Source organism: Electrona antarctica (genome assembly GCF_951216825.1).
Source record: "Electrona antarctica genome assembly, chromosome: 14".
Lineage (NCBI taxonomy): Eukaryota > Metazoa > Chordata > Actinopteri > Myctophiformes > Myctophidae > Electrona > Electrona antarctica.
Genome location: NC_136795.1, coordinates 20,157,463 through 20,301,641, shown reverse-complemented (window position 1 = coordinate 20,301,641; position 144,179 = coordinate 20,157,463). Strand labels below are relative to the sequence as shown.

General features: G+C 43.3%; 6 protein-coding genes across 7 annotated transcripts; 3 read left to right on the top strand and 3 right to left on the bottom strand.

The window, feature by feature from the left end:
• Positions 1-38,232: 38,232 nt before the first annotated feature.
• On the bottom strand, positions 38,233-76,984 carry LOC306937056 (protein Wiz-like). The gene is made up of 22 exons (XM_079520731.1): positions 76,827-76,984; positions 74,972-75,136; positions 73,285-73,762; positions 70,818-70,893; positions 69,804-69,952; positions 68,787-69,191; positions 67,080-68,351; positions 66,356-66,610; positions 65,266-65,463; positions 64,478-64,726; positions 60,665-60,802; positions 58,759-58,975; positions 58,019-58,356; positions 56,333-56,797; positions 55,727-55,925; positions 54,792-55,126; positions 53,854-54,199; positions 53,391-53,617; positions 52,661-52,872; positions 49,010-49,343; positions 45,864-46,014; positions 38,233-43,876 (listed from the first exon to the last, which is right to left on the bottom strand). Exons 2-22 carry the CDS (start codon positions 75,053-75,055, stop codon positions 43,183-43,185), a joined length of 6,822 nt encoding a protein of 2,273 aa, XP_079376857.1. The 5' UTR covers positions 75,056-75,136; positions 76,827-76,984; the 3' UTR covers positions 38,233-43,182.
• Positions 76,985-77,535: 551 nt separating this feature from the next.
• LOC306936949 (N-acetylmuramoyl-L-alanine amidase-like) lies at positions 77,536-81,978 on the bottom strand. The gene is made up of 5 exons (XM_079520614.1): positions 81,853-81,978; positions 79,662-80,507; positions 78,523-78,733; positions 78,115-78,407; positions 77,536-77,860 (listed from the first exon to the last, which is right to left on the bottom strand). The coding sequence occupies exons 1-5, from the start codon at positions 81,914-81,916 to the stop codon at positions 77,850-77,852; spliced, it is 1,425 nt and encodes a 474-aa protein (XP_079376740.1). The 5' UTR covers positions 81,917-81,978; the 3' UTR covers positions 77,536-77,849.
• A 1,768-nt stretch (positions 81,979-83,746) lies between these two features.
• LOC306937760 (glutaryl-CoA dehydrogenase, mitochondrial-like) lies at positions 83,747-99,441 on the bottom strand. The gene is made up of 12 exons (XM_079521704.1): positions 99,324-99,441; positions 98,732-98,850; positions 97,323-97,355; positions 96,638-96,778; positions 95,845-95,907; positions 92,894-93,064; positions 92,068-92,197; positions 89,576-89,792; positions 89,033-89,136; positions 88,720-88,845; positions 85,799-85,959; positions 83,747-84,867 (listed from the first exon to the last, which is right to left on the bottom strand). Exons 2-12 carry the CDS (start codon positions 98,844-98,846, stop codon positions 84,794-84,796), a joined length of 1,335 nt encoding a protein of 444 aa, XP_079377830.1. The 5' UTR covers positions 98,847-98,850; positions 99,324-99,441; the 3' UTR covers positions 83,747-84,793.
• Positions 99,442-99,788: 347 nt separating this feature from the next.
• On the top strand, positions 99,789-102,897 carry LOC306937055 (polyadenylate-binding protein 1-like; the record flags this gene model as incomplete). Its single annotated transcript, XM_079520730.1, has 2 exons — positions 99,789-101,712; positions 102,890-102,897. 2 exons carry the CDS (start codon positions 99,789-99,791, stop codon positions 102,895-102,897), a joined length of 1,932 nt encoding a protein of 643 aa, XP_079376856.1.
• A 114-nt stretch (positions 102,898-103,011) lies between these two features.
• On the top strand, positions 103,012-103,629 carry LOC306937054 (phosphopantothenoylcysteine decarboxylase-like; the record flags this gene model as incomplete). The annotated part of the gene is made up of 1 exon (XM_079520729.1): positions 103,012-103,629. One exon carries the CDS (start codon positions 103,012-103,014, stop codon positions 103,627-103,629), a length of 618 nt encoding a protein of 205 aa, XP_079376855.1.
• A 3,442-nt stretch (positions 103,630-107,071) lies between these two features.
• Positions 107,072-143,803, top strand: LOC306936673 (choline transporter-like protein 2). Of its 2 annotated transcripts, none has more exons than XM_079520267.1 (22): positions 107,072-107,215; positions 125,275-125,323; positions 125,429-125,502; positions 126,151-126,235; positions 126,690-126,774; positions 126,889-127,002; positions 127,409-127,481; positions 128,563-128,683; positions 130,494-130,577; positions 131,078-131,190; positions 131,932-132,063; positions 132,282-132,381; positions 133,349-133,441; positions 133,836-133,920; positions 134,364-134,626; positions 134,817-134,911; positions 135,083-135,186; positions 135,269-135,342; positions 135,810-135,880; positions 136,009-136,097; positions 136,438-136,522; positions 142,443-143,803. In XM_079520267.1, the coding sequence occupies exons 1-22, from the start codon at positions 107,188-107,190 to the stop codon at positions 142,553-142,555; spliced, it is 2,130 nt and encodes a 709-aa protein (XP_079376393.1). In that variant the 5' UTR covers positions 107,072-107,187; the 3' UTR covers positions 142,556-143,803. The 2 variants fall into 2 exon arrangements, with proteins under 2 accessions (XP_079376393.1, XP_079376392.1); XM_079520266.1 differs by lacking the exon at positions 107,072-107,215 and adding an exon at positions 119,970-120,314.
• Positions 143,804-144,179: the final 376 nt, after the last annotated feature.

Here is a 144,179-nt window from a genome sequence, read left to right as displayed (position 1 = left end):
CTCAAGGACAATTTACAGTGGTGGAGAGTAAGTCTCTTTACTCAAGTCACACATGGTTCCTAGTTTGACTACTCTACTGTTGTGGGTGGCATTAAAAAAAAAGATCTGAGTACTGATTCCACCAACGACACTTTGACACAAAGCCAGGAGGAGCCAGGGATCAAACCGCAAACCATGCGGATCCTAGACTGCCGGCCGCTATATATGCATCTTAAGCATGTAAACAAGCATTCACAACCTGCATAAACTCTGTTTATTAAACTGTAGGAAGCAGATAACAGGGGCAAACAGAAGGTGTATTAACAATACTCATTATGTCATGACAATAAACACGTACTTACCAACAGCAACAGGCCACACTGTCCATCTGTCATACTTCATTGTTTTCTTCTTGTCCGGGTAAAGAGAAGGAACAACATGGCTGATTGTGGGAGCCTTGGGTTGCAACAAGATTAGCACATGAGATAAACATAAAAGGACCTGGCAGTTTTCCATCACTCGCTTCTCTGAGTTCACTGGAATGGTGAGAAAATGATCCAATGTCAATGACAGAAAATGCATCACCACCACTCACAGCAAATAACGGTTTACCTTGTTGATGCAGATGCATTAATTGGTCCACAACTCTCCAAACTTTTAAATCAGCTAAAAGCTGTATAAGCCTCGACTGAACCCAAATGACAACAACAGTGTTGTTTATGCTAAACACAATCCTTCATACAGAGTTCACTTTTCACCAGTTTGTGGGCATTATATTATATTATACTATATTATGAATGGCATTTATTTTTGTGTAGGACTGATGAACCTGAATCCCCAGCAGGTCTGTATTGCTACGTACATGGGCATATATTGCTTCAGTGTATATAAGATATAAGGTAATCAGATCTGATTACCAGAGAGCTCAGGTCACCAGTTCACCTGTGGCCCGCACTGTATACGTATTTCAGTCAGACAACTCACAAATAGATTTAACCAATATTTATATTGTAGAATGAGAATACAAGTGTGCATATGATATTTGACTTGGCGTTCGGCTCTGCTGCATTTTCTCCCTGCTCGGCACAATCAAACACCATCATTAAACATTAAGAGCAGGGAGATAGATATACAATAAAACCCCAATGGGGAACATAAATAACAGATCCCACCGGTGGTGCAGGGGTGGTGGTGGGCACAAACATCTTCTGCTATGGGAACCATAGCAGAAGGAAGGCAGGAAGAGCATGCAGACTAGTGAGCTTAAGTAGCCCGCCCAATTGGTCAGCTGACTGCCACATCAGCGAATGACGTGTGGGACTTGCACACACTTATACACCCACATAGAAATTCAGCATGTTAACCCCTTGAGTATAGAATGTGCCTTTGAGCACGGCATGAACTCCCTCGAGTATGACTGACTGAACTAACTCCGCAGGCTACGTCTCATGTGTTGGAGTATTGTTTGGCTGTGCACCTAAAAAAGCCAGTTCTACATGTTGAAGTGTCCCTATGAGCAAAGTACTAGCCTTAACAATTCTCTGATGTTCTCTGATAATGATGCATCTTTGTCTCCACCAGGCCAAAGGCATGGGGAGAGTATGTTTTGCACTCTGTCCGTGTGTGCGTGCGTGTGTTCCTCTGTCCGTCCTTCCTTCCGTCCGTCCATTACCAGCTAATCTCCGGCACTGTTGGCCCGATCCATGCCAAACTTTGCACACACACTCCCTGGATGCCAACGACGAACCTCTGCCCCAAATATTCCTCAACGGCCTGTTATAGCGCCACCATGAGGCCGATTTAGGCAAAACACATTTCTGTAGATTACTCGTACACATTGTATCCATACATCACACAATTCGGTATACACTATCTCCATAGTCATGTGATCAACACGGATCTGCATCATTTCTTCCGTCCTGATTGGCTAAGATTGGCTTCCAAAGCTCACATGATTGGTCCGTTTCGAACAAAATGCCACAAATCACAAACAGTGTGCAATTTCCGTGAAATTATACACGCACATATCCACTAGGCAGAGGACGACATGCCACTATTTTTTTTCCAAATCAGCCTCATGGTGGCGCTATAACAGGGAAATTCCTGTTTTTACCTATAACTGCAGCGATCTGTATACAACGTATGTATGCGCACTCCCTAGAGGCCATGGAAAAACATTTTCCCTGCATCCCTCCACATCTGCCAGTTATAGCGCCACCATGAGGCCGATTTCTGCAAAACACATTGTTTATGTTAGTCGCACAGATTTCATCCACATCTCATGCAAATCGGTACACATGATCTCTGTAGTCATGTGATCAAGACGAGTCTGTTGGATTTCTCAGATTCTACACTTTGGAAGATTGCCTTCCAAAGTTTTCAGGAGTGGCCCGTTTTGTACGAAATGCTGCACATGTCCTGCTCATCTAGAATTCTATCCTCAGAGATGCTATGAGTGATCGGGCTCTGTGTTTCCTCAACAAAATAAAGAAAAGTGTTGCAAAAAACAAACAAACAAAAAAAACATATATATTACTCCTAAACATTTTGCCAAACATCACACACACTCCTATACTCCTGGTGGAGACCTGTGCCCAGAAGGGCACTTTTTCTAGTTTAAAAATGTTGCTGTAAGGTTAATATTAACAGGACCAAACAAAGTTAATCTAATTAAGGAACAACAGGGTACTTGAATCTGCAGTGAGCACTCATCATGACCATTTGAGTAGCCATCAGCTGGGTGAAGCTAGAACAGGATATATGCACAGTATATAGGCTATAACACTCATTATAACACTCCCACTAATAGTGTGTTGTATTTAATTTTTTTGTTTAACCAGTAAAAGCCACGTTGAGACTAAAGTCTCTTTTACAAGTGTGAACTGGCCCAGAGAAGAGGCAAATAATGTTACACAGCTCTCCCACTAGTAACAACAAATACAGGACAACAATAAGGACAGACAAATAACATTTGTAGGCACAAACCACTACCTAGGAAGCTCAAGGAGAAACAGGAAAACCCTAATAAAGTGACCAATAAAAAACTAATATAAAAACTAGTGCTCCTATAACCCACGCAGCGACATGTTTTCTCAAATTCAGGCAAATGCATTTGAATGTCCAAGTGCTTGGACCTGCAAATGGATTTTCCAGGCACACAAAGGTCAAGAATGGAACCGCATTGTGTGTACATCAACAGTGTGTGGAACCATAATACAAAGCTGTCTAATAATTCAATGTGTTGTGGGTATCAGTGCCAGAGTATCTAACCCCCCTCAGACCACAAATCAACCACAATCATCAGTGTCGGGTTCCATCCATCTTCTACGATCGTCTTCATGATAAATGGCCTGTAACTTTCCATGTATTCCTTTTGTGGTCAGGCTGCGTCCCAGGCAGCCTTCCCGCTAATCCACACAGCTGCGGGGCCTCACCATGGCTGACTGCTGTGCATACACACACACACAGTCACACACACTACATTTTCTGACACGCTCAGAGTTCAAACTAACACAGAGGAGTTTGCGGTGTGAAGAACATACAGTATACAGCGGAGTCCTAGGATAATGGTGGGGGAAACCTGGTCTGGCACAGCAGTGTCTGTTCATGAATGAATTAAATGAGACAGGAAGGAGTGAAAAGACTGTTGAACCCAAGCAACCAGGGTTTATTCACAAAAAGCCACAATTATGTGTCTCGTGTTACTGCATGGACAAGTAAATTATTTTATAAACAAAAGCCCACATTTTATCCATCAGAACAAAAGGCGTGCTGGTGTCTGACCGGTTGGTGTGACGCCCACACAAAAGCTAAATGTCCCCAGTTCAATCCTGGCTCGAGAACATTGTCACATGTTTTGGATATTTCAGGGTAATAAAATGCTGATACGGCCATGAAAAAAACATAACTGAAACAAAAGTTTAAAAATGTATGTATAAATAATGAAAATAGGCAGTCTACAAGCTATATGTGTCATCTCTCATTTTTTTAAGAAAACAGAAAAAAACGAACCACATACAGACTATAATTGTCTCCACCAGGCCGAAGGCATGGGGAGAGAATATGTTTTGTGTGTGTGTGTGTGTGTGTGTGTGTGTGTGTGTGTGTGTGTGTGTGTGTGTGTGTGTGTGTGTGTGTGTGTGTGTGTGTGTGTGTGTGTGTGTGTGTGTGTGTGTGTGTGTGTCATCAAATCATCCATTTGATGCAATTGCATCAAAGGCGTAAGAAGAAATGCGGCACCCTTTTCACATTGGCCTATTATAGTGCCACCAGGAGGCCACAACCTGATCTGGCCTGGTGGAGACCTGTGCCCCGAGGGGCACTTTTTTAATCATTTCACAAACGTGGGTGATATATGACGATATATGACTATTGACTTACAAATAACTGTCGGTTATGTAACATAAGAGGATTAAATTCATATTGTCTTGTGACTTACGCAAAACAATAATTCCTTAAGTCACATAATTGACTTTGAAAGAAAAAAAAGGCCTACGTCACACTCTTGACATGGGCCTACTGTGGTGGAAACAGCATGATCTTTTCAATAAGGAGGTGGCCAGTGCCACGAATAGATGGTTTAGGTGTGTTTGCATGGGTTGTGAAAACAAATCTCCCTCCGAGACAATAATGTCTTATCTAATCTAAAGACTCGCCAGGTGGTCCAGAACACGGCTGTGTGTGTAAGAAACGAGGAAAAAATTATCATATTTCTCCTATTACAGTAGCCTGTCTGCACTGCTCCCTGTAAACTCCACAATAGAATTAAAACTCCTCCTCCTCCTCACCCACAAAGACCATAATAGTCAGGGAGCCATTGTATCTGTAAGACCCGGATACATTTCTACTTGCAAAAAAGAGATTTCAACCTTACTACTACTTTGTACTACTAGGACTTATGTTAAACAAATATGTTAAAAAAAAAAAAAGTTTAATGAAAATGTTATGCACATTAATAATAATTATTAAAATAATAATAATAAATTAATAATTTAAATTCGGTGGATATCTTTCACAATATTACATGATACATGTTCTAGACATTCTAATGATCACACAAATATATGTATTACATGCATTTTAGTTACTTTTATCAGGGTTAAAGATTAAAGGTCATAGGTCAATTTTGATTAGAAGAGTCCAGAGATTTTGAAGTTGTGCCTCTGTGGGGGGTATTTATATGCAAATATCATGACCAATGGCATTGCAAGACTAAACAATGAACATCAATGATGATGTTTAGGTGAAAAAAGAATAGAAACAAATAAATAATAATTAAGTGATTAATTAAAATAAAAATGTTACCGAGAAGCATCGTTGGGTCTTACCGGGTTAAAGAGCTCATTGTACCCTATTACCCCACCAGAACATTGTGCTGACAGTACGCAAACTACGCATGGTTCACTTTACTAGAATACCGTCGCAGTCGGGTGGAAACCTTGTATGTAAAATAGAAAGAAATAATAGAAAATAGTAGCCTAGAAGGAGTCAGGATGCGGTGTGAGCTTGTAGATTGGTTATTTTCACTCCTTTTGTGTGACATTGCGTGTACGGTGTACTTCAAAGTATGGCATGCATCTGCAAAAAAACAAAAGGTTTATATTATGGAGACACAAGGTGGACGGACTGTCTGTCTGTCTGTCCGTCCGTCCGTCCGTCCGTCCGTCCGTCCGTCCGTCCACATTTTTGTGTGACAATTTTAAAATCACATGTGGTTTATACAAAACAATGAATTACCTATAGGTTAAAGTGCATATATTATACAGTATAACGTAACTGATAAAAAGAAAACCCAAGATTAGACGACGTTAATAAAAATGGATGGAAGGAATGATGGATGGATGGATTAAAGAATGTCAACTGTATACATTATTGAAAATGTCACTGTCATGTGTCTGCCAATTACTTTTCCCCCCATTCCGCTGCTTACTGAAGATGATAGAATTCCCAAACAACTTTTGCCCACGGAGGCATTTCTGAGCAGAAACATAGTGTAAACACCTCCGAAAAATAATTCCGAGACCATATTGTCGCTGTCGGGTAGAAACCTTGTATCTCCATTTAAACTTTGTATGTTTTTCTTCATCACTTAATGCCCTACTTTGTCGTACGAAAGTGACCAGAAAAAGTAGTGAAAATGGCCGATCTAATAATTTCACTATTTCTGAAAAGTTTCCATAAAAGTAACTTTTTTATCCACCCAACAGCAACGATCATATTATTATAGTCCCAGAGGAAGTTCAAGTGATGTTTATCATCACCCACAGAGCTGCTTCATTTTGATCTTCCACGTCTCGCTCTATTTATAATGAAACATTTCCGTTGAAAGTCACAGCTATGGTATGCTCTACGCACAGCTATGATTGTCATCCTTTTTAAGACCGGCAGTTTGATATTGTCACTGTCAGGCAGAAACCTATAGACTATATATATATATATATCGTCATATATGTCTTACAAAAGTATCAAAGTAGCAGATCTGCTTGCTATTTTTGAATTTGAATCCTGAAAAGTAATGGTTTTGGACATATGAGGTTTCCACCCGACAGAGACGTCATACATGCATGTATCAGGCCACGCACAGTCGCACACCCATTTGATATTCCACAGACGAAAAACAGTCTAAGTCCAAATTTCAGACTGACCCCTCCACGAAAAGGCCTCGTTGTCCTGAACCCTTATCTATCATTTATATATTATGGATCAATAGTGTGGACTTAGACTGTTATTCGTCTGTGGTACTCATTTCATCTCTGGGATCCCAATCTAGTATCTACAGTACACTGTAAAATCCTGAGGATTCACTGATAGTTCCAAACTATCTGGGAACCCTCCTCCAATGTCGTTTCTGAGATACAGGGCTTTGAATGCAGGGCTTAGAATGGAAGTGGATGCGTGTGCATCTTCAAAATGGCCGCGGCCACTGTCCCACTTTGTGTTGTTGCGTTAGCAAACAGTAGCTAACGATACGATCGGATTAAAACATGGATTAAAGAATACAAGCCCTGGAAAACGAGAGTCTCGTGTTTGGCGGGCTATGGTACTAATTTAACCTCTGTGTTTGCCGTTTCTGGCGGGCTCCGTGTTAAGGGTGAGGAGCGCATGTTTTGACATCTGCATACATAGTTTCATACGTTGCTTACGGCAGTGGTTCCCAAACTTTTTCAGGTCAAGGACCCCCAAATTGACACTAATTAGCCCACGGACCCCCATTTGAAAAGATATGCCCCCATGAGAGAAGTGATTCTCAACCCTTCATTTCAAGGACCCCCAGTTTGACATGCATTAGTCGACCCCCATTTAATGGAATTTCTATCTCTGGGACCCCCAATTTATATTGTAAAATCAATGTTAATTTAACTCTGAGATTGTACAAATGGAACCAAATGGACCCGTTAGGGTCCATTTGGTTCCGGGTCCATTTGGTTCCATTTGTAAACTCTCAGAGTTACAGACCCATAACTTCCATAAGGGTCCATTTGGTTCCAAACTATCATTTAGCTGGGGACCCCCTGGAACTCACTCAAGCACCCCACTTTGGGAACCACTGGCTTACGGTACTTGTGTATATGCTTGTGTGGGTACTGCACCCATGCACCCCCTAGCAGTAACGTACTGTACATTGGACACCCAGTAGCAGTAAAGTACCCCCCTCCGTTTTGTATGCTCCCTACAGATCCTTTGTAATCTAATGACTGTATGTATGGGCCTTACACAGGATGTCTGTCACTGTGAGGTAGAATGGTACATCATGGAACGATCCCTTCATGTAATTTTCCATACATTCAGCTCATTCTCCTAAATTAGATTGTTGTTTAATCAAGAATAGATGGGGAAAATCACAGTGTGTGCTGAAAATAATCACACCTAAATCTGTACTTGGGCTAATTTTGTTGGGTGTTGACCTGACAAACACTTATGTGGTCAGTAGTGCATGGACTGGTTGAACTAAAGTGCCCCATGCCAACTCTACAGACTTACTTGTGGAAATAAGACACAATCCGGAACTTTATTATTTTATTAATACAAATACAATTATTAAACATTCTCTGGTTGGGTTTGTGGGCTATGAGCTGACCACCCAAGTTTCTCCAGTTAAAGAGACAGGTTTGTGACACCAAGGTATAATCCAACAATGTGGTAGTTTATTATCTTCAGTAAGCCATGGTTTCTATAAAGCAAAGAAAGGAATACATTACAAACAATATAAGGACCACATTAATGACAATAAATTGCAATGCCAAGTATATCAAACATAAAGTACTAAACATAATGATTCAAGGCACAATACGATCAAGACAGAACAGAGCTTACATTGGTCAAGTACGCATGGCTGGTGCTGTAGACTCAGTGGGAAGTGCATGTTCTGCATGTGGCTTGGATGAGGTCTGGAAACTGAGTAAGGGCTGTGGAGTGAGTGACTGCTTATATGTGGCACACCTAAACTGTGATTGGCTAATGAGTTGAGTGGTGTGATGGCAAACAGGTGTCTCATTATGGATGCAGGGAATGGGGAATGTCCACCAGAGGCTGCCGTTCAGACAGCATGCAGATAATTCACAACAGCCGCTCCCACGGTAGCTCAGCTACTGTGAATATAGAGAATTGTCTTGATGCTGTTGAGGTGGCAGTGAGTGTAGTGTACTGGGATGGACATAAATGTTCAATTGTCAGTTCAGTGTCGGACGTTGTCTGGGAAGAGGGAGACTCGTGACCGGTGCTCTCGGCGGGGCCACACCCGAGGGCGCCGATGCAGGTAGGACCGGGCAGGAAGTAGTGTGGCAGGTTGGCTTGGCTCAGAAGGCGGGTCTGCTGCATACTGTGGACCTGTGGTGGCTGTGGGCCCCCGGACTGGAGGCTCTAGAAGAGGTGCCAGGCAAGGCGATGAACATGCCGGGGCTGGAGGCGTTGGACACGCTGGATTGGGAGGCGACACACGCGCCGGACCTGGAGGCGATACAAACACCGGACTGGATGGCGATACAAACGGCGGACTGGATGGCGATGCACACGCCGGACTGGATGGCGATACAAACGCCGAACTGGATGGCGATACAAACGCCGGACTGGATGGCGGTACACGCGCCGGACTGGATGGCGATACAAACGCCGGACTGGATGGCGATACAAACGCCGGACTGGATGGCGATACACACGCCGGACTGGATGGCGATACACACGTCGGACTGGATGGCGATACACACGCCGGACTGGATGGCGATACACACGCCGGACTGGATGACGATACACACGCCGGACTGGATGGCGCCACTTGCGCCAGGACTGGAGGCACCAGGACTGGAGGCGCCAGGACTGGAGGTGCAGCACGAGGCACCAGGACTGGAGGTGCAGCACGAGGCACCAGGGCGGGAGGTGCAGCACGAGGCACCAGGACGGGAGGTGCAGCAGGAGGCACCAGAACGGGAGGTGCAGCACGAGGCACCAGGGCTGGAGGTGCAGCACGAGGCACCAGGATGGGAGGTGCAGCACGAGGCACCAGGACTGGAGGTGCAGCACGAGGCACCAGGACGGGAGGTGCAGCACGAGGCACCAGGACTGGAGGTGCAGCAGGAGGCACCAGGACGGGAGGTGCAGCACGAGGCACCAGGACTGGAGGTGCAGCACGAGGCACCAGGACTGGAGGTGCAGCAGGAGGCACCAGGACGGGAGGTGCAGCACGAGGCACCAGGACTGGAGGTGCAGCAGGAGGCACCAGGACGGGAGGTGCAGCACGAGGCACCAGGACTGGAGGTGCAGCAGGAGGCACCAGGACTGGAGGTGCAGCAGGAGGCACCAGGACGGGAGGTGCAGCACGAGGCACCAGGACTGGAAGTGCAGCAGGAGGCACCAGGGCTGGAGGTGCAGCAGGAGGCACCAGGACGGGAGGTGCAGCACGAGGCACCAGGACTGGAGGTGCAGCAGGAGGCACCAGGACGGGAGGTGCAGCACGAGGCACCAGGACGGGAGGTGCAGCACGAGGCACCAGGACTGGAGGTGCAGCAGGAGGCACCAGGACGGGAGGTGCAGCACGAGGCACCAGGACGGGAGGTGCAGCACGAGGCACCAGGACGGGAGGTGCTGGAACAGGTGGAGGACTAAGCTGGCTGAATGGCAGGAATGGCTGAGAATAGGCCGGGCTCAACTGGGGAAGAGTAGGGTGTGAATGCACCACCTGAACTGGTGGGCATATGATCATCATCTGCTTCTGTGCAGTTAGGTGGTAATCCTGGGGAGGTGCTCCCCCTTGTTCTCCATGTTGGAGCTGAACACACACCATCCATGTGCTGATGTGTTTTAACAGTGTTTTTATTTCCCCGTCTCTCCTATCGAGTTCAGTCATTCTGCTCCTCATGAGTTCCAATTGATCGCTGTCCTCAGTTTCAGCTTTCCTCATTGCTTCTGCCATGTTAGACAAAACCTGGATGGACTTGGGGGACCTCAATGTCACCCCTGGGTAGCCAGCTAATCCGGCTCGAAGGACCATATTAAACATTCTCTGGTTGGGTTTGTGGGCTATGAGCTGACCACCCAAGTTTCTCCAGTTAAAGAGACAGGTTTGTGACACCAAGGTATAATCCAACAATGTGGTAGTTTATTATCTTCAGTAAGCCATGGTTTCTATAAAGCAAAGAAAGGAATACATTACAAACAATATAAGGACCACATTAATGACAATAAATTGCAATGCCAAGTATATCAAACATAAAGTACTAAACATAATGATTCAAGGCACAATACGATCAAGACAGAACAGAGCTTACATTGGTCAAGTACGCATGGCTGGTGCTGTAGACTCAGTGGGAAGTGCATGTTCTGCATGTGGCTTGGATGAGGTCTGGAAACTGAGTGAGGGCTGTGGAGTGAGTGACTGCTTATATGTGGCACACCTAAACTGTGATTGGCTAATGAGTTGAGTGGTGTGATGGCAAACAGGTGTCTCATTATGGATGCAGGGAATGGGGAATGTCCACCAGAGGCTGCCGTTCAGACAGCATGCAGATAATTCACAACAACAATCCTAACCAATCTGGATGGAGGTGGTCTCTCTCCATTGAGACATTTAGACCCTGGTGTCAGGTACTGTACCTACAGGTTGACAAATTAGTATTGCCTGAAACTCACAAGCCCAATAACTAGCCAAGCTGGTATTTCCTACAGAGTGGTGGGGGTTTGGTCTCCCAAATGTACGTATATAGGATATTAAACTTAAGCATTGAAACTTTAACGTTATATAACTTATGGGCCTATAAGTGAGACCAAAAGATTAAGCAAGCTTCAAGATTTCTATACAGTATATATACTGTAAAGAGAGTTAAAGACTTGTGACAAATCGAGTGTCAAAGTGAGTGTCAAAGTGAGTTTAACGTCGTTTAATGTAATGTTTGGATGTATGGGCTGTAAAGGCCAGAAAGTAGTTTTTTGCCACTCAGTAGGCGTTCCTGCATAACTTCCGGGTATGATGATGTGATGTCACAATGATGATGTGATGTGACCTATACTCGTCCAGATAGTGCCACCTGAGATTACATTAGAGATTGGCCAAAACTATAGTTATTTTCATTTGTTCTGTGCCCCACTGCCCCCCCTACACCGTGAAATCCTGAGCATGCATGTGACTCATAGACGCAAAGTAACATCCAATAACTTTCACCTACGTTTGATTTTCAATTGCTATGTAGAGAGTCTGAATCATCGGCATTTGAACAGATATTCTTATTTGTTGAGGTCATGTCTAGTAAACTACTGCAAACACTGCCTGGGTTAACACCTCAACAAAGCCTGAGTTGGAAAAAGGCCAGAATACTCCTTCAATGAATCACATCAACTTTGATGGAATTCACTGAAGAATGAGCACATCAGGTGCGTTTCCATAAAGCCTTTTTTTTGCGCATTAAGGTTCTTTCGCAAAATCTCCTGGATGGAAACACCTCAAAATGCGCATAAATCTGCATTTTTCGCAAAAACACTTTTTCGCTAGAAGGTGGCGGATTTGGGGCTATATCGAAAAAGTGAAATGCGCAAATGGGTTATGGAAACACTTGCGGAAAATATTTCTGATTAGAAAGCATTGAACTCGCATTATATCGCTTTTAACAGTTGGAAAAGAAAAAAACGACTTGTGGAGTGATCGAACGGGAGGGTGGGTGGGATGTGGATACATAAATTATTAAATTTACACACTCAAGTCTCGAAACCTCTGTCTGCAGGCTGAGGCTCTTTTGCTCTCCCCGGTGAGGGCGTTCGCCGTTGATCATGAAGTTAGATCGGTGATATTTCTCCTAAACAGCTCGGAACGAAACGGACGAGAGGAGACTAGTCAAAATGGAAATGTACTGTCAAGTCGCAGGGCAGGGGTCCCGATCGTCCCTGTACTTTGAAAACGAAACTATACCAGCCCCTGTCTAGACAAAAACACACGCCTATTTATTTAACAGACAGCCTGTTTGAAAGACAGCCTGTCCCAGTGGCCAATCTGGACAGCGGACTTCATGCAGACCAACTTGAATAAATGGTAAATGGTAAATGGTGCATTTATATAGCGCCTTTATCCAAGGCGCTTTACATAGATTGTGCATCAATTCACCCATTCACAAACACATTCATACACCGATGGCGGCAGAAACCATGCAAGGCACTAGCCAGCACATCGGGAGCAATTTGGGGTTCAGTGTCTTGCTCAAGGGACACTTCGACACTAACTCTGGGGGAGCCCGGGTTCGAACAGGCAACCTTGCGGTTGCCATCCAGCCACTCTACCCCTGAGCCACCACCGCCCACCAATAGCCTAAAAGAACGTCAAATGCACCGTGGTGAAGAACAAATCAGAGATGTGTGTGTGTGTGTGTGTGTGACATGATCAAATAATCGTGTAAGATTATCCTGTAGTGTGTGTGATGCAGATGCTATCAGATTTCAGACATCAAACGGTAAAATAAATGTCAGATAATATGTGCCTCTCTGCGCGTCTCACTTGACTGGCAAAATAGCGCCATCTAGGCCTACTGCTTATTTAATATCTCCAAAGAAGCGCATTTTGTCAGTGGATGGAAACAAGAAAAATACGCTTTTCTTTTTTCGAATTACTTACTTATTCGCTTCCTATTTTCGAAATGTTTTGATGGAAACCCACCAGTGACACGTAGAAACGTCACAAGCCACAGTAGTGTAGCCTGGCTAAAGCCAGACAGACGCACACGACAGTGTGATTTGAGTCTGGCTTATTAGCCAGGCTAACACTAGTCAGCAAATGAGACAGATTACTATGAAAGACAGCATGAGAATTCAAATGTATATTTTCTTTTTTCATCCAAAGGTGTTGCACCGTTTTTAAAGCCTAATTTTAAACAGATTCCATGTTGTGATAGCCAGGCTACAGTAGATCAAAGACAAGAGCAGGCAGACATGATGTCAGCATGACTAATATGCCAGTGAAAATGAGCAGTAATGAAGACAATACTGGCCAAATGTTTTTTGTTATCGTTTTAAATACATTTTCATCATGTTTGGGAGGGATTCCTACAATGGATAAAATGTGTTATGCAAGTTTCTTGACTCACGTTTGATGCTGCAAGTGTTTTCTATGAGCGCCCTCCAACAACTTACTGTTCTCATCTGGCCCAGATGACTCAGTCATATCCATGAAGCATATGCTTGGCACCATATCGTGGATTCAAAATCAAAAGCTGCACTTGTAATTCATGGCCTCTGCAGTTGGAGTCTGACCCGAAAGTGTTTACACACAGGAATGACTGTACGATGGAACAAGTGGAAACATCAAGATGTCTTGAAGTTCAAGAGGAAAATAGATTAAACAGATTAGAGTCAGATCTCTTCATCCAGTGTTATAAGCTCACCGGCTGCATAAGCTGCAACATTCATGTCCTACCTGGAATTCAAACACCCTCAAAACCGTTGAGCTATAAGGGAGAGCTCATTTGGGAAGGCGATATATTTCCATTTGAATGAAATGCAATATCTCTTGTCAACCAGGAGTGGTCCTACCGATCTACTGTAAATCTCTCAATGGAAGAGCAGGGAGACCAACTACAACTACCACAGTTGTGTTAGTTATATAATGCTATATTGCTATATTGTATTAACATTGATTATTCTAGGTACATTCTCAGTTATTCCCTTGTGACTAAACTGAAAAAGCAATAAACATTTGAATCATAAAAGATCACACCCGTGTGAACTGAGTGGTGTAAGGTCTTATATAGCCTGATCAGCTGTGGTCTGACGTAATGTCTGACGTAATGAAATCACACCCGGGTGAACTGGGTGACCGTAGCAACCATGCTCATTTTTTCTGCACAGACAGACTAACAAAGCCAGTTGTAGGAGTGGTTTACACCACTCAATAATGTCTGACGTAATGAAATCACACCCGGGTGAACTGGGTGACCGTAGCAACCATTTTTTCTGCACAGACTAACAAAGCCAGTTGTAGGAGTGGTTTACACCACTCAAAAATATATTGTATTAACATACCGTTACATATCGTCTCTGTCATGTGGAAACCTCAAACTGTTACTTTTCAGGATTCAAATTCTCCAATAGCAAAAGTAGCAGATCGACAAGCTCAAAATGTGCCGCGATCTGCTACAAACAAACAGATATAGAGGTTTCTGTCCGACAGCGACGATATAGATAGGTTAAAGTAGCAGTTTATTCACAGACAGACAGACACACACACACACACACGCGCACGCACGCACGCACGCACGCACGCACGCACGCACGCACGCACGCACGCACGCACACACACACACACACACACACACACACACACACACACACACACACACACACACACACACTAGTGTGTTAGTTTGCAGCTTTAAAATGAGAGTAAACACATTTTATGTATTGTATAGGATTACAATACCAAGCAACCAAAGCATCTAATAGTGGGACAATTTATCTGATCTACACAAGATGTAAAATCTCACAATGAGCTCATCTTTCTACGTAGGTAGTCAGCAATCTTCCTCACAGACAGGTTGTGAAGAGCAACATCCGCCGGCAAAATACAAAGCTTTAAATAATGCAGGTGCACATAATGACATGTGCTCTCTTGAGTGCCGTGCATCACTGACTGGTACACCGTTCAAACTGCAGGCACAAGTCATTGTGAGTTAAAGTCTTTGTGAGTTTGTGCGATTGGCCCTTGGATTGATTCCCGATAAGATTCCCGGATGAAATTGAAAGCTATAAATAAGAGATGGTCCCTCCGTGTGCAGAAACCTCAGACAGGCAATTAAAAACAGGATCCGGATGAGGGGCGGACTACGGAGCGGAAGAGGACGCACAACTGAGCAAATAATCAAACCCAAAGCGCAGGGATTTCCCAGAACAGGGCTGGCCATTCACCGTGGTGGTAGAAGTACTCTGATTATTTTACTTAAGCAAAAGTACCAATATACCACCATATATACAAGATAAGTACAAGGCCTGTATTCACCATTTGACTGGAGTAAAAGTAGAAAAGTAGTGTCACCAAAATGTACATATAGCATCGAAGTAAAATCACATTTGTCAATTCTTTTTTTAGAAAAATGTCACCTTTATATAGGGCTTAAGATGTATGTTTTGTAATAATAATTTGAATATCCAAGTTTTCAAAATTGTAGTGGAACGATATTATTTTGGTCTATGTACTCTGAGGTGGTGTAGAGCAGAAGTATAAAAAATAAAAACAGAAAAGTAAAGTAAACTAAAACTATCTAAAAATTGTACTTAAGTACAGTATATACTGTACCTATAGGGTACCTATCTCACTTTCTTTCCATCACTACCATTCACCACACGACAGGAGATATGTAGATCTTTGGCACAAATTCACAAGGTCATACAGTACTATGTACACCTTATCTGGTGTTGGTGCTGCACAGTATGTGAGGGGCTTATAGGGGAGCTTTTATTGTGTAAACTCTTCATTGGGTTAATTTGCTGTGCCTATCTGCATTGGGGGAGCAATTACTATTGATCAGAACGTGGTTCAGGAGGGCTGCAAGGAGAGCGATAAAATAAATGCACTTACATTAAAATCACAAATGGATTAATTGATCAGAATCAGACTTTCACATTTGAGTGCTTCTATTTTGCCATGTGCAATATATTCTTTTACATACTATCGGGGGAGTTGTTGAAAATATTAAAAAGGATTACACTGTAAGTTCTCAATATATAATATAGTTATAGACTAGTTAATTCTAAAATAAATGAATTGTGAAGTGAACCAAGTATGCTCTAAGATCAAGGGTCTACAACCTTTTTGACGTGAAATGCCATTTAATTGCATAACTTTTTTTCCCCTGCCCTACCAACTGATTCAGTAGTGTAGCTCGGAATCTGTTCTTGAGTGATCACACAAGGGACTGCAAGAGTCAATTCTTATAACATATGGCAGGAACACAACATTTTTTTAATGGAATTTGTACTGAAATCATTGCCTACATATTTGTTTCCACTCACTTATATAACCTAATCATTAAATTATATTTTCCTTCAGGGAAACCTTTTCAGCATCTTGGTGTGTGTTCAGACATGGAGTGCTTCTGGGGGAGATCAGGTGATGCACAAAGCCGATCAATATCCTGTCCTCTCCCTAATGCTGGAGGCACGAGACTACGGGAAAATAACTCTCCACTCGCTAAAACAGGACAGAGCGTAGAGGGCCTCTAGTCTCAGCCCAAGGGGCTGAAAAGTGAATAATGTTTTTTGAAACGTTTCTTCCACTCAACATTTCACATGACTTTTCGGCCCATGCCAAATTGACTCCAAGTGGGCTGTGAAGGAAAACACATTTGACAAGAAGGAGCCCCACATTGAAAATCTCTTATAAAACATGGAGGGAATTCCCTGTAACGGAGAGTTCAGAGTGGTACCAGCATCTATTCTATAGTCAAGGGGTTCCCAAACCTTTTCCATGCCAATTAAGGACCCCCAAATAGCCATACTGGCAGCAGCCTCGTAAATATGTAGTTCACGTCTATCAATTACAGACCCCAAGTCATGTTAGATTCTTTAGTTTTTGACACATTCCTGAGCCTATAATTTGATGACCATTTCATCGTTCATTAGGAGACTATATTGCACTTTACTGTACAGTTGAAACAAAAAATGCTACAGTACAGAATAAAAATAAAACATTTACAATAAAAAAAAATCACACACACACACACACACACACACACACACACACACACACACACACACACACACACACACACACACACACACACACACACACACACACACAATTAAAAAATCACACCCGTGTGAACTGAGTGGTGTAATATAGCCTGTCTGACGTAATGAAATCATGTCTGACGTAATGAAATCACACCCGGGTGAACAGGGTGAACATAGCAACCATGCTAATTTTTTCTGCACTAACAAAGCCAGTTGTAGGAATCACACCCGGGTGAACAGGGTGAACATAGCAACCATGCTAATGTTTTCTGCACTAACAAAGCCAGTTGTAGGAGTGGTTTACACCACTCAAAAAAAGAAGCAAGGGGGGCAATGAAAACCTAGGAGTAAAAACCTATAAAGCTAACCAAATGCTTTAGTCCTCTCTTAAAAGCATCGACAGAATGTGGAACTCTTTAGCTGGTCCGGGAGTGAGTTCCACAGCAGTGGGGCAGCTGAGTAGAAAGCTTGGTCACCCATGCATGTGGAGCTTGGTTGGGCCGACTTTGATAATGCCATGCCCAAAACAGTGAGCAGTGGCTCAGAAGGTACAACGGGCGCTTGGGAATCGGAAGGTCCCCAGTTCGATCCCGGGCTCCCCTGTGCCACTGTCAAAGTGCCCTTGAGCAAGACACTGTAACTGTTCCTGTTGGTGCCTTGCATGGATTCCTCTGCCACTTATTGCACCCCTGGGGGTGATGAAGTCCATCTATCAGTGGAAATGATATTATCCTGTCCTAATATACTGTAATATGATACTGTAGGCTGGACCTCACTGGTGCATCATGCACTGTGGTGTTTTAATCATGTCATATTGACGTGTGTAATGACATCAGGCGGGGAGTAGACAACAACACAATTAAATGGGGTCTGAATCAATTCCACAGCACAGCTGTGGTGCTGAAGATATCGTTGCTGTCGAGCAGAAACCTTGCACGTACATCTTTCACGTTTTTTTCCCCGAATGCCCTCCTTCACCGTACAAAAGTTTTGTGCTAAAGTAGCGACTATAGCAGATCTACAAGCTCACAACATGTCACATCGCTTCACATTTTGAGCTGGTAGATCTACCATTTTCACAATTTTGTGAAACATTTAGCAGGTTAAAGTTAAAGTGGTTAAGTCTCTCTGTGTTTTTGAGTGGTGTAAACCACTCCTACAACTGGCTTTTGTGTGCATAAAAAAATGACCATGGTTGCTATGTTCAAAATAATTTCTGACGTAATTAAATCACACCCGGGTGAACTGGATGACCGTAGCAACCGTGGTCATTTTCTCTGCGCAAAAAAAGCCAGTTGTGAAATCACATCCATGTGTGATACATACATTTATCAAAAATGATAGCTTTTTTTACTTAACATATTTTGTGTGATTTCATTACGTCAGACATTACGTCAGACCACAGCTGATCATGCTATATAAAACCTTACACCACTCAGTTCACACGGGTGTGATTTTTTAACCAGTAAGACGCCTGAGGGCGAGAAGCGAGGTCGTGTGCACCAACATGTGTGCACACATCCGCCTAGGTGACAGCAGACTTCTAGGCAAGTTCTGTCACTTTGGCATGGGGGCTCAGATCAACATATGGAATGAATTCTGTACTGGCCATATATGGAGCGTGTCTTGAGTGTACAGGGTTTGATGTGGTCAGATCAACATATGGAATGTCAGAACAGGTCAGCTCCATATGGAGATATAAGGGTGGCAGCGGGAGCAGTGTCTTGAGGTATCAGTCAAAAGGGAGACATCGAAGAGGATGGATGGGGAAGGATCAACATAATATGGAATGTCAGAACAGGTCAGCTCCATATATGGAGATCTAAGGGTTTGAGGTTTGAGGTCAGATATAGAGTTGCTGGCCAATATTGATGACATCAGGGAAGTCCATATATGGGCATTCCCATGGGCTTAATATTGATGACATCAGGGATCTCCATCCCTGATGATGTCATGTGATGTCCATATCATTTATGGTCATGCCTGGTGTGACCAACCAACCAACCAATCAACTGACTGACTGACTGACTGACTGACTGACTGACTGACTGACTGACTGACGGGAAATGCACGATTTCATAGTAAATGCGACCTGTGGTCGCACCAATGAAAAGTATTAACAAGAGCTTGTGTCAACAATATGCAATATGCAATGTCAGTATATTGGACGTTGGATTCCGCAGCAGTTAAGACCTCTGGATGCATGCATCTTGAGAATGTCTCCTTTTGCTCTTGCTGTCCCAGCTAATGGTGTAGCAGCAGCTGTCTTATTAAAAGAAAAAACATTGAACGGCACGGCTGCGATAAATCAACAGCTGGACAGCAGTAGTGGTTCTTCTGAGAGTGTAATGATTTAAAGACTACAGCCCTGAATCCAGAACCTCCCTCAGGCCTCTTGCCTGTGGAAAAGACTGGGACCCCTTAAATTCTGACACCTCCGACCAACACTCTTCTCCTTGGAGCCAAGGAGCATGAATCAGAATTTACGAGAAATGGTTGAAAAGCATGCATGCTGCACTCGGTGGAACAAGTGACAATAATGGAACCATTAAAAAGAGGCTTGGTGAGTTGCTAATGCACTGCTCTAATGCGCCACGCCAACGATCATCACACACTTGGCACTGGCCTCGCCCGGGGTCAATCAGCATTCAGCGCGGCGTACAACAGATGGACGCTTATACCGTAGAAACCTGGATACGGACCATTCACTCCAAATAAGGGTGCAATTTCTCTACAGGAGCAAGAAAAAATACATGTGATTACACAGTGCAATAATAAGGGCGGCTGACGGTTGGCATCACACTAATTCTAATTGTGGCTCAGGGTTCTTATGCTATAGGCTTCAGTATAACTATAGAGGTGTCAGCTCATTGATGGGGTGCAGGTGAACTGTGGATAGGTCTTTTTCTTTGTTGAGTTCTATCACCCTATTTTCTGTCTGTTATATATCACGGTGTAGAAAGGCAGGTTTAGGTTTATCCACATAATTTAATTAACCTGACCGCATTGTAATTAGTCTGGAGCAGGGTCATGCAGTAATACTCCGCTCGGTTGAGGAGCAGGTTGAGGGAGCAGCAATAGTAGTATAGTAGTAGTGGTGAGGGTGACCACTCTCTCTTCTTGGAACAGCCCTGCACCTACGTACCATCAGTGTCCATGATGAATGGTCGGCTCCAGGGGCGGCCTTAAGGATCGGGAGGCCCCATTCATGACGTCATCATTTTAATAATTAATAATTATAAAAAAAAAAAAAGGGTGTGTCAGTGTGTATTATCGGACTTCAAAGCATGAACACCATACAGCACAGCCAAGTAGAAAAATACACAAAAGCAGGTTGATTATAAACAATTTGACTTTGTCTTGAAATTACTGTATAAGGTCTAACTGGGAGGCAGCTATACAATGATGCAATCGCAACTCTCAGCGCTGCTAGTGCAGTGAGTGCACACACCGGGAAGTGGGAACAATTACAAACAAACAACACAGGTCAACGTAACATTGACAGTGATTATTAGCTGCTACCAACTAGTGGTGGACGTACAGGATGGACGTATAGGATGAGCCCGAATAATTGACAAGGCTGATTGGAAGGCTGCGATGCAATGCAATATTACTATACTACTACTACTACTACTACTACTACTACTACTACTACTACTACTATTTGTTTTACAAAAAAAAGGAGGCCCCTGGAGGCTTGAGGCCCGTTTCAATTGAAACGATTGAAACATATATAGGCCGCCACTGGTCGGCTCACACCAGGACAAAGGGCCCAGTGATTGCCTCCCATAGCTGCAGAATGCCAGTGTGAAAGCACACCTCGTACCACTGTAATGGTCGTCCCTTTTCTGTTTAGCACTGGCAACTGCTGTGAAGTTCGTCCCAAAACATTGGTGGGAAGGACGCCAGGCCCAAGGAACTGGCAACTTTAATTAAGTTGGAGGTGACCACATGGCCCAGGAACGGGGTCTCTCGTCGCAAGGGGAAAGGCCTTGCTCCACTCAGTGAGTCCACACAGCTGGGCATGCAGGTCTCCTCTGAGGGGCCCTGCACCGACAGTGTCAGCACTGGCGGCTAACCAGTTGGTCTTCCCAGTTGGGCTGCATGGCTTTGCCTGACCGTGTCCTGTCTGGCTGCCGATGTGAAAGGCTGACATTGTTATCTCTCTAAACACTGTGATGCTGAAGGGCTATTGTCTCTTGAGTCCATATAAAGGCAGGCCCTTGGGATATCCACAGCACCGACAGATCCCCATCGTTTTTTAGTTGGTCCAACCCAATGATGCAAACGTCCTGGTTGTCAGCCAGCCAGAACTTGTGTCTTTTATGGGGACACCATGATTTGGAGCAACCCTTTGCCTGGTATCTGTGTTCACTCTGTGGTTACAGTCTGAATCTGCATCGAGCTCAGTGGAGATAGTGGATTAATAATCAGACATTGCTTACACTACCCCTAACCTAACCCCTAAACCTATACCCCTAACCTAACCCCTACACTATACCCCTAACCTAACCCCTAAACCTATACCCCTAACCTAACCCCTACACTATACCCCTAACCTAACCCCTAAACCGCACGCGGAAGCCACGGGTGGGGTCAGATGTTTAGGAGGTCGCTCACTTATCCACCTCCCTGTAGTTTAACAGCAAACTGGCAGGAAGGCTCAGAGGCTATGGGGCTATGGGTCTGGGCAGTTACAAACCATGTGCCCCAGTTCTCTGCATCTCTATGGGGCTGGGCAGTTACAAACCATGTGCCCCAGTTCTCTGCATTGTAGCAGCCAAACCATGGACGTTGGCCATGACAACTTCTTTCAATAGGAAACTCTTTTATGTGTTGCTTCCACACAGAAAGATGTGGGATTCCCCAATCCAGCCACCATCGCCTAACAGAAACCCACACTTGAAAATAAACTACCAAAATTAAACACACACAATATGAACAACAACATTAATCACAATAAACAATAACTGTGTGCGCCCCGTGGCATCTCCTGTCCAGCGGCACAGCCCGGAAGATTATGTAATTATATTGCAGCATCCGGCGGATGCTGCAATATAATTACATAATCTTTCTCTTGGAGATACAAAATCAACAGCAGCTTGGTGCAGCACCAAGCATGTGCAAGTCAAGACTAATTCTATGTGTAGTACATGGAAATATTCTTGACACAGTGACAAAACCGAATACAAAATTAGACGAGCGGAAGGGATAAACAAATGTGCTCTCCTGAGAAATAAAAAAGACAAACACTTCAACCTTTCTCTAAACAAAATGGTGTCTTTGGCAACTGCCACAACCAAGGCCTACTGTAGGATGAGGTCAGAGAGACCAAACCTAGAGAAGATGGGGGCGAGCGGTTAAGAGGACACCGAAGGTTACAGTTGGGCTGAGTCACATGTGTCTGCTACTTCATCCATCCTCAAATTATTTTTTGTTTAGAGAGGAAAAGTTGATTATCAGGACTTCATAACTGTGCCATGTCTGACTGGGAAACACATGGAATGAACTGCCTGTTTCCAGTTAACATAGAAACACTGTGCCAGGCATGTTCATTTAAATGTGTTCAGAGTCAGCCTGAGAGCCTTTGGCTGGAGTTAAGGTTTATTCCCCCCCCCCCCCCCCTTCTGGTGGGGGTGTAGCAGGGGACAGGAAATGCAGAGAAAGGGTAGGGGAATGACATACAGCCGGCTGGGAATCGACCCAGGGACTCACTGATTGGATATTTTGCACCCCATGTGGTATGTACTGTATGTGGTATGCACCCTGACCACTTGGCTATGGGGTCACCCCACCTTGGCTGCAGTCAGAGGAAGACAGTTACGCAACAGGGCTGTCCGATAGAAGTATGAAGGGAATGTCCCAACTGCTTGATTTACAATGACATTGAGGTGATGACAGGTAAAATAGACAGTCAGGAAACAAAGCCAAAGAAACCCTCCACACTCAGGGTGAGAGTGATATGTGTGTGACAAAGCCCAGGCTTTCTCCTTCGGGGAGTCCACAGGTCTCCACCCGTCCAGATCAGAGACAGTATAGATAAAAATGCTGAGGACACTCTTCACGCTTTGTCTTCTCCAGCCCCGTCCTTTGTGATGAATGATCTCCGAAATGAAGAGGTCCTCCATTACTGATTTTTATGTCCGTCCGTCAGTCTGTCTGCAGCTAATCCCGGCACCGTTGGCCCAAACTGTGCACACACACTAAAAATGATAAAATCAGCCTCATGGTGGCGCTATAACAGACCGATTCGTGTTTTTTACCTAAAACTGCACTGATCTGCTTAAAACCTTGTATCGGCCTTTTATAGCGCCATCAGGAGGCTGACTTATGTAAAACACATTTTTGATAATATTTAGATTTTCATCGATAGCAAGTGTGAAGGAAGTGGGGAAGGGGCCCGGAAATAGGACGAGTTATTCTGTGTGCATATACCCAATTGCTGTCAGAAGTTGGGGCCCACAGCACAAAGAGGTCATGCCACCAAAAAATGCAATGAAGGATGCCGACCAGGAGGCACCAGAGAATGGCGTGGAGGAGATGAGGAAGACGAGGGGGAGCAGCACTAGAAGGAGATGAGGAAGAAGAGGGGGAGCAGCACCAGAAGGAGATGAGGAAGAAGAGGGGGAGCAGCACTAGAAGGAGATGAGTCATCAGCTGACCCATGGGGAGTGGGGCCATGGAGGAGTGGGGCCAGCTGACCCATGGGGAGTGGGGCCATGGAGGGCTGGAGGAGCTCACAGAGATGGTGAAGACTCTTGTCCGGACGCAGAAGACCAGAGACCAGCAGATGGAGAGAGAATCCTCTCAACAGGAGCAGAGATGGAAGCTCCAGCAGCTCCACCTGCAGGTCAATGACGTGAGACTATAGTGTGGCGTCTGGACGAGGAGGAGGAGGAGCACCAGAAGGAGATGACAGATGAGGAAGAAGAGGGGGAGCAGCACCAGAAGGAGATGAGGAAGAAGAGGGGGAGCAGCACTAGAAGGAGATGAGGAAGAAGAGAGGGAGCAGCACCAGAAGGAGATGAGGAAGAAGAGGGGGAGCAGCACTAGAATGGGATGAGGAAGAAGAGGGGGAGCAGCACTAGAAGGAGATGAGGAAGAAGAGGGGGAGCAGCACCAGAAGGAGATGAGGAAGAAGAGGGGGAGCAGCACCAGAAGGAGATGAGGAAGAAGAGGGGGAGCAGCACCAGAAGGAGATGAGGAAGAAGAGGGGGAGCAGCACCAGAAGGAGATGAGGAAGAAGAGGGGGAGCAGCACTAGAAGGAGATGAGGAAGAAGAGGGGGAGCAGCACTAGAAGGAGACGAGGAAGAAGAGGGGAGCAGCACTAGAAGGAGATGAGGAAGAAGAGGGGGAGCAGCACTAGAAGGAGATGACACATGAGGAAGACGAGGGGAGCAGCACTAGAAGGAGATGACACATGAGGAAGAAGAGGGGGAGCAGCACTAGAAGGAGATGACACATGAGGAAGAAGAGGGGGAGCAGCACCAGAAGGAGATGACACATGAGGAAGAAGAGGGGGAGCAGCACTAGAAGAAGATGACACATGAGGAAGAAGAGGGGGAGCAGCACCAGAAGGAGATGAGGAAGAAGAGGGGGAGCAGCACTAGAAGGAGATGAGGAAGAAGAGGGGGAGCAGCACCAGAAGGAGATGAGGAAGAAGAGGGGGAGCAGCACCAGAAGGAGATGAGGAAGAAGAGGGGGAGCAGCACCAGAAGGAGATGAGGAAGAAGAGGGGGAGCAGCACTAGAAGGAGATGAGGAAGAAGAGGGGGAGCAGCACTAGAAGGAGATGAGGAAGAAGAGGGGGAGCAGCACCAGAAGGGGATGAGGAAGAAGAGGGGGAGCAGCACTAGAAGGAGATGAGGAAGAAGAGGGGGAGCAGCACTAGAAGGAGATGACACATGAGGAAGAAGAGGGGGAGCAGCACTAGAAGGAGATGACACATGAGGAAGAAGAGGGGGAGCAGCACTAGAAGGAGATGACACATGAGGAAGAAGAGGGGGAGCAGCACTAGAAGGAGATGAGGAAGAAGAGGGGGAGCAGCACTAGAAGGAGATGACACATGAGGAAGAAGAGGGGGAGCAGCACTAGAAGGAGATGACACATGAGGAAGAAGAGGGGGAGCAGCACTAGAAGGAGGTGACACATGAGGAAGAAGAGGGGGAGCAGCACTAGAAGGAGATGACACATGAGGAAGAAGAGGGGGAGCAGCACTAGAAGGAGATGACACATGAGGAAGAAGAGGGGGAGCAGCACCAGAAGGAGATGAGGAAGAAGAGGGGGAGCAGCACTAGAACGAGAGGACAGATGAAGAAGAAGAGGCTTTTGCTACAAGTGTCATGTCTGCTGGTGTTTTATTTTGTGTCTAGTGTTTCCTGTTTTTCTTTTGTTCCTGTTACTGTCTAGTAGTGTGATTAGTTAAGTTTCCCCACATGTGTCCTAGCTGTTAGTTAGTCCCATAGCTAGCCAATCGTGTCTTCATTGTTTGTCGAGTTGACACCTGTGTCCTGTTAATCCCTGTGTCTATTTAAACCCTATATGGTTCAGTGCGTTTCTTGCCAGATTGTAACCTCCTGTTATGTCCTGTTCTTAATCTGTGCATGTATCTCAATGTGTTCGTGTTTCTAGCATTCGGAAGGTTTGAACTCTGCATTTGGGTCCTAAAACCTTCATCTTGACAAGTGTGTTTTGAAAAGAAGAGAAGTGCTTTGAAAGATGACACAGATTTGTCTGGATGGGCTCCTCAGCCGAGGGTCAGACTAACTGTGTTGTCACGCTTTGTGAGCACAAATGGTCGGCCAAATAGTGCCGTGGACACTTTATTCACCCAGCCATGATAGATGTACTAGATATACTCCTCAATCATTTCTTATAGGTTAGATCAGATGCCACTGCACAGCATTGACCATTTAATCCTATATATTATACTTGTACGAAATGTACTATCATTGTACATACAAACATAGCGAAAGCGCTGATCTACAAGCTTCGTCATTTTAATGTGTTTGTGTGTGTGTGTGTGTGTGTGTGTGTGTGTGTGTGTGTGTGTGTGTGTGTGTGTGTGTGTGTGTGTGTGTGTGTGTGTGTGTGTGTGTGTGTGTGTGTGTGTGTGTGTGTGTGTGTGCGTGTGTTTGATATACATTACTCTACCGACCACAAATGGAACCAAATGTGTACACTGTCAGTTACAGACCATGACCAAGGTTCATTTGGATCCTAACTATCAATCATTGTAGCTGGGGACCAACGGGAACCCCCTCAAAGACCCCTAGCTGGGGTCTCTGGAATCCACTTTGAGAACCATCAAATTGTGACTCTCCCCTAAAAGTGAACTAAACAACTTGTGAGGCCCCAGACATGAGGCGAGATCTGTGTGGCCAGAGCCTCATTCCTGGACAGATACCAGACTTGTGCGCTGACACGTTTCTGCATCGGGGCTGAGGGAGGACCGGCACCTTGGCCGCGAGAGTGGGCACTACATGACAGAAACCTGCTGAAACACTGCTTTCTCCTTCAACCTCATCCATCATATCCATCTCTTCCGGGACTTATCAGACCCGAACATTTGCTCTGTGACGCACGCTCATGCTTCCGCGGTGCATCGCAAGGAATCTCGGGAAAGTTTTGTCCTGCCTTGAGCACATACGCTCCAGAGCCGGGAAGGGCATCTACCTTTATATGTATGTATGGGTACTTCATTTTGGCCACCAGGGAGTTTCCTTAAAACACAATAGAGGGTATAGGGTAAGCTGTAGTAAGATCCAGTTTGGGGTCAGGGTTCATTAGGCATTTAACCCTATTATACTTATTTGACCAGAATCCATCAGGGGTCTATTAAACTAGGCCCCTTGCTTTTCCCCCCCCTCAACCTTAACATCTTCGCCGAAGAGAGCCGTTCTACAGTGAGGTCACAACGTGTTGTCCTGCGTTGTACTGTTGATTATAGATGAGATGTACAATTGGGAATTGGGATGCTGGGGTTCAAGCAGTTTCTTAGGATTTAGGTTTGTGAGCTTGTCCATCGGCTATTTTCAGCTAAAGCTTTCCCCACAATAACAGAAAACAGAAGACACTAGTATAGAGCCCTGAAGGGCCTCTGGGTTTAAGCGGTTAAGTCCCCATGGGGATAAAATGCAAACATTTTACAACTTCAATTTAGAATAGAAGTGTGTGACTGTCCCAAACTGTGCGTACTTGTGTATTTATCATCTCTACTGATGTGCAGCTGCATTGTTGGCCTGTGTGCTGTTATGCTTATGACACGATGCTCAACAATACGTCCAGTTGGGGACGCCTACTGATGCCACAGGGATCCATCTTTGATGTCTGTTCAAAGATATAATATACAACCTTTTCCTGCTGTTAGACCTGAACTCTCCTTGGTTATTTGTTGACACAAGTGTGGAACATAATTCTCTCAAGATTAGAAACAAACTCCCCCAGGATAGAGAGAGGAAGGAAGAGGAATCGCAATGGAGGAACGGCTAAAACAGGCTCCAGATTTGTGACCTGTTAAATCAGAGCTTCCCAACATTTTTGTTTCACAGACCAATTTTTAATGGTGGTGCATTTATTTTTGTTTTACATTTCTTACATTTTCTATTGCATTTCAGAAATAAAATAAAAAAGATTCCATGAATAGAATGTAGATCGGCTATTTTCACTTATTTGGAAACAGGGCTTAAGTGATTATTTGGACCGATGGGTCTCAGACACACAGCTAGGCCTGACCTTGGTCAGTGGTTGCGTGCGAGAAAGTATAGCTCTAAGGGATTTAATAGGGTCAGGATAGATGGGATTAATATCTAATTCGTACTCCAAATATGGAGGCAGAACGAAGAAGATCATGATTGATTATGGCTGATTGAACAGGCTGGTTTCGCAAGGGGCTTTATAACCCGAAAATAGCCAAAAATAGACCTACTGTACCAGCTGAGCTTGTAGATCCGCTATTTTTGGGATGCGACACCGTCATACGAGAAGCTGTATTTCGGGCTTGAAAGTGACACGATTCTTTGACATTTGGTGTCAGCCTCTAGTGTGTAGCTTACTTTAGTCAGATGTGGAGATGAACTTCTGTAGCCTGTTAAAAGGATTGTTGGCAAGTTATTGAAGGGTCTGAGATAACATAAATAACTGTACTGTATGATGATATTCTTGAACCATTTTAAACCACTGGTGTCCCTATTTTGGGCATGTACAAAATAATGTCCAAGTATAAAATTGTATCGGATCGGGGGCAAAAAAATGTGATCGGGATTCGGGACATCCCTAATATATTTATATCAGTTCTAGTTGCGAGCTTGTAGATCGGCAATGTTTGTAAATACATCAAAGATGCGTTTATAATCCATTGCTAATGGATAAAGCCTTGACCTGGAAGATCAGGTGGTCTCCAACCTCAGAGTGTTTCAACCCTCGGGCAGTGATTGGCCAAATCACTGCCCCTCTCATCCAGGCTTCCAGCTATAGACAAATCCACCCCGCCCCGGGCGCAGCCATCACCGAAGTGCAACCAGCACCAGCCACAGCATCAGCCACACCCGGCCAACAGGGCACCGCATCCATGGAGCAGTTGGGGGGACCCAAGCTCTTCGCTAATAATTGCAGATCTACAAGCTCACAACACACCACGAGCCAGCTAGCACATTGATTTCTCTTGTTTAGCTTTAGTTTTCTGCACATTTTGATTTAATGATTTTTGCACTTCATGTATTTCACTGTTTTACGTATAGCCTACATAACATAGGCTATTTAGTTGATGCATTCTCAGTAATTTGTTGTTTTTTATTCTATTTTTGTCCCTACGATAATATTTTTTTGTGTGTGACAAGCACACATTAAAGCGCTATACAAACACACACTGTTTTTATTATTTTGTCGTGCCTCATTTGATCTCAATTCAATTCATAAATCAATGACATTTTGTGTTTGTGTCATTATCAGATCTAGATTTAAATACCGTACTGTTGGCCCCGCTGAAGCGAGCGAAAATTCCAACATGGCTTATTTACTTGAATCAGCCTCGACAAAAGCACACAAAACTTTGTTTTCTTCTTTCTGTCCTGCCTGGCTGCCACTGAGTTGTTTAGACATTGTTGGTGCTATTCCTAGTTTATGTTATCAACTTACGTGTCAGATGTCAACAGCTAAATGATACACACTGGATACACGCCCTGCACATTCCAACCAACATCTGTAAACATGAGAATTAATGGTGATACTGGCAAGCAAAGGGAAGTGGTGTTTGTTTGTTTTGTGTAGTGTTAGTTGACACTGTACATCCATGTGTAGAGGATCCACATACAGTAGCACAGCAGAGAGAAGGAAGGGAACCATATTGAAACCTCCCGGGATTCCATCTCAGGGCAGCTGCTGGTACATGTGGTTGAGTGGCATCCATGGCCTCTGCCTGGGCTTCTAATATGATCTAATAGTCTGAAGTATTTATTTTTCTTGCGATGCTTCTCAGGGGGTTCCAGGGGGTCCCCTGCACCAAAATGATGAAAAGATTAACCACTTTAACACTGTTACACTTAAGAAATAGTCAGCTTTGGGGGAGCTTGTTTTTCAACCAAGCCTTTTCATTAGCCTACATGGCGACCGACTGACCGCTCTTTCATTGGCACTTAAAACATCTCCAGTTGCTCATTGTAAAGTCTGATGGGGAATTTCCTCTCGATAGATAGACATGTGTCATCCTGGTCTCTAAACTGCCTCCCCCTAGCTGGCCATGGGCACCTGATGGAGGGGAAAGGAACTGGTTGGAATAAAGTGTTCCGTCCACGCCAACCGGAGAAACTAACCCCCCCGCAGTTTCAAGTGAAAAGAGAGACTCCTCATGCATCGAAGGAAACATTAGCTCAGCCCGTTAGGTCAGCCTACTGAGATGATAGGTCAGTAGACGGCTACTGAGAGCATTCAATGCTCTGATTAGGTGGCACTAGACAAAAGACACTGGGTGAAAAAAATGGGTTGCAAAAATCATGGGATAAAGATTTCTGCCCATGTAATGACTCAGTATGCCAACTTGCAGCTGGAGGGCAGTGGCGCCACCACGTAATCGCAAAGAAATTGTTCACACAAATAACGCCCAAGAATAACAGGATACCGTTTGGTGTTGGGTGGAAACCTCATATGTCCAAAAACTGTTACTCTTCAGGATTCTAATAAAAAATATAGACAAAATAGCAGATGTACCTTTTTATCACTTTATATATTTTTTGTTCTACTTTTGTGTAGTATGATGACGTAGGGCATTTATTTATGAAAAAGAAAAACACAAAAGAATTCAAAGATGGAGATACGAGGTTTCTGTATGACAACAATGATATGCAAACTAGGAAACTAAGTTGTCGTTAGTGTTGGGCTGCTGATCTTTATCTTAGATTTGCAGGGACAACACACAGAATTGGATTGTGTTCTGACTAAACATGTGGCTGTTCCCTTGCTTTCCCTCACACCATTTAAGCACAAATGAAAAGGAGAAAAGGCCTGAACCTAGAAGCCTTCCTGCTTCGAAAGGACCAACGCAAAGACTTGCTGTAGCCTACTGAACTTCTATATCTATTCTACTCACTGTATGCCTATCAGTGGTTCAACTTCTCATCATGTCAAGTACCCCCAAATTAATACATAATATGGGCCGCGGACCCCCTTCTGAAAACATTTTGTGCCAGCCAGGGACCCGGGACCCCGTATCATAAGAGTGGTGTGTTTAAAGATGTTCAAAATTATTCCAAAATGTTCACAATTTCAAAATATTTCAAAAACGTGCTGTGATGCATTTTAAGCTTTTAGATCGTACCCCTCAAGGACCCCTGGGGGTCCCCACACCCCACTTTGAGAGCCACTGACTGTAGCACAGAATGAGTAATGATTAGCAGTATTACAATATTGTATCTTAAGTGTGGAAGTTTGTGCCAAGTCGATTCGATCGTAATCGTGTCATGCCGTCCACTGACATAAATCAATAGGGCTTGAGGGATTCTGTGTTCTTAGACTCTGTCAAAGAACATCTATCTTTAAAACATTCAATACTGTACACAGCCAACCAGGAGAGCTCATTAGCTCTACTGTTTACGTGAAGATGTCAGGTTGCTCCTTGGGTTAATAAGAATCGATGTTTAAGTGGCTTCTCTGGTTCCAGGAAAAGATGGAACTAGAAAAAGTGCCCCTCTGGACACAGGTCTCCACCAGGATATGATTGTTTGTGACGTAACAGTATATTCATAATGCTTAGTTATGTTATAAAGAATTAAACATGAATGCATGCTGCGTTTTCTAAAGAACATACATTACATGACAGATCCAGCATGAATTGATTACATGACTATAAAGATCACTTATCTATTTATCTATATTTTGATCAAATCTGAAGCACTAATAATGAAATGCACCAACTTCCTAATTGTATTGGTACAACAACTATGCAGTGGATCCTATTGGTTCAGTGATCTGTGCGCCCGCCCCCTCCTTCTCCAACTCCCCTCCGCGGTAGAACACAGCGGAGAACACTGGCGTTATACCGGCCGCCAACATGCGGCCCCCAGGCTGTCTTTTTTCTTTCTTAAATTTTTTGTGGGTATTAATACATTTATTTATTGTCACTTCACTGTCATCTGGGGACCCCCCAAAATCACGTGGGGACCCCGGACCCCCCTGGGGGTCCAAAAGTGAAGACGGAAACGTAAGGAAACAAATTGTGATTGGCCAGAATGAGATTATGTATGATGATAAGAGCGCTCCTCACTTCACACGGGTGTGATTTTTTTATTCCATTAAAAGGTTGTGTTAAATTATGTTTCTATTCTTCTAGTTAAATAGTTAATCATTGCTATAGTGATTGTACAGCAATATGTTCAGACTGGGATACCAATTTTATCCAATCAGGAGAGAGGACGGCATGCAGATTATTTCAGGGCTTCAATGTTTAGTGTTCCAGTTCAAATGTTTCATCACTTCCTGTTATACTTGTTTATCCTGTAAACGTTCTCTCTCCTGATTGGATGAAAACTGGTATCCCAACCTGTCACTATAACCTGACACAGAGAACACAGGGCAGTATTATGCGTGTCTTAAGTACCAGGTCTTATGACTTAATTTAAGACCTGGAGGCGTGGTCAATGCTGTTTGGCCACTCAGAATAGCCAAATGGCATTGATCACACCTCCAGGTCTTAAGTTAAGTAATAAGGGGCCCTATTATGCGTGTCTTAAGTACCAGGTCTTATTCCTTAACTTAAGACCTGGAGGCGTGATCAATGCCATTTGGCTATTCTGAGTGGCCAAATGGCATTGACCACGCCTCCAGGTCTTAAGTTAAGGAATAAGACCTGGTACTTAAGACACGCATAATAGGGCCCAAGACCTGGTACTTAAGACACGCATAATACTGCCCTGTGTGTCCTGAAACCAAATTGACCTGACTGTGGTGACCCCACTGTGTGTGTGTGTGTGTGTGTGTGTGTGTGTGTGTGTGTGTGTGTGTGTGTGTGTGTGTGTGTGTGTGTGTGCGTGCGTGCGTGCGTGCGTGCGTGCGTGCGTGCGTGCGTGCGTGCGTGCGTGCGTGCGTGCGTGCGTGCGTGCGTGCAAACCAACTAAAACTTTGTTTTATTTGCTTTATTTATTTATTTATTTTAATTAGTTTTAGTGTTTTTGGTCAGAGGCAAAAAAGGTCAAAAAAGGTTAGCAAAGCAAACAAAGATACAATGTACTGTGCTGGGACTCTGGCGGAACGCACAGGTCCTGGGCCTGGTGAGAGCAGGAGTGGACCTGGTGAGACGTAGTCGGGGCCCGGACAGGAGTCAACCCACAGAGCCTAGTCCTTTCATGCGCCAGAAGCGTACCTCCCAGCCCTGGCAGAGTAGTTCCAACTGATTGTGAGGCCTTGGTCTTTCCCTAATGGGACTGATCGAGGGTATCTACTGGGACGTAAGTCGGGACTTGATCACCCCAGCTGGGTCGCCTGAGTGAGGGGTATGATGTTCAAGAGACCCGAAACCCTGATGACCTTGGGATACATACGTCCCAGGTGCATCCATGCGATGTTTTTTGTTATAGTTATTCTATTTATAGTGACTCATAGGAATAGACAATGTGACAACCAGGTATAGTCTGGTTACCACCAGAGACGGAGAGACGGAGAGACGGGTGACAGCCGGAATGTAGACGGCACCTGGGTGAGCAGTATGGGTTAACGCCCCAGCCTGTGCCCTTCGTGAGGAGGAAGCCCAACAAACGTGAGGCCTTTAGGAGGGCCACTCAAGCCGCAAGCAGAGCCTGCAGCACCATCTTGCTGAGGTGCTGAACCATTGCACTCCTGAATGAAGTGTCTGGTGCTGGGACTCTGGTGCACCGCACAGGTCCTGGGCCTGGTGAGAGCAGGAGTGGACCTGGTGAGACGTAGGAGGGGCCCGGACAGGAGTCAACCCACAGAGCCTAGTCCTTTCATGCGCCAGAAGCGTACCTCCCAGCCCTGGCAGAGTAGTTCTGGAGTATTTCCAACTGATTGTGTGGCCTTGGTCTTTCCCTAATGGGACTGATCGAGGGTATCTACTGGGACGTAAGTCGGGACTTGATCACCCCAGCTGGGTCGCCTGAGTGAGGGGTATGATGTTCAAGAGACCCGAAACCCTGATGACCTTGGGATACATACGTCCCAGGTGCATCCATGCGATGTTTTTTGTTATAGTTATTCTATTTATAGTGACTCATAGGAATAGACAATGTGACAACCAGGTATAGTCTGGTTACCACCAGAGACGGAGAGACGGAGAGACGGGTGACAGCCGGAATGTAGACGGCACCTGGGTGAGCAGTATGGGTTAACGCCCCAGCCTGTGCCCTTCGTGAGGAGGAAGCCCAACAAACGTGAGGCCTTTAGGAGGGCCACTCAAGCCGCAAGCAGAGCCTGCAGCACCATCTTGCTGAGGTGCTGAACCATTGCACTCCTGAATTAAGTGTCTGGTGCTGGGACTCTGGTGCAACGCACAGGTCCTGGGCCTGGTGAGAGCAGGAGTGGACCTGGTGAGACGTAGGAGGGGCCCGGACAGGAGTCAACCCACAGAGCCTAGTCCTTTCATGCGCCAGAAGCGTACCTCCCAGCCCTGGCAGAGTAGTTCTGGAGTATTTCCAACTGATTGTGTGGCCTTGGTCTTTCCCTAATGGGACTGATCGAGGGTAGCTACTGGGACGTAAGTCGGGACTTGAGTCGGGGTATGATGTTCGAGAGACCCGAAACCCCGATGACCATCATGGAGGATACGTCCCAGGTGCATCCATGCGATGTTTTTTGTTATGTATCAAATATCTTTCACTTATTGTAAGCAAAAGATTTGTATTCGTTTTTTGTGCCGTGTTGTGATCGAGGAAATGTTTTCCAGCTACTATTCGGCTATATTTCCGCTATTCTTCTCCTCAAATGTTGACGTCCTCATACAAGTATACAGAGTCATCGCCATGTTGGCTTGTGGTGGACATTGTTGTCAAAATTAAAATGTTGCCACGTCGGACATACAAAATAAGCGGACAATAATATAAGCAAACGCAGAAAGAGAGAGTCCCTGAATGACCATAACAGGTCTGTAACTCTGAAAGTGTACAAATGGAACCAAATGAACACTACGGGTCCAGATGGTTCCATTTGTAAACTCTGTTATGGTGGTCCTTCCAAAAAAAACATTTGAGAACAACAATTACTAGTGGACTCATAATGTGCCACATAGTGGTCTTTGCCACGGACATATTGATGACCACTGCAAATGTAGTAATGCAAACGTGTGTGTGCGTGTGTGTCTGTGTGTCTGTGTGTGTGTGTGTGTGTGTGTGTGTGTGCGTGCGTGCGTGCGTGCGTGCGGTACAGTAACTGGACTTCATGAATGACTCAATGAATGACTACAGACTAGACTAGACTAGACTACTATGAATAAGGCCAGGCTTAGCTTCTTGCTTTGCCTGCCACCTAATGTTAGAATGCCTGAAAGATAGTATGCCTTCAAAATACAGCTTGTATCTCATCTCCCCCTTCTGGACAAATTATGCACTTACACCAATACAGTATGTAATCTACAAATGCTCTACAAACAGCCATAAAAGGCAGTAGTGGGAGTCCTCTTTTCTCAATTTTTGTTGGGGGGGAAGACAGTTGTGTTTGGAGGAACATGAGCTGTGAAAATCACACCTGTGGAGGTAAAATCAGTTTTTTGGAGGAACATGAGCTACTGAAATAACACCTGTGAATATTTATCCATAAGGGCTTGCCTGTGTCATCATGCAGTGGGTTTTTTTTTTTCTCTCTTTTTTCCATTAGGAAAACAGGGACACACCCACGCATACTGCACCCAACACCTCAAACATGGACACTAGAAAAGTGGTCCTCCAAATTTTCATATCTAGGACACCCTGATTGACTTATATGGCCACAGGCCCGTATACGCTGAAAATATGTACCAGGGACCCCATGAAGAAGATTTGTTAATTTTCTTTACATGAAAGTAATGCCCCATGAAGGAAGATTTGTGTTAGTCTTCATATCAAAGTCTCTAAATAATGTGACATATTGTGAGCTTGTAGATCGGCCATTTTTAATAGTCATCAAGCCGATATATATTTTTAGTTTGAAATCTTCAAAAATAGCAGATCTACGACCTCATAGCACATCACAACACGCTATAAGCTTGTATATCTGCTATTCTTTGAAGTCCGATAACACCCACTTCGAGAACCACTGCTATAGAAACTAAAACACCACTGGATCTGACAGAGAACCTTATAGTTTGAGATCTTCAAAAATGGAAGATCTATGACTCATAGCACGTCACATAACGTGCTGAGCTTGTATATCTGCTATTTTCTAAAGTCCAATAAACCCCAGTTCTAGAACCACTTTCCACTGCACTAGAAACTAAAATACCACTGGACCTGCCAGAGACCACATGCCATATCAACTCCAACTCAAGGAAACACAAGGCATTCACACACAACAAGTTTTTATAGTGTCTTGAGTTCGTTAGCCAACCTAGTTCATCTGGTTCTCACATGTGATGACACTCAGGCTCATCAAGGCTTCAGGGAGGGAGAGGAGAGAGGCAAGAGAGAAGACACTCAGGACAGAGAATTAGGTGACAACTGGGAGGGAATATGTCCAGGGGTCATCACTATGTCCCCCTTTGTCTGTGGCAGGCTTGGCCTTGTCCGTGGCAAAAAATATTTAGTTTTTACATAACATGTTTTGATCATAAGTGCCAATTAGTCTGCAGGTTTTCTTCAGCATAGGTTTGCCACTGATTTACTATGACACTATGACACTTTATAATAATAATTAGAAAATACTGTTCCTGAAGAAAGAGTGAGGGCTCGAATAGTCCCTATACGTCTTCAGTATTCAAGTTACTACATCATTCTACATCAATGATGATTGATGTATTGACCCACACGACGTCTCTCTGTCTTCCTATTCCTATTGATTGACCCACATGACGTCACAGCCCAGCAGGAAAACGGGCCGGGGCAGTATTTGTTAAAATGTTGTTTTTATGTGGATACGCCCACCAGTTCATTAAGTTTGCCTTGTTTGCCTAGTGGGTGGTGATGGCTGGTTATCCACCTGAACTGAAGCCGCACCCACAGCTGTGGTTGTATGATAAGTCAAACATTAGCACGCTTGACTGAGTCTCCTGATGTCTTCCCTATATGGGAAGACATCATTGCACATAATAACCAAACCAAGGGGTCTAATGAAGTAATGTCACCTCATAAACACATGAAAAACTGAAAAAAATACAAAAATCACGTCACGCCATCTTTAAATTACAGTGACGAGAGAGATTAAGATAGAGAGAGTTAGAGAGAGAGCCAGTGAAGTTCAAATTAATTAAGAGCTCTGGCTGAGCTTCACAATGGAAAAGGGCACCTTTTACCGACAGGCAAAAAGGCAGGGGTTCTAGCCCCCTTTGATGTATATGTGTGCACGTGCTGTTCATTTCACTGCTGCTGTATACTATGACCTGACCCACCTGCCAGTGAGGAGCCCCCAACAGGAGGACATAAGAGCCTCTGTCCTACTCCGTCCGCCCAACACACGTAGGAGTACAAGTCACAAATATTACCCTCCCTGCCCGGCTTCCCTCGAGACAATTGTGTTTGTACAGACGCTCGACAAAGCCAGACACATCACGGTGGATTAACTCACAGACACAGTGGTGGCGGGCAGCTACAGTATAGTGCTGCACCTGACCGCAATTAAAATGTTAAATGGATTATTCAAAAATTAATAATTCAAGTGTTGGCATGTAAGTACTCTAGTAGAGTAAATATAAGGTACTAGATATATACACAGTAAGAGCAACATTTCCCAAACCTATTGCTATTCTATAAGATTGCAATATGTCATTAAGCCATGTGCTTTGTTTGTTGTGGGCTATTAGCAAAGTGAACTTCCTGACTGCATGTTCCGTTATGTAGTAATACTAATGTTAGTCCTTCCTTCATGTCTATTCTTTGTACAGTCTCAACACTATATGCCAAAGCAAATTCCTTGTGTCAGCCTCATACCTGCCAAGTTTCTATGTTTCCCACCCTTTCTTCTGTAAAATAGGGATGTTTTTCTTGCTCCCGATCATTGATTTTGAGCATCTGCCGATAACGATTTTTCCAGATCTGAAATTTATATTTTAAAGAACACGTTTATGCCATATCACAATAGTAGCCTACAATATCCCAAATCACAGACAATATCCAGTCTAATATCATGATATGGACATAATATTGATACTATAGGGATGTCCCGATCACATTTTATCGTTATCGGCCCAGATTTCCGATCACCCGATCCGATCCGATCCGATCGGAACAACCCTAATTGTAAATTTACAGTATGTAAACACAGGGCAGTTACATACTATATGCCTTTAAGATTCAACACTGAGAACTAGACCATGTATGGAACTTTGCACTATTTTGTGCATATTTTGTACTTTTATTTAATTGTTTCGCCTGTGTTAATAAGTGTGCTTTACAAGTAGGCTTGAACTGACAGAAAATGCACACCTGTGTGTAAAATTGAAATCACATTTATTGTTTGTTCAGGAGCTGATTCAACTTGAACCTTTTTGTGTACAGTTCACCATTCTTCTTTTTCAACTCCTCTCCCTTCCTCCTCATTTCATTACTCTTTTTTTAAACACACATGCACACACACACACACACACACACACACGCACACGCGTGCACGTACGCACGCACACAGTCACACACACACACAGTCACACACACACACACACCCCAGCAGATCAGCCAGTCACACTGGCTATAGGGGGCGTAGACACATTCATGCTTAATTTATACTCTGTAGTCTGTAGTACGACGGTGTCGTGCGCTGAATATAGTGCATGTACTGTACTGTACATGTACTGTACAAGCTCACTGTGAACTTGTACATGCGCTATTTCCAGCGTGCGCCGCCGTCAAGTGACTCGGCATAAACCAGGCTTCGGGGGGGAAGCACAAGGGATCTGTCCGACCACTCACACAGCAACACACAAACTACTAGGCCTTCTATGTGAAACGCTGACCGAGGAATCAAATCTCAACGTGCAAAATGGTCCCCTTTAAGGCCCGTTTCTTCTGTTTGTTTTGTTTGTTTTTAGAGTCCTTCGACGCCAGGACGTTGACACTCACATTTAAACATAATCCCCCTTTCTTATGGGGTACTTTTCAGTCGCTTCTCATCAACTCTCGCAAACAGTCTTTATACCAGCACCAATGTTTCAGCTTTTAGAGAAGAAACTAACTAAGTACAAATGAAAAATAACTCTAAAGATTCACCTTCCAGGACTGCAAATACGGAAATGCACAGAGCAATAAAAAATACATAGCCTCAAAAGTTGAAATCAAATCACAATAAAAGGAATTAAGATCACTTATTTTTTTCTTTTTTTTCCTTCTCTTCTTTTTCGTCCTCTTGTAACTATCTGGCTAATAGAACTGCTGACCGGCTCTACTAGCATCAACAGTTTCATAAGTACATGTAGTTATATAGGATTAATATGGGATACTGCAGAAAAGTCCTTTTTCTGGGGATATTCGCTTGGATCAAACAGTCATGTTTTGCAACACGTCACGTGAAACCGCTTTTGAGAGTTTCTCCACTTCCGGCGGGGACCCTCCGCCACTATTGCCTCGGCATGAAAGTTGACGGGAAAGCTCGCCTGAAAGCAAAAAATAAATAAAGGAAAAGAAACTCCAGTTTGCGAACAGAGACGATGCACATTTGTGAGGCTGGACTTGGGGCGGGTGGGTGAGTGGGGGTCCGGTGCTTTCGTAGAGCCCTGCTAGACATTGAGGGCGGAGGCCCTCATTTTATGACACAAAGACAAAACTGGGCGTAGTTTTGAGTCCATGTTTACATGGTGCAATAATAATCCAAACTAATGATTCTCAATGTGAGCTCCGGGGCCCCCAATGGGTCCTTGAGAGGGTTCCAGGGGTCTCCGGTTAAACAATGAGGAACCAAACTGACCCAAGACTGTACAAATGGAACATAGTTCTATTCGTACCAACCAATGCATATCAAACTGGGGGGTCCTTGAAAAGAATAAAAAGGTTGAGAATCACTGATCTAAAACCTAGTAACAACAGGTAAGAGTTTGTTTTTGGCCACTTGGTTAGTCTTTAAAAGCCTCTACTGGGTGGCTGACGCAGTGGACACACACTCCACCACCACTATGCTATTAGTCCAAATAGTCCTCCATAGTCCAACATGGACCCTCACAGGGTGTTTAAGTGGGGATCGGGTGGGGTAGCTGTGCAGGGTTCTTCCTCCGGGGCGAGGTCCAAATGTAAACAGCTTTTACAGCGGCAAAGACCAGGAAGTAAACACTCTCTTTGGCACATCCTCACAGAATGGATGTAGATGACGTTAGGGCTTGGCCATATGGACAAATCATCATGATACAGTATGTCTTTGACCAAATGCGGCGATATCGATGTTGGAATATCGTATTGTGACGATAATGAGTTTTCTTTCGTTTTTGGACCCATCACAACGCATTGCAATGCAACGTGTTGTGAGCTTGTAGGTATTTTCCCTATATACTTTTGTGTGATTAAACGTAATTTAAACCAGGACAAGAAAACACTTATCCATATCACAAAATCGCAAAGGATATCTGGTCTCATATCACGATAACGATATAATATCGCTATATTGCCCAGTCCTAATATATGAACGTTCTGGTTAGACCAGTGATTCTCAACCTTGTCTGGATCAGGGCTTACTTCAAAATCTCGAAAGTGTTCGCGGCACTGCATGCATTTTCAGAGCATGATTAAGGTGTCAAAGAAAAAATGTCATTTTTGGCGGGGTGTTTTGCCAATTATTTGGTGTCCCACTTGCAATACCCTCGCGGCCTATCAGTGGTCCCCGGCCCACAGGTTGAGAATCACAGGATTTAGACTGACTGCAGACAACTTGACTTCAGCTGAGGGGGGGGGGGGGGTATCGTCTCCACAATGTTTGTCTTTCCCTTTACAGCACAGCGACTAATGTACATCTCACTATGAATGTGTATGTACATACAAACTACCAAAAAAACAACGTGCACAGTCACAAACGCAACTGCGCACTCGCGTAAAAGTGCACGGTATAGACCTAAACGTCACACATTCCAAATATATTTCTTTTAAGGTTAAAAAAATTCCTAGCTTACCACATTCAGAAGTGTAATAAATAAATTAAAAAGAAATGATTTGGGTTACATTGAAAAGACAAGGAAGGGGAGAAAAAAATGGCAAACACAAAACTTTACATTGGGGGAAAACTTCATCGTTTTTCTGTGGCCCCCGCTTTTCCCGTCCATAAATAGAGATTAAGAAGGGATTGTGTGCCATTCAAATAGCAGCAGCCCTGTGTGTGATGGAAATCTTTTTTTTAATCCTAGAGTGTACAAATGAAACCAAATGGGTCCTCGCGAGTCCATTTGGTTACATTTGTACTCTCTAGGATTAATTCGTTTTCATAAAATCACAAAAGATTAAAATATCATAAAATATGAAGTGATCAATGGCACAGAAATCGGGGGAATAGGCCATAGGAATATTCGTTCATACTAGATTATGTATGAATGTGTGCATATATAATATCAACAGATTTAGTGCTTTTAGCTACATTCAGGCAACAGGAATTTGTTTTTTGGGGGAAAGGGGGAGGGACAGCTAATTATCTGTCACCTGTAATATTACATCATAAAGTGAACGGGTTGGTCTTCCCTTTTAGGGAAGTGTGTGCTTCCACTTCCTGCTCCGTTAACCAATCGGAACTCGTCTTTGTCCAATTCTGCCCGGCTCATTGGGGCATTTTTAGATAAGTGCTCAGTGACAACATCTAAACATCAAACAATGAGTCCAGAAATGTGTGCTTTTGTCTCTGTTGTAGCAATGGTTCTTGGCAATAACAGATTTATACCGTTGGAAAGCCTGTTGATTTCCCTTTTAAATGGTGCCCCAGTTGTAAGGAACAGGCATACAGTATGTGGGACGAGCAGCAACACAGTGGAAGATGTGGATTGAGCTTGTGAACATTTTTGCCAAATCTTCTCTGCCAATGCCAAACATCTTATTCTACTGTGGCTATTGACTATTGTCTGGTGTTGTTTGGTGGATTGGATGATCAGTAAAAGAAAGAAACGAGACATACCATTGACATTTGGCAACAGAGACGTAATCTACCAAACACAAATTTCCTATGTTATTGTTCAATGTTTTACATTAAAAAGTGCCGTAATAGACTTTTTCCTAAAGTGATTTAAAGTCTGTACAATGAGATTAACGGGATTACCCATAATGCACTGCTTCATTTCAGTCATGACCTTCTGTCTGAGGCTGAGGCCTCCCTTTTTTAAAGCACTTCTAGTAGAAATGGGCGTGGCCTCACAGGCCTTTAGTAAAGCACTATTTAGAAAGGAGGGGGGGGGGGGTGAAATGGTCCTGGACGGGGAGGGTTAAGGTTTTGGGGGGGGGGTTGTTTCAATAAAGTTTAAAGCACCTTGACATTCAATATAAATAAAATAAAATACAAATCACCACCTAATAAAAGGACAATAGCCTCCCAATAACCTTGGACCGCATCTCTGGCCTACAGAGAAGCCAGACGGCCTTGCTTCCCATGGTAATGGTGCGGAGTAACAGTCTGGAAGAAGGGGCCTCTGGGATGATCCCTGGAGGGGCATTGTGGACCCCTCCTCCTTCTTAGAACAAAACAAAAACACATTGCAAAAGGCCAAAGGAAAGACATGGATGGAAGAAGAGAACCGTAGAAACGTTTTGTTTCCTTTTCTTTACGGGTAAGACAATGGAGCGTTGCATTTAAGCCTGAGTTATACTTGGCTGCGCGGGGATGTTTCGCTTCCGAAATAGCTGATCTACAAGTTCACAACATGTCGCGTTGCCAGTGCTTCGCAAAGAGACCCCCAGTGGTCCTAGCAGGGGATCCAGGGCTTCTCAAAGAGACCCTCAGTGGTCCTAGCAGGGGTTCCAGGGCTTCTCAAAGAGACCCCCAGTGGTCCTAACAGGTTGTGTGTTCCAGGGGGTCCCCATGCAAGTTGGTAGTTAATATAACAATCACAATCACTTTAAACACTTTAACCATATTTATACCTCGGCTATTCAAAAAATGGCAGATCTATGAGCTACGAGGCAAAGTGTGGTGAGCTGCTATTATTCAAAACATTTTGAAAAATATTTAAAACAATTTGAAAAATATTTAAAACAATTTGAAAAAATAAAAAGATTAAATAAAGTTTAACACAAATAATCTTCTGTTCTCTTCCCTCCTTCCCTGGCAGAAAGTATTTTCAGGGTCCGTGTCCAAATACATCATTTTGAGGCTCCTCGAAGCGGAAAACCTTCGCGAACCACTGACATCGTGACACGTTGTGAGCTTAGCGACCGGCAGATTTGGGGCGTGCGACACCAGCGCGCCACTACCACCAAGTATAAATCAGCCATTCTACACGGCCGGGGCGGGGATTATGACGCTCGTTGTGGGGGTAGAGATAGGGGTCGGAGGAGTTAACAGAGCCCACTCCTCCGCGGCCACAACTGTCCGCATGGCGGCCGGAGCCAGAGGCGTGGGAGAGGAGGGGGCGCTCCCGCGGGTGGGTGCCGCCATCAGGGCCAGGGCCGGAGCTGTGGCGGCACTGAGAGGGAGCGTAGGCGCAGGAGGGCTGGAGGTCAGGACCGTCGTGGTGGAGGCGCTACTGGAGCTGCAGGTGGACGTGGAGGTAGAGGTGGATGCCGGTCCCGGTAGCGCCGCGGGGGCTTTGGGGCGCTCCCGCTCCTCGGCAGAGGAGGAGGGGGCTTTGGGGCGCTCCCGCTCCTCGGCAGAGGAGGAGGGGGCTTTGGGGCGCTCCCGTTCCTCGGCAGAGGAGGAGGGGGCTTTGGGGCGCTCCCGCTCCTCGGCAGAGGAGGAGGGGGCTTTGGGGCGCTCCCGCTCCTCGGCAGAGGAGGAGGGGGCTTTGGGGCGCTCCCGCTCCTCGGCAGAGGAGGAGGGGGCTTTGGGGTGCTCCCTCTCCTCAACCGCGGAGGAGGGGGCTTTGGGAGCGGCAGGCTTGTTGTAGTTCATCTTGAGGATGTGCTGCTGGAGGTGCCTGATCCAGTCCTCCTGCACCGACAGAGGCCCATGAAACTCCACCTCGCAGAACCTACACACACACACACACACACACACACACACACACACACACACACACACACACACACACACACACACACACACACACACACACACACACACACACACACACACACACACACACACACACACACACACACACACACACACACACACACACACACACACACACACACACACACAAAAACTGCCTTCAATTCCAAGGGCACCCAGTTTGATATACATTTAGCCACCGACCGCCATTTGACATTTCTATTACTGGTGATTTTTATATATATATATTTATACAAAAAGTGTGTGTAGCGGTTACAAAGTACGTTATATTTTTGGGCCAAAACAAAAAGGCTTTTGTTAAAAGGTTAAAGCACTATATTCTGATCATTGCTATACAGTGTTTGTTCTTTAATACACAGAAAATACAATTTCAGATTGGTTGCCAAACATTAGCCAATCAGGAAAAAGTAGGCCTATACCCATTTATCAGTGTTCCAGTTCCAATTCTGTCTGCTAATGTCTTTGTATCATCACTTCCAATATCACTTGTTTAATCTGTATCATGTGAGTTCTCTCTCCTGATTACAGACATGGAGACTCCTGTTACTGAACAATCATTCCATATCAATGAATACTATCAGAATAAATCTAAAGCTCTGTATAAGCACTCAATCACACATCTGTATATTGTTACTGTCAGGCAGAAAGCTCTTATCTCCATATTTTATTTTATCGCAAATTAACGCCCTACTTGATCATACTACAGCGTCGCACAAAAGCATAAAAAGTAACAGATCTGCAAACTTGAAGCGCCATGCGGGCAGCGGTGGCCGAACGGTTTGCGGAGCGGTCTTGTTATCGGAAGGTCGCCAGTTCGAATCCCCGGACCGGCACGTTAAAATTACCACCGCTGAAGTGCCCTTGAGCAAGGCATTGAACCCCTACCATGACATGTTCTATGAGCAGGGTCTGGCTGTAAACAAGCATCTCGAGCTTAGTCCATTCACCCTGGGTAAACAATGAACTTTGCTTTGCGAAGCACCGTGTTTTGTAGATCATACAAGGTTTCCACCCGACAGAGACGATATCCCACCCAGCCCGCCGCTCTCAATATAGTACATTAGCAGCTAAAAGTAGAGCACAGCTTGGGGATTTAGGGACTTTCACAGATAGACAGCTCTAATGACTATCAAGAAACTTTGTTCGAGGTACTAAAGTTTTATTTCTGAGGGCCCAAAGATCTCCCTGTGGCCCCCCTTAAGTTACCTCTTTGAGAAGCGACTGACATGGCCCCCCTTAAGTTACCTCTTTGAGAAGCGACTGACATGGCCCCCCTTAAGTTACCTCTTTGGGCCCAAAGATCTCCCTGTGGCCCCCCTTAAGTTACCTCTTTGAGAAGCGACTGACATGGCCCCCCTTAAGTTACCTCTTTGAGCAGCGACTGACATGGCACATTCATTGTCCCCCCAGGCGAGTCACTCAGTGATGGATTTTACTTACAGTACATTAAGAAAAAGTAGCAATACCACACACACTGTTGCTGTAATAGGTCTCCCCTGTATTCATAATTTTACTTGGCTAAAAGCACATAAGGATTGGCCTCAAAATATACTTACAGCACCAAAGTAAAAGACCTCAAATTTGTCAAAATGTGTCAAACTCTTTTAGAAAATAGCTGATCTACACCCTCACAAGGCTGAGTTTTAAGATAAAATGGGTCAAACCCAGCCAAATGGGCTACCGGCATATAAGTGATATTGCACTAATTATCAGTTCTTGATGTAACTGTTTATCACCCAAACTCGTGAAGGCTAAGTTGATAAATAAGTCCAAAAATGTAGTTAGTGCATTTTGGCTTTGTACGGCTGTACAGTTCTTGCGTGAATGCACTTAGTTACTTTCCACCTCCACTGCCTACACTCATGGCCTCCCTTCAGTCACCTCTTTGAGAAGCGACTAGCTTGGCACATTCATTGTCTCCTCCCCCAAGGCGAGTCACTCACCGGCACTTCAGGGTGTAGAACTTGCCCACCAGCTTGACCAGGGGGTAGGCGGGGGGCTTGGGGACCAGGGAAGGGATGGTACTGCTGCGGGGGGGCTTCGGGGACCCGCTGTCCCTCTCCTCTCCATGTTTCAGGGGCCTTCGCTCGAAACCTAGATGAGAATCGCAGAATAATGAATTGGGTTAAAGGTTTTGTCTCAATCAGGCAAACTGGAACACTTACCCTTCTTGAGATTCTAACTCCCTTTCTGTGGAATTTCTTAACCTCAGACTTCCCAGTAACAGATAACATTGACGCACCTCCACGTAACAGTGCAAAAACTTTTAGTGCACTGTTCCGTGGAAGAAAATACAAAATCTTCACTTTGCTACATTACTAAATGCATGTTGCAGACCTGCCAACCTTGGGATATTGACATGAGTACCACCATGCGCGGCACGGCAAATCCAGCGCATTAAATTAAAGAAATACATTTTTCATGAAACAATTAATTTACTGCCATTTTGTACAAACTCCCGAATCAAAAGTCAAACTCCCAGACTCCCAAACTCCAAGAGTCAAAAGTTCATACATGCTTAATCAGTGTTCACACACAAAGCACGATAACTACAGTAAATGTCATTTATTTCATTTATTTCTAACTGAAGTGGATGGCACATCATGGCAGAGTCCACACCAAGGGCAGGGCGTCAAGGCATGGTAGATCATCTCTTTGTGGGGCATAAGGTCAAACTGAGAGGCAACGGCACCCGTTGAAATGTCTTGTGTTTCACACTGTCCATATTGGTATCTGGCCTGCTTTCTGTCTCTTCCTTTCCTCTCTTTACACCTTTCTTGAAACTGCAATTATGGAACTTGTATGACAAAGAATTTGACCCAGTTTTCTCTTTATTTATTTAAAATCACACCCGTGTGAACTGAGTGGTGCACTCCCTCTCTCTCTCTCTCTCTCTCATTAGCAGGCAACAGTGCAGCACTATCGCTCTCTCTCTCTGTTTCTGGCACAACAGCGCCACTTTTGCCCCTACTGGTACTCATAGTAACAGTCACATACATAGTCACATAGGTAAAGACGGACATTGCTGTTCCTTGGAGTGGTTGCACCACTCCATTTTTTTTTATGGAAACCTGTGTGTGACAATATAGCCGAGTTGGGTTTGAGTTGATGTACTCGCACATTCAAACTGCAGGGCATGTGCCGGGCAGATAGATAAAAAGAAAAAATGTGAATATGCACTATGCTTAGTAGCTTCTAACACAAAAACATTACATCTCTGTCGGGTGGAAACCTCACATGTCCAAAACGGTTACTTTTCAGAATTCAATAGCAAAAATAGCAGATCTACAAGCTTGTGGATTTGTTACTTTCATAATGCTTTTGTCTGACACTGTAGGGTGATGAATTAGGGCTTTAATTTACGAAAACAAAAAAAACACAATACTGTATGATGTTAAAATATGGATATAAGAGGTTTCTGCCCGACAGCAACGATAAGTACTTTATTGATATTTGAGCATCCATGTATCTTTATTCTGGACATGGCAAGGACATGTAAATGTAAATAAAGCACTTTGTTTTGGAGCTCTGCTGCAGAGTGAGCGTATGGAAGTGAGAGACCGATGAGTAACTGACTGAATTAAACTCCAGCTGAAATGGCATAAGCTAAAACACACTAGCTGTGAACGGCGCACGTCAAAACATCAGGCCATGTATTGATTATATACACCAGTGGTGATAGATGTGCGCCCAGTGTTCTAAAATAGAATATCCTGAAACATCCTGAACAATTGTGAAGAATTTTAAATAATCATACAAAAATCCTCTTTTATGGGAGTTGGTCGGCAGAATTGGGCGTCCGTGGCCAAACACACATCAAAATGTTTTCTAAAAAGCTAAATACATTTTGGCAATCAATATTTAAAACACACAGATGTATTAGAAGTGCCCATAGAACCCTCTGCCACCATCGCAGTGTTTGGAGTTATTTCCCAAGATCTACGTCTTAGCCGGCAAAACAAGAATATGATAGCCTTTGCATCTCTTTGGCTAATACTATTTAAATGGAAGGAAAAATGACCACCAACCTTTAAATCTTGGGTTAATGATGTTTTACATCATTACGAAGATTCGCTACTCCACAAGAGGGTACACCATTTGGCAACCTTTTTTAACATACATTGAGAGGATGAACGCGGCTGACATCAACAATCCCTACTATTACACTGACCCTACTGTAATTGTTTTTTTGTTTTTTTGATATTTTATTGTCTCCACCAGGCCGAAGGCATGGGGAGAGAGTATGTTTTGCACTGAACCTCTGCCCCACATTTTCCAGAACGGCCTGTTATAGCGCCACCATGAGGCAGCTTTTCACATGTTTTACCTAAAACTGCACCGATCTGCGTGAAACGTTGCATGCACACTCCCTAGAGGCCAATGACAAATCTTTGACCTGCATTTTCCGCATCTGCCTTTTATAGCGCCACCAGGAGGCCGACTTTTGTAAAACACATTTTTTTATATTACTCCTCCAGATTCTGTCCAAAAATCTCACAAATCGTTACACAGTATCTCTATGGTCATGTGCTCAAGTCGGATCTGTCCGATATTTCATATTCATCCAATTGCCATTAAAGGCACCCTTTTCACATTGGCCTATTATAGTGCCACCAGGCACTCTGCATTTCCTCAACAAAATGAAGAAAATTGTTGCAAAAAACTAACAAACAAAAAAAACATGTTTATATTACTCCTAAACATTTTGCCAAACATCTCACACAGTCCTATCCTCCTGGTGGAGACCTGTGCCCAGAAGGGCACTTTTTCTAGTTGTTATTATTATTATTATTTGTTTGCATATTGTGTCTAATATTTGATTAATTTCTTCTATTTTTGAATATGTATGTATGTATATTTGTATGTGCCTTTTATTTCATTGTTAATGGTACAAGATACCGGGGTTGTGGCTCTTTCAGAGCGGGAACTCTGGGGGGAGGGAGGGGTAAAAAAGTTCAAAAAAATGTGTATGCTATTTTTGACTCATGAAAAATTAATAAAGAAACTTTTTCTAAAAGGTTAAATAAAAAGAGATCTTTCATTTCAGGTCGACTGCAGTGGGAAAAGGGAACACGTAAATGTTGCTCACCTCGGGGCAGCCGGACGTTGAGCTCGCTGCGTGCGACCTGCGCTTGAGGCGCGAGTGTGCTGGGATGGCGGCCGGGGCTGGGGATCCTGCCGTGGCCCGGCCTGGTGGCGGAGGAGGGAACCTGAAGGTTGCTACCGCCGCCCCCGCCGTCCCTGACACCCCCTTCTGTGGCCCTGGAAGAGCCCTGGCTGGCACCGAGGCCCAGCGGCTGCACAAAGCTCAGAGCCACAGCAGACCACGGACCCGAGGAAGAGGACGACGAAGGCTTGTGGGACGACGACAAAGAGAGGATGTGGTCGGGGTCCGACGTCGAGGACAGAGGAGAGTTGCTCTTCTGGGAGACAGAAGGAACATAATGCACAGTTTGTACCGTGCTACAGTACAAACTGTGATGTTGTACTGTAGCACGGCCTGGTTTAACAGCCTATCAATAGTATATAAGAACAAACAGTATAGCCAAATTAAGATCTGCGCTAAAAGTGTTGGTAGGCCAGTTGAGGTCGTGTTACGTTCCTTTAAAGAGGCCCAGACCAAGAGCATGCTTAGACTTGCGAAGAGTATCTCTTCTGACCCCTTACATGTTTTAAATGATGAATATCAACTGTTGCCCTCCATGAGGCGGTTTAGAGTCCCTACATTTAAGAAAAACAGACTAAAGAACTCGTTTGTACATCAGTCTGTCTTGCTTCTAAACCAAAATCGTTAAACCAGTGGATATGTTCTCGTTCCTGATAGTTTCTGTGATTTTTGTCCTGTAATGTCTATAATTTTGTAATGTAGGTATGTCTATGTCTTATCTGTTTCTTGAACAGTGACGTCATGGACGCAAAACAAATTTCAGTGCAAGCTGACAATAACGTTGTATCATATCGTAAATTCACACCAGCAGAGGAATTTAGCCGCCGTTGTTCTAAACGGTAGGCAGAGCCAAGCAATAAATAATTTTACCCCCCCAACCCTACTGTATGTTACTACCTGCATTCACCCCAACCCTACTGTATGTTACTACCTGCATTCAAATAAAGATCTACCGCACGAGAACCCAAAAATCTGCAGCTCATCCAAAGAGGAAGAGATCTTAGGTTTCTGGTCTACTCTACAATATACTCTACAATATAGCACATACTTATCACACATTATCTAGTACTGGTAGTGATTTCTGCTCACACTATAACACTGGTTCTCAACGTCGGGCCTTTATGCCACAGTCACAGTCACACTGGCTGATACATAAGATACGAAGATACAAAGATACAAAGCGGTGCAGCTTTATCTGAAGTGTTGATCACCACGCTCGTTGACGTCATTGCGCATGCGTCCAACGAGCGGGGGGGAAAAAAAGGAAAACAAAGCCTGGCGTTCAAAAGAACACTGGCTGAACGGAATTAATTAGTTTCCCCCCAATTACAAGCAGAGATTGGAAATGGTTAAACAACACTACACTCGTTTTGTGGCTGCAGTTGAAGCCAGCTCAACGTGGATTGTAGCTTTTGTAGCAGCTACAAACATCGGGCGTTGCTTTAATCTTCATGTCGCTGGCTTCCAGTGAAAATGAACTATAACGCTGTGTACAAATGAAGCAAATGGACCCTTACGAGTCTAATTGGCGAGTTAAATAATCACTGAGGATTTTACTGTGTAGATCAGGGTTCCAGTAGTTTATTTCTGTGAATCTCCATCTTTTTAATGTCAGGCATCCCAAGTTTGATATGCATTAGGCCACACACCCCCATTTAATACAGGGTTTTTTATTTATTTATTTTAATCTCTGGGATCCTCAAACTGCAGTTGTAAAATCCTCAGTGTTAACCAAATGCTGAGAACAAGTGCAGCATATAACACAGTTCCAGTGCATACAGACAGACCTGTATAATCAATTCCACATTACAGGCGGATTTGAGTCGACTTCAGCAGAATAAGACCACATTCACAATAAGATGACAAGGACATCTTAAAGGTAATGCATTCTGTATGTGTGTCACATCACGGCGGAGGGAGTCGGGGTGACAGTGACGCAAATGCACCAGAAACTAAACCAGCGGGGAATGGAGAGAGAGAGAGAGAGAGAGAGAGAGAGAGAGAGAGAAAGAGAGAGAAACTGTATATTTGCCTCTATCAACGGCGCGCCATAATTTATCTGAAGATGAAACATAAGCTGCCAGGCACCCTGGTTACTATGGCAACTATCAAGTCAATAGCCAACTAGTTCTGGCATCTGTCCCTGCAGCGATATTCCGTCGCTGTGGGGGAAGAAACCTCGTATCTCCATATTTCAAGATTTGTTTTTTGGGCTAAATTAATGCCCTACTTTGTTGTACCACATTGTCACACAAAATAGCAATCTACACACTCTCAATCACAGCACGTTGAGAGCTTGTAGATCAGCTATTTTTGTTACTTTACAGTTACAGATTTGTAGTGTAAGATTGAAAGTGGGTATGTGTGTCTGTGGGTAGCAAAAGAAAGCTCAAAACGTTTCGAGCTTGTGAATCTGCTATTTTTGATAATTGTAGTAGATGTTGTAGTTGTAGTATGATCAAGTAGGGCATTCATTTACGAAAACACACGTAAAAATATGGAGATAAGAGGTTTCCCCCCCACACACACATTTCCTGAAAAGTAACAGTTTTGGACATAGGAGGTTTCCACCCTGATTGACGATATTTGCAGGGTGTTAAGATGCAAGGCTTTACAGTAGAGCTGGAGGCTTGTTAGACAACACAAGACACAAAATGTCTGTCGAGGCGCCAGCAGAGGCGTTTCATGCTGCCACAGAGCCGTGCTCGGAGCTGACAATGCCATTAAGTCAGCGTGGGCGAAGAAAAAGTAACATAGTCCATAATGTGACGAGTCACGGTTATACTATACTGTATATAAGCTACTGCCAAGTCCTGTGGGTCCGGTCCGCTACATTAATGGATGTTTAGATCTTCTGTAATACAGTGATTCTAAAGCTTCTGTTAATTCAAGTACCCTCACAGTTTGATTGTGCACTAGGCCACGGGCCCCCGTTTCATAGGACTTGTATCTCTGGGACAGAAATCTACACGGTAAAATACACAGTCCATTTGGTTCCATTTGTACAGACCTGTTACAGTACGTTTTAACAGCGGGCGACAGCCAGACGAATTTTCCGGAAGTGCATTATTTGTCAATGGGATAGCAGGCGAACAGGCGATGGTCGAAAAGTGGGTGGAGGAACGTCGGCTGAAAATATGAAAATAATTCATCTTTTGGCCGACGTCGTCCGGCGATAGTGGGCGATTGGGGCGATAGCCAATGAAATTCAAGTGTCACTCGCCGTTGTTCTCCCGCTGTTAAAATGCACTGATCTGCAAGGTCGCACATGCATCCCATATAAAATAATTCCACGTCTCGTCGTGGGTGAGCACGGATCTGTCCAGTGGTTGGTGGGACAGACATCTTCACCATTTATATACTTTGTTGACCGGCATCCCCAGGGGTCTATACTCAAATGTTATATATTAACTCATAAACACATAATTAAACTCATAAGCCTCTTTCCGCTGAATGTTAGAATGTGAACACTAATGTTCCAGTGGTGATTGGTGAAAGATGGCTAGCCTCTTACACCGCCACGCTGTAAAAATGCAGCGTTTTGGGATGACGCAACAGATGGGAGTCCCTCACCTTCTTGGGGGTGGAGCGGTTCCCCTGCATGTAGCTGCGGTGCATCTCCACCACCTTCTGTGGCCTGCTCTTCATCCAGGCGCTCAGCGTCTCGATGGGCGAGCCGTTCACGCACCACTCCGTCACGCCGAACTGCCGCAGGTGGGCCCGCGCGTGGCTGGCTAGGGCCTTGCGGTTCTCAAAATAGAAGCCGCACAACTCGCAGCTGGCATCTGGAGAAGAGGTTTTTTTGTTTACGCCACAAGGATGTAGAATTGCGTGTGTTCATTGTTCATTTCATACATGCCCGCAGTGAGTGGGGTTTTTTTTTACCACTAAACCCTATATACTTTGTTTTTACATCAATAGTAAAAGAAAAATGCTTATAGATTGCTATTTTGTTCAGTTATTTTCCTAATTTCCTTTTCCTATTATGATATGCCCAGAGCCGAGCCATTGCCCATTGGAGTCACTAGCGCAGGGACAAAGATCACCCCCAAAGACATCCTCCTCCGAACATGGAAAATTGTGTTCCCTCTGCAAAGGTGGATTCGAAACTCTAAAACTCTACTGTGGTGGGCAGGTACACTACCCCTGCACCACCCACCCAAGTGCCCTGATGGTTCACGTGGTTGGTATAAATGTTTTACAAATCCCACTGTACCTAAATCTTAAACCATATAACCAACTGTCATATTAACCACCTAATGTCCTTTGAGTTCACGCAGACGGGACATGTTCAACATCTTACCCTGATGCCCGGCTCCGTGCTTATCGGGGGAAGACTTCCTCTTGAAGGAGTAGTCGTGCGGCAGAGGGGAGAAGGTCTTGATGTGATGGGATGGTGACTGGGCGGTCTCCGCAGGATGGCTGTCCTCCGACAGAGGCCTCTTCCCCAGCTGTGACACCCTGAAGAACTTCCCCGAGCTTGGGTTGGCCGACGGCCCCAACAGTCCCCCCAGGCCATGCTTGTGGAGCCTAGACCAAGGGTGACCATATTATTTACAAAAACACAAACAGTCAAATCCCATTTCAAAATACCAAAAATAACCAATCTATATGAGAGCTTGTAGATCTGGTATTTTTGTCCATTTATTTGACTTTTTTATCTGGTGTATTCAGCAGGATACGGGACAATTACTTTAGCGGAACAGATAAGCATGATAAACATCTATGGACAATCCCGGACAAAGCAGGACGTATGGTCACTGTACCTTGACCCCGAGTGCAGGAGGCTCAGGGGAGATTTGCGGTATTTGGCTGACTGGTAGCTCGAAACTCGCTGGCCTTCCAGACTCTCCCAAGCGGGGCTGCCACCTCCCTGGCCGGACTCCTTCTTCACTCTCTGGTCAGATGGAGAGGAGGTGCCTCCTCTGCCTTCTCGCTTGTGCATAATCTCCCTCAGGGTGTCGATGGGCGAGCCGTTGACCGACCACTCCGTGATTCCCATCTGGCGCAGGTGGGAGCGGGCGTGACTGGACAGGCCTTTGCGGTTCTCGAAGTACTCCCCGCAGAACTCACAGCGGATGTCCCGCGTCGGTTCGGCCTCATGGGTCATGGCTGGGCGACAACCGTAGGCGAGAAGAGAAGAAATAGAAGAGTGAGTAAACAAGTTGTTTGTCGTTACAAAACAAAGAATCAAACTTGAGGACAAAATACTTGAGTGCAAGACTGCAACTATTCCCTAGTAGCGATTATTATATTGATACATTTTTTGATTGATTGAATAATGAAGTAAGTAGGTTTTTTATATATATTTCATATTCTAGAAAACAAATTCTAGACGATTGTTTAAATAATTAACTAAATTGATTAGTCACTTAAGCCCTACTTTATACTTGTCATACAATGGTCACGGTGTCACGCAAGAATCCAAACAATAGCATATCAACAAGCTCACAGCGTATCACAGCACGATGTCACAGCAGGTGTCCTTGACAGGGGTTCCAAGGGGTCCCCAGCTAAATTATTGATACTTCAAAACCAAATGGACCCCCTCTTGGCTCTGTAATTCCAGGGAGCATACGAATGGAACCAGGATCCGTTTGGTTCCATTCGTAGAATTTCGTACACATTTCAAGGACCCCCGGTTCGAACATCAAACCGGGGGTCCTTGAAATGAAAAGGGTTGAGAATCACGGCCTGAACGCACCTAGGTTGAGGGGGAAGATGCTGTCCTGGCTGCTCCAGCTGCAGTTGAGCGGCGCAGAGGCCCGTCCTCCCCCGGACCCCCCGGGTGACATGGTGACCTCTAGCTGCACGGGCTCCGGCTTCATCTTGATGACCAGACCCCCAGAGGGGGACGAGGAGGACCCCGGCTTGCTGGCACAGGCGGTGGGCTGCGGCGGCGGGCTGGAGGGCCGGGCGAAGCCGAACGGAAGACGACCAAGGAGCGTGGCGGGGGAAGGGGAGGAGGAGAGGGGGGGAGGGGAACGGGCGGACGCAGCCAACGATGACGATGGAGGGGGCGGCGTCTTGTGCCTAGAGCTGTAAGGATCGTGACATTGCTGCATTTAGTTGACAATTAACTGTCACACAAATAACTGCAGTTAATGATTTAATTGGAGAATTTGTTTCCATTGAATATTTCTGTTCGTCTTTTAGGCTTTGGGAATAAACTAGACAGCTACGGACAAGATATTATCTTGTACAGACAAAATATATAGAGATAAAATATATTTTGAATGCATGGCCATTCTTGTCTACGGGCTCCGTAGACAAATAACGTATACAAAAAGATTACTGACGATGACCGTTACCAATAATCAAAATATATAATGTACGTATGGCCAAAATAGGCAATATATTTGATAACTTTCAAACAAAATGTTACCACTTACAGAAAACCCTCTATTTTTAGAGAAACTTGTACTATACACCTAAACTCATTGGCAAAAACAATCTTACAGGCTTGTAGGCTATTAATAGGCATGCTGTGGTTCAAGTGCGTAAATCGTGGAAATAGTCGATGCACAAGCGCACCGCTATTGTTCAACAGATTAATTTATCTAGGCAAAAGAAATTGCGATTATCTCAGATAGATAGGCGATCAGGTGATTCATTATGTAATATTAGTGCCAGGCCTACTTATGGGGTTTGAGCGGCAAGGCGCAGGGCAGGCCCCGCCTGGTGATCACCTCCCTCAGGGTGTCGATGGGCGAGCCGTTGACCGACCACTCCGTGATGCCCATCTGGCGCAGGTGGGAGCGGGCGTGACTGGACAGGCCTTTGCGGTTCTCAAAGTACTCCCCGCAGAACTCACAGCCGATCTCTTTAAGAGGTTCACCTGAGCGGAGGACACAATTGGAAGTAAATGCATGCAGGGGGGAGTCCCCCAGCTAAACGATTGATAGTTACAGTAGGAACCAAATGGACCTTTACAGGAACCAAATGGACCTTTACAGGTCAGTGAGAATCACAGACCTACATGACAGCCTGAACGTACAGATGGAACCAAATGGAACCCAATGGGTCTACTTGATTCCCCAATTGTTTTCCTTCTACACAAATCACTTCTCTGAATATAGACGATCTTTAAGATCACAAAACTAGCTAACCTCTCTATTAGCTAACCGGCTATTTTCACGTATTATAAGGACGTGTCCAGAGTGGGAACGCTAGGGTTCATATGGTTGATGATTTATGATCATGCAAAACGGGCACGTTTAGCGTCCTCGGGCGTATAGCACTCACTGTGTGGAAGTGCCATGAGCTCGCCACTGCTCAGGCGGAAGACCTGCATGGCGGAGGACTTGTGCCGCTTGGTGGGTGGATGGCCGTGCAAAGACGAGGCGGACGAAGAGGTGACTTTGGATGGCGAGCCCCCCCTCGACGTGGTCATCTTATAGAGGAGAGGCGAGGGGGAGGAGGTGGACGTCAAGAGGGACATCGGGCGCTTCGGGGAGGCCAGCGCCGTGGCAAGGCCCGGTGTTTCGACGGAGACGGGACCGTCGGCCTGCAGCGTGTTGACATTGTGCTTGAAGTCGTCCGTGTGGATGAGCTGGTTGAGGAGGTCTATGGGGGACCCTTTGGACTCGGAGTACTCCACCCCGAAGTGTCGCAGGTGGGCCCTCGCGTGGCTGGACAGGCCCTTGCGAGTCTCGAACCAAGCGCCGCACAGCTGACAAATGATGTCTTTGTTGGGGTCCACCTCCAATGCTGCAGGAAAGCAACACATCTAGTTAGCACAATAGAACCACTACTTACAGCAGTGGTTCCCTGACCTTTTCTGGATCAGCATTCCAAATCTCCAAAGCGTTCGCAGCCCACCCATCTGACCATTTCCAACCTGATTGTAAATCACTGAGTTATAGAATTGTAAACTAGTTATAGAATCATAAACTATTTATAGAATCATAAACTATTTATAGAATCATAAACTACAGAAATAATTGAATAAAGAACGAGCTATAGAATCATAAACAAGTAATCAAATCTTAATCTAGTTGTAGTTACCAGCAAACTAGTTCCTTTACAGAAGGTTCAGAATCTGGGTCTTGCCTGTACTTTTTAACCTGATTTCTATCTGTTCCTATTTTTTCTTTTCTTTAAAATTCAGTACCCGTATTTATCTTTTGTATATTGTAATTGTACAAACTTCTCACTTGTACCTAAACTAGATGTATCATAAATGAGTTATAAAGTGGGAGTTCTAATCTAGGGGTCCCCACCTAAACTGTAGGAACCAAATTGACCTTTACAGTAGTGCTGCACAATTCTTGCTTAATGTTAATCTCGATTTTGAATTGAGATCATGATTCTCACACAATTCTCATTTTTTCCATGGAAATATTTATTGTCTTTAGTTTGTAGTTGCTGAACAGTAATAAATTCAAAATGTGGCACCTGGAGCAAAAGTGCTTTACTTAAATCTCTCTTAGTCATGCACACCAAACTCGGGTGTCCTTGAAATTAAAAGGTTTTGAGAACCACTGATTTATAGACTTCTGGCTATTTGTGCTATTTCTGAATTCCACCATTGTATAACATGAAGAGCCATTCTCACAGACACCGAACACTATAACTATAATTATGTCGTTCACCATTTTCTTTGTTATAATTGTGGTGTGGTGTGGACTCATCCACATGAGTTGTAACTAATTCATATAATTATATGAATTAGTTATATTAGTTTATATTATTTATAGTTATACTATAAATATTATTTATAGTTGTGCTTGGTGTGAACAGTCCCTAATCAGACTAATCGAATTAGTCGATTATAAAAAAATATATATTGGATTTTTCTTTTTTAATAAACCCTGCTTCTTGATAAATCGATTACCTACATGAGCAAGATTAAGCTTTAATTTCCAGTGAATTGCCCACTAGCCCTAATGCAAGAGTTCAACATAAGCTGGGAAGAGAAGTTCCACTTACTGAGGTTGAGAGGGGCGTCAGACTCCTGCGGTGCCCAGAACGGTTTGGTGGTGGCGATGGAGGCTAAGCTCTTGATGCTGCCGGCCTTGTGGTCCTGGGAGCGCATAGGCAGCAGAGAGGATATGGGGGCTTTCCTCACAACGGGGAACGGGGAGGCGGGGCGCAGCGGTGCCGAGGGGGGCCGGGGAGATATGCCGGGGGACGGGCAAGGCGTGGGCGTGGAAGAAGAGGAAGACGCGCCCTTCACAGCCTTGGCCAGGACAGACAGATGGATCGGCTTCTCTTCGAAGTCTGCGTCCTGCGGTTCCGCCTCCTCGTTGTTGTGCATGGCGGTAGGGCTGTCGGGAAATGTTTAGCTGACAATTCATTGAATGTCGTACTCCAAGTACATAGCGATTAACGATTTCATTGTGTTTTGGGGCATTGAACACTGGGACACAGAAATAAAGATTACATTTCTGTTTGCCTTTTAGGCTTTGTAAATAACAATTGCACAGGGCAATGACATATAACTTCAATATACAAAGGAATGATCAGTACCAATAATTTAAATGAATAATGCACAATGGCATAAAAAAAATGGCCGTTGCATTGTGACGCCTTGTGAGGTTGTAGATATGATATGAATCAATCCAACAGATGAATCCATACAGCTGAATGAAAACGATCGCGCACAAATAATTGTGATTATCTCAAATAATTGTGATCAAGCGATTATGTCATAATCGCGACAGGCCTACTTCTTGGCAGACGGTGGCCGGGGTGGTGCAAGCGGCGGGGTGAAGTGGCCGTCCATGCCGCGCTCCTTGGCGATCTGGTAGAGGAGGTCGATGGGCGCGCCGCTGCTCTCCGACACGCTGATGCCAAGCTGGCGCAGGTGGGAGCGGGCGTGGCTGGACAGGCCCCTCCCGGTCTCGAAGTGGGCGCCGCACACCGTGCACTTCAACAGGTCAGGGTCTGTGACGGAGGGAAACGCAGACCAGCGGCATGAAGAGAGAGATGCAAGGCAACAGGCAACAGGCAATTTGTACTTATTTTTTGTGTGATTATTTCGTATTAACTTAAACTGCTCTTTGTGTCATGAGTACATCCACACAATATAAAAGTATAATAAGTGATAATAAAGCGGCTAATTTCTTCCCGAAACAAGGTTGGTTTTTCACCGATACATACAATCATCAACCTGTATGAATGAGGCATCGCCAAATGAATACTTTGATATTCGCCAATGCATTTTTGGATGATTTATTTTCCGCAATCTCTGACTTTTAGTTGCACAACAGTGTCTCGCACTGGAAATAGATAGATGGAAAAAGATCTTCAGATCGGCTATTTTTGGTGCCAAGTACAATCCTCTTTCCCTCCTGACATGGTCAAGGCAGATGGCCATCCACCCTAGAACCTGGGTCTGCCACAATTTTATTCCAGTTAAGGGGGAGTTTTTCCATTGCCACCGTCAAATAAATAGTTTGCTCAGGATGAGATAACGGGGGTCCGCTCATAATTCCGACTCCCTTTATTCTGACATCCCAATAGTCCGACAAATGTTAGGTTAGTGTGAGGTTAGGGTTAGGGATAGGGTTATTTATCATGGGGCCAGTCGGCCAAACAGGACGTCGGAAACATGAGCCATCAGAAGAATGACATGGCACTGGACAATGTAGGGTCAAGGCTCTATAATTATGTAAAGTGCCTTGAGACAACTGTTGTGATTTGGCACTATAATAAAATTGACTTGAAATGAACTGAATACATAACTCTGGCTTAAGTTTAACGTTCCATTCAGCACACTTCTGAATCCTTCAAGAGAACCATTTCTTTTTTTACGGACGGTTCGCTTATTGCCATCTATGTTAGCTTGTTGCAAAGAAAGCAACCGGTTTGCATAACAGGAACAGGTGCCTGGAGTTCTCTCAGCTCAACCTCGGTGCATCTGTCTCCCCTGAAACCAAACAATGGCAGCATTTTGCAGTGGGCCACCCCCCTCACCTCTAGTGTCTACACACGGCGTCACCCAGCTTGCGGTAACACGAGCACACAGCTCCGAGGTCTTCCCTATTAGCACCTCAATACGTCCGTCTGCCCCTGAGGGCGTCCCTAGGGGCACCCCTCTGGCGTTCGCCGTTCAGCAACGCTGATCCGAGGTCAGTTGTGTCACTGCTTTACTCAACGCGACAGATCAGTGCTGGACCGTGGCAGAAAGTGATCCACTGTCAGTCACGTCTCGATCGCAAAAGGCTGAAGTGCACTCACCTTGGCTGCATCGATCAATTATTTTCTTAGTGATTATTGATTATTTTGCGTTTAAAGTGCGTTTAAAAAAACCATGTAGTATACTGTATATATACTGTATATACACACACACACACTATAGGCTACATATACAGTAGCCTATCAATTAAATTAACCATGTAAGCATTAACTTATACTTAAAAAAACATAAAAAATGGTGAATAACAGATCTACAAGAGATGCGATGCATTGTGAGCTTGTAGATCTATTTTCAGTATTTGTTTTTTACTTTTTTTTAGACTATGATGACAAAACAGGGATCGATTATGAATGGATTATTTTATCAAATTATCAAAACATTCAACCGATCTGCAGCTGCATTAACTGTTGCGCTCCTGAAGTGCCCTCACTCACCCTTGGTGTCTGCATCATCCTGGTCCCTGGGAGAGGGGTGGTCCGGGTCCTGGCTGAGCGGACCCTTTGTCCCTGTGTTGGAGCTCAGACCCTCCTCCTCCTCCTCCTCCTCCTCTTCTACACCCTCCTCCTGAGGTTCTGGTCCACACACAAGCCACCACCACCAAAAAAAAGTGTAAAATGCCAAAGCCACTTATTATAAACTTCTGTTGCGGTAAGAATTCGACTTACATTAGCTAATCACCATGTAATGCCGGTAGGCTACTGTTAAGAAGGAAGGTATATGTATTTAAACTGCAGACTGCAAACAAAACAAATCCCTTTTGCATTTATTATTCATATTGTCCAGTGACCTATAAGTATAGGCTATACTGTACATAATGAAAATGCAGGATGAATGTCAATCTATAGCCAAACTGTGTGAGCTGATTTAGTAGCCTATAGTCATAATAATAACAAGAGCGCATATTCACAACCTTCCGAGTATAGAAATAATAGGCTAATCATGAAATAAACTCAAGTAGATAAAAGACACCCCATCCTTGTGTACAAGCAAAACATGGCTCTGACAAACACGGCAGTCTTGGCGCGAGCGACGCTGGCTGCATTCCTGGGACAAAAGTGCCATTTTCTGCGACAAATCGGTAAATCAAAAGAGACGTGCAGACAGACAATGCTTTTTGTCTGGTGGGAGGGCGTCTCTGCGCTTGTCACTTCATCTCCTGACTGTAAAAGAGCAGCGCTACTCTGACACATCAGGGCGCAGCGGCGCTATATAAAAACATCACTTATTATAGGTATATAGGCTACGATACAAACATTGTCTTCCGTTTATTTATTTTTTACGAAACAAAACTAAGTTATTAAAATGCTACGTTGAGTTGGCATCCATTGTGCAGACAGAGGGAAGCCCGTATAAAGCTTTTGAGCAGCTCTCTAGTCCGAACACTTCGCAAGTAAAAAGTGACACTTCGATTTTTTTAGCCCACTTTTCCAGATCCGGATAAGTTCTGGTGATGATCGCTTTATATATCACTTTCGCTGGAGACAGCACGGGCTGATGTTGGCGTGACCAGGCGCGCTATTACGCTATTATAACAACACACACAAATCTACATGCACTTGAAAGCACAGCGCGTCCTCTATCAACAATCAAAGGAAAGTAAAATGGCGAGGATTGGGGGAACAGTAGGTAATTTTAGAGATCCCGCAGCGTTGAGAAAGAGTGGACGTCATTCCAGACGCGCACCAGCACAATCACAAAATATAGACATTTGGACAAACCCAAAACAAATATTTCCAAACATCATCACATTTATTTTGTCGCGCATGCGAAATGTGCAAACCTGGCGACACACGCCAACACACACTCACACACACAATGACAATCCGGCTATAATTACGCTTTTAACATGATTTTTCTTGGGTGCGACATTCTTTGGAAAAGGTGTCATAATCTTTTTTTGATGGCTGTTTTGTGTCTGGCTACAATAATGTGACAGACGGCAGGAGACGCGCACCAGACAGTGCAACAATGTGTGCTTGCTTGTGTGTGTGTGTGTGTGTGTGTGTGTGTGTGTGATCCGAGGCGAGGGGGGCACCATGCATCCGCGGTCCCAGTGCTCCCTACTCACCGGTCAGCAACCGCAGTGCATCGGGCTCCCCGGCTGCTAAAGCCAGACAGTTTTTCCGCTATTGTTTGGGTCTGCGGGGAGGTGGAAGCAAGCAGCCATTTTGCCCCCATATGCACCGCTAAAGCTATAAGGCGTGACCAATCGAGTGGAGGCGGAGGTTAGTGGAAAAGAGAGGAGACGTGCACTCCTGTGTGCCACATTAACCCATGTGGGCACATCAGACAGTGAGGAGGGCGGGGGCGGGGTTTTTTCTCTCTCTCTCACAGACACAGACAGACTACACACACACACACACACACACACACACACACACACACACACACACACACACACACACACACACACACACACACACACACACACACACACACACACACACACACACACACACACACACACACACACACACACACACACACACACACACACACACACACACAGCTGAGCTGATTCTAAAAAGGACCACTGCCACACTCTGAAGCCACTGTACAAATCCAGAGCTCATAACTCTGAGAGTGTGCATACATAATTATGCACATCATGTAACCAAATGAACCTATATTATAGTGTCCATGAATAAGGTTGTATAGGCTACAATATTTTGCACACTCTCAGATCTACTTACTGACCCTGCAGACCTGTAAAGGGTCCATTTGGTTACATGTGCAGTGCACATCACTATGGGTCCATTTGGTTCCTAACTATCAATCATTTAGCTGTGGAACCCCTGGGCATCGAGGTGGTGTGGGGATATCACATAGCTTATTTTACAAAGGACTACACGCTGATTCGACACCACAAGCGCACGTGCACACACACACACACACACACACACACACACACACACACACACACACACACACACACACACACACACACACACACACACACACACACACACACACGCACAGCACAGCACAGCACAGCACACGCACAGTAATATTTATACAGGACAGTATGCAGGTCTTTTGTATAGCATGCACCCAGGCCAGGGTAAATCCATTCGCACCTGCAGAAATTATTTTTAAGCGTGCCACTACTACGTATCACTCTCAATTCTTTCTTTACAGTCACATGACAAGTGAACTTAACAGTCACAACACTCCTTAAGTGAAATAACCAGCCATTCCTATTTCTCACAACACGTACATTTAAGCAACAACCTTTCCAGACATGTTTCATACATTTAGAACAATACAACACGGCTATTGTGCGGATGCGTTACAGCAGTGGTTTTCTTTTTTTTAAATCAGTGGTCTGTGGACCACCAGTGGTCCTTGAGGGGGTTCCAGGCAGGTGGTCCCCAGCTAAATGATGGAGAGTTGGTAACCAAATGGATCCTTACAGATCTTTTAACTCTTGAAAACACATGTGTTACAGCAATAATCTGTAACTTTCATGTCCTAACCGGGAATTGCATTGCACTTATGAGCTTCAGGCAGTACTAATTGTCAACCAGTAGGTCTCCTACCCAACACCAGGGTCTACATTTCTCAATGGAAGAGTAGAGAGACCACCTCCAACCACTGCAAATTTGCTAGTTATATTGTACACGTATTAACATACCACATATACCATGTGGTTCTCAAATTGGGGTTCGGGACCTCCTGGGAACCACAGATCGGTTACACTAAGGTTTTAGTCATTCAAGTAAGTTCCGGAAAGCAGCTCCAATAACCAAGAAGGATCAGGAACGAGTACATCAGAGGGATAGCGCATGTTAAATGTTCTGGAAATAAAGCCGGAGAGGTCAGACCGAGAAGGTTTGTACATATACAGAGGAGGGACAGTGAGTATCGGTAGAAGGATGCTGAGGCCTATAGAGGAAGACTAAAGTAGAGATTTATGGATGTAGTGAAAGAGGACATGAAGTTAGTTGGTGTGAGAGAAGAGGAGGCAGAGGCCTGGGTGAGATGGAGCCAGATCATTCGCTATGCCAACCCAGGGAGGGCTCAGCCGAAAGATGGAGAAAAGAAGAAGAAGAACAGAAGCTTACCTCGAGGCGCTTCAGTGTGGTTTTCACTCCTCCATGTTCGAGGGGATGCAGAGACCGCGGCGCTCTGCGCCCGGCGGCTCAGCTCTCCCCCTCGCTTCCCATCCACGCTCTCTTTCTTGTCCTGCTCCGTTCCCATCTCCTCCTCCGCCTCCTCCTCCTCCTCCTCCTCCTCCTCCTCCTCACCCTCGTCCTCCTGGGTGGGCTTCTGGGAGCAGGGGCTCCGCGGGGGGGACGTGGGGATTACCAGGTCAGGCCGGCTGGAAAATAATTCCCTCAGGATGTGGATTGGCGAGATGGTCACCTCCCAGTTTGTGATGCCAAAGTCGCGGAGGTGGGCCCTGGCGTGGCTGGAGAGGCCGGCCCGTGTGTCGAAGCCAGCGCTGCAGAACTCGCAGCGCATCACGCTGAACGTGTCTGGGTCGAAGTTGGCGACTGAGGAGAAGGATGAAATAAAAAATAACTCTTACAGCTTTACAATTATGATGTGGTAGTTATAGGGGTACCTCCCATTTCCACTAAGGGAAACAAACAAACAAAACCAACCATCTTTCATATTGACGCTATCGGGCGGAAATCTTCAGTCACCTGTGTGGAATCTCCAGTTATTATTTAGTCACAAGTTCTAGTTAATACTTTTCATTGGTTCAATATTTATAAAACTCACAGACAATTCACAGACTAACCACTTTCAACCGACATAGGTCCCTATTTTGGGCATGTCATTATAGATTTCTAAAAATGTTCAAAAGTAGTGAAACTAGCAGATCTAAAGCTCACAGTGCTAGCTTTCACTAGCTGTCATATCAAATATGAAATATTAAATATACGGAGATACAATATTTCTGCCCGACAGCGATGATGTTATGTACCACTCGCATTCACATTCCAGTTATATCATAAGGAGTCCTGTGATTATTATGGCACAATGAAACCTATTCACATGTCTTATAACCCGAGGATAATTTGCCGACCTTTCTTCTTCTTCTTCTGATAAGAGAACTTCTTCTCGATGGCGTTGACCTCCTCGGGGGAGATGAAGTGACGCACGTTGTAGCTGACGCCCACTCTGTTAAGGTGGCCCCTTACGTGATTGGCCAGCCCGATGCCGTTGTGGAAGCGGTCGGGGCAGTAGGGGCATTTCCTCTCCACGCTCTTCAGGGAGCCAGTCTCTAGTGGTTGTCACAAATCATTTTAATTGATGATTGATTACCGTAATTGCAATTAGCCGTTTAATTGTGTTTTTGGCATTGAACAACGGAGTATAATATGAATATTACATTCATGTTTGCGTTTTAGGCTTTGTGAAAAGAATTGCACGGGACATATATGACAAATAAGAAATTACTGACAATAATCAAAATAAATAATGTGATATGGCCAAAACAGGCCATATACTGGATCTATATTTGATATAAGAAAGAAGTGAAAGAAGTTCACAATGCGTCAGTATCAATCACAACGGTATCATAATCATATAATAAATAATGCACTATGGCCAAAACAAGCCATATACTGTATTTAATCATTTGATTAAAAAAAATAAAGAAAAATAGCCGATCTACAAACTGACAACGCATCACATTCACTATCTTTCAACAGATTAATGTATACAGCGTCTCCCTAGTTGCATGTCCCATGAGGCCCCAGGGCAGACCAAGGACCAGATCCCCATCTGGAGGGGGTTACGTATGGCATTAGAACGTGTGGCTAATGTTGCCCATGAGAGAGAGGTCTAGGATTCTCTGCCAAAACTAACTCCGTGATTCGACTCCGGATAGGCGGATGAAGATGGATGGATATCGTCTCTATCGGGTGGAAACCTCATAATGTCCAAAACTGTTACTTTTCAGGATTCAAATTCAAAACCAGCAAGTACTGGATCGGAACACGTTTTGAGCTGTGGGTCTGCTATTTTTGATACTTTTGTGAGACGCTGTAGAATGATCAAGTAGGACATTCATTTATGAATAAAACACAAAAAGTAAGAATATGGAGATAAGAGCGATGATTTGTCAAATAACTGCGATCGGGTGATTATGTAATTATTGTGACAGGCCCTACCGCTCTCCTGGTCAAAATCGTCCTCATCTTCGTCCAGGATGCCCTGCTCCGCCAGGAAGCGGCGCAGTTGTTCATCATCGACGTCGTCGTCGTCGTCGCCGTCGCCGTTGTCCGCCGAGGCGGCGAGCACTCGGCTACTTCTCCGCAGGATGTAAACCTTTGGGTCTTCTTCCTCAACCTCTGTGTCTTCCTCCTCCTTCACTTTCTTCTCTTCGGGAGATGATGTGTCGCTCTGCTGTGCTAGAGAAGAGCCGTCTAACACAAGACATCTATATTATACTGTCAGGGAACCGCAATTCAGCTTTACATTGCTTGAAGCTACACAGCCAAATGCAAAGTGTTTAAAAATACAACTTAAAAATGTATACTCAGGAGTAAGTTTTTACACTTTCAGAGTTTGTAAAGACTTATAATTGGTATGATAGTTTCTTTGTTTAAAACAAAAGTTATTTGTTTAAAAGTTTTTTGTTAAAACCTTGAAGCTCTATATTCTCTGATATTAATCATTGCAATAGAATAGAGCATCAAGAAATCTAATAATCAGAAAATACATTTCCAATACATACAATTTTTATCCAATCAAGAGACAGAACCCAGATCAATTATCAATTTAAATGTTATAGTGCTCTAGTTCCAATTGTGTCAATCATAATCACTTTACAGTTAAATAATCTTTCATTTTGCATCATTAAGACTGGAGACTTGGCTTTAATAATAGTCTTACCGAGGTGGGATCTCGCTCTTGTGTGTGGCCTCAGTCCTGCAGGTGAGTCTGTGTGATTTAGGCTGAGCTCAGAGTCCAGAGGCGTCCGCTGGCCTTCATGCAGTGTGTTTCCCCCCTCAGAAAGGCTGTTGTTGCCCTGTCTGGGACGCAGCTGGACCAGCTCGTCCCAGTCCCCCTCTCTCTTGGTGGCTTTCCTGTTCCCAATGCACTTGAAGGCGGGGCGAGCCACAGCCACATTTGGCTTCTGGTGCTCCAGAACGCTTTTCCCCTCTGGAAGACTGGTCCCGGACCCCGAGAGATGGTCAGAATCCGGGAAAGAGTTAGAAAAGGCAGGATCCGTGCTGGATCTGGAGTGTTGACCCATATCGTCAGGCCATACCCCACTGACGGAGGGCTGCCCTGGGTGGCCCGTGTTCTGGTGTTGCTTTAAATGCCCACGGGCCAGGGAAGTGGAGGCCAAGCCTGATGGAGAACCAGCACGGAGGGCAGACGCCACAGACGGAAACCTAGTCTGCTTGTCGGGGGAGGTGTGAGGTGGGACTGGGGGAGGTTTTCTGTTGTGGGTCTTGGTATGGTTGGCCAGTGCTTGGGAAGTTCTTGTGCTGAAGTTGCATTTGGGGCAGATGAAGCGACGGCGGTGGGAGGGGCCGGCTCGGGGTCGGGCCGGGGTTGGCGCCATGGTGGGCAGAGGGGACGGGGACAATTCTGAGTCCAGAACCGCGTCCAGGTCCAGCGTTGCACCCGGGCCCGGGGATCGGACGGGAGTGCTCACTAGGTCAGTGTCTGGTCCTTTGCCTGTAGCAGGTGGGACATTCTGAGTTACAGGCTCCGTCGCGACACTCTCCTCTCTCTGCAACTCAGCTACCTTCCCGGTGTCGTTCAGCTTCCCGATCTCCTCCAGGATCTTCTCTCTGGACTCCTGGTGTTTCCTGTGGTGATCGGCCAGCGCCAGCCCATTGGGCAGGTTCCATCCGCACTCCACGCACCGAAACCGGACGCTCTTTGCCAGACGGTCCCTCCTGCCGACGGCACCGCTGGCACCCAACCCGCTTTGGCAATGCTCGGTCATGTGCTCTTGCAGGTGGACCTGCTTCTTGAAGTAAATGCTACATTCCACACAGGTGAAGATCTCTTTTCCCGGTGCCGCGATGCCGTCTTCTTCTTGGCCACTCTCTCCAACTTCCTCTCCCAGGACGCCTTCCTCTTCAAGCTTCACCGACCTGCTCCCCACTTCCGCCTTCAGGTCCATCTCCTCAAAGTCGTAGTCCCCGCCTATAAGGTTGTCCCGATCATGATTTTTTTTACGGTTAATTGTCATACAAATAATTGCAATTAACAATTTAAGTTTTTACCATTGGACATTGGACTAGAATGACATTTCTGACATTGACATTTCTGTTTGGCTTTTAGTCTTTGTAAACAAAGATTGTACAGGACTGACATGACAAATAACTATATCCAGGCCATATATTCTTTATTTATATTAATATTAATTTAATAATTTCAATAATTTTCCAAAAACAGCCGATCTACAGGCTCACAAACAGTGAGCTTGTAGATCGACCATGTTTCAGATCACCATGTTTCAACATGAATTTATACAGATGAGCGGAAACGATTCTGACAATATTATGCAAAGATAATTCTGATAATCTCAAATTATTGCGATCAGGCGGTTGTATAATACTAATTGTGACAGGCCCTTACCCCCAGCGTCTTCGCCCAGCTTTGCTGCCTCGGCGGCGGGCGGAGACCTCTGAGGAGGCGCCCTCATCCGCCTACCCGCCTCGGGCAGTGTGCGCTGCCAAGTGCCCAGGCCCGAGAAGGGCCTGAGCAGGGCCCTTTTCTTCTTCCGGCGCTGGATGAAGGTGCAGTGGGCCCAGGGGGCCGGAGGGGGGCTATCGGGGTCGGAGTCCCCCGGGAAGGTGTACACGTCCCTCTCGGAGTCCTTGGCGTCCGCCCCCCTCTGTGTTTTCACATAATTGTCATTGCCCCCTCTCTCCTCTTCCTCCTCATTCGCTATTTGGCACCCTTCCTTTGGTTGGACTTTGGTTGGAGGCAGAAACGGTTCAGCGCTACTCTCAGATACATTCCACGCTTTGTCGTCCGCCGCTGTGAAGCAAAAAATAAAAAGGAAATGGGAAATAAAGATTAGCCACTTTGAACCTGTCCCTATTTTGGGCATATAATTCTGGACACCATCTATATGACAGTGGTTTTCAACCCTTTTCATATCAAGGCCCATTATTTATTTGGCATCTGAGCCACGGACCACCATTTGATGATTTGGGATTTTGGGATTTTAGCCTCTCAGAACCAAGACTTATATTTAGTTGTCGTTGGATAAGATTTTGTCCATAATTCCATGCTGTATTGATGTGGTACCATAAGAGAGACAACAGGCAAACGTTGATCAAAATAACCATTATTTACATTCTCTAATTGTACACTTCTTTTTGTAATGTTGTTACAATAATAATAATAATACCTTTTGGTTTCATTTTACGCTCTCAATAGTTCTTGAGAGCGTAAAATGAAACCAAATGGACCCGTAAGGGTCCTTTTGGTTTCATTTCACGCTCTTAATAGTTAAAGATCTAAAAAGGGTCAATTTGGTTACCAACTCTCCATCATGGAATCCCCTGAGGGACCGCCGGTGTCCCCGGACCACTTGTTGAAAACCACTGATATACAGTATGAGCAGGTGTCAAGAATAGCACTTACGTTCCATAGCGCTATGCTGAGATGCCTTTGGGTCCTCAGTGTGTGTGCTCCCATCGTTTTGGCTCTGCCCCTCCACAAGGCTGGGTTTGTCACCATCACTACGGGAGGGCTGTAGTTTTTCAGGTGCTTGGTCACCCTCACTCTCCGGTCTGGAGATTCATAAAAGAAGTGACATAATTATAAGGTCCAAATAATGCCATCATACCAGGGCAATTACAGTACACCTATTACTCATAATATGAGTACCGTCCGGTATTAGTATGTGTATGTGATTATATTATCATCACAATGTCTCTAACATGTGGACTGTATAACTGGCTTAAAGAGTGTGCTTGTGACTGGAAGGTTGCTGGTTCCATCCCCTGCACCATCAGGACAAATCTGGGCAGGAAAGTGAATAAGCAACACTGTTCCCTCCCTGTTGAAATGCACTTTGAGCAAGGCATTTAACCTAGGATGTCCCAGTTTGTCTATGTTTGTCCTGTGTACTCAGCAAACCCACCAGGATGAGAGCTGGATATAGGAGGGGCTCGCGCCCCTAAGAAAATGCCTAAGATTAGGGATAAGGCATGAGGTGCCACGCAAGAGAAAGCTCCAAATTCTTATAGTAATCCCTTTGAGTGTTAAATGTGTTCAGTAACAGCGGTCACCCCACCTCTCCAGCTCTTTAGTAAACATAGAATACATTTTCAGGTGAGTTACTAAAGTCAGGAGAAAGAACCCCACAAAGAACATTCATCAGCTTCTGTTCCTGTTCCAATTTTGTCATCACTTCCAATTTCACTTGTTTTCCCATAGGCCTATCGGTATGCTCCATGAGTTGGTATGCCGATGTAAAAATGTATTTTCTGTTTATGAGCGGGAGAGCTGGATCAGGGAGAACACTGTTACTGAACAAACACTACACCGCATGATTATCTCTATGGGGAATATAGAGATATTTAACAAACAATATCACTTATACTCATATCACCCAACACCGGCAGCCATCCATCTTTCCACAGCCCATCTCACCTGAGTCCAGAAGAGGGGGATCCTGGGCTGTGGGCAGCCAGACCATGAGGGTTAGAAAAGTGCTGTAGCTCCTCGTCTGACACATGCACCACGGCACACAAACAAAACACAGTGAAACATACGGAACATGCTCAACATACAGAGAAACACAGAGCTCTCTGACTCATAGATACAGACAGCAAAATCCTCAGTGTGTATTTAAAGGTACAAAAATTATTTTTGTTAGAATAAGTGTTAAATAGCTCGATATTCTTTCTGATAGTAATCGCTGCTATAGAGTACTGTACTCTGTAGCAGTGATTACCATCATAAAGAATATCGAGTACAGAGTGTTTGTTGAGTAACAGGGTTCTCTAAATCTAAAGCTCTGTAGTAAACACAAACACTCATCCAACAAGGACAGAGAGATCGCATACAGTGTAAACAAGTGAAATTGGAAATGAAGAATAACGAGCAGACACAATTGCAACACTATAAAATGTAAGCTGATGTAGTGGGCTCTTTCTCCTGATTGGTTGAAATTGGCATCCCACCTGAAAATGTATTTTGTGTTTACTAAAGAGCTAGAGAGACAGGGAAACCCCTGTTACTGAACTATTGCAATTGAGCTATAACCTTTTAACTTTTTTGTTTTGTTTTAACCAAACACATTAGACACATTACAGCACCTTTAAAGCAGTTGCAAGTAATTTGCCTTGGTAAAAACATTTTTTGCTAAAAAGTTAAAGCTCTATGAAGCTTTAGTGAAGCTTCAATACGGAAGATCTTTTCTCTCACACTATCTTTAATTTCTCACACTACGTCACTTTGTCTTTCCCACGCTATCAGAACCTTTCATTCATGAGCACTTTCAATTTGCAGTCAGCCATTCAGGCGTTTTACAAATCACTACCTCTGAACCTGTCATTCTCTTTTCAGACTATGGTTAGAGTTTGGGGGTTACTGTCGGATTTATGGGTGTCGGATTATTGGGACGTCAGACTAACGCTATGCACCCCACCAGCTCCACATTTTTTTGTTTGATATGCTTTCAACCTGATCTTTCCTTATTGAAATATTCATTTATATAGAAGTATTCATTAACAGAGGTCTCTCCGTCTGTTTAGGAAACAGAAGATCCATTTTCAGGTTGAGATACCAATTTTATTTAAATGAGGAGAGAAAACCCCAAAAAGTATAATTTATCTTTTTCAATGTAATAGTAGTCCAGTTCTATTTTGTTTTTCCCATCACTTACACTTTAACTTTTTGTTGTCCTGTATGCTATGTGAGTTCCCTCTCCTGATTGGATGAAGTTGGTATCCTGACCTGAAAACGTGTTTTCTGTTTACTAGAGATGGCGAGACCTCTTTTTATTGAACAAACACTCGATAGCAATGAATAATATGTGAATATAGAGCTATATTTAACACTTATTTTGACAGAAAATAAATATCATACCACCTCCAACTCCCTTGGTTCCATTTTGTACATTCTCAGAGTTACATCAGATAACACTGAGCATATTAATTGTGTATAGGCTGTATAACATTTAAAACCCATGTCCAATGGACATTGGACAACAGTAGTATACAGTAGCAACAATAACAAGTACTGTCTTGTTAAAACACCAACAAACTGGAAATGGTAAAACGGCACCACATATTTGTTAGGTTCAGTCTAGACTTGTGTAGCCAGATGATCTGGCATCTGGGGAAATCTAAAGTCAATACGTGGGGCTGTAAATTTCAGCATTTTTTAAATGTTTTGAAAAAAAAATACGCTTTTCACCTATATGATGACATGCCAAAATAGGGATTGATTAATAATTGACTTGGCCTATTTTATTAAATTATTGATATCGATGAATTAGATAATTTGAAGAATGGCAGTGAGAACGGCCACTAAACAAATATATAGTATACCATACACTCGCTGTTTTGAAAACATCAACGTCCCGATATGAAGGATCGCCCTAAAGTACATTTTGAATTTAGATGTCACCAGACATATCACTAGGTGGAGATTGCTGACCGTCTGGCTGCGCGAGAGATGATCAGTACAATTTTAAGGTATTTCCAGACCTATGGGACTCATGGCTCGGCAAGGCTACTTACTCCACTACATCTCAGAGGCATATTTTGTGCTTTTACTCCACTGCAATTATTGGAAGACTTTAGTTATTAGTTATATTGTATTAGATTATTATTACAAAACATATGTCACTTGTAGATCTGCTATTTTCAAAAGGTTTCTTTTTTTCAAAAGCATTTGAAAACTTGAGAAACAGGACCTTCTGCATAATGAGTATACTTTCTACTTTTGGTACTTTAAGTACATTTTGATACCAATACTTTTTTTTTTACAAAGACTAATAAGTATTTCTACATTGCAGTATTGATACTTTTACTTAAGCAAAACATGTGAGTACTTTTTCCACCACTGTGTTTTAAATGGCTATTAAGCCCGTTAGTATTAACGTTGTTACCATCTAATGTTTCTTTCTCAGAGTCAGAGTCCCAGGCGAGGGAGGATGGAAAGGCTGAGGGTCTGAATGTCCTCTGTGCAGTCCTCCCTGGATCTGGACTAGTCAGGGGTCCCCGCGTCTGCTCCGAAACGCCGTCTCTGGCCAGGGGTCCCCGCGTCTGCTCCGACAACCCGTCTCCTGTCAGTGGTCCCCGCGTCTGCTCCGACACCCCGTCTCCGGCCAGGGGTCCCCGCGTCTGCTCCGACACCCCGTCTCCGGCCAGGGGTCCCCGCGTCTGCTCCGACACCCCGTCTCCTGTCAGGGGTCGCTGCGTCTGCTCCGACACCCCGTCTCCGGCCAGGGGTCCCCGCGTCTGCTCCGACACCCCGTCTCCGACCAGGGGTCCCCGCGTCTGCTCCGACACCCCGTCTCCGCTGTTGGACCACAGGCTCCTGCCGTGCATCAGCTCCTCTCCCCCGTTTGGAGAACATGATGCCTGCTGCTGACAATTGAAAAGCTTTTAACCATGGCTTTGTCTGGGCGATGATGATAAAGACAAAGAAAAATCACATCCATGTGAAGTGAGGGGTGCTCTTATCATCATCATCATACATAATCTCATTCTGGCCAATCACAATTTGCGTCCTCACTTTTGTCATCAATGTTTGTGTTTACACATGGCCTAATGTGCAGAACTCAAAACTATAGTCATAGGAAACGGTAGCAAAACAATGTTTGTGTTTACACTCTAGTTTTTGAGTGGTGTAAACCACTCCTACAACTGGCTTTGTTAGTTTACGTGTCTGTCTGTCTGTCTGTCTGTCTGTCTGTCTGTCTGTCTGTCTGTCTGTTCGTACCAAAAAATGAGCATGGTTGCTACGGTCACCCAGTTCACCCGGGTGTGATTTCATTACGTCAGACATTACGTCAGACCACAGCTGATCGGGCTATATAAGACCTTACACCACTCACACGGGTGTGATTTTTTTTACACACCCTCAAAGCTGGACATAGGAGGGGCTGGTGCCCCTCAAAAAATGTGGCCTGTGCAATTGATTATCGATGAAATAATTAGCTATTTCACAAAGCCTCTGGAATGTCCATTATGATGTATATATCGTGGATGTCGGGCAGAAACCTTGTACTGGATCTCCATCCATATTTCAACTTTTTATGTTTTAAAGTTTTAAATTATGCCCATCTTCATCAAACAAGTGTGTCATGAAAAAGTAGCTGAAATAGCTGCTCTACAAGCTTGTATATCAGTATACTGGGGGTCTGTAGTCTAATGCACCGTTTATCAAACAGTGGGTCACGACCCATTTGTGGGTCACGGACCAATATTTATGGGTCACGACTCGAGTAAAAATCCAATTTCTTTAATTTAATTAAAAAAATAAAAATAAAAATAATCGTATAACTGTTAAAACAAACAAACAACAAAAACAAAGAACTTACATGAATAAAAAAGAATAATAATTAAGAAGTCTAGTGAAAATTGCTGATCTACAAGCTCGTAGATTGGCTATTTTTGGGTCACTGGCAATTGGCAAACGTCTAATGTCTCTTTTGGGTGTCGACCTAAAAAGTTTGGGAACCACTGGTGGATGAAGGGGTCCTTGAAATGAAAAAAGATTGAGAATCACTGCAGTGGAGAGTGGAGACTCAATCAGTGGAAGACTCTGCCTATATTTCCAGGCATGCGTACCTGTGATGTGTGATTTTGGGTGGTAGGGGTGGAGGGTGGCCCATAGTTGGTCCCTGGGGTGAGGGGCTCCCCCTCTGGCTCCATGGTCCCCCCAGAGCACACGGTATGGGGGTCCCCACAGGTGAATGGTTCGCCTACATCTTTCAGTGCCCTCTTCTTCCACTTCTGGGGTACAAACATGCACACATGCATGCACGCACAGGCCCGCGCACACACACAAAATGCAGATAAGTGTTTCTTCCTTAGTTGAATGGTTTCATTCAACATGACTTTTTATGAGAATATAATCTCTTTATCAGTGATGGCTTGTTGCGACTGTAGGTCGCATTTACTATGAAAACCTGCATTTCCGTGTGTCACGTCACACCTCCATATATGGTCACGCCTCCATATACTCACACCTAGTGACATCACTTCTCCATCTCCACATATGGACCTGTTCTGACATTCCATGTTGATCCGTCCACACCCATCCTTCCTCAAACTAGGTTATTAGTGCAGCCGCACCCGGCAGCCGGCGATAACTAGAGTTCTCAACAGGCCCGAAACTTAAGGCCCGGCCCTACCTGGGCCCTCATCAAACCATATACACTCAAGACACTGCCCCCGTTGCCACCCTTAGATCTCCATATATGGAGCTGACCTGTTCTGACATTCCATATGTTGATCTGACCTCATCAAACCCTGTATAGTCAAGACACGCTCCATACAGTATATGGCCAGACCTCATCAAACCCTTTACACTCAAGACACTGCCCCCGCTGCCACCCTTAAATCTCCATATATGGAGCTTACCTGTTCTGACATTCCTTATGTTGATCTGACTTCATAAAACCCTGTACACTCAAGACACGCTCCATATATGGCCAGTACAGAATTAATTCCATATGTTGATCTGACCCCCCAAGCCAAAGCGCCAGCGCTCGTCCAGCAGTCTGCCGTCTTGTACGGGTATGTATTGTGTGTGTGTGTGTGTGTGTGTGTGTGTGTGTGTGTGTGTGTGTGTGTGTGTGTGTGTGTGTGTGTGTGTGTGCGCGCGCGCGTGCGTGCATGCGTGCGTGTGTGCGTATTTATATATAGGCTACTGACAGTAGCCCTCCTTGAAAGATTTGCCAGAAGCCTCAACTGAATTTAATATGGCATAGGCTAAATCATTTTGTTCTCAAAGTTCTCAAATTGAGCTGGTGACCCCCTGGAACAGCTGGCTCCATAGGGGTTCCAGGGGGTCCCCATGCTCAATTATTGATAGTTTAAGGAACCAGAGGTCCGTAACTCCATCCGAGTGTAGTTATTATGGTGAGTCCGTGAACTAAACGCACACCCAAACTGGGGGTCCTTTACCTATAATTTAAAAAGTTTGCGGACCACTGATATAAATCACAAAATCTGAGATCTGCCTCTTAAATAGCCTACAGGGACATGCGGGCCTAGTCATAACCGTGTCATTAAGAGTGTGACGTGATATGCACTCTGTGACAGATATCTGACCAGATTTGAGCAAGGTCTGACCTATTTTCTCATTCTCAGCAAGCTTGTGGTGTGTTCAAGTGCAAATGAAATAGGTCGCTCAAATGGTTACATAAATAAAAGTGGCCTTTATTATATTCAGGCCCATGCCCTCTCTCTTTCTGACCCTATAGAAAGCATGAAAAATGATCGGGACACATCAAGGTGTCCTATAAGGGCTACCCTCTTATTATTATTGGAACTGCTGCCGATCGATTCATTGTCAGCTGACCCGTTGCAAGAATGTATAAATGCTTTTCAAATTAAAACGCCCGATAACCGATGTTTATTTATTTTTCTCGTCTCCTTTTTCTCTCTCTGCCTCTTTTTCTTTTTTGCAAATACTCACAGAAATCGGCCTGGCTTTGCGGATCGCAGTAAAAAAAACAATGTTTGTTTTATGCAGCGTCCGTCATGCTTCCAGAACGCAGCTGTAGCGTTGAGCTTTGCAGACGCATGCGGGCGGACTTGTGAAGGTCTCCGGCGTGTGTTAACTTGGTCATTCGGTGCTCAGTCAGGCTCCTGCATGGAATGGATCTATCCCGTGAAGAGGATGCCAGCCACAGGACTCCATGTTATTTGGCTTGCAGGCACGCCACGGCTGCGTACGTAACGTCAATGGGGGCGGGAGGTGGGGGGGATGGGGGGTAGAGACCCTCCGCCACTGCCAAGTTCATAGACAGATAGTGTAGCGGTAGCCTACGAAATAGGAAATAAAAATAAACCCTCCCATTATTCGTAAGTTTATTTTTATTTCCTATTTCTTAGCCTATAACTCATTGGTTTAGCCATATGTAGGCTGAAATGGGATAGTTTTTAGGGAATGTATAGTAGGCCTATTAGCAAACTTATTTATTAGCTAACGATATTTGACGAAACTGTTGAGAAGATGGCATGGCATGGCAACTACACTTAAAATCAACGTGAACTGATGTTGGATTGTGATAGCTAATAGGCTAGATTAATATTAGAGATTATGTTTATTTAGATAACCAATTAAATACATTCTAATAATAATATTCTAATAATGAAAGATAATAATAAACATGTGATCAGTGTTTGGTGTTAAAAGATTTAATTTGTTTTTAATCAATTCACATTTTCACAATTTTCTCAATACTAAATTAATCTATCATACCATATACTGCTCAATTGAATGCATATGGCGCTCTCTAGTGTATGCTGGACGAAATTGTTTCTACTCATGGTGCTTCCCAAGTCGGCTATACAAGACTTTCACAAGATGTCATGAATGTGAGTGAGTCAGTGAGACAGTATTTAGAAAACAGCAGTGACACCAATATTTCAAACATTTATTTCTTCAAACTTTGGTGTGTCCAAGGCTCTTCGTGTGGTGAAGCAGGCTTGTCATTCATTGACTTCCTGTCAATACAAAAAACAAAAACAAATGACAAATGATCAGGAATGCATGCATGCCCAATAGATAAATACACAGAATATAATCGTTTTAGTATGCAGTGGTTCCCACATTTTTATTTTCAGCTTGAGACCCAAAAGAGAAAGTTGTGTTGTGTCCCAGGTGTCTCCCTGGTACCCAATACCAATAGGACACTTTAAAAAGGGGGATATTTACTGTGCCATAAAAACGGTTGCATGACCACCAAAAACTCACTCACCCCAGTGTTCCCAGCCTGTGATCTCTCTGTAGAGAGCGTCCCCTGGACAGTCCGTGGCCACAACCTGTCTGTGACCCTGAATGGTGAAGTCGGCCACCAGTTGACCGCCGCCGACGGCACAGGAGGTCAGGCGGTCTCTCACCAACTCCATGGCATGCTGCGAAGGCAGGCTGGAGGAATAGTCACCGATGAACGCAACCCCGTAGCCTTTGTCGTTGTGGCCTTTGGTGTGGGCACCTTTCCAATCCCATCCTCTCCCCGTGTATATATTACCATCACCACCGGCCACAAAGCTGAAAGGAGACAAAGATTTACATAGATTACAATCTCCTCTCCCCTCGCCAAATGTCTGAGTGCCGTCACCTGTGAGGGGCGCCCGTCCCAGACATTGAGAACCACTGTTTCTACCTGTATCCAATGTCGTCCCAGCCTCTTTCGTCCTGATGGAATCGCTGTATGGCCCTCATGTTAGCAGAACACTGGTCAAAGGTCAGACAGGGCTGGCTGGGTATCTCGGTGTGGTGGATGTAAACGAAGGCCAGAGGGAGGGAAAGGGGTGTCGGAGTCCCTCTGTAGGGCCTTGCACCCCACATACACCGTGGAATGATGGCTGGGCAGTCTGTGTACACACACACACACACACACACACACACACACACACACACACACACACACGTGCACACACACACGCACACGACACTTTGGTAGAGGTTTGAGTTACCTTGCTATGATGTAACTCCAAAGGTGGCCAATATAACAAATTGTTGCTCCATTTATTAGAAAATAGGCTCCTCATTGACTTAAATTGCAATTGTCATTATTTTAGCATGAGTCCTATTACTTTAAGTCGTGAAGTTGCAAAAATCTGGACTTTCGACTTGACTTGGTCTGTTCTGCTGTGAGACCTGACCCATGTGCAACATGGCTGCTTTAAGCCTACATTTTAGACAGTACAATTCAGGAGCTGTAGTTTATTCAAAGAACACTCACAGGTCTAGTGTAAACAACTTGCTTTGCACACAGTTCTGTCTTTCTGTACCGTTTGTCTGGAGTAACCTTGGTGTTATACTATAGTTAAAGCTTGATTATGTATGTTGGTAGAGGTCTGGGTTCTCTAGTTACTTTTCCATGATGTAACTCCAGATATTAGTGAGACATCTTAGAATTGCTGCTCCGTTGATTAAAAAAACAAAATCATAACCCAACATAGTCTCCGTATTGAGCTACATTATGCAGTCACTGCGTCGCAGTGTGAAACATATCTCAAAGCCACTCTTTTAGCACACAAAATGCAAACAAAGAGGATTCTGTGACATTACGAATCCTGACTTGGCATTTATGAAAATGTCACATTTCTGTTTAGTTTAACGTTTGAAGATCTGGATCTGCCTGCACGGATCAAGTTCGGATCATCTTCCCAATTCAAATTTCAACTATTGAAGACAGCTCGCCATGGCAAAGTAACTACACACTCAAACCACTTATACCAAAGTGTAGTTTTGCTTAAAATAAACACGGTTTATGGCACATCAAATGTGATTTGTTACCCATGTATTTGTGGACAAATTCTTTCATCCCCTCATTCACCACGATAGTCAGCTGCTTCTCCTCCATCACGTCCATCTTGGGTTGTCCTGCTAGCCTCCGCTGCAGGGCTGTAGAACTCACTACCTGCCTGGCCAGGATCGGAGGTCTGACCAACTCCTGGAAGTTCTCCCTGCGACGCTGGCTAACATGGACCGGAGTGGTGTCTGATCCATTCGTCCAGTCCATGCGTTGGCAGTAGTATGAACTCAGCAGGCTGCTCAGCTTGACGGCAGGACCTCCGGACTGGGCGGAGGAGACCTCCATCCCTACAATCACACCATCCATACCTCCATTGACCATGGCGGTAGTGATACGGGAGACCGGACCAGAAAGGTTGAAGTTGATGGGTGTGGAGATGCTGTCCCAGCAGCCATCTGGGCCCAGACGCTGGGGGGTGATGGACTTCTGGAAGTCCCCAAAAGAGAGAGCCAGGTCTCTGGCCAGCGTGAGGGGGTACAGACCCTCAACGCCGCCCGTAATCTTGGAGAGGAGTCCGACTTCGATGCCCAGGAGGAGGGGTCTGAGGGCGACTGTGGTTCCATCTGAAGTCAGGACCACTCCCTCTTCTCTGCCATCCTTGGTCACCCTGTGGTATATCGCCCCGTCAAAGTAATCTGAGAAACCAGCCTTCATCATGGCTCCATCAGAGGACGAGCTACCAAGGAAGTGTTGAATGAATGTGTCCATCAGTCCAGCTGCCCTGCGCAGGCTTCGCAGCACATCGATGGGCTTCAGACCCGGGTTGGCATCCTCCACTTCCTTTATGGCCTCGATGAACTCATTCATGTGCCAGTTACTGGGAAAAGCTAAGAGATGAACAGTGACAATAGAGGGACATGCTTAAAGTGAATGGCACATCGAGTGGCAAATTGAGTGGCAAAGCAACATGCAAAGTGAGTTTAACATTGTTTAACGTTGTTTAATGCAATCAGATATGACTTTTCTGTTTGGATGTATGGGCTGTCAAGGCCAGGAAAGTAGTTTTTGACACTCAGTAGGCGTTCTTGCATAACTTCCTGGTTTGATGATGATGTCACGCGCATACTCTATACCTTACTTGACATGATTTGTAAGACAGTTCTAACTCAGTAGAATGTGTAGTGTTGATTTAAACTAATCATACTGTGTATAACCTTTCCAATGAAATAAAATATATTTTAGATATAATCTTTCCCTGGAATATTTATCACAAAATTACCTAGGCAGAGAAATGTACCACAAATGCATGCATTTATGTATTTCTATGTTAATAAATACAGTTTCTGACAACTTGTTACGTTCCAAAAGATTCTCGGTGCTATGACCTTGCAGCATTCCTTTTTGAACAGTAGGCCTACTTCCATTTAGAGAAACGGCATAATGACAACGAAGCTACGAGAGGTGTCACCAAACATATTACTAAAATGACTGTTACACAGGAATCCGATTACTTTAAATGTGAAAGTGTATACCTATTACTCTTTTTACCCACCTAAGCCCCATTTGTTTTTTGTTTTGTTTCTGTTTGTTTGGTTTTTGTTTATAATGACAAAATAGGAATGCCAGGTTTGAAGGGGTTAAAAGTTAAATGAATTCTCCTGAATTCACTGAGTTGCAATTTACAATTTACAGTAATTGTGATGTTACAGTATGTGTATGTGTATGCGTTGATACACAATAACTGATCATAGATAGAAATCAAAACCCTGGAATCATCCCACTTACACCAAAACACATTAAGGCACTGGTTCTCAACCTGTCACAGGTTGGGCCCACAGGACTGTGAGGTCCGTGAGCATATTGTAAGTGGGCCCCCAAATAATTGGCAAAACACTCAAATTGTATTAATATACGTTAATATTTTTAAAATAATGTAAAGAAAATCATGGTATTCTTTAAATAAATAAAAACTTTTATCATTGTGATACCGATAGGAGCTGAAAGTATATATGTTGATGTTCGTTCTTCTGATCCAAGCCAGAACACAATTGATTGAGGCGGAGAACCACTGTGCAAACAGAAATCAAAACCACAAAATGCTGAGATTACTCAGATTACTGAATGACACAAAGTCTTGTATGATGCCCACCCCTGACCCCACATTACTACAAAACTATGTTTGGAGACCATCATACATTTCAGTGACACAAAAAAAGAATATATTGTATTTACCATCTGTGGAAATACTGGACAAGACCACAAGAATGGTGACAGACCATATGATGTATCTCTCCATGTTGTAATGTATCCTATCCACCCAGCAACACCTTAAGATCCAGCTGAATCAAATGTTCTCTCATTTTAAACACACAGAAAGAGGTGGTTCCGTAATAATATTACGGAACCACCTCTTGCATATTATGCAACAGCATGATCATGTGACCCACTGCTACTGGGCAATGTGGGGAAACTGGCACCTGTAGCATGCAAAGGATTATGTTTGACCTTATATGCCCCAAGAACCCTGGGTATAATATGATGTTGACACAGCTGGCTTTGACAGTAATACAGCCTTTCAGACATTCTGTAATATATTATAGGCATATATATTTTTCAGTTCAGATCAGATGGATAAGACTCAATAAACAGATAACTAAATGGAGAAACGAGAACACCAACACAGGGAGGAAGTTAAACTGTTGGAAAACCAGCTGGTCCTGAATGTCAACAAGACAGAGATCATTGTCAACCTCAGACGGAACAAGCACAGTCAAATCCCATGCACTTCTCATAAAGGACACAATAGGAGGTAGTACCTATAGTTCCTGAGGGTTACAGATCATAGATTTTTTTTTTTATCTCAGAGCTACAGAATGAGGGACTGAGGGAACATATTGGGGCTATGATTGAACCTGATTCCGACTCTTGTAGGCTAGTTTTACACCGTGTCTACTATACAGTATGTTTACTACACATATATTGACAATCCAGGTAATAGACTGCTTTTTAATTGTGAAATATGATAGACCTAATAGCTGTCATCAGTCATTTGAATTGATGTTATTCCTACCTCGACTGTAATAAAGGAACATTATTTTTAAACAGACTTTTTGTATATTTCATTTCACTTTATACAAGTGGATGAAACCATTTTCAGGTTGTGATACCTATTGTGTTGTGTCGTGATACCTATTAATAAGAATGGTCTCACTCCATGTTTTCATCATTGAAATTCTAAAGAGACGCCTCGTTCTCAGGCTAATATTTTAAAGTGACTCAAAGTGACTCACTTTGAGTCACTTTAAATTAATTAAATGTCAATCAAGACGGAGTGAAAACAGCTCTGTATTATAAAAGGAGGCATAAAAGACTGGGTCTCGCTGTATTACTCAGGCTGCACTGCAGTGTCTATTCACAGGCGCGAACCCACTACTGAGCGGCACGGGGGCTTTGACCTGCTCCGTTTCCGACCTGGGCCGGTTCACCCCTCCTTAGGCGACCTGGTGGTCCCGGGCTCCCCCAGGAGCACCATATCGATACCGAACTTAGTGCGGACACCCGATCGACATAGTCCACTGCAGCTCAGAACTCCTGAGCTCAAACGATCCGCCAGCCACAGCCTCCCAGCAACTTGGATTACAGGCGCACGCCACTGCACCCGGCGAGAAACACAGACACTTCTAGGGCTTTTATCTTTGAGAGAAATTACGTCATCGGTAAGACTGCAGTCTACACTGCCATCTAGCGGTGAAAAATAGAATTTGTCAGAAGAGAGAAGGTTGTCGCCAGAGTGGAGTAATATTGGAATAGAAAACTAGCGGTATAAATCAGTTCCTCTTGAGAATTCCAGTAATGCAGCATTGCCACTGCCACTAGACTACACCACTATAACAGTGTCTAAACACTAACTGTAGACTGTAGTCAAAGCAGGCTACACAACCCCCCTATTACTCCACTGTTTAGTGAAAGTTCCTCAATTTCTTTTTTGTTGCTGTTAAAGTATTGGACTTTGGAATAGAGATAAATGCTTTTTGCATTGAAACCACCTGAATGCACTGTATGCTCCTAGACTGCACAGTGGGTTCTCTTGCGACAGTGGATAAGTAGAAATCAGCATAGACTCACAGTACTTAAATAAACTTTATTCATTTCAAAAAAGGTCAACAACCTTGATTTTTGACACACCATGCAAACAGATGACTTCTGGATCTAGGGTATAGTCATAGTAAAGTGCTAACAGCTTTCATTATGCCATCTTGTGAAACAGTCATCAGGGGGTGGGACTCTTTTTCGGACGCTGGGACCTGATTGGGCACATGTTTTACAGCACCAGCTACTACTAGTAGGGCGGGGTTATATAACCATAACCTCACAAAAACTATGCCTAAACCTAACCTTAACCCTAACCTGTAAAACAAGCGCCCCCTCAGCACCCATCGACTCCCAGCATCCGCAAAAAAGGTAGTTCCATCAGGGGGTCAACCTTAGAAGATTAATTTACATCACATCAATAATACCAGCAAATCAGTACCCATTGCAATTCTATACTCATCTGACATCCAGTGAGCTTGACCTCATTACAAATGTTTTTTGTTTGTTTGTTATTTTATACTTGCTGCCACTATTGTTGAACAACCAAATTCATTTATTTAAACAAACGGCACAATGAGAATAGCATTTCTCAAATTCATTGTATATTTAGTTTTGACTGCAAAACCATGGGCAGGATGCCTGTCACTCTGTCCATAAATTAGCTGATGTATATTTGTTGTTTATTTGTTGACTAAGGCTAAGAATATTGGAATGCAGAGGACAGCAAAGTTCTAGGGAAGGTTAGAGGTCCACTCATGAAACCGTTGTCATATCCTGAACAAAATGAAGCTCATTGTGTTAAGAAATCAATATGAAACATTAGCTGAGTAACTTTACCCATTTTAACTCAAAATAAGGAACCATTTTCAGGGTATGTGGCGAACAAGAGTAGAAAAATAGCACTTTTTGAAGTCGAAAAAAGCCTTATATTTAAAGTATAATTACACTACACACAAGTCCACAAGTTCAGTGGTACATTTCCCGGTGAAAACCAGACTTGCTACAGCATTTCTCATGCCGATTCGCATTTCTTGTGGATCGGCAATTTTTGACGTATACATGAAGCATTTCTCGGATGCATCTATTTGCCCACGGTGAACGACTGCAGTCCAGTGATGGCTCTGCCCAGGATCAGAGCATGGATGTCATGTGTACCTGGAAAACAGCAGAATCCATCATGACACATTGGTACAACATGCAGTACGTGCAGAGTGATATCATGCAGACCTAGGGGCTGCATCATTCATTATCATTTTCAATATATTTATAAATCCTAAATAAATCTTATGAAGCATGTTTTTACAGCATGGCTCTGTAGGACAGTGGTTCTCAACCTGTGGGTTTTCAGGATTTTCAGGAGGGGGGATTCTATAATGGAATTCAACGGGGCTCGGATCGGGGCTGAAACCGTGCCCAAATATGGGTCATCATGGATATGGAGACGTCATAGACGACTGCGTGACATCACAGGTTGACCACAACACGCATTTCTCCAATTAATCTAACCAATGGCTAATGAGCCATCTATGTTTATATGTACAGTATTATGCTGCTTGTACAGTAGCTTGGTTTGAGCTCCTGAGCAGCCGTTCAAAATTATGTTCTGGTTTAGGAACCGTTGGTTTACTGTTCATGGTCGAGTATTTTATATCGTTTTGTATATTTGCCATAATGTGACAACCTGAACTGCAGTCTATGTATTAAAAGTGCTCTACATGGGTGGCGATGGCCTAGTAGTGGTTAAGGGAATTGAACCATGCGACTCGCTGTCAGGCTATGTGGTATATAGGCTCTAATGTAGACTGAAAGCGAGTCACGGGTTCGATTTCCGAGCCCGACAGTCTTTGCTGCATGTCACTCTCTCTCTCCCTCTCCCCGTTTGCTGTCACTCTCTACTATAATATCAAAATAAAAAGGCAGAAAAGACCAAAAAAACAATATATTAAATAAAGTGCTCTACAAATCCAGTTGATGACCATCATGCATAATGTTTACGCTAGCTGAAAATAGCCAATCTACAAGCCCAACACATTTGCGTTGTAGGGCTTGTAGATTGGCTATTTGCAGAGCGATAATGGCTCCCTACCTTCGTAGGTGTTGACGGCCTCCAGGTTCATGACGTGGCGGATGATGTGGTATTCGTCTGCGATGCCGTTCCCTCCCAGCATGTCCCTGGCCACCCTGGCTATGTCTAGCGCCTTGCCACAGTTGTTCCTTTTCATCATGGAGATCATCTCTGGGGCCGCTCTGGTGACAGCGTCATATACTGTGATCAGTCATTTTTGGCGAGAAGGCAACGCCTGGATAATAATTAACTCTTGTCTGGTACAGACTACAGAGCAGTGTTCATTTTGACTAAAACTATGAAGAAAAATGTTCGTCGACTACCTTTTTTTAATGAATAAATAAAAGCTAAGGTATGATGACAAAATCTATGAGTATGTATGTTAGTCAACAAATAAAAACTAGACTAAAATGTCAGGGAAGGACTAGTGGAGAAGAGATCCATTTCATGCATGGTTGCATGCGGGTGTCGATGCAGCCAAGCGTGAATCAGGCATTACAACATCATCATGGCCCGCCAAAAAACGTTTTAGACAGTGGTCCAAGGGCAGATTCACACTATGGTCCCGGGTGCGCACTCGGGACCACTTGGCAGATGTTGTTGTAGTGTGAATGATGCGTACCGTTCCCGGGAGCGGATCGCCCAACCGTACCTGGATCCGCAATCAATTAAGTCTCGGATACGGATTGCTGCAATGTGAAAGCCATCCGTACTAAAGGAGGAAGTGAACTATAATCATAATTTATATTTTTTTTATAATGACACATTATTTTACCTGGGTTGGACTTCTGGTAGTTTTACTTGAATGTTAACAAAGAATGATTGATAATCCACTAGTGTTGTATAATCATAATTTATATATTTTTATAATGATACATTATTTTACCTGGGTTGTACTTCTGGTAGAACAAAGAATGATTGATAATCCACTAGTGTTTGAGTAGCACGAGCCGTGGAAAAAACACATGCACTCCAGCTAGGACAAACAGAGCACCAAAGTCTGACGTCAATATCGGTAGAGGGCACAAATCCACGGGTTCATGTACTTTGTATTTGCATTGTAATCCCCATAGGGGGATTTTAGATCGCCTCATATAAGAACTGTGTTTGAAAAATAAACATGTCATCCCGGCCGTTTCACTCATATGGATATGAATCAACTGACTGAGAGAAAACGCTATTGTTACTGCTGCTGAATTAGTTAAAATTTTGCTAGAAACAGACTATCATATATGAGTGACTGACTGTCGCAAACTATACAGAGACACCTCCCTGACAATAACACAGAGACAGCTTGTTTATTTTTGGACCACAATGCTTATATGAAACGATTTTAAGATGACCCCATGTTATTCTCCATAGAGAAATTACTTCCATGAACCAGGCAGAACCAGGGTGCGAGCGAGTGACGTCAGGACTTCCGCGCTCTATACCAAGGCTTAGTCAGTGACGTCACTGTTAACATAACAGACGAGAGATAACGTTACGCTGTTGCGCTGTTTAAGACCATCAGCGCACACTGCTTTGATTGTGTATTGTTATGTTATTTTTGAGCCCCTCCTATATACAGGTTTAATGTTTGTTTTTAGTTCAATGTTTGTTTTAAAAACTCCATTGACAATGAAGAGGGTTTAATGTTAACACCATTGACAATGGAGGGAAAATTTACATCATCTTGTCACCAACACAAACATTAAATGCCATTAATAATAAAGAGAATTTAATGTTTGTTTTGACACCGTTTGTTTTACATCATCATTACATCACCTAATCTGGTAAAATGATAAGAGCGCTCTCTTTTTATAACTCAAGACAATGTCAGGAACACAGCCAAACTTTATTATTGCTCTAAACTCTGAAAGTGACTCTTCTTCTCTCCCAAATCCCCATAGTCCACAGCGCCCCTCTGAGGCACATAAGTTGAATGAAGTGTACCCGGGTGCGCCGTTGAATCTTGGCCAATGTGATTGTGAATCATGGCCAGTGGGGACCAGTCAACCGTATTCGGGAACGGTTCAAATCAAAACGGACTCATGCCTCTTTTAGACGGCGACCATCTCCAGATAAAACGGCAAAGTCCCGTTGCGTTCTAATTTTTTATTGACCCTTTACACGAGAACGCACACTTTATGAAAATGCTATAATGTCGCTAGGTGGCGGTAACAGGCTGCCAAATAGACCAGTCACCCACGTAGAGAAGAAGAACCAGGTAGCCCCCCCTTCACGCAACCCTATTGGGGCTGCCACCTATCAAGGCATTTTATTTACATGATGCTTTTACATTCACCATCGCTGATGAGCGGTGCTTTGTAGGGAGGCTTGTTCATTGTAGGATTTCATATATGGCTCTGCATCAATGTAATAAACATATGCGTTGTGACTTGTGAGCCAACGTGAGCCATGATGTCATAAGTTTTGCGGATTCACCGTTTTGCCTGTTTACACGGAGACCGGAGGAAACGTTGTGTTCAAAGATTTCCACTCTGGAAGGTGGTTTCAGTTTGTTTGCGTTTTCACCTCCTGAAAACGCCATTATCGTCTAAAGGTACACCAGCAAACTATACTTTATTTTGCCGTTTCCTATGAACACCGTTCTCGTCTAAAGGGACACCAGCAAACTATACTTTATTTTGCCGTCTCCTATGAACACCGTTCTCGTCTAAAGGGACACCAGCAAACTATACTTTATTTTGCCGTCTCCTATGAACACCGTTCTCGTCTAAAGACCACCTCAGTCCGTCTCAGTGTGAATCCCCTATTAATCAACTGTAGATTTAGTCGACTAAAGTCTTATGATATTTAGTCAATTAAAACTAGACTAAAACATTTCAGATGACTAAAATATATATACAATTCAAAAGACTATGACTAAAGCTTAATAAATATGTGCTGTCAAAATTAACACTGGTATAGAGTTAGAAGAGTATTATATATTTTTTTACTTCTTGTCATCGATGAGTCTCCCCAGCTGTAGACAGGCCTGCAGGCCGATGCTAATCTCCGTCAGCATGTCAGCCATCTTCTTCTGCATCAGCTGGTTCCTGGCTAGCGGCACGCCGAACTGGATTCTAAAATCCATAAAAATCATCATTTAAAGCCCAAAATTCTGCATATCCAAAGCCTCCATCATTCTATTCAAAGCCAAGGAAGTGTGTGTGTGTATGTATGTATGTATGTATGTATGTATGTATGTATATATATATATATATATATATATATACACACACACACACACACACACACACATATACACACCTGTCTAGTGTGTACTGGCGAGCGGCGTGGAAGCAGAACTCGGCAGCTCCAAGGACGCCCCAAGAGATGCCGTAGCGAGCGTTGTTGAGACAGCCGAAGGGACCCTGGTACCGGACAGAAGGATTAAAGCACTTAGTTTACACGCACGTGAAATCTGCATATTTTTTACAGAAAACAAGGGTCTAAAGCAGTGGTTCTCAACATGTCTTTAGTGCCTGTGTAGTGGTCTCAAAGACCACAGGAGTCCTTCAGAGGGTTCCAGGGGGTACAAAAAAACCCAGCAAGGTACAAATTAGTCACTTTACATGCTCACAACGCATCGATGCGACACCTTGTAAGCTTGTAGATCTGCTTTTTAAGCAGTGTTTGAACATTTATGATAATTTCTTTATTTTTGATGACAGATTTACAATGGTTCATTTCATAATTTCACCAGCAAGAAGTTAATCCAATGAGAAAATGAGAATGTATAACTCGGAATGTGGAATGTAATGAACACTCAGGATTTTACATGTGCACATGTGGCACATTAGGTGCGCTCACCCCCAGGCCGGAAACTTTGGGCAGCAGGTTCTCCTCTGGAACCTCCACCTCATCCATGAGGATCATGCCGGTGGCCGAGGCTCTCAGGGAGAACTTTCCCTCGATCTTGGGCATGGAGAGACCCTTCATGCCACGCTCTAGGATGAAGCCACGGATTTTTCCGTCTTCCGTCTTCGCCCAGACCACAGCGATGTCGGCTACCGGGGAGTTGGTGATCCTGTAAATAGAAAGGAAAAACAATGTTAAAGCTGCTAAAATAGATATCGTCTCAGGGTCTACTGTGTGGGAAATGTAATTTATACCTAAGATGGAATGCTCCCTTGGCCAGAGGAGATGTTGGGCTTTGAGCTTCAGGGCTGCTGTGACCCTATGGTCCTAATAGGCAGACCACCTCCAACTACTTAAGATGTACTAGTTATATTTTATAAAAGTACTCTATACAGATTGGTAAAATCTAATGTTTTATTTTTCACAATACGTTATGGTAGGAGAGACTGTGACCAGTACTGTTTGTTGGTGACAGCTGTTCAATAAAATATACCTGCTAGAGAACATGCTAAAACCTTTTAAACGTATGTTATCTGGTTCACAGCTTCACATGTGTTCATCCGTTTAATGCACAGATACATAAGGTTTAATTTAGAGAGAATCCAGACATCCATGTTTTCTATTGTCCGACTAATGTGACTATAGTAACCTGACACAATTTTAATTTCATTTCATCGCCAGAACATGATTTCTTTAATGGGCATGACTAGCGATTCAGGGCTGAGCCAGGCTATGACGATAGTAAAAAGACAACTTCAGCAACTTTAACATACGCTATAGAGCACCGAAGTCCTGACGTCACTGCCCTCTACTACCAGTAGAGGGCAGTGAGCGCCATGGTTCATGTATCTTTTTATAAGCATTGTACTCTCCATAGGGGGATTTTAGATCGCCTCAAGAACTGTGTTTGAAAAATAAACCGATCACCCGGGCCTTTTCACTCATATGGATATGAAGCATCGACTGAAGGTGGAAATGTACAAATATACCCAAAGAGTAACAAAATAAGCGTTAGAAACGAGCCAAACAACCCAGAGACTACATTTCCGGGTAGGCTGCTTCTGCCCGCAGCCCGTCGCACAACAGAAACTGAACGTTAATTACGTTTATTTTTATTTTTATTTTATTGATATATAATGTATCGTGGTTAGTACGAGTCGAGTCACCACCAGCTGAGCTTACGTCAACGAGGAATCTCAGGAACGCAATATGTTGACAGCTGGGCGTGACGTATATGCTCAGCGACATTGCATTCATATGTAGTTTCAAGGCTTTTGTGGTCACATTAATTCCATTTTCTCTAGAAACTGGCTGTATCAAATATGAATGGACATCATTAACGACGCACAGCCACTCCCCTGACAGAAACGCCGAGGTGGTCGGTTTATTTTTCAAACACAGTTCTTATATGAAGCGACCTAAAATCGCCGTTTGGGGATCTCAATGCAAATAAACAAATACATGAACCTGGAGATTTACGACCTCTACTGAAAGTGACGTCAGACTTCGGAGCTCTATAGGAGCTGGAATTACTGCAGCTGCTGGCACCAGACTTGCCCTCCAATGGCTCCTCTTGAAAATATTATGTCAAATTGGAGTTTGGCAAATATGACTGAAGGGCTCCCCCATGTGGACAACTAAGTCTTAAACACTGACATTTTGTTAAACAGATAAAAGTGCTTCCAGGAACGTGTATATTCCAAAAACTTAACCCTTGCCCTAAACAAGGAAGTGGGACAGCAACACAAAAGCTTAATTATTGTCCAAGCCAAAACATATACTATATTCTGAAATATTATATATACATTTTTTGAAAAGATCTCACTATAAAATTCTCTCTAGTCTTCTGCATCATGAGGGGAAACAATTCACGCCCCAAAACAATTTCTACAGTATTTCGCCATTACAGTATTATTTAGGACAGTGGTTCTCAAAGTGGGGTCCAGGCAGGGACCCTCAACCAGGGTTCCTTGAGGGGGTTCCAAATGGAAGCTTACAGGTCTATTCAAAGGAGCTGCGGTTGCTTGCAACTACATGCGTGTACTCGCAACTGTTTGGTTGAAGGAGTTGCATGGCGCCCCATTGGTGTGGTTTGGGCTTTAGAGACCTCCATGTTGGAAGAAGTTAGTTGCTACTGTAGAACAACAATTGATGTACAAAAACTTTAAGTCACTCTCTTTAAGAACAATTAAAATGCCTTTATTGTAATGGCATTCTCATTAGACTAAAGGCATTTTAATTGTTCTCAAAGAGTACTGTTGTATTGTTGATGTGCATTGTGTGAGCTTGTATAGCTATTTTCACTATTTTTACTTTTTGCTTTCAAACCTTTTACCCATAATAACATGCCCAAAATAGGGATAAATTATGAATTGATTATTTTATTTTCTATAATTGATTAATTTGATTAGTTCAATTAACTGTTGCACTCCTGTTGTGTTTACCAGGTCTTTGATCCAGTGAGGGAGTAGGTGCCACTGGAGGGGTTGTATTTGGCTCTGGTCTCCATGCCGCCAGGGTCGCTGCCGTGGTTGGGCTCCGTCAGCCCAAAGCAGCCCAGGATCTCCCCACGGGCTGGAGGACAGAGCATTGTACATACAAAGGCACATCACACCCCAGTGACCCCACAGGCATTTTGAACTTGTCTGTCGATTGAATGCTGCCGTCGTCTACACTGGATCCACATGGGTCCTCTCTCAGGCTTGCGACAAACATCATACCTCTGCTGTCGGGAAGAAACCACCTAACTCCAAAATGTTCATTTTTCAGGAAATTAAGAAAACCTTATATTTTGAAAACGACCAACAATCAAAGTTGGTGATGTGACTTTATATATTGTCAATTACCTGCATGAGATGGGGAGAGGTGGTGGAGTTAGTTGCTTAGCAGACAGTTTGAGGGTCCAATGGAGGTTTTGTCCAAAGCGTTTTTTACTACTTTCCAAAAAACAAAACTACTTTCAAAAACCTCAACCCCAGCAAAGGTGGTTTGCTCCTGACAGCAACGATATAGAAACGAAAGAGTATCGTTTTTTAATCATTTCAATTCACAACACTTGCCAGTACATTAGACATTGCTCTACAAATGTCTATCGTTTGATGTTCAGTTATTACCTTCTGTCAACAGTTAGCTTGCAAATAATATACACGTTGGGCTACCATGAATATACGGTAATTCCGTTCACAATCTCAACTTTCCACATCCCCCAGTCTGTTTACTTTTGCGAATGAGTTTTAAGAACGTCCTCACTTGAGGATCCAGTCTCCTTACCCAGCCTGGGGAGATATTTTTCCTTCTGCTCCTCGGTGCCGTAGGCGTTGATGGGGTGCATGACCAGGGAGGACTGGACACTCATCACAGAGCGGTAGCCACTGTCCACTCTCTCCACCTCTCTGGCAATCAGGCCGTAAGCCACGTAGCCGACCCCAGCACAGCCAAAACCTTTATTTATAATAAGGGTGAAAAGGAAAGAGAGAAAATGGTGGACCGTTAATTTTAACCACTTAAAGTCCAGGGGTGCCCAAAAGGTAGATCGCGATCAGTAGAAGGGCTGTGCAGGTAGATCACATTACATGCCCCTAAAAAAATATATTTAATTTAAATTTTGCCACTTGAATTAAGATTGACATTTAGAAGGGCCTGTCAGCTCAAACCCACAATGTATTACTTTGTTTTCAAGATTGTTGTGCACAAACGTCAGTAGCATTACAAAGTTATATACTGTGGAGTAAGGAAACAGCAAGACAGGAGACCTTGGGTGCGTCGAGGTAGTTTACTCACTTTCCACATACAAAATATTACAGTACACACTGTCGGTAGAAAGAAAAACCCTACCAATTCCATTTTCCTTCTATTTCCCATTCCAAGTGTGTTTGTCTTATGTTTTACTGTAGCCTATGTAACGCCAGTGCCGCCGCCGCCCCCCCCCCTAATCGCCCCATAATCATTTTGAAAGTGGCTCTCAAAGTCAAAAAAGTGTGGGCACCCCTGCCATTGAGAATGCATTGGGCCTTTAAGTTAAATAACTCCGAAACTACAAATCATTTCTAAGTAAAAAGTTCCAGCATGTGTCTCCACAGTAAGCTGAATTATAAAAAGTGTGAATGGAGTTTCTAGGTGAAAGTGCTTTTTTGACGTGCCAATATCTGCCATTGAGCCCCATTGTGAATTTCTCAAATTTGAAAGCACTATATTTCTAAAACTATGAAACATTTCAAAGATTTCTTTTCAGGCAAACATGTCCACCGTAAGATGAACCTAAATAGGTTTGAATGGGGTTTCTAGGTGTAAGTATGTAGGACTAGTAGCATGCCAAAGTTTGTGCTATTGCCATTGAGAATGCATTGGGTGTTTAAGTTAAATAACTCCGAAACTACAAATCATTTCAAAGTAAAAAGTTCCAGCATGTGTCTCCACAGTAAGCTGAATTATAAAATGTGTGAATGGAGTTTCTAGGTGAAAGTGATTTTTTGACGTGCCATAGAGCTGCCATTGAGCCCCATTATACATTTCTCAAATTTGAAAGCACTATATTTCTAAAACTATGAAACATTTCAAAGATTTCTTTTCAGGCAAACATGTCCACCGTAAGATGAACCTAAATAGGTTTGAATGGGGTTTCTATAGGTGTAAGTATGTAGGACTAGTAGCATGCCAAAGTTTGTGCTATTGCCATTGAGATTGCATTGGGCGTTTAAGTTAAATAACTCCGAAACTACAAATCATTTCAAAGTAAAAAGTTCCAGCATGTGTCTCCACAGTAAGCTGAATTATAAAAAGTGTGAATGGAGTTTCTAGGTGAAAGTGCTTTTTTGACGTGCCAATATCTGCCATTGAGCCCCATTGTGAATTTCTCAAATTTGAAAGCACTATATTTCTAAAACTATGAAACATTTCAAAGATTTCTTTTCAGGCAAACATGTCCACCGTAAGATGAACCTAAATAGGTTTGAATGGGGTTTCTAGGTGTAAGTATGTAGGACTAGTAGCATGCCACAGTTTGTGCTATTGCCATTGAGAATGCATTGGGCGTTTAAGTTAAATACGGGGGGGACATATTGACAGCAGAAACTGCTTGTCATAATTTCTACCCCCTCCCTATTCCAAAGCCCCCCCAGGTACATTATATATTTAAACTATTTTCAGCAATGGTACACTTATTTTTTCAGTGGGTAGATTTTGTTGAGCTGGTCATTTTGAAAGTAGATCTCACGTCATAAATGTGTGGGCAGTGCACCCCTGACTTAAACCAAGTTCTAATTGTTCTTAGTTGACCGGGTCCTTCAGGGCTCTATACTAGGACCGCTCCATTGCTGAAAATAGCCAATCTACAAGCTTACAACATCTCACAACGGGATGCACTGTGAGCTTGTAGATAGGCTACTTTTGTCGGACATTTTCAGCTAGAATAGAGATGCTAGGCTTCACATGGTAAAATTCATCAGGATCATCATTGTACACAGAGCTGGTCAATATACTGAATTACAATATCATATATTTTACTGAGGGGAAAAAAAAGATTGATATAGAAATACTGAGTATTAATGAGGCTGTATTGTAACTGTCTGGCACATTTGGCCATTAGAGATTGCTGATTTGAAGGAAATATATGGCATTATTGAATAATATTGTCTTTTAGAACATTAGAACGAGATTTGTCTCCAATCTGGCATTTTTGTGACAAACACGTTCTTTCAGGTCCAGGAATGTGATCTGCTTCAGGAAGTGTTGTATTTTTGTCTTGGAGCAACACAAAACAGAGTCTCAAACATGTCCTTTTTACGACCATTATCACGGTTAGAAAAATAATTAAACAACAATAATCTCCTCTGTCTGCTGCTTCCCCTTTAACCTGTTAATATTCATGATCCAGCCCTTATTATAGGCTTATATTGTATTCCTCTGGCATGCTGTGGTATGAATAAACAACAGGTGTCCTAAGTTCACCTCACTGTCTGCAAAAGTGACCAAAGTCCATCCCAAGCTGTTACTTTGTTCTAGATTTTTGGCATAATGTCAAAATGTGAAAATAGGCTATTTTGGCATTTATCGTACAAAGTATACGTGTATGCAGGGCTTAACAGCTTGCCTTGAACCCTTCCGTCCGTATTTGGTGTAGAAAGACAAATACTAGAGCCCTGGGTTCCCAGCCAACTACTGTAAGTATATTATAGAGGCTAGGGTATAAGTGGTTCAAAGCTTCACGGTGACTGAACACTCACCTTTGATGGTGGGACCCAGGACACCAAGCTCTCCCATCTCTGACACGATCTCCCTGTCGAACACTGGCAGACATTTACAGAAGAAATCAGTTTAAGTCAAATCCACTTTCAGCAGGATGAATGTAGCACTCAACTATAAAATAGCTATGAGGAATAACCTTGTCAGTCTCGACTTTTGTTCTTGTCAACTGCTGAGAAACTACAATGAACATATATCACCCCACCTTTCTGAGATCTTGAACTGTTTCTGCAACAGCTGTACTAAAAATCAAAATAACTTGACAGTTTTGTGTGCGTTAAGTAGCACCTGTATTGCTTCAGATTTTTGTAGAGCATCAGCATATTCATATGGGAATTGGAAATGTGTTTAGCCAAGTGGTTCTCAACATGGGGTCCAGGGGTCCCCAAGGGGTCCTTGAGAAGGTTCCAGGAGGTCCCCAGCAAATCATTGATCGTTAGGAACCAAATGGGCCCTGATGGGTCTGTTACTCTGACACTGTGCCCCCAAATAATTGGCAAAACACTAAGATTTTAATGATAATATAACATTAACTTTAACAAAAAGTGCTACCAATAGATAAGAACTTAAAAGTATACTACATTAGTTGGAACACAATCGATGAATTGATAATTTAAACAAACATGCTCTGCAAAATGCACACAGCCCACCCCATCTGACCACTTAACATGGTCAGATGGGTGGGCCACGGACGCTCGGCTTTCAAGATTTTGAAGCGGGGGCCCTGATTCAGAAAAGGCTGAGAAACCACTGCTTTTTGTCACATTGTTCTACCTTCGTTTCTGTTGGCCATCAGGATGCGGGGCATGAGTTTCTCCTGGCAGTAGTCACGGAAAGTGTCTCTGACCATGATCTCATCCTCCGTCAGCTGACTGTCGAGCTCCAGGGCATCGCGCCAGTTGAACTGCACCTTGGCTGGTGGTCATACATTATTATGAGAACAATTAAGATCAGTCTTTTATACCAATGGTTCTCAAAGACCCAGCTGGGGTCCTAGAGGGGCTTCCAGGGAGTCGCCAGCTAAATCGGTGAGCATCGAAATCAGAATGAATGCTATTCAATACTTTTGGCTATTCGAAAATTGGGGATCTACAAGCTAACGTGATCACAACCGTGATGTGTCGTGAGCTTGTACATCTAACGTTTTTGGAAAAACTGTAAATGTTTTCAGTACTTTTGTCAATTTTTAACAAAACTAAATCTTCTCTTGCGGGCGACAATGGCACAAAAGATTTTCAGACGGGGGGCTGCGGCCAAAATACTCATCAATTTGGGGGTCCTTGACATGAAAATGTTTGAGAACCACTGAATGTGCTATTCCACTGTGTACAATCAATCTGACTTGTGTTTTATCCTTTTGATACATATGGACATGAATATATTACCGGTATATATGTATGCATCAATCAAAAGCAATTGTGTGTCATTGTGTAACAGAATAGTCCAGGTCAACACCTACGTGCTTTGGTCTTCAGCTCAGGCTTGTCCGAATCTGTGGAATTACAACCCATATATCAGTCGTCAGAAATATACACTGTCATTTCAAGAAATTAAGATCTGACAAAGCATTCACTCTGTTATAACTTATAGGCCGTTTATAACTTCTTATTTTGTAAGACATGGTAATTACTAGTAAGTTATTTTCAGCTGGAACGGGTATCGGCGAACGTATGTGACTCTATGCACAGATACAGTATCACATCATTTATTGTGCGATAGCTCATTTACAGAAACACAGTGGTAATGGAGGAGGCAACATTAGTCACAGCTAGCCAAATGTCATCATCAAAATGTCCTTCATTCTCTGTATGTATTTGATAATGTTTTATGAAGGGGTTTAACCATACAACGATAGCAATCATATTGCATCGATACATGGTTAGTAGAATAATACATATACATGTAATGCACTGGTATTGGATTGGAACTTGGTACCGACAGATACGCAGGTTCAGTTATCGGTACCAGGAAGGGGGAAATGGTACCAGAACATCTAAATTACATAGAAGGATAACATAAGCTCCAGGGGTTGACACTAAGGTCTCAGAGGCACTTGCCCTTCGGTCAAGTACAGGTCATGTTCTACTTGCCCAAAGGTCATGCCCACTTGCCCGAAAAGTAAATCGTCCATTATAAAATGCTAGGTAAAATTTGAATAGCCGTTCTTTTCTTGCCTTTTTTTTACACTTTCTGGGGCTGCTCGATAAGAAATGTCACACCTCAATGTTTATGCCAAATACCTGCTAATGAATATGACGGTATGGGTTCACACTTGTTATTTTAAATTTGTGTAGCAACAGTGAAAACAGCACATTATAGGTAAAAATGCTCTGGCCACGTTCAGGTGTTTAGACCGATATCTCATGTTGCGTTTATAGACGGTTGCGTCCACCTCTCGTCTCAAACGAGCACTTGCCCGGTCGGTCAACCTGAAAGCAGGGTCAACCTGAAAGCAGACTCCACCTGGCAGCCCGAAAGTTTTATTTACCTGCCAAGGGAAGGTGGGCAAGTGTCCATGGCTGAGCTCGATTATCAAACTCCCATCCCCCGAGTTAAAGGTACTGGTAGCCAATATTATCAGGAGCCAGTAGCACCATCTCACAAGTTCAAACTTAGCCTAGTTATTGCTTAAATGGCATGTATGCATTACTGTATGCATATACAATGCATAGCCATTTAAGCTATAACTTGGCTAAGTTTGAACTTAGTGTGAGGTGGTACTTACCTGGGTTTGATTACATCCAGCCTTCAGAGCAGCAATGAGACAATATGACAGCTTATAAACAGCAGTATGATAGGGTTCAAATATAGTATACAACAATTTAGTCATTTCATATTTGCCGTTACAAGTCAATGCTAAGTAAATACCGAGTCTAGCAGGTGCTGCTGCAGTGCCCTGGGCTCTAGAAGCTGCGATGAAGGCACACCTCTGTGGGTTGAGTAACAGCCGACACACAGCGCTCCGCAATGCCATGGTGGACATCTGTCTATGAGAGTGCAGGGGAGAGGGAGACAGGAAGATTTGTGGTAACTTTGTGTTGTTCAAAATTCAAAACTTCTGCTGTAGCTTCATAGAATGATCTGTTCGTTGTCTGTCCTGAAATGGTTTCAATAAACTCAGTATGACAGAAATTGGTCTCTTATAAAGACTACAGTTAGTATTAGTATAACACACTCAGAATAAATAACACACTCAGAATAAGAGAAAATCCCCATCAAGACAAGCTGTCACTTATTTCTCACAGACTTTGAGAGAGAATATAGCATTGCCATTGCTTCTAAATAGCCAGCTAAGCTTTATGTAACGTAATGGTCTCTAGACAGTTAGCTTAGCAAGTCAAGTAGTCCCGCGGATCATTTGCAAACATAAAAGCCACATCCACAGAGTAAACGGACATACAGTGCATTTTCAACTATCTGCAAAGTCATAAGAAAAGACTGAACCGTTAAGAGCACTTACATGTGTTTTTGTGTACAATGTCACGTTTGGTCACCTCTCAGGCTGTTGACACACAGAGCAGAGCAGAGGGAGGAGGAGCAGAACGGCCATCAGCGATTGGTCCAAATATGCGTCGCCGTCTACGTCATGACGTCAACGTGTCATGACGTAGACATGTCATGTCGAGGATAAAATGAATAAAATAAGTTCGAGACATGTTATTTCAGAACCGTGTATTACATGCTCTATCCAACTTGTTTTATAAAAAATAAAAAAGAGGAAATTTAAAAATTAAATTAAATAATTTCTTCTTTTGTTAACAAAAAAAAGAACATCTGTGAAGCTGGTCACTGCTGGAAGACTGAATTGTACAGAAGTGGCAACATCAAACGAACCAAGGCCAAGTGGGTTTGTTCTTGTATGAGAAACCAATCATTTGCCTTTGTCAAGTTAATTGTTCCACGTATCATTAATTTGCTCAGAAAAATGAACCCCAATGCTCCCAGTTACCCCATGGCCTCCCTGTACGTGGGGGACCTGCACCAGGACGTGACCGAGGCCATGCTGTATGAGAAGTTCAGCCCGGTTGGAGCCATCCTCTCCATTCGGGTGTGCAGAGACATGATCATACAGAGATCACTCGGATACGCCTATGTGAACTTCCAGGAGCCGGCTGATGCTGAGCGTGCAATGAACACAATGAACTTTGAAGTGATCAAGGGACGGCCTGTGCGCATAATGTGGTCCCAGCGTGACCCCTCGCTGAGAAAGAGTGGCGTCGGCAACATTTTCATTAAGAACCTGGACAAGTCCATCGACAACAAGGCCCTGTACAACACCTTCTCTAATTTTGGCACTATCTTGTCCTGCAAGGTGGTTTGTGATGAGAATGGCTCTAAAGGCTATGGCTTTGTCCATTTTGCGACACAGGAGGCAGCCGAACTGGCCATTGAGAAAATGAATGGCATGCTACTCAATGAACGTAAAGTATTCGTGGGAAGCTTCAAATCACGCAAAGAGCGTGAGGCTGAGCTAGGTGCCCGAGCCAAGGAGTTCACAAACATCTACATTAAGAACTTTGGCGAGAACATGGATGATGACAAACTGCGGGAGCTCTTCAATAAATATGGCAGTGCAATCAGTACTCGTGTCATGAAGGACGAAAGCGGAAAGTCGCGAGGCTTTGGCTTTGTGAACTTTGAGAGGCACGAAGATGCTCAGAAGGCAGTGGATGAGATGAATGGGACGGAGCTGAATGGCCAGTTTCTATATGTGGGACGCGCCCAGAAGAAAGTGGAGCGACAGACTGAGCTCAAGCACAAATTTGAACAACTGACCAAGGACCGTGTGACTCGCTACCAGGGCGTAAACCTGTACGTGAAGAACCTAGATGACGGCATTGGCGACGAACGCCTGCGCAAGGAATTCACACCGTTCGGCAGCATCACCAGTGCCAAGGTCATGATGGACGGCGAGCACAGCAAAGGCTTCGGCTTCGTCTGCTTCTCGTCCCCGGAGGAGGCCACCAAAGCGATGACCGAGATGAACGGGCGCACCGTGGCCGCCAAGACTCTGTACGTGGCCCTGGCTCAGCGGAAGGAGGAGCGCCAGGCTCACCTGATGCAGCGCATGCCCAGCATGTGTGCCATACCCAACCCGGTCATCAACACCTACCAGACTGTCCCTCCCTACTTCATGACGGCCATGCCGCAGGCTCAGAATGGTGGCACCTACTATCCAGCCGCTGGCCAGATGACCCAGCTCCGCCCCAACCCACACCGGGCCACCCAAAGGGTGCGGACTCGACCCCTTCAAAACATGGCCAGTGCCATGCATCCCCCTGCCCCGCGCCGCCAGGCCTCCGGTACCATGAAGCCTCGCATATTCGCCACCTCTCAGTGCATCATTCAGACCGTGGGCCCTCAGCCAGCTACTGCAGCTGTCACTCCCATATGCGCAGTCCCCCCACACAAATATCATGCCCCAGAGGGCGTCCACAATATCCGACACCAGCGGCACATGAACACACACAACCAAGGTGCTAGTGAGCAGCGGCCTGCATATGAGCAGGGCCAGGAGCCTCTTCTAGCTGCTGCTCCTGTTGTGTACATGCAGGCTCAAGAGCCCCTGACCGCTTCCATGCTGGCTGCTGCTACTCCGCAGGAGCAGAAAGAGATGCTGGGCTACCGTCTGTACCCCCTGATCCAGAGCATGCATCCCAATTCCAAACTTGTGCAGAAGATCACCGGCATGCTGCTGGAGATGGACAATTCTGAGCTGCTCCCAATGCTGGAGTCGCCAGAGTCTCTCCGCTCCAAGGTGGACGAGGCGGTGGCCGTACTCCAGGCGCACCAGGCTAACGAGGCTGCTCAGAAGAAGAAGAAGAATTGGCCACAGGCCAAAGCAACAGGTGTCCCGAGCACAGACACCCATGGAAATGGGAGCCTTGAGAGTAGCAATGGGGAAGAAGGACTAAGCAATGAAAAACATGGAAATACATACAACAAAACAAATATGATTTCTGTAATAAATGAATAATATAAAAGAATGTAAAAATGAATAAATACGAGAAAAAAAGGGGGAAAGGGAAAATTCTCAATCCAACCAGGCCTAGAGAAGGGAATGTTAGGCCTTGTTATTCCAAGTAAAACCAAAACAATAAAAAAAATAAAACTAAAACAACAAATAAAACCAAAACATAAACAATAAAACCAAAACATAAAAAATAGCGCGTGTGCGCGCAAGTGCAGTCGTGCACGCGTGTGTGCACGTGCGCGCGCGCGCGTGTGTGTGTGTGTGTGTGTGTGTGTGTGTGCGCGTGTGTGTGTGTGTGTGTGTGTGTAGGTGTGGTCTATAGGCCAAGGGGGCAGGGGTAGAAGAGAATTCCATAAACTTTGAAGTGAATTTACCAAGTGCTTCACCCTTACTTCACCTGTTTTTTTTTTAATATACATTATATATATTATTATCTTTTTTTCATGTTTATCATATTGGTCTTTTTGTTTAGCATGGCCTGCTGCTGGGACTGTACCTGTATTGTGAAAATATCACCAAAATATAATCTAACTACATACCTGGTTAAGTAGATGTTCTGGAATATGCCCATGGGTATAGCGACCTGATGTACTCATACAGATCATAAGGAATGTTTATTGCTGTGAACTGGTAGGCCTGAGTCAGTACGGCATTCCCCCACGCACACTCAGGAAGATGCCACGCTGCTGTACTATATGTCCAGTCACTACTGTTTGCTTGAATAAAACGTATCAAAAAAAATCACACTCGTGTGAAGTGCATATACTACACAAAGTACATATAGACTACGTATAGACGTACATATAGACGTCACGGACATGAATAAGACAAACAATAAGTCCATAGACTTCATGGTTACCACGCCTGACATCATGGACTTTATATCACCTATGGAGCTGACTAACACATTTACATCTGACATGCATACAGTACATGGCTGACCTTGAGACTCCATATATGGACTCATTGTGACATCACCAAAGTGACTCGAGTGCCTCAACGGGACAGTATGAAAGACAGTGTTTGTCATTCACATGTGAAAACCTGTTCAGGGCTGTGATGTCATTTTGACCATCATCTCCATATTTGTGAGCAACCTGCATACAGACACATACAACAAGGTTCCTGGGTTTTATATAGATAATAAGATAGAGAAGATAGATGGCCTGTTAGTATGCAGACCAACTGTAAAGTTACTCAAGCAAACTTGGATTTGTTGGATTCTGGTGGTAAGTTTTGTGTCCTCGTTGGCGTGACCGGTAGTGTCGCAGCACTGAAGCTGCCCCTTTTGGTCTCCCAGCTCCTTGAAGAACCCGACGTGGATGTACGAGTGGTCTCCACAGAGCATGCCGGGCACTTCTATGACCCCGCTGAGGTCCCTGTGAAACTCTACAGCGACAAGGACGAGTGGGAGCTGTGGACGCAACCCTCGGACCCGGTCCTGCACATCGAACTAAGGCGATGGGCAGATTTATTCGTTATCTCCCCACTAGATGCCAACACCCTGGGTAAGATCGCCAGTGGCATCTGCGACAACCTGCTGACATGTGTGGTAAGAGCCTGGGACACCGCTCGACCTCTACTGTTCTGCCCCGCTATGAACACGGCCATGTGGCAGCACCCCATAACAGCACGGCAGGTTGCCAGCCTGAAAGACCTTGGATATGTGGAGATCCCCTGCATTGCCAAGAAGCTAGTGTGTGGCGATGAAGGCGAAGGGGCCATGGCGGAGGTGTCAACCATCATAAATGCCATTAAGCAACATCTTAAAAAACGTGAAGGGAACATGTGAGCGTCTCATTGTGTGCTGTGAAGAATGTGATGTGAAGCAAACCCGCTCAGTGTCTTGGAGCAACTTTAAGGATGACTTCAGTCATTTTAAACCTTTCTTCATATAATCAGTCCTCACCAATGCTCATTATAGTACAATTTTTGTCTACTCAGTCTGTCTCAAAGGCGCCTGTAGACATTTCTGAAACCCACCTAACAACGACATCATCACTGGGAAATCCAAGCTAATAGAAACAGCAATAGAAGGCAATTGGTCTCGCATTAATACAAAATATAATAATTGTTTTCAAATCTAGTTTGAAATGTCCAAATAGATGTCACTGGTAGGTGGGTTTCTGAACTGTCTACATCCCTCCTCACATGCAGAGTAATGACAAAATGTTAGAAAAAAAGCATTTGTAAGGACCAGTTATATGAAGATAGGTTGAATATGGGTGACGTAGTCTTATAATGATATTAACATAAAGAACAAATACAGGATGAAAAAAAGCCAAAAATGAACACTTGACAACAACTTGTTTTACCTGTTTTTTCCCCTGCTATAGTGTAGTCCCTTGTGGCTGCTGACCCCTTTGGTTTGTTAGGGAGACGAGCAAGACAGCATGAAGTCGTCAGCCACTTCTTTTCACCTGACACTGAGGAGTTTCACTGCAGGGGAGGATGTAATGTGTGTCCTATGTCCAGCTTTGAGGGTTTGTGTAAACACAAACATTGAAGACGAAGGTGAGGACTCAAATTGTGATTGGCCGGATTGAGATGATGTATGATGATAAGAGCGCCCCTCACTTCACACGGTTGTGATTTTTAAGCTATTTGTTAAAGGCTTAAACAAGCACATATCAAAACTGAACTGCACTCTGTCGAGTGCCTACTTACTTGTTGCACACTAGTAGGCCATAAATGGCTTACTAGTGCGCAGCAGAGCGTGTAAGTGCTGTAGACCGTTATAAACGTTCAAATCTTAGTCTCACATATTGAGTTATTAGATTTAGCTATTTGCTACGTAACTTCTGAAGGAAAAAAAGTAGTATTTTTAAGTATGGTAAAATCATCGTTACGTCACCGTCAACTATACCCTGGCATTGGTACATATATTCATCACGTCATATGCTCATATGTCCATATATGTGTACATGTCTATATGTATGTTTATGTAGTTTTCTGAGTGGTTGGTGGTATAATGTGATCGGCTGGGTGGTTTGATGCGTATGTACTGTAAAGGGAATTTTAGAATGCCAACTACAGTGCCAAATATATGCATTATTGTGTATTCTATTTATCTTCCTTCCATTAAGTCTCTTTGCTCACCAATGTGCTCAGTCTAATTCATGCAGCTGTCAATCTAACAGCTGACTTGACTCCTCCATGCTGTCAGCAAAGGTATACTTATTTGTGTGTCACCCTTATCTTTAGAGCAGATCCTTATATGAACATTTTGTATAGCATCTCTGTTAAGACAAGACTATAAGGACTGTCTGAGGATAGGGTTGAGGAGGCTTGCGGCGCCCGGAGGGGCTGCTGGAACAGGCACACGGAGGCCTGTTCCTCACTCTCTGTATATTGTTTCTCTGCTGAATCTTCTTAATAAATTCTCAATACTTCACCCTGAAGAACTTTGTCATTCCTTCATCTTTGGACGATTATTTAATATTGTAATGGCAGCTTTTGATATTACTATTAGTAAGTAAACAACATCAGGAAGAAGCAGGACTCAACCATCAGGATTCGAACTCCATTCTTTTATTGTATATGTCATCACACCAGAGAGAGACTAGTGTCTCCCTCCAGAGCTTCCCCCAGCACTCTCCACACACATGTCCCACACATATTGTATACTTTCAGGAGTGTACAGAGTTTCAGGAGTAACAAGAGATGGTCATTCCTTAAATGGACTCTATTCTATAGTTAACTCACACAGTTTGAAATAGGTTTACATGAGTCGGCAGTCTCTAATGAGTTTGTCAGTGAAGAACAGGTTGTAATTAGAGTGTTAAGTATCATCTACTAGTAGGCTACATTAAATTAATCAATACCATAGAGTTTATATGCATTTCCGCCACCACAGTACTTGACACTGAAACGTATCATCATTACGTCACCATCGTCAACCAATTATACCCTGGCATTGGTACATAATCTTCATCACGATTCACGGAAAACATACCTGCACGGTCAGCTTCCGTATGTCCGTATGACATCATATCACGTGCATTCTAAGGGACATTGGTACATATCTTCATCACGTCATGGGACATATGCTTCGTAGCATGACAAAAACACACCTGCACGGTCAGCTTGGGGTCAGCATATGACATCATAACATGTGCTGGCCCCAAACATGCGCATCGTAGCACCTGACTGAAAACATGACTTGCACGCTCTGCTTGCGCAAGTAACAAGGACAGACAATACAGCAACACCTGAACACATTACAGCAATAGTACTCAGATAATTTCACTGTCTGTCATTATTACAGAAAAGTATCCTACTAATTGTTTCGAAGGCTCTTAATTGCGCCAGAATACATCTCTGCATGCTTCAACTGCCTACAAACCAATCTCAATATAATAGTGGTACAACAGTTAATTAACCCAGGTACATTTTAAACCCTTTTTACATTTCATATCAGCACCAATAAAATGGAATAAAATAAAGAGATGTAATTGGGGGGAAAAAATAAACAACAACGTTAAAGCTGTGTATAGCAGAATTACAAGTGCACATAATCTGTGATGTGTTGTGAGCTTATGACATAAATTATGTTACAGGCACCAGCAGCTGCATGGCCTAATGCTATAATAGCATATGAGTCAAACAGAGTGCAGTCAACTGTGAATTATTGAATAGGTGACATTAATATTTAATATCTTGAATTTTATTCTGGACAGTTGAAATGTATAAGGTTATTGTTTGTTGTTGCAGTAAAAACACATAGGCCTATGGACAATCAAGAGGGTGTCCACCACATTTTGTACTGTAGTGTAACCTATGTAGCAAACACACACTGTAAAATGTCTGTCTGTCTGTCTGTCTGTCTGTCTGTCTGTCTGTCTGTCTGTCTGTCTGTCTGTCATCTATCTATCTATCTATCTATCTATCTATCTATCTATCTATCTATCTATCTATCTATCTATCTATCTATCTATCTATCTATCTATCTATCTATCTAATTATTGTTGTCTAAACATGAGAAATAATTATTTATAAAGTGTATCAATCTGTGTTTATATCTGTGTTTTACCCTGTTTAGAATAAAGGAACAGCGTCCCGTTAGAGAGCATTCCGTTGCACGAGTGCGTAAACTACCGCCCACGTTCCGGGGTTGGTTTAACCTAGTGTCAATCATAGGTTTAACCATTGTCATTGGATGTTACTCCCCCCCCGAGGAATTTCTCAAAATGTTTTGAGGGCAGTTCAGATTTAGAGAGGGGACTTCAGCCAAGTGTTCAACTACTGACAGACGTCACGGGACGACTGTAGCTCTATCAAAACTGGGAATTATGATCTAGCCTTCCTTTTTTGGGTTTACTTGTAAACAGAAGACATACATCCGATCACCATGGAACTGGAGGAGAAACCGAAATATGGTAATTATTTAAAGCCCAAATGATCGACCATATGCTTCGCTGCATCTGTCCTGTCCTGGCTGGGAATATCACTCTAAAGTCTGAAGTAGTACTAGTTTCCCTTTCTTTTTATTGCGATTGACGATTGTGTAAGTCAAGATCTTGCTGTTTCCCATCGAGGTTGACTTGGCTGCTTTTAAGTTTAATTGTAAACTCACTGTGTAGGCTAATAACTGTAACGAACCTGAATCAAACCATAACCCTAATATGTCTAGCCTTCCACTTCTAATTGACTGTGACAGCTGCATAAAAGAAATCTGCTAGTTTACTTCTGGGAGTGGTGCAATGGACTTTAGATGTACACACACAGTCACACACATGGGTTATGACTTCAATGGCATATGCATGTGTGGTTGCTTGTTATAGGCTATAGGAAGCTGAGTTATATTGCCTTGTGTATTGCCAGGGTGTACAATGTCCCAGTTAAGCCTGTGCTTATGTGCAGTTGCTACATTCCACAGACATCTATGACAGACAAGATAATGACTGAACACTTGCCGGGTTATTTCAGACACAAATATGACAGTCTATTTAGAGCATAATTTGAAAATACCTCCAACATATATATATATACACGGTGTGTGTGTGTGTGTGTGTGTGTGTGTGTGTGTGTGTGTGTGTGTATATATATATATATATATGTGTGTGTGTGTGTGTGTGTGTGTGTGTGTGTGTGTGTGTGTGTTTTCCTCCGAGGTGGAAAGCCTGGTGAGGCGAGGTTAGTGCGTGTGTGTCTGTGTGCGCATGCATGTGCATTCATGATGCTCAACCCTTGTAATTAAATTTAGCTTAAGCTTTAGTTTCATTTGGAATCTCTAGGGGTGTTGTCAAATAGGAATGACCTGGCATGATGGTCCTCCTCTCCTCTTCTCTGAATCCTGAATGCTTGTTTTCCTCTTCTGCACACACCCCTTTTCTCCCTCATGATCACTAATTTGTTTTCAGTTGTTGATACCCATTTGAAACTCTTTTGCACTGGACATTACAACAGTGCATTGTTTTCAATAGGCCAGTGTCATGTCACATGTGTACCTTTCAAGCACATGAGCGGAATACAATGATGATGATGATGATGATGATGATGATGATGATGATGATGATGACAAATAGGAAGCATGAAAGGAGTAGCGTAATAGCATTTAGACCCAAGAGACTGGCCGATGGTGACACACTTGAGCCTCTGCCAAGCCTCAAGAACACTATGATTAAGATTAACCATTGTCATCTACTTTAAATGACATAATGTGTCCGATGACAAAGTCACATGAAAAGGATCGAGACGATATTGTGTGGGATGGATCTTTTTTTCCCCACCTCATTTGAGATTGAGACGGCTGCTGTTATTGTTTTTCACATTACACGCTTTCACCTCAAGGTAACCTTCAACGGCTGAACTGAAGGAGCTGGTCAGATGAATAGAACCATAATGGTGCTTCCTGGATACTATACAGAACAAAGAACATGGTGTTTTGATTTCATTTCTCCACCATGATATCAATGTTCCATTTTCCGCCCAGTGAATCAGCGTTGCACTGCATTTGGTTCAACTTTATCACATTCACATTTACCCATGCCATTGTACTGTACATATTGTATTTGCATGAGTTTTTCAGAAACAAGAGAGTGTCTGCCTTCCCCATATTGCACTCCACAATCCACTACTGTTTAACATGTTGGAATAATTTCAGGCTGTGGTATCGAGAAACCTCAATGACAGGGATCTGAGCCTGCCTACACTCCCTACAGCCATGCCCAGTGGTACATAGAGGGTAATTATGAGCCCGATTTAGGAGGGTGGTTTAAAATCTCATCTCAATGCTCTCTCATCTCTGTTTTACAGTACATACATCAAGTTTGCTAAATTGAAGGGTTTGTTTTTTTCTTTCAGCTAGTCTAATTAGACCTTCACATTTTGGGCTGCTCCATCCTTTTTTCTATTGACTTGTTACCTTGCAATCCTGTTACAGTCATGATGTTCAGACAGCCATGCCCTGGTGTCAGTCAGTTTGCTTTTTCCATTTTGTGTGAAACACACACAAAAGCCAACATGCTTTTGATTCTGCCAGCCTATGGCCTGAAGTTGAATGGCAAGTTCAGTGCTGCCAGAGTTTTAAAAGCTATAATCTCATATCCATTGCATCTCCAGACAGAGAGAGGTATAGTTGCAACAATGTCCGAATTACAATATAGATGGCGGCAGATTTAGTGTCCAATCTGGTCCAAATAACTTTATTGACTTTGTCCTAATTGACCTCAAATGGGGCAAATCTGTGGCTGGGCCCAGGCCTATCCAGACTGAATCTGGGCCCACCCAGATTGATTGTTTCCCGGGGTCTTGCCTATGTTCCCTCAGTTTATGATTAATTAGGCTTTATGATTACGCCAGTCCCCATTCCTAACATGTTAGTGGACGGCCTGGGTTAGTGTTAGTCTTGAGGAAACATAAGGCTGAGGGAACATAGGTACGCTCCGGTTTTCCCCACCATGTGAAATCTATGTAAACTTCGGATTTCCCTGTGCACGAGAATGCTGTGTTCCAGCCAAGATGGGCAGCGCTTGTGATCACACCAGAGACATGTCCCAGAAGTGGCAATACGCATGTGTTCTAGGCCCACCTAGATTTGTCCAGGCCCAGTCATTATCTGCCGCTCCTGCAGATGTGTTAGTTATATTGTATTAACATATTGTACCATAAAGACTGTTAAAATAACATGTTAAGAATTAAAATAAGGCCTGGATTGTAACTTTAAGGGTTATTGAGGTCAGGTAGAATTTGTATAGGTGAAGCATACTTTCTGTGGTGAGTTAAAGGGCCAGAGCCACCCTTAAAGACCCATGGGAACTTCCTGTCTATTTTTGTACAGGGCATTGGCCTTCCTTTTCCCGACCAGTAGCTTTGGCTTGTTGACCTTGGCCGATCTCGCAGCCTTTCCTCAGCAAAGCTGTCACTCCTTGTTAATGAGAAGACATGCATTATTGGCCTTCCGCCCACCCCGTTTGTTCTATTGGGTGTTCCAAAACAATATGTTCTTTAAGTCTGACATTTGGGTCAAAACTGTGGATACTGTAGCACTACCAAAAGGTTATATGAACACTTTGATATCATTTTCAGACAGGACAATAGGATCATGTTTCCCCCTCCCTACTTCATTTGACGTCGTCAGTAAACAGTGTTGCTAATTAGATTGATTCTTGATCCGTTATGAAGCGTTACTGCAGACTGCTGATATCATGCTGTGCTGCATGTTCTGTCGAGACAGCAAAGGTTCAGTTTCCAGGGGTTGCACTAAAAATAGTGGACTCTACCATCTTTGACGTCACACAATGCACAGGGATGTTTGTGTTGATTTGTTAATTCTGTGTTGGTGCAGTGGGTTATTGTTGGTGTTGTCATTCCCAGGTCCACCTTTCATTAATACAGAGCAGAGGACAGTTATCAGTCTTCAGCAATGCTCTGTGTTCTAGTCTAGTCCTCCTAACCACAGTATCAGCAGGGCTTGTGTTATCTCCAGCAGGCAGCCCTTTGGCTCACTACATGTGAACTCTGTAGTCATTCCTGTCACACAAAGTACACTTTACAGTGTGCCGGGGTGGTAGCTTTTTCAGAATTTAAAATGTTTTCCCATTTTGGCTGAAATATGATGGTGTGTGATTCTGTGATATGCGTATCTTTGGCTGTGTGAGATTCGGTAGCGTCGAAGCTTCACACAGGAAGCTGGACATTAGCGCACCACCACACCCATTCAGAGGTTGCTGTAATGAGAGACATGTGGGGGAGAAAGGCAGAAAGTGGCTTCCAGATCGTATTATGGTCTGCCTACTGTACTGTAGTGGTGTCAAAAATAATCCATTCAGTAACGCATCGCGATTCGGCCGTGCAGAAATGCAATGCAACAATGTGACATAATCGATAATCGAAGCCTAAATATAATTATATATAATACATAATTATAATGTAATTATACTACATTACTGTATATAATATTACATATCATTCTAAATAAAAATATGTTGTTCAGTATCTGACTGATGACATTTTTGCCATGTTCAATAATATAGAAAAGTGTGATGAATTGCAAAGGCATCGTAGAATCCAATCCAATCGAATTGAATTGTGAGGGCAGTGCCTGCCAATGCACACCTCTACTGTACTGGCTAGCTGGCAAAGACACTAAACCTCACACACAGTGCTAGCTAATAAAGGGGTGAAGTACAGAGTAAATTGATGACGGCAATTAAATCCATAACAATCAGAATGCTCTATTCTAAAATTTAAAATCATAGCTTTTTTGTTTTATTTAGCTTTATTTTAATTTATAGTCATAATGGTGATTGGTCCATTTGTGGGAATGGTTGTGTGTTTAGCTCCTTGGCTTTTACAAATAATGTATCTGATATCTCTTGCCACATGTGTCTGGAAGCATACCCCAACTGTGACAATAAAGTTTAGATTATTATCCAAAATGTATACAGTTGAATGGTAGGAGGTAAGGTGGTGCAGGAGTCTAAAGAGGTGAGTTTGTAGTTCTGACTTAGCCTGGATCCAGCCCATAGACCCCGCCCACTAGCTTCAAGAAGCTTCAGAGTCTGATAATCAGGCTAGTTCTGACTGCAATGGAGAGTTTATTCCTCAGTCTTGGAGCCAGGAGAGCCTAGTCTACTCTAGGACATATCTTTATACAGCATTGTTTGGGAAACAGCAAGGCATCTCATAATTCAATAAAAAACTAACTTGTATGCCAAATTGTATTTGTCTTTGTAATGATTTTAGTGGAATGCAGCCGAGCATGAATGCCACACAGTGTAGGGTTTGAGAATTGGATTAGACCCCTCAAAGAGAATGCTTTTAACAGATTAAAACTGTGGCCCTACTACACTGTGGGTTCCAGAAAAATACACTTTGGCATATGATTTTTAACCCATTTAGACCTGACACTAGAATCTACAAAATGTCAGTTTTCTGAAAAACCTGTTTCTATGTCAGTGGCACTGGTACTCAACCCCCAGAATTATCTGTATTTGGCTGTGGACCCCCATCTGAAAATATGTAGTTCCTGGGACCTCCCAGAAGCAAATAATTGAGTTAAAAATGTTCGCTGTGAAAGAATATATATTCAAAGATTTGTGCCAGATTTTCACGTTTTTCAAAAATAGCTATGAGCTTGTAGATCTGCTATTTTTCAATAGCTAAAGTATAACATAATGCACCAAAAGGGGTTCCCGTCCTGAATTGGTTAATGTAATAATTACTTAATACCTCCTTCTCCTACAACATATTATAATATACTCATATTAGTGACTTCTTAAAAAAAAACAAAAAAAAACAAGGAAAATATAGCTGAATGAACAACACATGAACAATGTGAGTGAGTGTGTGATGTCTAGTATCATGCAGCAGCAGCAACAACAACTCGTGAATGCAACAATTTAATTTGTAGAAAACGACAGTGTCTGTTTTTCCACACACATAGTTTTGGTGGGTGGAAATTGGAAAATAGGCCAATGGCAGCTGGGCCTGCCGTTTTGCAGTTGGCCATAACAACAGGCTGGATGGAAAGTTTCAGTCAGTTTAAGTTGTATCCACTGTTTCCCTCAGCGTGTTTTTCAAAAGAGTTTGAAACACAGACACAGGGAGGAATTGTCTGCTGTGCTGTCTGTATACTGGCTGTAGAGCTGTTTGAGTGAAAGTTACACATGCTCTCTAATTGCTTTTGACCAGAGAATGTGATGAATCCAATAACTCCCATGCATGCGAGCAGAAACAGTGAAGGCAGTTCTGACTTCTGATGGAAAGAATGGCGGTCAGTCAGTACTGTAGCAAGTATTGCGTTTTATTTAAATCACTCAAACCGGTTCCGTTCTTAATTTTGAACAAGTTCAGAATGTTTCCACTGAAAATGAATTGGTTCAGGACCCTAAAAGTTGGTTTGGAACTGGAACCAACCTTTTTTTTCTTGCCCAGAATGAACTGGTAACCAAAGTGGGCGTGTCACTACTCTACAGGTTGGAAGAATAAAAGCACCAAGGTTCCACAAATGCAGAACGGAACCAGGTCTAGCACCAACGTTTATGGGGTGAAAAAGGGGCCTCTGTGAATTTGTGAGGTAAATGCAATACTACAGTATGCCCACAAGATGGCAGTAAAGTGTGCTTTACTGAGCAGGGGGATTGGGCTATGTGAGGTCATCACCTGTTTTGTCAACATTACTATAGAAGTGACAAGTGTGAGTGGTGAGTGTTATGTTGCATTTGGCTGGTTCAGGAATTGTTGAAACGTGTTGTGTAGGGCAGGCTACACCAAGGCTGGGCCACCACCTTTTTTGATCTACCAGTTCAGTTGAGTTGATCAAAAACAACCATTATTTGACAGGGACAAAGCTCATTAATCAACATGTCAGTTTTCACCTCAATGTAAATGGGCCAGAGTTAGCCAAAGCTAAATTTCATCTGTAGTCCCTGGGCAGGCTCTTAAAAAATGAATGATAAAAAGAAAGACAGGGTGTTTAGTGTGCCAGCACACAGCACCATGCGTTGATGCCATGTGTGCATGTGTGCCAGCACCCGACACTATGTCCATACAAAAACACAATACAATACAGATAAAAGAAAGACAGAGTGTGTAGTGTGCCAGCACACAGCACCATGCGTTGATGCCATGTGTGCATGTGTGCCAGCACCCAACACTATGTCCATACAAAAACACAATACAATACAGATAAAAGAAAGACAGAGTGTGTAGTGTGCCAGCACACAGCACCATGCGTTGATGCCATGTGTGCATATGTGCTAGCACCCAACACTATGTCCATACAAAAACACAATACAATACAATACACATCAAAATTAGTGTTTGATGTGTATAAAACTTTTCTCCCCAGATAGTCAGAATTGATCTTTGCTTTTAATATTAAATAATGGGCTCATTCTTTGCTATGTTCTAATATTACTGTACTTTGTTGAAGGAAATAGCTGATCGACAAGCTCACAGCGTGTCACATTGTGACACATTGTGATCTTGGATATATCTGCTATGTTTGACAATATTTACATATAGGCCCAAAACTTGACCCAAGATAGGGATGCCTGGCAATAATTTAACCACTTTCAACCATTGCCAGGTTGAAAGTGGTTAAATTATTGACTTATTCTATGCATACAGCAATCATAAGACATACAAGCAATGGTAGTTTTCACAGTCTGGAACAGGGTGATCATGCCAGCCTTGGAAAACCGATCATGTGCGCGAAAAGGTTGCCCACTTACTTATACACAGTCAGCTGGACATATAGTAGGGGAGCCTATCAATCAGATTCTGATGCCCGTGATTTTGGAATGTTAATTTTTGGAAACAGGTATATCTTGATTCTTGGGGTTACCAGAATGCCAAAAAAACATGTCTCCAATTTTTTCTGTTGAGTTTAGCATGTGCAATTAGCATAATTGGCTAATAAATTGTCAAAAACGGAAATGGCAAGAACTTTGCTTCTAGGTAACTTATAAAGGTGATCTAAGAGTTTAAGTCCATGTTTGTGATGTTCAGAAATTCATCTGTTACCATTGTGAAGTCATACAACCTTTCATAATTAGCATAATTGCCATAAATTATGCAAAAACGAGGTGAACATCAGCAAATTGCTGCATGTTTTACCTTTAGTCAACTTTGAAAGCTTCCCACAGACTCTAAGTGTATGTTTACAACTCCAGGAATTATTATCATCTTATAAATAAATCATGCAACCTTTTGTCTATGTAATAATTATGTAATAATCACACCAAAACCAGAAATGGCCATATTTCTTTGCTTTAAGTTAATTAATACTCATGATCTTATAGACTGTATAAGTCTGTTTGCATGTCTAGAAAATATTCTCTTTCCATAACTAGGATATGCAACCTCCTTATTAGTGTAATTTGCATATATATATATATCCCTCATATAAATCCAGTAAGACACCTGAGGGCGAGAAGCGACCTCGCACTATAAGGGCTGCATGGCGAGCACTGGTGCTTTGGAATGGGGGGGGATCAGATCAACATATCCGCCTGGGTGATTGCAGACTGCTGGGCAAGCGCTGGTGCTTTGGCATGGGGGGGTTAGATCAACATATGGAGTGAATTATGTACTGGCCATATATGGAGCGTGTCTTGAGTGTACAGGGTTTGATGAGGTCAGATCAACATATGGAATGTCAGAACAGGTCAGCTCCACATATAGAGATCTAAGGGTGGCAGTGTATTGAGTGTACAGGGTCTGATGAGGGCCCAGGTTGGGCCGGACCTTAATTTTCGGGCCTGTTGAGAACTCCGTCTAGAGGGGGTGCATACTTAGTTTAGACTAGTCATTGGTAAGGTTGGGATTCGGAACGGGGTCCATTTCAGACCCGGTTCCGACATTGCGGATCCGGAGCCCGTTCCATCGTTTTTGTATTAATGGTTCCCCAAACAGTTCTCATCAGTCGTCATTTAGCTCCGCTGTGTCTGTGCATGCATGCAAGCAGAGCCAAGTTACTGGGGTGACTTCTACTACTTGACATGAGTGAGTAGATTAATCTTGTGACTCGTGTAGGCGTATTGATTTTGAGATGTTTCCTCAATGTGGACGTGCAACTGGTGCAAGTTGCAACAACCTTTGCAGGAAACTATGGCATCGCATAGTTGTGGTTAACAGAGAGGGTGGTTAACAGAGTGTGGTTAACAGAGAGGGAAATGACTCTGAGGCTGAGCACACAAAGTGCAATAAATGTGATGCCATAGTTTCCTGCAAAGGTTGTTGCAACTTGCACCAGTTGCACGTCCACATTGAGGAAACATCTCAAAATCAATCAACTATAGAGCCATGATTTGGCTCTAATTTAATCGTGCAACTGTTGAGAGCCCAGCCTTTAGGTGCATATATACCTCCATACATTGATTACTTTATAAACAGTTTGCAGAAAAATGCACAGGGACGTAGCCTACAGTTCAATACAAGGTCTGCTAAGAGGATTTTATAACCCAAGAAAGCACTATGGCTTGTTTCCATTAGGGTAACTGGGGTCCTTCATATTAAATTAATCTGAAGACACAACATTTGTCACCACAACAATATCATTATTGCAATGTGTACTGTATATTTAATATAAAGTACAAATTGCAACAATGATATTGTCGTGGTGGCTAGCTGGTGGTGGTGAAGTTTAAATAATAGTAATAATAATTAAGTACTTGGTTAGGTTAGTTATAATATAAGCATAATATATGTCAGCAAAAAAGGGTGAAAAAATTATATTAGGAACCGTTAAGGGAACCTTTAGGAACCGGAACCGTTAAGAAGGATCCGGTAAGGATCCGGACCCGTTAAAATCCTAACAAATCCCAACCCTAGTCATTGGTTAGACATGGGTTAAGGTTTAGGTGTGCTGCCCCGTGGAAGGTTAGGGTTAGGGTGAGGGTTTGAGATAGGTTGTAGTTGTAGGACTAATGACTTGTCTAACCAATGACTAGTCTAAACCAAGTACTGTCTAAACTAAGTAGTAAGTACTGCACCCGTCTCGAGTTTAAATGGACAGGTATCAGTCAAAAGGGAGACATCAAAGAGGAAGGATGGATGGGGAAGGATCAACATAATGTCCGGAATGTCAGAACAGGTCAGCTCCATATATGGAGATCTAAGGGTTTGAGGTCAGATGTACAGTTGCTTGCCAATATTGATGACATCAGGGATCTCCATCCCTGATGATGAAGAGACGCCATGGAACCCTGGTAAGGCTGAAGTCCTCGTTTTACCAAGTGCCTACACTACTGGCTCCAGCGATGATACGTTTTTTGTTCCCCACACCGGTGATGAAATAGATGTCCTTGCACAGCTGATGGTACCGTCGGATTGTAAAAACAAAGACATCAGTGTCAGGGGACTCAATGTAGAGCTGTGTTGCCCCGGGCCCCTAAGTGGTAGGGGCTCGGGGCTTGCCACCCTGGTGTCGGTCAAATACTGCATGGATCTCACTATGTTCTTTGGTCTCCCTGTCCAGTGTGGCTATGAAGTGGTCAGGCAGGGGACAACTGTCAAAAAAGATTGAAGCATTTGTTTGCCAGCTGTACGAGCCCGGTACAAATCCTGTGGGTGTTGGTGAGCTCAAACAATTAGAAGCAGAGAAGCTGCCACCTACACAAGCAGCATTAAATCAAGCCATTGCCCTCTCACATCATCAGGCAATGGTATGGGATCAGGACCATGTACCTAACCCACAGATGCCACCAGCAACTGAATATGGATGGGACGCATCGCTGAGGGAGCTCAACTGCTGCCAGTCACAACACAGGATACCCACGCCCCAGCCACCATTACCCAACTGATCAAATGTGTCTGCAAGAAATCCCAGTGCATATCACATTATTCTTGTCGATCTCAATTTTTTAACTGCTCTGAGATGTGCATGTGTAGGGCAGATGATTAGAGGTGTGTGGTAATGTAAACAACAAAGGTAATAGTCTAATAGAGCATGCACCTCGTCCTCCACTCTAGCCCATGGTGCTGGACAATTGGCAGTACAAGAGGAAGAAATAGAGTCCGCAACACTGGTATGAAAAACTCGGCTCCACTGGTTTATTGATTCAACATTTCTGTAAATATTAGAATAAACAACGTGATAATTCTGTGACCATTTCTCATATTGTTTGTTATTTTATATGACTGATTTCCTTTATTAGCTTAATTTGCATATATATATATATATATATATATATATATATATATATGCAAATTAAGCTAATAAAGGAAATAAGGAAAGGTTGCATATCCTAGTTATGGAAAGAGAATATTTTCTAGACATGCAAACAGACTTACACTGTCCGTAAGATGACATTTATTTTTTTGGTGTGATTGTTACATAATTATTACATAGACAAAGGGTTGCATGATTTATTCATAGGATGATAATTATTCCTGAAGTTGTAAACATACACTTAGAGTCTGTGAGAAGCTTTCAAAGTTCACTAAAAGTAACAAAAATGCCGCAATTTGCTGATTTTCACCTCGTTTTTGCATAGTTTATGCTAATTCTGCTAATTGGGAAAGGTTGTATGACTTCAAGATGGTAACAGATGAATTTCTGGACATCACAAACATGGACTTAGACTCTTAGATCACCTTTATAAGTTATCTAGAAGCAAAGTTATTGCCATTTCCTGTTTTTGGCAATTAATTAGCTAATTATGCTAATTAAACATGCTAAACCTAAACCTTGGAGACATGTTTTTTTGGCATTCTGGTAACTCCAAGAATCAAGATATGCATGTCTCCAAAAATTAACATTCCAAAATCACGGAAAGGCTCCCCTACTAATATGACGACGATACACGAGAAGAAAACAAATGAAATTGAAATGGGTTAATTTGTGAGCCCCCCTTGGACCCACAACCAGCAACCAGACCATTCCTCTGTGGGTTTTCTAGAAACATATGCTTCGGATAACAGAAACATGACTGGTATTTACCAAATATCCAACATTCTTTCTCTCCCAATGCAATTGAATGGGGCTTTATTGTCACAGGAAACATACCTGTTATGTTTGCATTGCCAAATCAAGTCTGAAAAACAAAAACAAAACAGTGTACTATTGTAGACCTACAGTTAAACAATAGGCCTACTAAAATAAAGGCATAAACACAGGTGTATACACATAGCATCTCTCTCTCTCTGTCTAGTCTCCCCCTTGGAATAGGTTGGGGTCGTCACGTCAGCGTCAAACAACTAGTGTCTACACGCCTGTCTCTCGGACCCTTCCCCCACTCTATCATTGTGAGCTGCGTGCCTGTTTGGACAGTTTAGTGTTTAGCCTACCTATCCAGGGAGAAACAAAAGAAAGAGAAGGACTGAAAGAAGAGACATTGAAGCAGAGAAAGGGCCAAGGGGGGAATCAGAAGACAAAATCAGCCGTGTGGGAGAGAGTAGAAAGAAGAGGGGTGGGTCGGTGCCGCGGTGGAGGTATACCTGCCAACCCCCCTGCATTTTGCAGAAGAATCCTTTTATTTGACCATTTCTCCTGCATGACTCTCCTGCACCAGCATCTCTCCTGCTTTTGGGGGATTTCACCCTTTTTGTGTGGTCAACCCGGTCAAAGGTCAAAGCCTCAACTCAATCCTATGTTAGTAAAGCCTGATGCAAATATCAAATCCTTTTTTCAATGGGGGATTTCAATTTATCTGACGGTCTGAGGTTGTTGTTGGCTGGTATGCCTAGGTGGAGAGAGAGAGAGAGAGAGAGAGAGAGAGAGAGAGAGAGAGAGAGAGAGTTTTGATTGATTGATTGATTGAATCATGTGAGAGAGAGAGAGAGAGAGAGAGAGAGAGAGAGAGAGAGTTTTGATTGATTGATTGAATCATGTGAGCTTGTAATCTGCTATTTTCTAAAAACAAAATTCAATGAGTAGCCTACTTTTACTTTTGGTGCTTAGTTTAAGTAGCCTACATTTTGATGCCAATAGGCTACTTTTAAAAAAAGAGTACCTTTTCCACCACAGAGGGGGTAGGAGGTAGCTCTGGTCCATAGCCCTAATGCCCTTTGTATTAGAGCTATGGACCAGAGCGAGGTGGAGAGAGAGAGAGAGAGAGATGATATGCCAATAAACCCCTTTGAATTTGAATTTGGAGATCGAGAGACAGAGAGAGAGAGAGAGAGAGAGAGGGAGGGAGAGAGAGAGAGAGAGAGACAAAGAGAGACAGACAGTCAGACACACACACACACACACACACACAGTCACATACACAGGTGGAGGAGATTTGCACTGGGTGCGCGCACTACCACCGCCATTCACGGACTGGTTGAGCAGGTTTTACCTGTGGGCTCCCTCCACCCTAATTCACTTGGTCAGAGATAGATAGAGACAGCCTACTAAATGAGTGGACACTGGACACTAGTACCAGTAGACTAAGCTGAAGACAACAAAAGAAGGAAGGGCGTGTGAATAGGAGGAAGACTCGACGGTTATTTTACCCTCCAACTGTTCGCGTCAACATTCACATTGTGACCTAGAAAGGAATCTGAAGATGCCGGAGGAGGAAGGTTATTACGGGAAGCATGGTAACTATCAACTACCGACGGTCTGACTGCTTCAGCTTCATACGGACTGACTGCACTTTCATGTTGACTTACCTGACGCCTTGTTGTTTTATTTGAAGCGTAGAAACTGCACCTTACTCAAGTCGAGCTTTACTTTCTCACTGCAGAGTTTCGGGTGAAACTAGCGGTGAAACAGTGCGACATAGTAGCTGTACAGGCAGGGTAGACTGACTTGATAGTGTGAGAGCTTTCAGCTTGCATAGGCTGCGATTGTGCGAATTGTAGAACAACAAATACATCTGAATTTGATATGTTATTTATTTGTTCATACACCCGTGTTTGGAATGTGATTAAGTCACAGAAAAGAATATTAATATACATAATATTTGTACACGACTACAATGGCAGGTGCAAACTTATCAGCATACACTGACTCAGCATTTGTAGCTTTTGTTTTTTCCACTCAGTTTTGGGGAGCGCTCATTTTGGCTCACTCCATTCTACAAACTTAATACAATTTTCAATCAATCAATAAGTGCAAGCTTGTAACCACTTGAACCCCAGCATCCATATTCTGGAGAAAACTTTAGCCAAAATAGCAGATACAAGCTCAAAGTCACAAGGTTGGCTGTTTTTGAGTCCACTTTTTTGAGTCCAGTTTACTTTTAGGGTTTGATGTGGTCAGATCAACATATGGAATGTCAGAACAGGTCAGCTGAGCTCCATATATGGAGATCTAAGGGTGGCAGCGGCCAGCGGGTGCAGTGTCTTGAGTGTACAGGGTTTGATGAGGGCCCAGGGCTGGGCCTTAATTTTTGGACCTGATGAGAACTCTAGTGTGGCAGCAGGGGCAGTGTCTTGAGTGTACAGGGTTTGATGAGGGCCCAGGTAGGGCTGGGCCTTGATGTTCGGGCCTGTTGAGAACTCTAGTTAGTGAGGACCAATTTCATGACAGCATATGAAGATACCGTAGGTTGAAAATTTGTGAAGTGGTCCTCTATCTAACACATTGGTTCCCAACCATTTTATACTGAAGTACCACCTCAGAAAATATTTGGCTCTCCAAGTACCACCATAATAACACATGTTAAAATACAGGACCGTACCCTTTTTGTTCCATTCCTAAGCCAATAGTGCCGTTGCTCTGACAAATCTGTCTAATCACTAATCAGCACAACTGATGATATTTCTATTAACGCCTAGGTGTGCTGTCATGCCGGCTGGATAGCCTATTTCAATCAATTGCTTGGTCAGAAGAACTACCTGTAGTCATATAAATATTTCATTCCACTTTTGTCTTTTTCTCCTTTTGGGGCGACTCTTCTGTGTACCACCAGAGGGGGGCTCAAGTACAACCAGTGGTACTCCATCTCGTACCAGTGGTTGGGAACCCCTGCTTTAACAAATGCATTGCTTTTCTAATCATTAGAAAATAAGGCAGGTGTGCTAATGAGGCAGGGGCTCCTCTAGCTCTGGTCCATAGCTCTAATGCGTTGCATTTAGAGCTATGTTACTCTCAACTTTGCATGAATGCAGACCAGCCTCTCGTCTTTAGCGTAAATAAAAATAACGTTTTTGCTACTCACCAAAACAAAGGCGGGTTGTGTCATTAGAAAGCCTACTTTCCTTAGTGGAAGCACTCTGAGCCCCCCACCACACGTATAAACAGCCAAAAGGGGATTTTGTTTCCACCGGGAAACAAATACTTTGTTACTCCAATGCGCCCTCTACTGATATTACCCAGAGAATTGCCTCATAGAGAATATTTTTCCTCCGGTGAAAACAAAATCCCTTTCTGGCCAAAAAGTACCGTTTATACGTGTGGTGGGGGGCTCACAGTGCTTCCACTAAGGAAAGTAGGCTTTCTAATGACACAACCCGTCTTTGTTTTGGTGAGTAGCAAAAACGTTCTATTTATTTACGCTAAAGAGGAGAGGCTGGTCTGCATTCATGCGAGCGGCGGAAGTTGAGAGTAACATAGCTCTAAATGCAACGCATTAGAGCTATGGACCAGAGCTAGGGCTCCTCATGTGTGTGCCCAAGCGAGCCGCTAGGTGAGCGAGTGTCTGCAGCGAGCAGCCAATGGCCTTGCATGTGGATGATGAGAGTGCTTTGTCATTTGGCAGGCTGTGATTCACAGAATAGGTTATCAGGTGAACCAAAATGAGCACTCGATCCCCCTCCACGTCTCAGCCAATCACAGTGATTGGTGGTGGGGTTTTGAGGATGAAATCATTATGCATTTTCTGAGGGATAATGTAAACATAGTTCATACCTTTTTTATCTCTGTAAGTAGGACAGACAGAGATTATTGTTTTATGGTGTGTACATGTCTGTCCAGTGCTAATCTCGCAAAGTACAAGGCTGAAGAGAAATCATATTTCTTGTGCAAGCAGCCGGCATGCCAAGGAACTCAATTCCTGAATACTTTTCAAATTTGTCAATGCCAATTTAGTAATTTTTGTGAATTAACACACAGAATCACAGAATCAAGTCCTCATGCACACCTACGGGGGGGACAGGTGCTGTAAGTGCAGGATTCCATTCCATTTTAAGTGGGGCTAGCCCTTTCTATTAACAGCTTTTGTACCCACACGTCTCAAGATTTGCCATTGACCACGGTAAGAGAATTCCCGTCAAATGTCCGCAAAATTTTGTCCCCGCACGTCAAGTTTTGCCATTGACGGTGAACGGAGAAATGGCGTCAGATGTCCGCTTTTTATGACGTAAATTAAACATTAAACGACATTGAAGGGAAAATTTACTTCATATGTAAACGAGCAAATAGGCTAACCAATCACAGGCAACAGGCATTCTGATTGGCCAGAATTAACCAATCACAGGCAATCACAACATGAATTGATGTACGATGACAAGAGCGCCCCTCATTTCACACGGGTGTGATTTTTTCCCCCTACTCTATCAGTGAATTAACACACCACATCAACCGTCCATACAGGCTATGGAATAGGGGATCAACTGTCATTCAAATTCACAGGCTGATTTGTGTTCCCACTGTACAAACATAATGGACACATGTCAGCATCCTTCAGGCCTTTCTTTATTGTAGCCCTTTGCACACATACAGCCCCATGCCTTTTCACATGTGCGTAATGCGTACAACCCCATACACTGAAAGTGTTGTGCTCCATTGAGATTGAGATGTCTAGATTCTTTCTACATACCTTTGTTTTTGTCTGTGACTTAATGCAGTTTATACACATGGATATATTTTAATTATACGACAAGTTCATATTCATCATGAAATGTATTAAGTCTACAGTTCCTAGTCCCACCCTGAGTTAGTCACTGGGCTGTGTTGTAAATGGTAGAACAACCCTTATCTCGTTGCTTGGTAAACCTGGCTTAGTTCAACTACAGTGTGTTTTTTGCCATACTGTAAAGGGTGCCTGCGTGTGATAATTCTTATTCAACAGTCAACACCACATTATAGCCTGCCCAGTGCTTGATTTTTGGGACTGATCCCCATCTTAGAGAGTCCTTGAGGCTACCGATTACCGATGTTTTGACCCACATTTTGTCAAAGTTATGATTTCTATTTGAGAACATTTAATTTATAGGCACAAAATATTATAAGAATTATAACGCAAACTAAAATGTATTTTATTTAGCCCCATTCAAAAAAAATCTTGATATGACCATATTGAGGACATTGGGTTGAAAGAGGTTCCGAGTCTAACTGCCGATACCAACGCCAATGCCTCAAAGAAAACACAAGCTCATTATTGAGTCTGGCTCTACACCACATTACCCAGCACTCATTATTTCCCCTAATTGGAAGCTGTGTTTGGTGGAGAGGGCTTTGTCGGGTAAATGCATGCAGCAGCATTAGTATCCTGAGCACCTACATTATTAATGAGCCGAGCCGACGCCACTGAGAATATTATACTCCTCGGTCTAGACCTGGTGGTTCGGGTGTCCGAGGACGTGGATTTCATGGATTCAGGATGCTGTAGCGCTGGGTGGTATTTACCGTCTTATTGTATCTTTCCTCCTCAGTCACTAATAACACTCTTGCTTTAGAATAGATAGCCTGCGTTCGTCTGAACGTACAGTATGAGACTGAATCGTATCAGAACAGAGAACATGAAGCTTGCTGATAGACTGAATTCACCTCCTTTTGAATCCGTTTAGAGTCTTGATTGAGATGTACTTGGAAAAAGTGGAAAACAATAGTTCCCCCAAAACGCATGCGCATGCACACACAGCAAATTTAATTATTGATGTTCCACTTTGCAAGTTGGCATGGGTTTGTTGATGGTACTATTGTCAGACAGTGGGCTTTGTTACTGAGGGAAGTGTTACTTCCCCCCGAATGATTCACAGATTTGTTATTTCACTCTCCATCATGCATTACTTGTATTCAAATCAGAAATACAAATATACATATTAGCACAAGCGTATACTTTGAAAGCAGTGTGTGGTTATAAGTCTATGAAAAAGAAGGGTTGTCCGCACACTGTATCAGCTCCCAAGTAAAACTTTATTAAGCAACAACGTTTCAACCCTTACAGGTCTTCGTCAGGTATCAACTATGGGATAACCATCCCTTTGGTTATAAGTCTATATCATCTGACACAACCATGGTCTTGACATATTGTAGCATCCCTAATGTTTTCCAATTAATCATTTTTAAACTGTAAAACTATTACATAGTTTTGTCAGTTTTGTGGCAGTTATATTACCCCCTCTTGTGGCCTTGGCGAGTTCATTTTGCATGCCAGAGGTTTTCGAGTCACCAGGGTGGAATTTATCAGGTTTCTAGGCGTGTCTACTTCTGCCTATAGGGGAGAATGTGAGGCCAGAGGTTGAATAGCACCCTTCATCAACCCTTAAAATCTGCTGCTGTGTAAAACAGTTTGATACACACTGAGCTCTCCTCACTGACTCATGGTCTGGCACGGTGCAAGGTGCATGCTTAAAGCTTAAAAGATAATTCTGTTTGTTTGTGTGTTTGTAGGTGAACCAAGGAGATATGATCCCACCTTCAAGGGCCCGCTACATAACAGGTGAGTTGTTGGCGGTTTGGTTTGGTATTGCTCTGAGCTGTCACACTGTACTTCTATGTTTGGTTAATATGAAATTTCATCACCATCCTGTTCTCTGTGTTCCAGGGGCTGCACTGATATTGTGTGCTGCATACTCTTCATTCTTGCCATCGTGGCTTATGTTGGCGTTGGAATACTTGGTAAGGAAACGGCATTGTTACTTAGTGTTTCCCAATACTAACCTTGTTCTGATTAGTGCGTTCACTTACTTTAAGTGTAGACTTGATGAACATTTTGTCCCACAATGCAATGCATATCGGGAGGGTTATTAACTGTGCAGTTAAGAGGAAACCAATCAACTCTTGAGGAAGAACTAAGATGCTCGAAATGGCATCTTGGTGGTAATAACTTGCTGTAACTCTACAATGCATATATCAACCCCCCCCCCCCCCCTCCAACTATGGAAGCATGATTCATTGTGCGGACACTATTTGTATAAACAACTCTCAGCATCGGTAAGGTTTTCTCTAGAGAACTATAAAAACAACCGATTGTATAAGTCACAGCTTGATTACATCTGTGGTTGTCCTGTGTCATTTCATATTGGGACCAAAAGCCTAGTGGGAAATGTTGTATATGATGAATAAAGTTTAGTATAGTTTATACAGTACAGTATTAGTATAGTGTAGAATTGGCACACAGCTTTAATTGATTGAAGATGTACTATAATTTTTGTAATTTATTTTTGTATTAATCTAAAACTTTGAGTGCTTAGAAAAGTGCTAAATAAAGCTTTGCTATTATCTCTCTCTCTTTCTCTTTGTCTGTCCCCCTCTCCATCGTCCTAGCATGGTCCCAGGGTGACCCCAGGAAGGTGATCTACCCCACAGATAGCAGAGGGCAGTTCTGTGGGCATGCTGGCACTCCACAGGAGTAAGTTGTCTTTCTAATCAAAGCACTGACTGTGACCCTACACTAGACATTTATTATGTGTCTGTATTCTCACAGCTAGGCTACAGATGTAAACCTTTAGTTTTTATCTTCGGTAGACAAGGGCATGTGCACAAGTTGGTTCTGCAGGGCCTTAACATGGCATGCCTCTCCAAAAGGAGGGGCAAACAGTTGCCACGGTACTGCTCAGTTAATTTGATCGGCTATTATAGGAAGCTGCTCATTTTGGAGGAGGCATTGTCTCCTTTTATCCATGATTGATGTCTGCTGTGTCTGACCAATATGTCAAGGGTACTGTACTGTATGTAACAATGTTCTGCTGTCTAGGCACTCTGTAACTGTTTTCCTGACTGCATTGGCAGTGTTTATGTCCTTTGTACATTCTTGTACTTCTGTGTATGTGGACATGAATAAATATTTTGTGTGTCCTAAACAGGAAGAAGCCTCTATTGTTCTACTTCAACATTATGAAGTGTGCCAGCCCCATGGTGCTCCTAGAGTTCCAGTGTCCAACCACCCAGGTGAGGTCTTCACTCTCTACTTTGTGTGGATGGAATAACAGAAATAAATCACACATACGGTTTTATGTATTGGTCTTGTTTTAACTGGCATTGAAATGATTGTTTCCTCCTCAGATATGTGTGGAGAAATGCCCTGATAAGTTCATGACGTTGTTTAAGGCCTCCGTTAACAAGCAGGACTTTGAATATTACAAGAACTTCTGCAAAGAGGGGGTTACTTGGTCGATGGTGAGTAGAGCGCTGGAAATGCAGGAAGTTGTAGTGACTGTTGTGACTGAACCAGGACCTGTGCAGAAGCAAATTTGACACTTGTATTAACCACTTGAACTCTGACACGCCCTATTCTGGGGAGAGCAATCTTCATAAATAGCCGATCTGATCTAGATCTGCCATTTCCGGCAGAGATTTTGTATAGAAAGAAACGGGAGACCAAGTAAGTAGTAAAGGGCTGGTAAAAGGCAACATAACTGAGCACTGTGTGCCTGGGAGGTCAAACTTAAAACACACACACACACACACACACACACACACACACACACACACACACACACACACACACACACACACACACACTTACTGAAATGTCCAGAATATCTGTGCACATATAACGACTTATTTTTCTCTCCCCCGGCAGATCCCACAGAAAGGTGTGCCACAGATCTTGAAGGAAGGTCTATGTCCTGCCATGCTGACGCCTAGCAAGCCCTGTAAGTGAAATATCAAACCTTCCCTTCTATCTTATTCACAGAATGTCTATCTAGACTAGTCTTCGGGCTTATCCGAGATCCGAAAATACCCGGGGTCCGAACCGACCCGCAGCGGGTCCCGGTTCCGTTTACTAGAAGTGACTCCCGGGTAGGTTCGGAGTGGCCCATGTGTCTCGGTGCTCGGATAATGACTAAAACCCTCATGCGCCTGGACCACTAAGCCAGTGGGCGCCCCTTATTTTTGAGTGGTGCAACCACTCCCTTACGGAGCTATATGTGTGGGTGGGTGGCTGGCGAAACCGAAAATGGCATGGTTGTTTTTCACCACCTGCGCGTAACACACACCCGTCATTTCGGGTACTCGGGTTTTGTACGGGTAACGGACGTCGTATTTATTATAATGGGCGGTTCCGTTCGGACCCCGGTCCCGACACCTCTGTGCTTTTCGGCTTGGACCTTAGAATTCTAATAATAGCAGCGGGTCACTCTATTCAGTGTCCGCTCCATTTCTTTTTCGGTGTGGGTTGGTCAAATTGGACCTGTGAAGACCTGTAGTCTGGACAGTTGGGTAAAATATTCTTTCCTGACACTGTCATTGTTATTCTGTGTATACTACCCATGTCTCATTTCACCTTGCTTACTTCATAATGCTTAAAGGTAGGGTAAGTGATATTTCTTTGGTTAAAACAAAACATTTTAGTTTTTTTGCGTTAAGTATCACTATATTCTGATTTGTTTTGTTCAGTCTCAACCAGTCAGGAGAGAGTACCCATTTATCAGCTTTAATTTGATAGTATTCCATTCCAGTTCCAAATTTGTCTGCTCATTTCCTTGTGTCATCACTTCCAATTTCACTTATTGGATAAAATAACTATCTCTGCCTGAAAATGCATTTTCTGTTCACTAAAGAGCTGGAGAGACAGGGAGACTCCTGTTACTGAACAAACACACTATAGAAATGAGTACTATCAGAATATAGAGCTATTTAACCCTTATCCTACCTTTTTTTTAAATATATGGTTATATATATATATATATATATATATCTGTTAAAACAAATGTTTGTCCTGTGTCACTTCAGTCACTCGCCGATGCTTCCCGGCCCTGGGCGGGAAGGGAGGAGTGATCACGGTGGGGAATGAAACCAAGTTTGATGATGGATCCGGGATGAGAGATGCTAAGGACCTTGTGGATGGAGTGAAGTGAGTTCACCTCCATTATGTCATTATTTCATTAAACAATATCTTAAATGGCCTTTAAAGGTCCACTTTTCAAACTATCTTCATATAATTGGTCCTAGTAATGATCATGATAAAATACCACAAATTTTTTCCTACTCAGTCGGTGTCTCATAGGAGGGCTGTGGGCAGTTCAGAAACCCGTCCACCAGTGACATCATCGTTAGGCAGATTTTTTTAAACAAGATTTTATTTTTTAGAATCTTTAGATTTTTATTATCGTGAGAACGATGGTTTCCATTATCGCATTGCAACTTTTCAGGAATAGAAAGCCTGCAGTTTCTATTAGCTTGGATTCCCCATTGATGATGTCACTGGTGGACGGGTTTCTGAACTGCCCACAGTCCTCCTATGAGACACATGCCGCGTAGAAAGAAATTGTGGCGTTTTATCATTTAGGACCAATAAGGACCAATTATATGAAGATAGGTTGAAAAGTGGTGAAGTGGTCCTTTAAGTGGTCCTTTAACTTAAATTGTCTTTGTACAAAATATTCTTATGGAACCTTTTATGTTTTTCCAAGTCCAAGTCAAGTCTCGATTTTCAAGACTCATAATGGAATATTTGTGCCAGTTTAGCAGTGCCCAGCCAAATCTCCCAAAACAAACTAATTCGACTTCTTCTAGGCCTGGGACCAATGACCCACCTATATGCAGAGCATCTGGATAGCATTGGCTGGCTCCGGGTAGAAGACAAAAACAATTGAAAATGGGTCTGACATTCAAAATTGTACTCCATGCCCTCAGTGCCCATTTACTTGACTGATTACTTAAAAGAAGTGAGCGACACCCACAGCCACAAAACTAGAGGTAGTGTAAACAATGATCTGGTGCCACCCACTTACAAAACAAATATGGGTAACTTCACCTTCCCTCTCTTTTGGGTGTCGACCTGAAAAGTTTGGGAATCATGCATGGCAGTACAGTATAGACATTTTCTAGTATATTAAAAAGATTAGAGAAGGAACCAAAGATTTAGTCTCCACTCTAAATTGTAATCACGAACATCAAGACGTGACTGCTTTTAAAACTTGAAAGCAAAACCCCAATCACATTTATTTGACCCAGCAAAATCCCAGAGCTGTTTATTCAAAGAGCAATGCAACTTTAACTGTATCAGTAGCATTAGTTTGAAGTAACTTTAACTGGCTTTTTTGATTGATTGAATATTTTATTAGACAAAAGAAAAATGCAAACAGCACAAGGTACAGTCAGGCATTTTGGTCCAAAAGGATTTCTGAAGAAAGACCTTGCGGTCTTGTTTCCATTCGGGTCCCATGCACTCACACACATATAGTCATGAACAAGAATCTAAAACAGTAATTGGTCACCTCCTCTCCCTCTGACCTGCTGACAGGTGAAATTTTAGGTCTACCTCTAGTTTTGTGGCTGTGGGTGTCGCTCACTTCTTCTAAGTAATCAGTCAAGTAAATGGGCACTGAGGGCATGGAGTACAATTTTGCCCAGGACCCAAACTAGTGAAAATAGCAGATCTACAAGCGCACAACGTGCATTGCGAGCTTGTAGATCAGCTATAATTGTCACTGCTTATTAATAATAATAATAATTTTTATTCAAGGCATTTCTTAGATCCGTTTGTTTTAAAATGTCTAAAATGCATCCTGCCCCAACCTGCCCCAACATAGACAGTGTAAACGGTAGCTCAACGGGTGCAATCCAGTTGAGCAGGTCTTAATCACTGTGTTGAGGTATCATAACGGAAGCCTCTTCCTCTCTCACTTAATAATATCACCGGCTTACTTTTCCCCACACAGGAATGCAACTGTGGTCATTGAGGCTCGTCAGGTGGTCATGAAGATCTTTGAGGATTATACAAAGTCCTGGTACTGGATCCTCATGTAAGAAACATCCAACACATCCTAAATTCTCTACTGGCAAATCACTCACACTGCTCCTGTTTAACACATTGAGAGCCCACGCAAAACTGCCCAAAATCACTTTCACCTAGAAAATCCATTCACATTTTTTATAATTCAGCTGACTGTGGAGACACATGCTGGAACTTTTTACTTTGAAATGTTTTATAGTTTCTGAGTTATTTAATTTAAACGCCAAATGCATTCTCAATGGCGAAAACACAAACTTTGGCACCATGTATTAAAAAAAGAAAGAAAAATTAGTTTTGATTTTTTTTAATAGAAAAAAAATATATATATATATATATTTTTTTTTCAAAGACGTCCACAGACGTCTTGGGCTATGCACGTGCGGTAATACCCAAGCCGTCCACAGACGTCTTGGGCACAAAATGTTTAACAGCAAAAAAAAACCTACAAACTACAATTTGTCAGTAAAGTGTGAAATGATGTTACCTCTTCATTTGTGGTTTCCCTCCCAGAGGGCTGGTGATCGCCATGCTCACCAGCCTCCTCTTCATCGTCCTGCTTCGCTTCCTGGCAGGAATCATGGTGTGGGTGATTATCGTCATGGTGATACTGGTCATCGGCTACGGTAAGGACATTTAAAAAAAATTGTTGATCAACGATGGCGAAGTGAGGTGCGGGTTAGCTGACACCAACTCGTGTTGCACCCAGGCTAGCATATCGTCTTTGTCGGGTGGAAACCGCATATGTCCTAGACTTGCTACTTTTGAATTAAAGTAGTAGGCCTATCAAAAGTATACTTTTTTCAAAGTAGTTGAAAAGTATATCGTCCAAAACTTACTTTTCAGGATTCAAATTCAAAATGGCAAAATATGATCTGCTACTTTTGCTAGCGTCACGCTTTAGTATGATCACATTAATTCACGAAAAAAACACAAAAAGTTAAAACATGGTGATAGGAGGTTTCTGCCCGACAGCAACGATATACTACATGCATGGTAACAGGAGTTGATTGGACTTAATGTACCAGGACAGCTTGTACACAACCTAAAACCTGTCTGGTATCATGTGGTGTGACTCTGTTATCTGTTACCTGGAACAGTGGTTCCCAAATTGACGGTTGGGGGGTGTCCCCAGAAGATTAGCTTAATATGACAGTAAACAAGCCAACAGGGTGTAAGTGTATCAGGGTATCTGCACATTTCTAAAGTTACAATTAAATTACTTTTGGGAACCTTTGACCTGGATGGGTATAGGGTGAAAGGAGAGCGCTAAAAATCAAGTTGTGACTTTCTCTTCCTCTTCCATGGAAATCGCTTTTGTTTGATTGGCTTGTGTCTCCCTCTGGTGGTGATGGTGTGTGTCACAGGTATCTTCCACTGTTACATGGAGTATGCTTCCCTAAAGGGAGAGCCTGGCTCAGATGTCACGCTGCAGGACCTGGGCTTCCAGACAGACTTTGCCGTCTACCTGCAGATCAGACAGACCTGGCTGGCCTTCAGTGAGTACAGACAGTACACCCTGTTCAATCACTCATATACTGTACAGCACATGTGTTAATCTGTATGGATTACCACCAGGTACCCATAGCCTTATTTGTTTAAAAACACAATGAGAGAGTAGCATTTGATCATCACTTTAATTGATTAAATTACTGTCAACAAGAGCTGCCCCAGTGAATTGAATGCTTTCTCTACTCTGTCTCTCTCTCTCTTTCAGTGATCATCCTAGCCATCGTTGAAGTCATAATCATCCTGTTGCTGATCTTCCTCAGGAAGAGGATCCTCATTGCCATCGCTCTCATCAAAGAGGCCAGCAGGTTAGATTTGCTATCAGACTTTTTTTTCTTTTAGAATAATGGCGCAAAGCTGGGGGTGGCTGCAGACACTCGATGGGGGGAAAAAATGTCAAATGAGGACAGATTTTGAATGAATGAGTCATCATAATGGATTGAAATGTCAAGTTAACGGCGCAGCCAGAGATGATGTCACTAAAATGGAACGCGTAATGATGATGGATTATGTTTGGGTTTGATTTGAATGCCGAAAATCACTCATTTGTATTCAGCATTGGTTTTTTAATCTCCGCTGGGAGGGCGGAGAGAGAGTATCACAATCCGGTGTCTTTGTCTGTCTGTGTTCTATCCACCGCTAATTTCTATCTACCAGGCCATTCATATTTCTTTTCTCCTGAATATTCTTCAAATCAATCACAGACAACTATCTATTTTATTGTGAATAGACGAGTCATATACCTGACAAAATTGCAGGGCTGATTTGTTTATTTTCTGAACACAGTTCTTATATGATGCGATCTAAGATTTGCCTAAAGGATTTCCAATACAAAAAAATAACTGACTGTGACCCAGGTGTAGTGGGAATGAAGTCAGGACTTCTGTACTCTTAACCGAATTAATGCCAAGAACCTCGTTCTTCTCTCCTCGACCCGCCTGTGCCAAAACGAGGGACCTCGTCTTTCTTTAATCTCATTTAATGGAGTAATTGATATTTCGCGCATTTGACTGGCACTGGCCTCTACTATCCCCGCCTATGTGTCGGGAGGGATTGGGTAGAACTAACACAAGGCATAACAGTTGGCATCCTTTATGATCCTTTTGCCTGACCCTTACACACACACACACACACACACACACACACACACACACGCGCACGCACACAAAGAGGGAGTGAGGTAGGGCATGCCTACTGGCAGAGATTTACACTCTTACTGAGCCCAATTTGCACTCAACCAGCCCACTAAACCTCTGTTGTTGTTTTGTTTTTCAGAGCTGTTGCGCACGTGATGTCTTCCCTGTTTTACCCGCTGTTCACCTTTGTACTCCTGGCCATGGTCATTGCCTACTGGGCAGTCACTGCTGTGTATCCTTCATGTTACAATGGATGGCTGTTGACTATAAACTATATTGACTGTATTGGAAAATTGCACAGATATGGTGCTTTCCCACCATCTGCCTCCTTCTCTGCTTTCCACTATCTACTTCTCCTACATTGTCTGTGTGCTTACCGTCTGTCTCTCCTACACTCTCTCTCTCTCGCTCTCTCTGACCTTACCTACCGTCTTTCATGCCTACACTGTCTCCCTCTCAGCTTTTAAAGATGAACAGGTATCGTAAGTGAATTTGCCGATTTTTGCTTTTACCCAATCTGGTCTATTTAATGGAGTCATTCCTAATATTCTACACGCCACTCAGTGGGGAAATGTTGAGTCTTTCAAAGTCATGGTAGTCATTGTCCTTGACAGATTGATGATTAGCTTCCTGTCCACCTCCAACGAGCCCATCTATAAGGTGTTTAATGAAACCTTATGTGAGCACTCCAGGAAAACGTGTGAGCCAGCTGTAAGTTACCTTATGTTTAATGCTCTTTGTTAAAGTACAATACATGATTGCACTCTGTGTGAAAAAAGGCATCTTAAATGACCATACCAGTGTTAAGTAGGTCAGAGTGGCATATTGTTGGTATCAGCTGAGCATCGAACCCAGAATCTGAACCTGCACAAAGGCAAGCAGTTTAACGACTACTCGGACACATGAGTAGCACAGCTTGGGTATCTAAGTCTTAGATGTTTTAACATGTTATAAAGGGGATAGATCATGTCCTCTTTGCTCGGCTGATACCAACAATAAGTCACTTGTCCACATGTCATAGGCAATATTGCCAATAAATAGTTTACATAAATCTTGAAAATCTTTCCCCCAAATGTCTTTATTTTTCAGATGTTTGTTTCACTTTTGTCCATATTCAATCATTGACACTCGATTGTACTCTGTTCTGTATTCAGAACTTCACCACATCTGAGATGAAGACAGAATGCCCCGACGCTGAGTGCCTGTTTGCCTTCTACGGAGGTGAGACGGTTTACCACAAGTACCTGATCGGCCTGCAGTTCTACAACGTCTTCCTCTTCTTCTGGTGCGCCAACTTCGTCACGGCCCTGGGACAGATGACCCTGGCGGGGGCGTTCGCCTCGTACTACTGGGCCTTCGTCAAACCGGACGACATGCCTGCCTTCCCTATCTTCTCTTCCCTGGGGAGAGCTCTCAGGTGTGTGTTTACATTTAACATTAGAGTTTGACCTTTTAGCTAACCATTCGGTGCAACTTAACATGAGCACTGCATGTGTGTAGTTCGTTGTATAGTTTGTTGGGTTTTTAGAACTTTACTCAGTTTGAGGAAATGTTCACTCAAACATGTGTTCGCCATACAATATGTATAATCTGTGTGTTTGCGACAGGTACCACACAGGAACTCTGGCTTTCGGCTCTCTCATCCTGTCCATCGTTCAGATCATCAGGGTTTTACTGGAGTACCTGGACCACAAACTCCAAGGTGTGTTACCTTTGTTTTTACTTATTTACGCGATACTGCACACAAGTAAAAATCACTCTATCGTCTTGATGGTACAGCTTGCATGCTAACACCGTGTTCACACAGCAGCCATTTTGGACTTGCGTCACCTAAATTGTTAATTCTTTGCCCTTGTTGTGTGATCCCTCACAGGAGCCCAGAATAAATGTGCCAAGTTCTGTCTCTGCTGTCTAAAGTGCTGCTTCTGGTGTCTGGAGAAATTTATCAAGTTCCTCAACAGAAATGCCTACATTATGGTGTGTGTTGGACACTTTTATCATTACTTATACTCAGAATTCGAACATGCATTCAAATGTAACAAGTGTCTTTTGTCCCTAGGTGGCGATTTATGGAAAAAACTTTTGCACTTCTGCCAAAAATGCCTTTTTCCTCCTCATGAGGAACATGATCAGGTGAGTGTGTGTGTGTGTGTGTGTGTGTGTGTGTGTGTGTGTGAGTGCATGTGTGTTCCTTAAATGTTTAATTTAGGAATCCAATCCAGGATATATTGCAATTAATAAATCGTTTTATTTATTTATATAGATGTATATCATTTTTAACTCAAATCTTTGCTTCATGAAAATGTTTTCAAGTCTCTCGTGTACATGATGCTGCAGTGCTAGGTAATAAATAAGTAATTATTAGGCCAATTATACCCGAATAAGACCCGGAATTTCGCGCGGCTACGCTACGCTCTGCCGCAATTTCCCTCCCACCCTTCAGCCCCCTCTGGTATAAATACCTTCCAGTGCCCCTGTCTATTAATATATACTCTAAGGTGTAAACGCAGCATAACATTGTGGTAGAGTAGAGACGCCACCCCCCTCACCGATTTCGTTTCCCCACAGTTAATTAATTGTCACTCTGTTTGATGTCACAGGGTAGCTGTCCTGGACAAAGTGACAGATTTCCTCTTATTTTTGGGCAAACTCCTCATCGTAGGGCTCGTGGGTAAGTCGGCTGTTGATTGGTCCATCACATTACTCACCCATCTTTCGACTGTACACTTTGGTTAGATGTATAACCTTCTCTAATAGAGCGTTCTGTTTTGTGACATGTCTTCCATTTTGCTGCCCCAGGAATCTTTGCTTTCTTCTTCTTCTCGGGGAGAGTGAAGGCCTTTGAGGACACAGCCCCAAATCTCCACTATTACTGGGTCCCCATCCTGGTAGGTGTGATGGATGGTCAAGATTTCACTTTGATATTCAGGTGGCTCAGAACAGGCGAGACTGATGAATGTGTCCGTCTAGGCTAGAAGAAAAATAGTTTTAGTCAGGTGAATTGAACGTTTTAAACCTATATAAGGATGATTTATTTTTATTTGGGCTGTTTTCGACATGCTTTTAACCACTCAAATGTCTTTGCTCCTATCTAAGGGCTAATTTCAAGTTCAGTGTCAATAAGTGACATGAAAGCGTGTTGCACGGCATCTCATTTATCATAGTTGTGCAACAAAGTGTATATTTGGCCTAAATGTATATTATTTTCTTCTTTGTCCTCTATTGTAGACGGTGGTGGTCGGCTCCTACCTCATTGCCCACGGCTTTTTCAGTGTTTACGCCATGTGTGTGGACACACTCTTCCTCTGCTTCTGTAAGTACTTATTATACTAGATTTCTTTTGTTTTGTTTAAAATATATATATACAGTATACACACGCATATAATGTAACACCTGAATATTTTATTCACATTGGTAGTGCAAGTGCCAACCATTTATCTACAAACACACAAATGCAACATTGTGAATGTCCAGAGTTAATGTGGGAAAGGAATGGTGGTTTTATGATGACCATTCAACAGCATAAGAAAATGCAATGCTCCGTGACGGACTGAATCAAATGCACACACAAATCCACACCTTTTCAACACTTTTAAATTGCTTATGGTGTTGGGCTGCTACTAATTCTAAATTGCATGGTGTTACTGAACTCACAAATGTGTGACTTATCTTCAGGGTAAGTTCAGTGATTTTAGACACATTATGTATACGTATGAAATTCAGGCTCAAAAGTTAGCTGTTAGCTGGTATAGTGCTCAGTTCCTAGCAGGTTGCTAAGAACATTTAGTCCAACAGGGTATATTGGGCCTCATGCGCCAACCGTTAAGAAGTTCTTAAGAGGAAATTTGTTCTTAGACCCACTTAGGAAGTTTTTAAGAAGGTTTTGGGATCCCTCAATCTTTTCTTAGCTGTGATTTGTTCGTAGGTAAGAACAGAATCTACGCACACTGTGGAGCACTCTTAGGGTGCCTTTTTCGTTCTTAAGTGCAATCTGAAAACATAAAGGGAAAACAGCGCCATCTGCATGATGCTCAAAGTTTGGTCTGAGGACCTCAAGGGGTCCTTGAGGAAGTTCCAGGCAGTCCACAGCAAAATATGGAATATTTTATACTTTGAAAATAGCCAATCTACAAGCTCACAAACGCGTCCCATTACTGCCCATTTTGAGCTTGTAGATCGGCTATTTTCAAAACATTTTGATAAATCTTCAAAACATTACCCTAGCAGAAAATATTTTCATATGGGGGTCTGCAGAATGCATGTCAATTTGGGGGTCCTTGACATGAAAATGTTTGAGAACCACTGGTTTAGAGTTCACAACCCAACCCAAACAAACGCACCATACCCACCACATAACCATCCCCCATTCCCCCCCGCCATCACCCCCCCCCCAGTTGACTATTGTGAGATAAATAATAAAATATTGAACATGAATATTGAAAATATTGAAAATGTGAAAATTTCTGTTCACTTCAGTACCTCCACAGTATTATTGATTTTTAATGTTTGGAGTCTGGTGTTCCACCATATTTAGACTTTAGTTTAGGTATTCTTGACTTCACTCAACTTTATTTCTATGTGTGAGGTCCTGTGAGCTGCAATCACACACAGGTGTGACTGCAGGCAAGGCCATGGAGTCATGCAAAACTACACCCACCTGGGTGAACACAGGTAGGAAAGTGAATTCCCAATGCCTTATATGGGATTGGTGGGGCGGTTCCCTATGGTAATTAGGATGCTAATTAGGATATGTGGGGCGTCTACCTATGATAATTTGAATGAACTGGCACACCCCTTCAAGTTACAAGGATTTGGATTCATCATCATAAGAACATGCTTACGAACAATTCTGCCTACTTAAGAACGTTTCATGAATCTGACTGGACTTCTCTTAGGAATTCACTTAGGAAGAAATGTAAGAGGAAAAGTTAGGAACTTATTGGCGCATGAGGCCCAATGTCTGTCGGGTAGAAACCTCGTATGTCCAAAACATTTCTACAAACTTGCGTTTTGAGGTTGTAGATCCGCTATTTCTGATACTTTTGTGTGACGCTGTAGTATGATCAATTAAGTATCACATTCATTTACGAAAAACCCCAATATGGAGATAAGAGGTTTCTGCCCGACAGTATCCAAGTAACTCCGAAAAGCAATTTATAGGCTACATAGGGGAGCTGTGAGTAATGATGGACTGATCTGAAATTACACAAATCCCCAAATCTTCACACCTTTCACTGACCTGACTGCACATGACTCCTCCATTGCTGTTGTGACCATTTCCTTTCTGTAACTAAAAGTAACAGATTTGACTTAATTTACTACTTTGTAACTTTTCCATTCACTCACAGCTCTCCTTTCAAGCCTAAAAAAAGATAATTTTGTTTTAGTTTCTTTCATAAATCATTGGACTAATAGTTTTTTAGTATCATGCTAGCAAATAGCACTCCATCATTGCAGTTAAAAGAACCTGACTGGCTCCAAGTATTCCAGGTCTTTATGAAGCAAATACATGCAGTATATATAAAGCAATGGTTCTTAAACTTTCAATTTCAAGGACCCCCAGTTTGATGTTTCAATAGTCCACACGGACCCCCAAAACTCTGGAGTGTACAAATGGACCCAATTGCACACTAGGAACCAAATGAACCCTTATGGGCCTGTAACTCTAACTATTAATTGTTTCTCTGGGGACCACCTGGAACTCCCTCAAGCACCAGGGTAAACCCGTTGTGGTGCCCGGGGCTACGACCCCAGAGGTTGGTGGCCATGCCTGCCGCCCCTAATACCCTTTGCATGAAGCCGGTCCTGGCAATGACTCCTGGGGGTCCCTGGACATCCCTTTGAGAACCACTGATTAAAACGTCTCTAAAATCACCCAATTTCCTCTTTCTAACCTTTTTAATTGCTGGTACTGGGAGTGTAATGCATGTGGGTACCTTTTGGCTTGTGGTTCTGACTTTCTCTTCCTTTCTCTTCTCTTCTCTTCTCTTTCCTTCCCACCTCCCTCAATTCATCTCTTTCCGCTACATACCCTTAACCCTAAAAAACACACACATACACACACTAACAAGGCGAGGACCTGGAGCGCAATGACGGCTCAGCCGAGAGGCCATATTACATGTCTTCAACCCTGCATGAGATCCTCTGGGAGGACAAAGGCGAGGTGAAGACAGAGGACCAGTTGTCTTCTGCTTCGCCTCAAGCCCAGCCAGAGGAGGACGAACACGTCCAGCTGGAAGAGCAGCCCGCTCTGACGCAGCAGGACGACTCTGTTTAGCCCGTCCACCTCAAAGCCCTTTTTTAATTTCAACGCAGCAGGACAACCCGGTTTGATACCGCTGCTGTCGGGCAGAAAACCTCTTGTCTCCATATTTTTACTTTTTGTGTTTTTACGCAAAGTAACGCCCTACTTGATCACACTACAGCGTTGCACAAAAGAATCAAAAGTAGCAGATCGAGCTTGTGGATCTGCTGTTTTTGCATTTTAATCCTGAAAAGTAACAATTTTGGGAGATATGAGGTTTCCACCCGACAGACTATATGCATTACGCCACGGACCGTCCCCCACCCCCCCATTTGATACAGTTGTTTTTGAATGTCTGGAACCTCATTCTACACTCATCCTCAGTTACAGCCAGATCCGTAAGGGTCTATTTTGACACTGCACCCCACGTTGAGAACCTGGGGGTCCCCCACGTTGAGAATCACTGACTTAGAGTATGTCATCCATGTCTTTCATATCTTCAACAAAAAAATATATCTGAGAAGAGTTTGAGTGAAGTGTCATATCGATGGCGGTCAGGAGGGAGGGCTCTTTTGGATTTCGCCCTTGCTGGAGGGAGGTCAGAAATGTGACAAATTAGTTGTTGATGTGCTGACCTTTGATGAGCATACGTTAGTTTGTTTAAATCCAAACGCAGTTGAACTCAAAAGGAGGAACGGCCTGGTCAGTGACCTCAAGAAAGTTCCCTTTGACAAGTACTAATGATGACCTTTATATTAGTGTCCTCTGTGGATCGTTTTCTGCTAATGACTTTAGCTGGATAAGAGTAGATTTGTACCTTGAATGATTATAAGTTAAAGTTGCAATCCATAAATAAATAAGATGTTATTTTGAACAATCTGCAATGGCCAAATGTGGAAACCTTGTATGTCCAAAACAGTGTTCTTTTTTTTATAAATGATTTAACTTCCTGTTGATTTTACTATTTGAAGATACACGGATCCAGTCCGAGTTTTCTTCCTAATAAAAGTGGCAAAATCAACAGGAAGTTAACATTTTTATAAAAATGGTGATGCTCTATATTGTCTGAATCAACTGAAATTTGTTTACGTACTAAAAGAGTGACTTTGAGAGCTGTTTCAGCGTACAATGTAAGTCAATGAGGAGCATATTTTGAATTATCAATTTCTAATCACTGGAGCAATTATTTTTGATTTCTTGTCCATATTTGGAGTTGCATCATGGCAAGGTAACTACACAACCCGAGCCTCTACAAAAGTGGTCTTTAAAAACACAAGAATAGTGAAAATAGCCGATCTACAAGAGCTTGTAGATCGGCTATTTTCACTACTTTTGTGCGTCACTTTTGTTTGATATGAACATGCAAAGTTGAAATATGGACATGCAATCCATATTTCAAGGTTTCTGCCTGACGGCAACAATGAGTACGTTAATACTAACTACGGTAGTACATCTGCAGAGGTTGGAGGTGGGGTGTCCTGTATTAGCTCGGAGGTAGACATTCCATCTCTTGGGCAGGACTGGAGGCCTGAGTTCAAATCTCAGGAAGTACATACTGTGTAAACATCTTACGGATTGCAGCTTTAAGGGAAGAGTAAGAGTAAACTAATAGTACAAGCATTTTATTTTTTATTTTGTTCCTACCACTGCCACTGGCCAAACTTGAAGTCACTTATGTGCCTAATTTACAGTGTTATTGTGGGTTGATAGTTAGCACTTATTTTTGCTTATGCTTGATGTGCTGAAATCCATGTGTTGTACTGCTTGCGTCCCTGATGGCTATGTTTTACTAGCATCAATGCACTATTTTTTAGTTTGTTTTAAAAACGCCATTGAGGGAAAATTTACGTCATCTTGTCCCTAACACAAACATTAAATGCCTTAACAATAAAGACAATTTAATGTTTGTGTTGGCACCGTTGGTTTTACATCACCTAATCAACATGAGTTAGACTTTAATATATTAGCGCCCCTCACTTCACACGGGTGTGATTTTTGTTTACTATTCACTACCTTTTAAATTTACGTCTAGTAAATACACATTTGTCCTTTTGAGACTAAAAGCAGTATTAAGATTTATCACTATTGTACTGTTCTATAATGCCTTTGTTACCTCTATGCCATGACGTGTGTGCCTGACACTGCAGACTGTTTTAATACATGATCAATGTCAACTGAAGTCGGCAAGTCTCTGCTGCATGAAGCTGAACATTTTCCAACTAATAATGCTGGTCACGTATCATATTCGCATGCAGGCAGTGATATGTGAATTATTATTGATTAAAGTTCCCCAGTGTCTCTGATACTGCCTTTTACATTTGAATGTTTTTGTTTTCTTTGATCTAAATGTGTGGAGTTGAGCAAAGGTAACTTTAGCTGTTCTTTGGGTGAAAGGTTGTTGGGTTTGACGATATCTTGTCTTACTATATATATCGTTGCTGTCGGGCAGAAACCTCATCTCCATATTTAAACATTTGGTGTTTTTTTGTAAATGAATGCCCTACTTGACCATACAAAAGTACTTGCGTCACACACAAGTTTCAAAAGCTTGAAGCGTTTTGAGCTTATCTAACTGCTACTTTTGTAGCAAATCGTTTTAATCGTTTTTTCGTTTTTAAAATTTGAACCTTGAAAAGTGACCATGTCAAGTGGTCTGATTTGTTGCAACCTCCAGACACCATGCAGCAGATGCACGTCTCACTCATTGTTAGCAAGGAGAGGAGCCTACCATGGCAATGGCATGCCTAGAGGTCTCCTCGCATTTACCACAAAGTCAAAAATATCAAATAAGGCAGTGCTGATCAAGTTTCTGTTACTGCATTCTCCCTTTGTCCTAATGCGTATAGGGAGCAGTGTTTTTTCAATGACCTTTTCATTTACTTTGTATTATCTAATATGTTTTAAGTAAAATCCACCTTAAAATTAATCTATTTGCTTTAGTTTGATGTGATTTATTTAATCACTTCCTTTTTTCCCTTTATTTTTGTAGTGGAGGATCTTGAGAGGAACGACGGCTCTGCAGAAAGGCCCTACCAGATGTCAGAGAGCCTCCGCCAAGTACTCAACAAGAAGAACAAGCCCGAGCCTGCACCTGCAGAGTAGAGCGACAGGCAATGTTTAAAAAAAAATCCATATTATTATATATTTGGAGTGTTCTTGTACAGTGTAATATGCCTTTTGAATTGCAGGGTTGAGTAAGGAGCTCAGTTCTGTTAAATCACCCAAGTGCCTATGATGAGATAATCAGAAGTGTCGTCCGTTTTGTTATGTAGGTTGACTGTGTCACTATTGCAGCGCTTCTCAAATGTTTTAATTTCAAGGACCCCCAGTTTACTAACTATGCATTAATTAGGCCACCGACCCCCATAACTTTGAGAGTTATGGGTCCATTTGGTATCCATTTGCACACACTCAGAGTTACAGACTCGTAAAGGTTTGGTTCCTCCTAACTACCTGTCAGTTCTCTGGAACTCCCTCAAGGACCGCTGGGGGTTCCTCAGACCCCACTTTGGCCCATCTTCCACCAAAAGAACCTTGGTTCTAGAACCGATTCTTGGTGCTTTCTAGCGAACCAGCCCGCATTTCCACCAAGTTTAAGCAGAACCATTGTAATCAAGGATAAGTCATGAATCTGCATCTTCCCAAAATAAATACATTTTGGTTCCATGTCTGAACCAATTAATTTCCAGTTGAAACAATCGGGGAAAACGGGAATGGAACCGGTTCAACCCTGGAGGAATAGGCCTTTGAGAAGCACTGCTCTGCTGAACACATGTCAGCTCACCTCAGGTCACAATATGGGGCCACGTCCCCCCAAATCTTAGTTTTAATGCATGTCCCTGCTTTTTTTTTAATGAGCGAGACAAACGTGCTTTCATTGTTATAGTTCTTGTGCCGAGTGCATTTTTAAAATATTTTCATTTTAAATACAGTCGATAACCAAAAGGTATTTGAAATGTTACGCACCTTTTGGGTATCATTAAAATGTCTGTATGCCAATTTTAGGGATTTTAGTATGGTTATATTTTTATATTTTGAAGTATGTTGCATGAAGTTGTGCTCGGAATGTGATATTGTAGATATCTTAACTGTACACATTTTTTTTTTTTTAAATGAATACCTGACATTGTTACCAAAGCAATTTTGTTCAAAACTTCCCAAAGGTTACTTGTTTTGAAAGCATATTGAAACGACCCAGGCAGGAATCTGATGCAATACGTTTATCATTTAATCTGTTGAAGTTTAGACTGAGCTACAGAAATTAATGAAACTGCCTTGAGGAGCAGTAAGTGTCATATTTATCCTCCGTGTTTTATAGTGTTTTGTTAATAAACATTGTTTTGTATTTTTCTTCTCTGTCAAGGTATTCCTACCTTTACCTTAATTATTGCACATGTTCCATATTTGTCCACAGGATGGAGATATTGAGCTAAATTCAAATCCCAGATTGGACAGTTAAAGCCAGGCATGGGGAGAGTATGTTATGCTTCAACATTAGCAGACCTTACAAGCATTGTGAGCTTGTAGATCTGCTATTTTTGTAAGTATAAACCAGGCTTAACATTATAGTGTGAATCCCATTATAAAATAAATAAACTATCCACCATTGGACAAAGAAAGTGAGAAGCAATGACATGCAAAAACGGTCAATGGCAGCATTTCAAGCCATCTATCTAAATGCGATGCACCATTGTCCAGAACCAGCACAAAGGCATCTGCCCAGGCT

Excerpts from the sequence above, each read along its gene's own strand:
- LOC306936949 (XM_079520614.1), bottom strand. The coding sequence starts at position 81,916 with ATGGAGAGATACATCATATGGTCTGTCACCATTCTTGTGGTCTTGTCC. Across the intron at positions 80,508-81,852 it reads GTCCAGTATTTCCACAGATG|CTTTTCCCAGTAACTGGCAC; the intron begins GTAAATACAATA and ends TTCATCTCTTAG. Across the intron at positions 78,408-78,522 it reads TGGGACGACATTGGATACAG|CTTTGTGGCCGGTGGTGATG; the intron begins GTAGAAACAGTG and ends GTCTCCTTTCAG.
- LOC306937056 (XM_079520731.1), bottom strand. The coding sequence starts at position 75,055 with ATGGAGCCAGAGGGGGAGCCCCTCACCCCAGGGACCAACTATGGGCCA. Across the intron at positions 65,464-66,355 it reads CGATTTTGACCAGGAGAGCG|AGACTGGCTCCCTGAAGAGC; the intron begins GTAGGGCCTGTC and ends GACAACCACTAG. Across the intron at positions 43,877-45,863 it reads TTCTACACCCTGAAGTGCCG|GTTCTGCGAGGTGGAGTTTC; the intron begins GTGAGTGACTCG and ends GTGTGTGTGTAG.
- LOC306937760 (XM_079521704.1), bottom strand. The coding sequence starts at position 98,846 with ATGTCCACCATGGCATTGCGGAGCGCTGTGTGTCGGCTGTTACTCAAC. Across the intron at positions 89,137-89,575 it reads CCAAAGTTTCCGGCCTGGGG|GGTCCCTTCGGCTGTCTCAA; the intron begins GTGAGCGCACCT and ends GTCCGGTACCAG. Across the intron at positions 84,868-85,798 it reads GGCCGTCAACACCTACGAAG|GTACACATGACATCCATGCT; the intron begins GTAGGGAGCCAT and ends GCTGTTTTCCAG.
- LOC306936673 (XM_079520266.1), top strand. The coding sequence starts at position 120,281 with ATGCCGGAGGAGGAAGGTTATTACGGGAAGCATG. Across the intron at positions 125,503-126,150 it reads TGTTGGCGTTGGAATACTTG|CATGGTCCCAGGGTGACCCC; the intron begins GTAAGGAAACGG and ends CCATCGTCCTAG. Across the intron at positions 135,881-136,008 it reads CCTCATCGTAGGGCTCGTGG|GAATCTTTGCTTTCTTCTTC; the intron begins GTAAGTCGGCTG and ends TTGCTGCCCCAG.